The sequence below is a fragment of the Mastigoproctus giganteus genome, chromosome 1 (genome assembly GCF_048544385.1).
Source record: "Mastigoproctus giganteus isolate SK-2022 chromosome 1, ASM4854438v1, whole genome shotgun sequence".
Lineage (NCBI taxonomy): Eukaryota > Metazoa > Arthropoda > Arachnida > Uropygi > Thelyphonidae > Mastigoproctus > Mastigoproctus giganteus.
In genome coordinates this window covers 273550975-273694705 of record NC_143575.1, presented here as the reverse complement: position 1 = coordinate 273694705, position 143731 = coordinate 273550975, and the positions used below count along the sequence as shown (strand labels likewise).

Below are 143731 nucleotides of genomic sequence, written 5' to 3'. Positions count from 1 at the left end.
TTGCATTAGCCGAAGCTTCGCACGTGCCAGTAATTGAATGGTACGTACACAAACAAGTAGGGTTGCTAACTTGGAAAACTTAAAATCAAAAAAAAAAAAAAAAGTTAAAATTCAAGGAAAGAGACTCTTATGCATGAATTTTTGCAACAAGAAATGATGACTAGATCTAACTCCGCTCCCTGCTGATTCGCACTAATTGGACGATCTGTTACTTCGCGTAATTATTTTCCCCTATGTAAAACCAGCGGTAAAGGGGAGAAAATCGTTTCCTAATTTTAAACCAGCGCCAAAGAAGGGCAACTAGTTTCCCATTAAACAGAGCCGGCGCAAGGGTTTCATGCGCCCTAGGCGAAACTTAAATTTTGTGCCCCAGTTGTATTCTGTACCATCCATCCGACTATCTATCTGGATCACATCTGGTGAGTTTGGGCTTGGCACACCCAGGATCCTGAGCTGGATATTATCATCCTTCTCTTTCTTGGTGATTCCCTTCTCTCTCTCTCTCTCTCTCTCAGGGTAACTCGGGAATTTTTTTTTTTTTTTTTTGGCTGGTGCAGCATAAGCCTCAGGCTTCCTTGCACCATATAGCTAATAATAATAATAATAATAATAATCTATCACCCTGCCTGCCAACAAGCTTACCTGTCCCCATCTATTCGTCTGCGCGTGTAGCAAAATGGTATTGCCACCATCCTCCCCACACCGAGTGGAAAAGGCCCGGGTTTGAATCCCGTAGATGACAAGAAGATTTTTAATCGGCCTTTTTCACTCTGTGGCTGAGTTAGTCGATCTCAGGCAAGATTTTTTGTTCCCAAAAACTGAGTTTTTTTGTCCAGCAAAACAGGCAAACCGTCCTGAGAACTCGCGCAATTTACAGACACAAATAGTGGTTTAAGAAATCAATCACGGGTAACCCTAATATAATAATAATAATAATAATAATAATAATATTCCCACCCATTCATCTGTATATCTATTCATCTATTATATTTATCTGCTTGCTGTTTATTATGATTTATTTAGAAATAATTATTACCTTATTTAAGTTAAATAATTATTTTTTTTAAACACGGTGTAGGGCTCACCCTTATCCACTGTTTTTAAATTAAGAAAAAAAAAATAACGCAAAGGAATAGATCGCCCAATTATTGCGAAGTTTATCCTTTTTCTTGCAAAGGATAAAGGACCTTACTGAAATGAAAAAAAAAAGGGGAAAAAAAGGCTGATCGATTCACAGAAAACAAAACTAATGGGGAGAATACTTGCACAAAGGAGAAGGGAGAACATTTCGTTTTGGAGCATCCGCCATATTTTCCATTCATTCGTTCTTTTTAGCGCATATCAGTACAATGACAATGCTTCAGGCGCTCGCAACCGGCAAGCAGAGGCGGACTGGATCAAAAATTCTTGCAGCGAAAAACAAATAGAATGTATCGGAGGTCAGAGTGTAATACTGAAAATCACACCGGGCTCCATTGACATCTGGCCCACCAGAGTTTCTCCAGTAAGTCCTATGGACAGTCCGCCTCTGCCAGAAAGCTGAAACTAAAATTCATTCTCAGTAATACGAGGAACATTCAATAAATTACCTACCTATAGTGCTGGATTAAAGTACAGGCTAGCAGGTCCGGGCCGCAATTCATTAAGGGGCTCCAAAAACACAACAATGAGGCAAAAAAATATATCCTTAGTAAAGGGCACCGAAAAATCTTTCTGCTATAATTGGGGGGGGGGGATACTGTCCTTTGGCCTGGCCCTGCCTACCTAAGTTACTTCCCACAGTTATATTTTAATGATTCATCATGTTTACATATCTCAACTTGAATACTAATTTCGATCCGACTCCATTTTTAGGTTGTACTGCTGTAACAGAAAGAAGGAAGCCACCTGTAACAAATTATGGATTTACTGAAATTGGAGCATTGTTCAGTCCTCAAATTTCTCACCAAAGAAGGAAATGGGCCAAAGGCATTCATGAAAGGATGGTGGCTGTGTATGGCAACAGTGTACCTTCAGAGAACTAGTGAAATTCTGGTCAAAACAATTGAAGTAGAGTAGAGAGTCCATCAAAGATGATCCACATCCAGAAAGACTTGTGACAGCGACAGAAATGTGCCAAGCTGTGGAAACCCTTGTGCTGAATGACAGATGTTTAAAGGTGTCCCAAATCTCCAGGGAATATGACATATCTGAGGTGAAAGTTATAACCATCCTCCATGAACATTTGCGGATGACTGAAGGTCAGTGCAAAATGGATCCCCAGATTTCTGACCTGTGCAGAAGCAATTCAGAGTAGGGTGTTGTGAGAATTTAGAGCTTTATGGAAGAGATTCTGAAACTTTCATGTCCAGAATTGTTACGGGTGATGAAACATGGGTTCATCGCTGGGATCCTGAGACCAAGCAAAAATGCAATGAAAGTACAAGGATTCTTCCCCAACCAAAAACATTTCAGACACAACTTCAGCTGGTAAGATTATGGCAACCATTTTTTGGGATGCTCAGTGAATTTTGTATAATCACTACTTGGAACACAAGCAGACATTCACTGGTGAGTCATATGTATTTCTACTGTACAACCTAATGGGATGTCATAAAGGAAAAATTCTGTGGAGAATTTTCCAGAGTTGTGCTACTTCTTCAGGACACCAGACCAGTACATCGGTCATGTGCTGTTCCTGCTGCTTTGAGAGACTGTGACTTTACAGAACACTTATCCATTCACCTTACAGTGCGGATCTGGCCTCCAGTGACTATTTCTTGTTTCGACACCTGAAGAAAAACTGGATGTCGCTTTGCTAATGATAAAGAACTGAAGCCAACTGTTTCTAGTTTCTTTGATGGACAGGATAAAGAATTTTATTTGTCAGGTATTTCCTCATTGCCAACAAAATGGAACAAGTGTATTGTAGTTCAAGATTTCATTGAAAAATAAAACCAGATTTTTGCTCTATCTCATTTCAGAACTTGTAGGATTTTTGTTGGTGCCACATAAATGCAGGCCGAATTTATAATTGTGTCAAGATTTGCCATTGATGCCATCGAATAGTTCGAGCAAACGAATTATGAGCCTTTCAGTAAAGAACTGCCTTCAAAATAGTTTCACAAATAATTTAATTCGTCGTGTAAATCGATGACATAGACTGTGCTGCCACTTTATTAGGTACACCCCTGCTGTACACACAAATGGTTAGTCCCATAACTTTGCAAGTCACATGACAAGAGTTTTGGATATAAATGCAGCAGAACAACCTTTCTAGAATTAGTTAAGGGTACAAATCGTAGCAAGAATTAGCCATAATTATGAGAGCTTCCTTGGACTCAGGGGAGGTACCCATAGACTGGAGATGTGCAAATATGACCCCAATTCACAAAGGAGGATCAAAGGCTGACACAAGTAATTATAGACCTGTGAGTTTAACTTCTGTTCCAGGAAAATTAATGGAGGCACTGGTTAAAGAAGCACTGTAGGCTCATTTAGACAAGACTTCAGTTATAGCATTAGCATTAGTAGAGGCATTTGATGCAAGCAAGCAAGCTTATGCAGCATCAGCCAAAAAAAAAAAAAAAAGTAACATAAATAAATAAAAATAACCACTTCCACTTCACCCCTCTGTTCGTTCGAAATACCTGTCCAGCTGAGCCTTAAACTTATTTAGGCTATCAACTTCCACGACAAGGGATGGAAGTCTGTTCCACCCACCAACCACCCGCTGGCTAAAGGCAAATTTCCGCACATCTATCCTACATCTGTCTTTCCTCAATTTGAATTTATGCCCTCTCAGGTGATTTTTCTGAGCTAGAGGAAGAATCCCATCAGCATTGAGCATGCTCAAACCATTCAAGGCTTTGTACACCTCTATCATATCACCCCGCTGGTGCCTAGTTTCCAGACACTGTAATTTGCAAAACTTAAGCCTTTCTTCGTAAGAGAACCCCTTTGTCCCATTCACCAATCTAGTTGCCCTTCTCTGTACTCGTTCCAGCAGCTCTACATCCTTCCTGAAATGAGGCCTCCAGGCCTGTATACAGTACTCTAGGTGTGGCCTGACCATTGCCTTATACAAGGGAATAATCACCTCCTTATCCCTGCTAGAAAAATTCCTATATATAATTCCTATAAATTCCTATAGCTCGAACATAGCATGGTTTTGTTAAGGGAAAGTCTTGCCTGACCAATTTGATTGGATACCAAGCTGCAGTCACAAAAGTACTGGATGCAGGGAATAACTTTGATATTATATATTTGGATCTTAGAAAGGCTTTTGATAATGTTGCACATGGAAGACTGTTGCACAAATTAGAGTAGTGTGGAACTGGAGGCAAATTGCTGCTATGGATAAAGGAGTGGTTGAGGGGGAGAAGACAGAGCATGGTAATCAATGGACACTGCTCATCATGGACTAATGTTATTAGTGGAGTCCCTCAGGGTTCAGTGTTGGGTCCATTATTGTTTTCTGTATTTATAAATAATATCGATGATGGTATATCAAGTTTAATGTCCAAGTTTCCAGACGATACAAAGGTTGGTAGGGTTGTTAAGGACACTATTGACGCTATGCTGCTGCAACAGAATCTGGAAAGGTTGAGCAGATGGGCTGAGAGGCGGCAAATGAAGTTTTAACATTGACAAATGTAAAGTACTACATATGGGAAACAGCACCCCCAGAGCAAAGTATCAACTCTGTGGTACTACACTGAGTGCTAGAGAATAAAAAGGACCTGGGGTAATTGTGCAGGCAGATATGAAGTTCTCTGAAGAGTGAAGACGGGCTGCATGAGTAGTTCATGGTGTCTTGTCAATGATATTCAGGAATTTTTCTTGCAGGGATAAGGAGGTGATTATTCCATTGTATAAGGCAATGGACAGGCCACACCTTGAGTACTGTATACAGGTCTGGAGTCCTCATTTCAAAAAGGATATAGAGCTGCTGGAACGAGGAGAGAGAAGGGCAACAAGATTAGTGAATGGACAAAGGGTTGCTCTTACGAAGAAAGGCTTGAGTTTTGCAAATTTTATCTTTAGCTTAATGTGCAAACTTGGACATTAAGCTTGAAATACCATCATCAATATCATTTAAAAATACAGAAAACAATAATGGACCCAACACTGAACCCGGAGGGACTCCACTAATAACATTAGTCCACGATGAGCAGTGTCCATTGATTAACACTCTCTGTCTTCTCCCCCTCAACCACCTCTATATCCATTGCAGCAATTTGCCTCCAATGTCACACTGCTCCAATTTGTGTAGCAGTCTTCCATGTGCAACAGTATTAAAAGCCTTTCTAAGATCCAAGTATATAATATCAAAGCTATTCCCTGCATCCAGTTCTTTTTTGACTGCATCATAATATCCAATCAAATTGGTCAGGCAAGACTTCCCCTTAACAAAACCATGCTGTGTCTGAGCTATAACTGAAGTCTTGTCTAAATGATCCTGCAGTGCTTCTTTAACCAGTGCCTCCATTAACTTTCCTGGAACAGAAGTTAAGCTCACAGGTCTATAATTACTTGTGTCAGCCTTTGATCCTCCTTTGTGAATTGGGGTCACATTTGTACATCTCCAGTCTATGGGTACCTCCCCTGAGTCCAAGGAAGTTCTCATAATTATGGCTAAGGGTTTGCTTACTTCCTTTGCTGCCTCCTTTAATATAACTGGATAGATCCCATCCACCCCGGGTGCCTTTCTTGTGTTTATCTTCAACAGTTTCTCCTCCACTTTACTCCCAGTTATTTCAAGATTCTGTAGCTTACTGCTAGAGCTGAATACACCTCTGGCATTCACCTCGCTGAATAACTCCTCATGTGTGAATGTCGATCCAAAATATTCATTTAGTTTGTTAGCTACCTGAGCAGGATCATCAACAGTTGACCCATCAATATCAAGTGGACCAATCTGATTCATCCCCTTCCTTCTAGAGTTTACATAAGTAAAGAACTCTTTGCTGTTTTTATTTGCATCCCTTGCCAAGGATTTCTCGTAATCTGCCTTCGCCTGCCTAACCTCCTTTGTAACTTGGTTGCATATCAACTTGTATCTATCATAGGCTTCTGTGTCATGTGTTAATTTGTAAGTATCCCATGCATTTTTCTTCTCTGCCATATGCCTCATTAGTTCATCTGACATCCATTTTGGCCTAAACCTTGAACAATATTTCTTAGTTGGTATGTAAAGCCTAGTAGCTTCCAAGATTAATTCTTTGAATGCTTCCCATTTTGAATTTGCTGTTGGTAACATCATCAGTTGGTCCCACTGTATAGAATTTAAATACTGTCTCAGTCCATCGTAGTCGCCTTTACGGAAGCAATAACCCTTCCCTTTACCCCTAATGGTAGTTACCTCTTTGAGTAAATCCCACTTCAGCACACTGTGATCACTGCCACCTAGTGGTTCATTTATCTGCAGATTCTTAATGCATGAAGAATCACTGCTGATAATCAAATCAAGAGTATTACTCCCTCTAGTTGCCTCCCGAACATGCTGATGTAGAAAACAATCATCCAATAAATCCACAAAAGCCCTGCTAGTGTGTGAGTGACCAGCCCCCAAATTCCAGTCAATATCTGGGAAATTAAAATCTCCCATTATAAGACTCTCTGATTTACTGGCCCACTCTATTTCCCTGTACAGTTTCTTATTATACTCATCAGAGTCATTAGGCCTATAGCACACTCCTACTCTCAATTTTGATCTCCCAATGCTTATGTCACACCAAACTGACTCAACACTGCACTGTCCAGCGATGTCGACTGGCTTCACTTCCTTGGTTTTTATGTGTTTCTTAACTAATAGCATAACCCCTCCCCCCTTCCTATCCTGTCTATCCTTTCTGTAGACGTTGTACTCCCCAAATTCCAGTTCTGCATCCCTTATATCTGTGTGACACCACGTCTCTGATATCCCAACAATATCTGCCTTTGATATTTTGAGCAATACCTCAAATTCATCAAATTTATTTACTAAACTCCTAGCATTGGTGTACACGCAAGTATACCTGCACCTGTTTCTATTCTTAGCTACCCTAACACAACCCATGTGTTTACTTGTACCGCAGTGGCTCCCAGCAGTCTCTGAAATATCATGCATCTTGTTTTTCAGGCTTCTGCTCATTCTAATAGAAGCATGTTACACAGTTGAAAGGTTTTTCCTTAGTGTGAACTCTTACATGCTGCTTAAGCGTTCCTTGCTACACACCACACAAAAGAAAGGTTTCTCCTTAGTATGAACTCTTAGATGCTGCTTCACTGTTCCTAACTGTGAAAATGCTTTGCCACACACTACATATGGAAAAGGTTTCTCCTTTGTGTGAACTCTCAGGTGCTGCTTAAAGTTTGCATACCGTGAAAATTCTTTACTATATGTTATACATGGAAAAGATTTTTCCTTAGTGTGATTCCTTATATGCTGTTTAAGAGCAGCATTTTGTAAGAAGGCCTTACCACAGACTACACACGGAAAAGGTTTCTCCTTTGTATGAACACACTGTGTTCATACAAAGGTTTACACACTGTGAAAATGCCTTTCCACAAATTGAACATAGGAAAGGTTTCTCCTTCGTATGAACTCTTATGTGCCATTTTAGATTTCCAGAGAGCGAAAATATCCTACTACATATTACACATGGAAAGGGTGTTTTAATAGTGTGAACTCTTAAATGGTGCTAAAATATTCTTGCATGTGAAAATACTTTGTCAAAAACTGCAAATGAGAACGGTTTCACTTTAGTATGGACTATAACAACGTATAGTCCATACTAAAGTGAAAGCATAGTATGGACTATACGTTGATAGTGAAAGCATAGTATGGACTATACAGAGCAACGTATCAACTCTGTGGTACTACACTGACAGTGGTAGAGAATGAAAGGGACTTGGGGGTGGTTGTGCAGGTAGATATGAAATTCTCTGAGCAGTGCAGAAGGGCTGCAAGAGTAGCTCATGGAGTATTGTCAATGATATACAGGAATTTTTCCAGCAGGGATAAGGAGGTGATTATTCCCTTGTATAAGGCAATGGTCAGGCCACACCTAGAGTACTGTATACAGGTCTGGAGGCCTCATTTCAAGAAGGATGTAGAGCTGCTGGAACGAGTACAGAGAAGGGCAACAAGATTAGTGAATGGAACAAAGGGGTGCTCTTACGAAGAAAGGCTTAAGTTTTGCAAATTACAGTGTCTGGAGACTAGGCACCAGCGAGGTGATCTGACAGAGGTGTATAAAGGCTTGAATGGTTTGAGCATGCTCAATGCTGATGGGATTCTTCCTCTAGCTCAGAATAATCACCTGAGAGGGCATAAATTCAAATTGAGGAAAGACAGATGTAGGATAGACGTGCGGAAATTTGCCTTTAGCCAGCGGGTGGTTGGTTGGTGGAACAGACTTCCATCCCTTGTAGTGGAGGTTGATAGCCTAAATAAGTTTAAGGCTCAGCTGGACAGGTATTTTGAACGAACAGAGGGGTGAAGTGGAAGTGGGTTTTTTTTTTTTTTTTTGGCTGATACTGCATAAGCTTGCTTTCTTGCATCAAATGCCTCTACTAATGCTAATGCTAATGCTAATAATGTGCTGCTTAAGTGTTCTAGACTGTGAAAATGCCTTGCCACATACTTTACACGGAAAAGGTTTTGCTTTTGTATGAACTCTTATATGCTGTTTAAGTGTTCCCGACTGTCAAAATGCCTTGCCACATACTGCACATGGAAAAGGTTTCTCCTTAGTGTGAATTCTTATGTGTTGTTTAAGACCTCCAGGCTGTGAAAATGCCTGTCTGCATATTTCACAAGGAAAAGGTTTCTCCTTGGTATGAACCCTCATGTGCTGTTTAAGACTTGCATCTTGTGAAAATACTTTGCCACATACTGCACATGGAAATGATTTCCTGTTCGTCTGAGTTCTGAATGATTCTGAAAATTTCTGATTGCATACTTCATTTTGGAAAGGTTCATCATTGGTGTAAATTTCTGTGTCTTGTTCAAGAAAAGATTTCAGAAATGTCATATTGTATATTTCATGTATAGGATACTTCAGTTCAACTTCAGTACTTGCAATTTTGTGCTCAAATTAGATTTAACTATAATTTTGATGTACATTTTTCCTGCATGTGAAAATTCAGAAATATTTTTCTTTGAGGCAGATTTACTGATTAAGATATTGACATTTAACTACTATTAAATATATTTAGAATCTTTCATCTTGCCTCAACAATTAACAATTTTTTTCGACTTTACTTCCTTCTTGTACAATTCAAATGAATTTTCCATAAAAAAAATATTTTTGTTCATGACTCTTGAAACATGGGTCCTCTCTGATAAGGGTATTTCTAACATAAGTCGAATTCGTTACCTGTAATGAATAATGATTTATTTTAATTATGATTTCACACACACATGCATGCCCCAACTACTACAAATATAGGATATTTACTGGATTTTAAAATTATGCTCAGAATAATGTAAAATCTGCTAATGATATTTCTGAAAAGTAAAAATAGATAATAAGCACATCATTCCTCAACTTTTTCAAAATATTAATTTTACAATTGGTTATTTATTTTAAATAACCAATACAACAGCCCCTTGGTATCATTTATCAGTTGACTTCCTAATCCATCATTCACTGTTTAACGATTATTCTCTCATTCACCATTGGAACTTTTATCCCTCATCATATTGCCGCCATCTCTGTCTCGTGCATCATGCATGTAATTTCTAATTGGTATACAGCATCAATTTTCCAAGAACACACCTATTGAAGGGTTCTTAAATCAGTTGTGTACTGATTTTTTTCTCATGTACTACTGCATTTTTGCAACAAACAGGTTTACACAAAAGGGATCATACCCTAAAATAAGGTGGAACAGCTAAGATATTTACTATGAAAAGGGGAAGGTTACTCAGTGCCACTATTTTTGAAATAAAATGAATAAGCTACAAAGACAGGCATAGTCACCATTTTGGCAATGAAACTGAACTGAAAATTATTTTTTGCTTTATGACTGGCAAATGAGCAGTTCGACATGGCCGTAAACACAATGCTGCCTACAATAGAAATAACTACAGCTAATAAAAAAAACATAATAATGATACTGCAAAACTGGCAATAGTTGACACAATTAAATGTTTGAAAACCAAAAAAACATTTTTCTGAAAATGAGAAAGTTATTAATTTGGATTTCTAATCAGCAAACTAATGGAATTAAAATGAATTTCATTTTGATAAAGCAGAAGGCCAACAGTATTTCTGACAATCTCATGGTGGAAGATTGCAGGTAGTAGCCAAGTAGTTAAAAGCAAAAGTGCAGTAATGCTCACTCTGAGTGGACCATGGTTCAAGCTCACGTGATTGCTAAATACTGTCAATGACTCTATTCACGATTCATTGAAAACTCCTCTGACGGTAATGCTCCTCTGATGGTAATGCCAGAGTATAAACAGAATATTTATTTATTTAAATTCTGATAAATTGATAAATTTATCACAATTTAAAATCTCACCAATCAGTTTTATTCATCTCACTAATCAGTTTAAATTGATAAACTGATTGGTGAGACTGTATTTGGTATTTTGTGTTCAGGTCTGTAGGTGGCAGCTAAAGAAAGCTATTAAGTTCTTTGAAAGATCTAATGCCAGATGGCTTGTCTGGTGAGAAGAGCAAAGGAATGTCTGCATGAGGAAAATTGCAAAGACGTGAGTTCTACAGCAGGGGAAACTAAGCACAATTTGGCAGGTGTTGGAGGAAAATATCTGATTGAGATTTATAAGGAACTGAGGGGGCAAAAAAAAAAAAAAAAAAAAAGAGTAAAAAAAATTAACAATTTTGGAATTTTAACAATGAAATTGAGCATGAAAACCTGGGAATATGCATACAAAATAATCTAATGAAATATAAGGAGCAATTGGATCGGTAATAACCACTGGAGGTGGGAGAGTACAATAAGGGCAGATATAGTTGTATATCTGCTCTTAGACAATTTTTTTTTTTTTGCCTTTACCAATACTGATTCATCTGGTTATGAATAAGTAAGCACTGATAGCTAATCATCTGAGAGTTACAACAGCAAGTTTGTGCAAATTATTGAGGGTCAATGCTAAGGTCCAAAACGAAAACTAATCTTCAACATTGATAAAACAAGGCTGTTTTGGGAGATTCCCAACACAATTTTCAGCACGAAGAAAGAGGAGAACTTGTTAAGTCAGCTATGAATGAAGATGACTTAAGAGGCAATGTCTTTTGGGATTGCAAGTTGAAACTGACACTCGTTTACCGCTATTAGAAATCAAAAAATTTGAAGACTAGTACTTGTGGTTTTGAAGTGAAGCAAGAAAGCCTAGGTTACCTAGGCCTACTTCATTGAGTGGTTCTGTGCTGTAATAAAGAATTAACTCAGCAAGAAATACCTCATCAACAAAGAGTTACCTCATCTTGGCAGAGAAGGCAATGTAGATTGTCAACAATGCTGCAGGTCACCAAGACAACATTGATGTAATTTGGGATGGAATTGTCAAGACGGAATGATGAAGTTCATCACCTTTCAATCAATCTTACAGCCAACAGACCAGAATGTGATTGCTAATTCTAGAAATATTGATCACATTTGCTAAATGCTTTGAGGCTACCCACTTTAAGGGAATGTTGGAAATGTTTGAATGTCAAGAATTCAATAGCAACCACTGCAATCACCTTTAATGGAGTCAATATGAATGCTATGACGGAAGTCATATCCTGACTGTTGCTGATTTCCCTGGATTCAAAGATGAGATCTCAAAAAAAAAAAAAAAAAAAAGCAGGAAAAGATCATTCAGTTTGGAACTGGATGCCCTGTGATGTTGAAGAATTGTTGGTTGTACATGCTGAAAAGCTCAAGACCTGGTTCAGCTCAGAAAAATTATCTAAATTATCTGATAAAGAGATAGAAATGAACTTAAGAACTTTAATATTAATGTATTTTTTCAAGCATGGGAGGCAATGAGGGAGCCTTAGATGACTACTGAATGCAGAAAGAGAGACTGTCTTTGTAGCAATGAAAACTGCTTTCTACTAATCTTCATTGCTATAAAGATGTCCTAAGAGGAAGTGAAATCAACTTCAGATTCCTCTTGCAAGGATGATGCTTCCAGAAATATACAATCTTCAACTTCTGGATTTTAAGTTCCCTGGTATGTAGGCTAGCAAACTTACCTGCAAAAAATCTAAACCTCCAAAACATTTCCTTGTTCTTTCACAAATATACATTGTTTCAGTTCTAATCTCAATGATATCTATTTCCACTTACAGTCTACCAAACCTCATGTACTTTTTCTGACAGAATCCAATAATCAGTTCATTCAACCACTGCTCATCTCAGTTATCTGAATTATTCATTGTATGGTTCCTTCTGCTTCAAAGGTGGTACTTATGCATATGTCTGTTCTGATATTCCCTGTCAGAGACTTAGTAATTTGAAATCTCCTCTTTTTGATCTTCTCTGGCTTAAAATTTCTCAACAACATTCTGTAAAATTCATCTGTTGCCTCTATGCATTCTCCCAACTCCACTAATCACTTGGAACTCTGACTTCCTCTCTTTGAAATTTGACTTTCTCCAGTCCAACTTTCCTAACAGTGAAGTAACTTTCTCTGGTGATTTTAAGATTCACAACTCCAGCTGGCTTCTATTTTCTTGTCATATGGACTCAGCTGGTCGAGAGGTACCAAGGCTTTTGCAATTACTAATGACTTTGCACAGATTGTTCATTTACGTAGCAGAATACCAGACAGTCCTAACCATGCAACCAACACGCTTGATCATTTTCTTGTAAACAACCCTTCTAAGTACATGATCAAGGTGAGTGGTCCTCTAGGTACCTCTGATCAGAAGTTGGTGATGGTCTCTTACCCAGTGGAGCCTCTCTCTCTCTCTCTCTCTTAACCATTCTCAGCCTCATGTTGTTTGTAATTACAACAATACAAAATGGAGTGATCTGCAAGATTTATTTTCTTCTTTTCCTTGGTCAGATTACTGTTTCAAATCTTCTGATGTCAACATCGCTCAGATCATTATAGTGAAAGTATTCCTGTAGGGATGAAATTCTTTATTCCACACTTCACCTTAAGATCTTTGATTTCATCTCAACTTTGGCTTTCTAATAAATGTGCTAAAGCTGTTCAAGATAAGAATGCTGCATATTGCAAATGGCTTGTATCGAAATGTTCAGGTTCATTTTCTGCCTGCACCAAAGCTCGCAACAGTTGTAAAGCAAGTCACAAAGGAGGTCAGGGGGGCGAAGGCAGATTATGAGAAATCTTTGGCAAAGGATGCAAGAAAAACAGCAAAGGCATCTTTACTTATGTAAATTCTAAATAGGAAGGGGATGAATCGGATTGGTCCGCTTGATATCGATGGTTCAATTGTTGATGATTCTGCTGAGGTAGCTAACAAACTGAATGAGTATTTTACATCTACATTCAGACATGACAAATTCTGTAGAGAAGTGGTCAGAAATTTATCAAAACTCTAACAGGGAGCTAAATGATTTTGTAATAATTGAGAGAAAAGTGGAGGAGAAATTGTTAAAGTTAAACATAAAAAAGGCACCTGGGGAGGATGGGATCTATCCAGTTCTATTAAAGGAGCAGAAAGGAAGTAAGCAAACCCTTATCCATAATTATGAGAGCATCCTTAGACTCAGCATAGGTCCCCATGGACCAGAGATCTGTAAATGCAACCCCATTTCACAAAGGGGGGAGAAAAGGGCGATGAGTAATTACAGACCTGTTAGTTTAACTTCTGTTCCGGAAAAAATAATGGGAGTCGCTGGTTAAAGAAGCACTGCAGGATCATCTAGACAAGACTACAGTAATAATTCAGACACAGCATGGGTTTGCTAAGGGAAGTCTTGTCTGACCAATTTGATTGGATACTATGATGTAGTCAAAGGAACCGGATGCAAAAAATAATTTTGATCTCTTATACTTCGATTTCAGGAAAGCTTTAATACTGTTGCACATGGAGGACTACTGTACAAATTGTATAGCATGGCATTAAGGGCAAGTTGCCCTTAATGGACTGATAGGTAGACAGAAAGTAGTAATCAATGGACACTGCTTTTCGTGGACTAATGTTATTAGTGGAAATCCCCCAGGGTTCGGTGTTGGGCACCATTGTTGTTTTGTATATTTATCAATGATATTGATGAAGGTATATCAGGCTTAATGTCCAAGTTTGCAGATGATACAAAGGCTGGCACGATTATTAATGACAGTGCGTTACTGTAACAGGATCTATAAAAGTTGGGGAGATGGACTGATAGGTGGCAACTGAAGTTTAACATTGACAAATGCAAAGTACTGCATATCAGTAGCAGTAACCCCAGAGTAATGTACGAACTGTACAGTACTACACAGGAGCGGTTTAAGGTCGGTTGAGGCCCTGGACGCAGAAGAAAATATTGGGCTCCTTAAAAAAAAGAGAGAGACGGGGAAAATAAAAATACATGTTAACCATTTTTTAAATAAATAAAAAATATTATATACTATTAATGTTTTATTTCCAATAAAATTTGAATATAATATATGTATAATATAATTAATAATAGCATAATAATAATCACAAAGTTTTGAACTAATAGTTGAACTAATATGTTCAACTAATTTGTTAGGGTTTTGCGTGGGTCCTTCAGAAGTCAGGCCCATGGCGTGCGCCTGGTGCACCCGCCGTTAAATCCGCCTCTGGTACTACAATCAATGTAGTGGAGAATGAAAAAGACCTTGGTGTAATTGTGCAGTCAATATGAAGTTTTCTGAGCAGAGCTGACTGGCTGCCAGAGCAACTCGTGGGATCTTGTCAATGATAAAAAGGAACTTTGCTAGCAGGGGTAAGGAGGTGATTATCCCTTTGTATAACACAATAGTGAGGTCAAACACTGAGTGCTGCATACAGGTCTGGAGACTCGGGACCTGTAAGGTGATCTGAATCAGTTTTATAAGGCCTTGAATGGTTTGAGCAAGGTCAAAGTTGATGGGATTATGCACCCAAGGAGGCATAAACTCTAATTGAGGAAAGGCAGTTGTAGAAAAGATGTGCAGAAATTTCCCTTTAACCAGCGGGTGGTTGATCAGTGGAACAAACTTCCATCTGGCATTGTCGAAATTGACAGCTTAAATAAATTCAAGGAAGAATTAGACAAACTTTTGGAGCAAATGGATGGGTGAAATGTGATTTTTTTTTTTTTTGGCTGATGCTGTATAAGCTTATTTTCTTGCATCATATGCCTCTACTAATGCGAATGCTAAATCTCTTTGACTGGAACAGGAAACTGGAGTGGGCATAGGGGCACTAGTGAATAATAGGTTGATTTGGGGATGACCCCTCGTAATAATGATTTTACCACTCGAAAAGTGTGAAAAAAATTCCTGCAGATTTGTTGCATGTATTATACCCATTAAACTTGCTGTGGTAAAATAATAAATTCAGCACAGTAACACTTACTACCTTTACTTACTATACTACCACCATTATTTTCCAACCCCCTTTTGAAGTCGGAGACTTCAAAATGGGGTTGGAAGGCCTCATTTCCTTCTTGAAATGAGGCCTCCAGACCTGTATACAGTACTCCAGGTATTGCCTGACCATTGTCTTATACAAGGGAATAATCACCTCCTTATCCCTGCTAGAAAAATTCCTGTATATCATTGACAAGACACCATGAGTTACTCTTGCAGCCCATCTGCACTGCTCAGAGAACTTCATGTCTGCCTGCACAATTACCCCCAGGTCTTTTTCATTCTCTACCACTGTCAGTGTAGTACCACAGAGCTGATATGTTGTTCTGGGGTTGCTGTTTCCCATATGTAGTACTGTACATTTGTCAATGTTAAACTTCATTTGCCACCTCTCAGCCCATCTGCTCAACCTTTCCAGATCCTGTTGAAGCAGCATATTATTATTATTATTATTAGCTATATGGTGCAAGGAAGCCAGAGGAAGCCAAAAAAAAATTCCCGAGTTACCCTGAGAGAGAGAGAGAGAGAGAGAGAGACAAAAGTAGAAGGGAATCACCAAGAAAGAGAAGAATGATGATATCCAGCTCAGGACCCTGGGTGTGCCAAGCCCATACTCACCAGATGTGAACCCCTGGGATCAACAACTCTGCCAACCTTTGTATCGTCTGCAAACTTGGACATTAAGCTTGATATACCATCATCAATATCATTTATAAATACAGAAAACAATAAAGGACCCAATACTGAACCCTGAGGGACTCCACTAATAACATTATCCACGATAAGCAGTGTCCATTGATTACCATTCTCTGTCTTCTCTCCCTCAACCGCTCCTTTATCCATAGCAGCAATTTGCCTCCAGTTCCACACTACTCCAATTTGTGCAGGAGACTTCCATGTGCAACAGTATCAAAAGCCTTTCTAAGATTCAAGTATATAATATCAAAGTTATTCCCTGCATCCAGTTCTTTTGTGACTGCATCATAGTATCCAATCAAATTGGTCAGGGAAGACTTCCCCTTAACAAAACCATGCTGTGTCCAAGCTATAACTGAAGTCTTGTCTAGATGATCCTGCAGTGCTTCTTTAACCAGTGCCTCCATTAATTTTCCTGGAACAGAAGTTAAACTCACAGGTCTATAATTACTTGTGTCAGCCTTTGATCCTCCTTTGTGAATTGGGGTCACATTTGCACATCTCCAGTCTATGGGTAGCTCCCCTGAGTCCAAGGAAGCTCTCATAATTATGGCTAAGGGTTTGCTTCCTTCCTTTGCTGCCTCCTTTAATATAACTGGATAGATCCCATCCACCCCAGTTGCCTTTCTTGTGTTTATCTTCAACAATTTCTCCGCCACTTTACTCTCAGTTATTACAAGATTATCTAGCCTCTGGCATTCAGTTATTCATCGTGATTAGGTTAGTGATTGTCAAAGCATTCATTGCAAATACAAGTGAGGCAAGATACGCACAATGGTAGCATGCAAGCGCTTTTTTTTTTTTTTGCAATTGTGAAAATTTCTTCGGAGCTGATCCCATATTATTATTACACATAGGGTTGCTTTAATCCAGACAAAAAAATACACGTTGTTGACGAAAGCGCTCATTGGTCACTTGCCGATGTGTCACTTTATTTTTAGCAAATGAGAAATGAGAGGACTCGCCAAGCATGGATTTGTTTATGTCAGGATTAAATATATGTAATATCGGTGTAAATACACCATAGTTAACCCATAGATTTTTGAGCTACGATTGTAGCGTAGAAGGCATCGTTTTAATTGTCAGGATTAAAGTAAGCATGAACACTATGCCCATGAAGTAACCTCTTCATAAGAACCAAAGAGCTTTCCGATTTTGCTAGTCCACCACTTCTAATTTTACTTATTGACGTAACTTACAACTTAGATGTTTACAGAACGCTTTTCGGTTTCAGAGTGTATACGTTTCAAGCCTTCAATTCCAACTAAATGTTTATTTTATCAAGAGGACGTTGGGCAATTTAATTTTTGGCAACCACCTTTTCATGGTTGTGTGTATATTTTTTGTCTCATTTCGTCCAACTATTAAAGTCATACTTTAAATGTAGTTATTCCCAGAATATCAGTTTCAATGACTATAATCAGTATACGGCTGGAATTTTTTTTGTTGCATATTTTTTCACCAAAGTAGTTATGGATTTGAGGCGTCAGAATCTGTCTGTGAATTGCGTGTCCGCTGGTAACACAGTTGTATCGTCAACGTCCTCCCACGCCGAGCGGAAAATCTCCGTGTTCGAATCATCGGCGAGGAAAATGCCCGGGTTTGAATCCCGTCATCAACGGGATTCAAACCCGGGCAAATCGACCAGAGAACACACGCAATTTACAGTCAGATAATACACACACTGTGCTGCCATTTTATTAGGTACACCTACATAGTAGCGTGTTGAGCCTCCTTTAGCCTTCAAAACAGTCTGAATTCGTCTAGCCATGGATTAAACAAGATGCTGAAAACGTTGCGTAGGAATGGAGTACCATGCAGACACGAGTGTGTCACGCAGTTCCTTGAGATTCGACGGAGGTGTAGCCCTGAAGCGAACAGCCCTTTCCAGCTCATCCCAAAGGCGTTCAATAGGATTGAGACCTGGGGACTGAGTGGGCCACTGCAGCAAAGAAAAGTCATTGTCATTATTATTATTATTATTATTAATACCAACCACATGGTGCAAGGAAGCCTGAGGCTTACGCTTCACCAGCCAAAAAAATAAAAATAAAATTCCCCGAGTTACCCTGAGAGAGAGAGAGAGAGAGAGAGAGAGAGAGTCAAAAGTAGAAGGGAATCACCAAGAAAGAAAAGAATGATGATATCCAGCCGAGACTCTAGGAGTGCCAAGCCCATACTCACCAGATGTGAGCCCCTGGGGTTGTCCTGGAACCATTCCATAGTGATTCGGGCTTTGTGCACCGGCGCATTATCCTGCTGGAAGTAACCATCTGACTGAGAATAAATTGTCAACATGAACGGATGCACTTGGTTAGCAATGATGTTTAAGTACGATGTGGCATTCAGACGTGAATCTATGGGTATCAATGGACCGTACGTGTGCCAAGACAACATTCCCCACACCATAACACTGCCGCCACCACCTTGTTGTTTGTTATTTGGTTTTTAGGAGCATTAGCAACTATGGCCATATAGCTCCGGGAACATGCGGTTGTCATTCCCTGATCTTTCCGCATCCTCCGTATTTGGTGGGCACGGTTTCGAACCCCGGTCTAATCAAGAAGCGTGTGCTACGCACTGCTGCTCCTGCCCACCTGGCTACGGAGGCGCCCCCACCACCTTGGACAGTAGTCGTCAGATATGACGTGTCCATGGATTCATGTTGTTTTCGCCAAATTCTGAGCCTTCCATCAACATAATGCCTCAGGAACTTCGACTCGTCAGACCAAGCAACTGTTTTTCAATCCTCGATAATCCAGTGCTGGTGTTGCTGTGCCCACAGGAGGCGTGCTCTCTTGTTCTTCATTGATAACAAAGGTACGCGATGTGGCAGTCGGCTGTTGTAGCCCATTCTGTAAGCTAGTCTGCAATCAGGTCACAAAGGAGGTTAGACAGGCGAAGGCAGATTACGAGAAATCTTTGGCAAAAGATGCTAAGTAAAACAGCAAGGATTTCTTTACTTATATAAACGCTAAAAAGAAGGGGATGAATCTGATTGGTCCACTTGATATCGATGGTTCGACTGTTGATGATCCTGCTCAGATAGCAAACAAACTAAATGAGTATTTTGCATCTACATTCACACATGAGGAGTTGTTAAGATTTCAAAATGGCAGAAGGTTATCAAATTGTAGCAGGGTGCTTAATGATTTTGTAATAACTGAGAGCAAAGTGGAGGAGAAATTGTTGAAGTTAAACATAAGAAAGGAACCTGGGGTGGATGGGATCTATCCAGTTATATTAAAGGAGGCGGCAAAGCAACTAAGCAAACCCTTAGCCATAATTATGAGAGCATCCTTGGACTCAGGGAAGGTCCCCACGGACTGGAGCTGTGCAAATGTATCCCCAATTCACAAAGGGGGGGGGGGTCGAAGGGTGACAAGAGTAATTACAGACCAGTCAGTTTAACTTCTGTTCCGGGTAAAATAATGGAGTCACTGGTTAAAGATGCATTGCAGGATCATCTAGACAAGACTGCAGCAATAATTCAGACACAGCATGGGTTTGTTAAGGGAAAGTCTTGTCTGACAAATTTGATAGGATATTATGATGTGGTTACAAAGGAACTGGATGCAAAAAATAATTTTGATATCATATATTTGGATTTCAGAAAAGCTTTTGACACTGTTGCGCATGGAAGACTATTGTACAAATTGGAGCAGAATGGTATTAAGGGTAAGTTGCTACAATGGATAAAAGGATGGTTGAGTGGGAGAACACAGAGGGTGGTAATCAATGGGTGCTGCTCTTCGTGGACTAATGTTATTAGTGGAGTCCCACACGGTTTAGTGTTGGGTCCTCTGTTGTTTTTTATATTTATCAATGATATTGATGAAGGTATATCAGGCTTAGTGTCGAAGTTTGAAGTTTAACCTTGACAAATGAAAAGTACTGCATATGGGTAGAAGTTACCCCAGAGAAAAGTACCAACTATGCGGTACTACACTTAAGGTGGTAGAAAATGAAAAAGACCTGGGAGTAATTGTGCAGTCAGATATGAAGTTTTCTGAGCAATGCAGACAGGCTGCCTGGGCAGGTCATGGTGTTTTGTCAATGATATATAGGAATTTTGCTACATCCTTCCTAAAATGAGGCCTCCAGACCTGTACGCAGTACTCAAGGCGTGGCCTTGAGTACTGCGTACAGGTCTGGAGGCCTCATTTTAGGAAGGATGTAGATTTACTTGAGCGTGTACAGAGATGGGCAACAAGATTGGTGAGAAGAATGAAGGGATCCTCTTACCAAGAGAGGCTTAAGTTCTGCAAATTGCAGTGGCTGGAAACTAGGCATCTGCGCGGTGATCTGATTGAGGTGTGTAAGGTCTTGAATGGGTTGAGAACGCTGAATTCTGATGGGATCCTTCCACTTGTTCAGATTACGAACCTAAGGGGACATAAATTCAAATTAAGAAAGACAGATGTAGAACAGATGTGCGGAAATTTGCCTTTAGCCAGCGTGTGGTTAATTGCTGGAACAAACTTCCATCTGTCGTTGTGGAAGTTGATAAGTTTAATAAATTTAAGGAGGAACTGGACAGGCATTTGGAGGGAATGGTGTTTTTTTTTTTTTTTTTTTGGCTGATGCTGCATAAGCTCACACACTTACTTTCTTGCATCACATGCCACTACTACTACTACTACTACGACTATTCGCGACAAAGTGCGACTAGTAGTCCATTGCGATATTTTGTTCTGCGCAACAAAGTTGTATTCTGACGTGATGTGCGACATTGTGGCCCGTCTGTTTGCTTGCACAATTCTAGCCATCCTACTCTGACCTCTCTCATCAACAAGCGATTTTCTTCCACAAGAGTTCCGTTGCGAGGATGTTTTCTGTTCGTTGCACCATTCTCGATACACCTTTGAAACTGTGGTGGGTGAAAAATTCAGAACTGCCGTTTCAGAGATACTTTGTCCAGCACGTCTTGCACCTACTACCATGCCACGTTCGAAGTCCGTTAGATCACTCCTTGTCCCCATTCTTGCTACGGTTTGTACGCCTAACTGATATTAGAAAGGTTGTTCTACTGCATTTATATCCACACAGGCTAATAGAGAGTTGTTCAGTTGTACGGCTGTGTGTCTTTGTTGCTCCGGTTAATCAGTTAAATTAACAGAATTATGCTCAGGTTTATATGATGATTTTTATGTTGGTGTATTCCTAATTTGATGCTGAACAAGAGGATATCCATTGTGTGGCGACCTGGACATCCAGGTATTTATTATTTATAGTTTTCTTATACTGCAAAATTTGCTGTTTTTGCTACTCACGGCTGACCAGAGATACCTATCGCTTCCGGCTACAGGTCAAGGTCAGGCAAATGCGCTGTGGGTTTGTACTTGCGGTCAAGTGACCATGGCAACACACGTCATTTACTGCCTCCCAGCAATTATCCACGCCTCGGACAAGCGGATTTCTACATCCAACAGTAACAAGTCTAGCCAACTAAAATAAGCCGTAATTTTTGACTTATTTTGTATCTGATCGGTAAACGTATCACTTGGAATACGATACGTAGTTAAGGCAACTACTAAACACAATTGTAAACTCTTTTCCAGCCCACTACTAGTAATCCTTTTATCTGCGCCTAAAATCTGAAAATGCCTTTAAAGCAAGATCACCCAAATAATGAAAGCTGTGTAATTTGTGGAATTGTTCCGGACGTAGCTATAAAATGTACTTCCTGTCTCAAGACATACGGAAGCGAATGTCTCGCGTTGGACCTAAAGAGGCTCGGAAAGCAGCGACGGAAAGTTTGGCAGTGTCCCCCCTGTAAGGGAGAAAATTATATGCATTCACTCGGAACAACTGGTGAAACTTTTAACGACGTTAACCAAATTTCGGATTCACCTGAGCACAGGACCCAACCCGAACCTGAGGTAGACACGGAAAAATTGACATCGCCAGATGCACATGTGGAATTGACACCCGACTCATTACAGGAAGAACAAAATGACCATTCAGATCTCATCATGCAAAAATCTAGTAGCTCCCAACAGGATAACACCCTATCAACAGAGATCTCCGCAATAATTAATCAAACATCACTCGAACACAGTCCACTCCTGGTCTCGCTCCTCACAAATATTGAGACAACTCTATGTATAAAGCTGTCGCCAATTCATAATATCCTCGCAGACCTACTGCTAGAAAACAAGCGACTACGAGAACACAATGAATGCATACACAAAACATTGGAGGTGTTGCGGAAAAATTTTGAGGACCTGAAGCAATCGGTTTGTGATCTTGCTGTTCAAACTAACCATCATGAGCAGCAGCCTCCGGACGAACACTTTCACGCGAAACCGAGAGCTCCTACCCAAACCACCCCATCTTTATTACCACTTGACCCCTCTCCAGCCCCCATTCTTACAACATGTGAGTCTGAAGTTGTGTGCCCTGAACGTAGCACTAGACCAGTATATATTGAAATCACAGCAGATGCCAACGGATACTCAGGAAATACTGCCTCACAGAAGACCCAAAGAATTCATCAGGAGCAGAATCTGCCAAATCGCACCTATTCACGATCACAAAACTCACATATGGGGTCCTCGCGCTCAAAACCGGATAATGCTTTGGCTGCTGAAGTACATCGCAATTGTAGTTCCACTTCAAACAACGTGAGAGGTAACCATTATGCAGGGACTACGATTGCATCTAATGTAAAGACCCATAGAGACACTACAACGTATGCAATGATTGCAAGCCAACGAACAAAAGAACAAACACTGACCCGTAATCCAACTGTTAAGGAACTGAGCCCCAATCTTAAGGTTATTGGAACCAATTTGCACTTCAGCAAGATGCAAATTGCGAACACTGGAATGATGTGCAAGCGGATCCGTAATGTCTTCATTAGTAGGCTCTCCCCTGCTACCACAGCTGATGATGTGGAACACCTTCTTGCTGCTTTCAAAATGAATGGTAGAGTCACCAAGCTATCCACAAAATATCCCACCTACGCCTCCTTTAAGATCGATGTGGCTGATGCAGATTTTGAAGCACTCTTCAATCCTGAAATCTGGCCTGCTGGAGCTCTTGTTATGCCATATCTCGGGCATAAAGGGCAGCGATATAGAAGTAATGGAAAGGACTCCCACCAATGGTACCCTGATTCATAGCAATCCCAGATCTCGTTACCGCAACTAGAACCACAGACACGGAACACCAATATGCCGATCCCTGTGCTCATCAGTCCTAGACACACCCCGCTGAATCGAGTCGTGCGATGTCAGAGACCACCCGTCCGTATCAAAGTACCTACAGTACCTGCCTGCACCATATTTTATCAGAATGTGCGTAGTCTTAGGAACAAGCTTGACACTATGGAGCAAATTCTGCTCCCCGGATATTTTGACCTGCTCGCCATCACCGAAACCTGGCTCAATGACGATGAAGAATTCCTAGCAGCAGCTGCCCCAGCTGATTATGGGGTCGTATTCACATCTCGGATTGCACGCAAGGGTGGAGGCGTCGCAATATTTTACAAGAAATCCACTTTCAAGCTATTGGATAATAAATCCAGTAACTCCCCTAACTATGAAGCAATCCTCGTTACGTTAAGATACAACTTCGTGACGTTTGACCTCTGTGTGGTGTACATACCTCCAACGCCTTCCCCGCAAATCATCCTTGAAGTTTCCAACTGGATAATCAATCAGCTGCATCCCACAGCCTCTCACGTAGTTTGTGGTGATTTCAATTTACCTCCTCAGCTATCTAATATGAAAAAGGATCTTCTGGCACACTTGAGATGTGCTGATCTACAACTTATTAATGAAGCTCCAACCAGGGGGAATAACCTCTTAGATCTAGTTCTAGCCTCTATCCCTTGCACCCTTGATTACATTGCAGAAACGTCATTCGACTCTGATCATGTCCCAATACATGTGACTGCATATCTGCCAGCCCCCAAATTAGAAACCAGAAGGACAACAAAAAAGGTTGACATCACTAGCCCCAACTTACTTGACGTAGATAAGTGCATCAGAGCCGCCTCTCTCATTCCCTGGGTGGCCTTAGAGACTTGTGACCCAGAAATAGCTGTGAACATTCTCACAAACTGGATCAACACGGTTGCCAAATATGCCGCCTCTAAAAAAATCACAATCAGTCCATATACAAGACTTTGGTGGAATTCAGAACTCAAAATGAGTTTCCAGCTGAAGCAACAGCTCCATCGCACATGGAAACAGTCGCAAAATGTCAATGATCGCATCGTTTATTCTAGGGTACGGGCTCAATTTAATCGCATGAAATCTGAGGCAATCAAATTATATGTTAACCGAGATCTGGCTAAAGGAAAAATTCCATACAAGAAAGTGAACCTTCATTTTCCTCTGCAATTTGATCCTGAATTGTGGCTCGATTTCGTCACAAGATTTAATCGTAATCCTATGCCAAACTCAGATCTGGCTCTACTAACAGAGCCCACCCAGCAAGAAGTGTTGAGCACCATTCAGATCACAAAACAACAGCTGATCGTCGCCATCAATTCTCTACCTGCCTCGTCAACCGCTGGTGATGATGGAGTTCCCCAATTCATGCTCAAATGCCTAAGTCCGTACATTATTCAGCCACTTTTAATTATTTTCAACCAGTTACTCTCGAACCAGATTTTCCCACAGCAATGGGAAAACTATCTTATCAAACCTTTAGCCAAAGTTCAGTCGCCATCGAAACCTAAACATTTCCGACCCATCTCCAACTCCTCCAGCCTGCTGAAGCTCCTGGAGAAGACCTTACTCCCGATCCTCACCAAGCAGATCATGCCCAGTAATCCAGCCCAAATTCACTACTCCCTTCCAAACAGATCAACGATCACAAATCTGCTAGCCACAACGAATACTATCTTGTCAGCATTCGAGAAAAGGCACGAACTAGCTGTGACTTACTTAGACATTGAGGCTGCATTTGATGCCGTCCAAGTAAACCAACTACTCACTCTCCTGGAATGCCACTTCCAGATCACAGGGAACATATTATGTTTTCTCTCCTCTCTTCTGAATAACAGAGTTATAAAGCTTCATACAGGAGATCGCACCCTTACTAGATCCGTCACCGCAGGAGTCCCACAAGGAGGGGTCCTTTCCGGCCTTCTGTTCTCATCTATTATCTTCCCACTGGTTGCACATTCTCGATGTCTACTGAGCTATGCAGATGATATCAAGATACTGACTCCCATCATCCCTGGTCAAGACCTTGATCTGGTAAAAACGGAAATTAACAACACTCTCACTGCAGTCACATCTTACCTCTGCCAGTTCGGGCTCAAGATCAATCCTGCTAAGTCCGAATTCATGGTGTATTCATTGAAGCAAACTCCTTCTTCTCTCCAGCCTTCGGTCGGCAACATCCTCATCCCAATTGCATCCAGCCATCGTGATTTGGGCGTTGTATTCGACTCCAAACTTCGATTCAACGCCCACATAGACATGCTCCTCACACGTGCTTCAAGACTCCGGTGGATAGCAAAACAGCATCTCCTTCATATCAGAGATAAAAAGACAACCGTGAGGTACATAAGAACAGTTATCGTTCCACCTTTACTCTATGCTGCTGAAATTTGGGCGTCAGCGGCACCATCAATAAAGAAACCACTCTTTGCCACAGAATTCTGGCTCCTAAAGTGGGCCAACAGGAAGCACAACCTTCCAGCTCTGATTCACACCACGCAGCTTGCCAACTCTCTCGGGATTCCACGGCTTCCCACCTTAGTCGAAGACCAACGCCTCCTAGCAACAGTCAAGATGATAACAGGCATAATCGCAACACCTTCATTCTGGGATACTTGTGGCTGGAGGATCCCCCCTGCTGCCCTTAGGGCCAATCCCGAGCTCTACTCGCATTCAGCGCGACTCCATCTCTCGGACAGGTTCCTCCCTCAGCAGATGTTCAAGCAAACCCAGGCACTTGACGCCGACCTGAACAAATTCGCTATTGACCGGACTTACAGGAAAAAAATTATGTCTAGTAGGACTAATCTGCATTGACATGTGTACCTTGCATCTGTTCCTGTCTGATTGAGCTGGTGCTCTTATCTCGATGTTAAGTCAGCTCAATCAGACCTAACTCTCGTAAGGAGTTCTCTCCTTTGTATAAAATATGTTTTCTTTTGTAAAATTACCTGTTTTTGTAAATTAATTGTTCTATTTTCCCGGAAGTTTCGGGAAGTTGTACAAATGTAAACCCCTGGCTTTTTGGCCGTGAAGGGCATTAAAGATTATCTCTCTCTCTCTCTCTCTCACAACTGTGATTGTAGGGTGTCGCCTTCATCTTGTGGATGGCCCTGTCCTCTTTGGTTACGTGGCACGTCTTGATTGGGTTGGTTCTCTTGCTGATTCAAGGCGCCATCTTGTTTCCTCTCTTCTGTGGGGCAACGCCCTTTTTCTGTCTAGTCACTCAACTCACTATCTTTTAGGACAAAATCCCCGCCCTCGGTCTCCAGAAGTTATATAACCCCTGTGACTGCAGCAAAGGATTAGCGCTGTGTTAAAAGGATCGGACAATCGCGTTTCGTCGACCCGATCCCCCGCAATAACATATTTTAGTTGGTTCTTACCTGTGCTGGTGTGATTGGATATGGGCAGAGAGGATGAGACTTAGTAAAACACATAACAATATTTATTAACACAAAACAAAACTAAATATACAACACTTGCACTCTACTTAAGTGATCAGTTTAAATAGTGGCATTCAGGCATTAGTTACATTTCATAATGTCAATGTGTGAATCAGGTATTATGCTAGTACAATCTGCTCTTCATAGAAATTCTGTAATTTCTCTTGCAACATTAACTCTTCACAATTCTTACCTTTTGTAGTGTACTAGATTATTCTAGGTTAATCGTCCAGAATGTTATAGACCTTTTTGGTACTCCTCATATTCTGAGGCTAAACGCGAGTGGGTGTGTTTAATTCTCCTGGCTGCTAGTTATCTCTCAGTGCATCCTTCATCATCATTCGGAGCTTAGCGCTTGATCACGCTCGATTACGTTGCACTTTCTTATGAACATCAGGATGGGGATTTTCAGTGTCTATGGGAGCATTCTAGTCGTTTAACCCACAGTGTATTAACATGTAATTCATTTGTGGTTAGAAAAGAAGCATTGAACAGGTTATCATTTCGGTTTCGGTTTCGGATTGTTACATTCACACGAATAATATAATTGCTTACCAGTTAATTCGCTCGCTCCTAGAATTCAGTGATACGACCTCCTTCTCTTCAGCGAAATCTGGGCGGGGTCCTCTATTGGTTTTCGGGCGACTTTTCTGGTGGCCGCTCTGCTCCTTCTCAGCCTTTGTCTTCCGCTGCTCTGGCAATCTTCCGACTAGATGTTCATCTGCGAAGAGCCAACTCTCCTCTCTTCGGTGTCCTCTCTCCGTCTCTGTCTCCGTCCTGTCGTGAACGCCGTCGTCCTCGTCCGTCGCTTGTCTGACTCAGCCCTCCTGTATATATCTCTGTCTTGAGCGCTACTTTCCCTCTTTAACTTTTTTCTTCGTTGATTACTCAACAATGAGGAATTCTTCGCTCCCTCCCAATGACAGTGGGGAAAGTCGTAAATATGACAGAGTCCTGTTCTTTTGGTTGCCCAAGTCTGCGTCACAGGCAGGTGTGAGCCTGGTTTTGCTATCAACCTAAACCTTCTATTTTGTTTATTATCGTTAGCGCGGGGCCGAAGTTCTCGCTGACTCTTTCTACCCCCGTTACGATCCCCTGTTCAGAGCGAAAGTAAGTTTGTGTTAGTCATGGGCTCTTGCCTTCTCGTTGGCTCACTCACATCTTCTCTTTAATACTTTCGGTTTGGCTTTCCCTAACTTGAATATTACGAATTCTAATTGAAAACTGTTTTTCGATAATTTCGCCCTAATACCCTAAATATCGGTTTTATTTATTGAACAAAAACTTAGATTTATCCGATCGTCGTGAGCTGAGAATTTATCAGTCTCACATGATCATGTGAGTCGCAACGTTGTGGGACAAACCATTTGTGTGCACCTCCTGTGCTGCCACTTTATTAGGTGTACCTAATAAAGTGGCAGCACAGGATATGTAAAGTTTTTATCACCTCCCTCAAATCTATCACACATTTGGGCAGTGATTTTGTTATTAGCATTTATATAATATTTGCCTTATGATGCAAAAACTTGAGACTTTTGCTGTTGATTAATTATTTTTTTTCCTACCCATCCAAAAAATTATAATTAATTAATTAAAAATAATAATAATTAATATTATTTTCCTCTGACATAAATATTACTTACTGTGACATAAGTTGTGCAATTACATGAATAGTTAATATCTAGAATTTAAAAACAAGCCGAAGTTTGTAATTAAGGCATCATTATACAATATCTCATATTGTGAAATACTTCAGAATGAGTTGCCTATCTCTTGCACTTCTAATAAGTAACACTTCTCCATTAAAGAAATCTCTTGTTACTTATTCTCGGATAAGACACTGATGCGCCTAAAACTGTACAAAAACTTCCAAAGTACAATTAAACAATCTTTATTGCAACGCAACAACACGACCCTTGATGGCCAAGGGATTTTTACATATAAAAAGGACAAAACTTAATTAAGGTTAGAGGGCTGACATCGAAATGTCGGATCTCTAGGCTTCTGGTGTAATTTTATCAATTTTATGCGTAAAGGCTTCGAATTTAATATTTGAGTGAGGATACATTGAACATTTCGTTTAATCATTAAAATATGCAAACAGAAATATCATCTAATCTTGGCACTAGATGGCGCCGAAAGTTCCAACGGGGGTTTTTGTTCACAATAGTGTCTTTGTAGTTGTTCGGTTACAGTTAGTTTGTAGCGAAACTACCATACCGCCAGGGGTGCCATCGTGAAGAGACTCTAAGAGTTTGAGGGCCTGGATGGTTGATCTGGATTAACCATTAACCTGTTCGTGAATCTCACGGGGAGGTCAGAATCTGTAGTTTCGTTACTGGTTACAGCATTTTAAATGTAAGAATCGTTCTTCGCTAGCTCTTGACTGATGGGGTATGGTTTAACACTTTCTCTTTCTTGGTATGAATTCCTGGCACAGGTACATGTTCTTCATTTCTACAAATTTCTCCGGGTGTTCCCGGGAGTAGACATGAAATAAGAATAAATGTATTAGTCTATATTCTTATCATTTTGCTAAATATATAAGCATAAATCAATCTAACAAGTTATATTTCAATTCTCTAAGGTATGCACAGATTAATATATGTCAAAGCTACATACAATCCTAAAACTACAGATAACATTCATATAGGCATCGATAATCACAAAAACATTCACTTTATCAAATAATTCTAAGCTAATTCTACATAACATTGATTCTGAGAACTTCTATTATATTTTGGTACTATAATGTCCATTGTTCTTTTTCTTCTGGTGCATTGAACCACTTCAAATGGGCCTCCATCTGAAAGGCTACCCCTCTGCAATACTCTGCATCCTCCCAGGGAAACTGTTTCCCGTACTATCGATCTCATCGAAGATGTGATACTCTGGGTGTCTCTTTATGGCTCAGTGACGAATCTCCTGTTGTATATTTCACTTTGGTGTCGAAAACTTCAGGTGAATAAACATGAAGATCGCGGCTTGGCAACGCGCACTGATATCACTGCACACAGAAATAGACACAACACACACATGAATTACTGTAGGCACTATATTTAAGAGCTTGGATGTTTCAAGGGTTATAGTGAAGAGAATCTGATCTTCTCTTCTTTTCTCATTCTACATAATCGACGTCATCTTCGTACAGATTTTCGTTGTAATATACCTGGTAGGTATTGTATGAGGTATCCATATCACTTGCGTTATTAATTTTTTCAGAGCACAAGTTCCAGATCACTCCTCCTAATATCACTCCGGTTAGGAAGACAGTAGTTATTCCCAGAATAGCATACATGATCTCTTTGGACCAATTCCTTTCAATTTGAAGTGTTAATATTGATCTTCCCCAAGCATTCCATGCATGGCATTCATATGAGCCAAATTGATTCGCCTGAATCGAAGTAATGGTTAACGTAGTACTGACTTCTCTGGGATTCCATTCCTCGGTGTGTTTTCCAAATAATTCCTTCTTTATTGGGCCTTTCCAAGATACATTTCCCAATGGTGGTACGTGTTTAAAAATGCACTTCGCTTGAACTATGTCTCCCAAATGTGCTGTAGATGAACTGCAGCTTCCTTTTGGCGGTCCCTCTACAAAGACTAACGATTCACTTTTCACAATGGGGTATCCAGAGATTTCTCCTATACATGTGTAACGACCTGATGTCTCGTAGGATATGTTTTTAATTGAAAAAGTGGAATTGATACTACTTTGAATTAGCCGATCTTCAAAATACCATTTTATCACGGGAAGGGGATTTCCCTTTACATCGCATTTCAACTGCACTGGGTTTCCTTTGGTCGTGGCCATGTCGGTCAACGCCGTTTGAAGTGTGGGACCATATGATACTGCTATTACTAATGAGGCTTGGGCTGAACCCAATTCATTTGAACCACACAAGTATAATTGCTATTATGTTCTTCACGGAGTACCTTTCTAATAACCAGAGTACTATTCCCTTCCTTCGTTATTTGTTCATTATCTTTAAACCATTGGTAAAGAAACACATCTGGGTTTGCATACGCTTCGCATCTCAATTTGCATCGGTCAAGTTCCCTAATAACTTTCGAAGTCGTTTCCAAGGAAACTCTAGGTCTATACTTTACTATTATCCTTATAGAAACCATCATTGGATGAGGATATGAAACATGATTTGCAGGAGTGTGGGAATTCCTATAGCTATATCCATTCTGGCTAATTACGACCTTTGATTTTTTTTTCTTCTCTGGCCTATCAGAGGGTAAGAATGAAGTGAAATCGTAAATATCCTTTGTGGTATAGTATGAACACAGTATAAAGATCTAAATCCTGAGCTCCTTTCGTCCTTTTTTTATTATTTTTTTTTAATAGTCATGTAATTGCTCTGTCTTGACCTTCATATGCTAATGCAATATCAATAACTCTGTGATTTCAATTTCCTACGTGATAGAATTAGTAGATAAAGTTCTATTTGAAAATTATTTGTAGGACTAAAGTTCTGATTTAGATCGCTTCGAACCTTTATTCGAGAATAAAATTTGGGTTTCTTTGTTTTTTTCCTCACTAGATCCTCTCCTTGAACTTGAATTTAGACATGCAATGAGAGAGAGAGAAAACAAAGAGTAACTAGGGTGGCGCCTATTAAGTCCTAGACCATTTGCATCCTTCCTCTTCCTGCTTTAAATTTTGTATACTCGAATATATATATATATATTTTTTTTTTTTCTGGAAAAAAAAATTTAATATCAGCTCAGTAATAGTGGTTGTTCAATATTAATTAATCAAAAGTTCTGATACTATCGCCCCCTTTTTTTTTCTCTTCGAAAAATAATTTATGCTTCTGCCTGAAATCTACAGTTATGATAAATTGAATCGTCTTCCCTGTGTTTCTAACTACACCATTTTGATACTCTTTGCTCGTTAATCTATGCAATAACATAACTGTTGACAAAACATAATGATAGAGTACCATGAAACCTATCCTTTCTCCTTTTCTTCCACTAAAGTAACCTTCTTGATGCACAGTGCCATATTAAGCAAGTAAGGTCAATACAAGAAAATGCTAATTCTTGGGGTTTAACCATAAGCTCATTTTAATGCACTATCAACCTAACAATATAATCATATCCATCATTCGCCCAATTTCGTTCTGAACTTCCTTCCTGTGTTTGTTCATTATCAGGAGTTGTGACACAACCTACAAATCTTTTCCACTAAACCTGGGTTATCTGAGTGTGGGGGTTGGTGCTTCTGCTCCCCCCTATACATAGGTTGTATCTTCCATTTCAGTGGTTACAACTACATTTGATAGGATATAATCGGCGGTTTTTTTTTTTTTCCAAATGACCTGTAATCCTATTTCTGCTAACCACAATGTCTCAGCAGTGCTCTTGTCATGTCAATCTTCATCCCAATCTTTCTACTAAATAACCTCGTTTACCTTCTTAACCTGCAACGGGCAAGAAATGCCTATTTATCTGAAATATATGTATCAGTTTTGAAGCTCATTCTTTTCTTAAAAAGTAGTTACGACCTGGGAAATTGGGCTCCCAGGTGACAATGGTTTCAGTTAAACAGAACGACCTTTCAACAAATAACCAAGAACCGGATTATTATTATTTTTTTTTTCAATTTTTCCAAGCGTCTCTAATAAGACCTGCTAAATCAAAACCTCTGTCATTGTCTCGTGAATCCATTCTCGAAGCAAGTGGTCCAAGCATCCACTGTAACGTTCTTTCAGCCCTATCTGGTTGTTCCTCCTGATCTGTATTTCCCTGTACTTCCACATTTTGCTCTGGAGGTTCAGTTCTCTGCGCCTGCATTTCACTGGAGGGATTACTTTGCCCTATTTCTTCTTTTACATCGGAAGCTGATTCGGGAACCAACATTTCATCATGTGTGGGGGGAACAATCGTTACTACTTGAGGAGTATGGGTTGCTTGACTCCGGCTACGCAAATTGTAACCATGTGAGTGGACTGGTGTGTGGGCGGTTTCAACTGGACCCCTGGTCTGCTCTATCTCTGCTTGCTTATCCTGTTTTACTTCTGACTGAAATTTTTGTCCCTTGTCTGGTAAATATCTCAACGGTATAGAAACAGGGAGCCTCGGGACCACAAATGAGGTATCCATCGAATCATCCCATGGCTCTTCTTCGGTTTCAATTTCCTCATATAACTGTTTTGGCTTAGTTTGTTCCAAGGTTGAGCCTGGAGGAGTATCAGCTTCAGAGCGCTCGATCCGTAGCTCTGGAAAAGGTCTACGATCTGTTACCTTAGTAAGCCTATCTACATGAACCAATTGCTTATCCTTGGGCTTATAAATGTGTTGAATTTGATAATTTACAGGAGAGGTTTGTGCTATTACCCTATAAGGTCCTGTACTCTGCCGTGCCAATTTGCGTGTCTGACCTGGTCTAACTTTTGGTGTATATAAATATACCACACTGCCTACTCTGATCTGTTTATCCACAGCTCTGGTGGAGCGGTAACGTTCTTGGTTTTCTGCTGCCTCTTGAAGATGTTGTTCAACAATATCGTATGTGCGTTGCATTCTTGCCACCATTTGTTCGGAGTAATGTTCTAAAGAAGCATAAGTCGGCTGGTCTTGAGATGTCCAAATATGTTGAGGTAGGACCAAATCTCTGCCATATAACAAATAATTAGGCGTTTCCTGTGTAGATGAGTGAACAGCAGAGTGATAGGCTGCCACGGCTAGCGGGATGCACAGATGCCAATCTGACTGCGTGGTATTGACCACGTGCGAAAGAATTGCTGCCAGTGTCTTGTTCAGACGTTCTACTTTGCCATTGCATTGCGGATGATACGGAGTTGTCTCGAGCTTCTTAATCCCAAGGCGTTTGTAAATACTTTCCATTAGTTGGCTGCAAAAATTACTACCCCGATCTGTTAACAGTACTTGTGGAATTCCATGTCTTGCCACAACAGAGTTAATAAATGCAGTGGCCACTTCTTCAGCTTTTTGTGTCTTCAAGGGTACCACTTCAGCGTATCTTGTGAAGAAATCTACGACTACTAGAAGATATTTGTCCCCATCTAGACTCGTAGGTAATGGCCCAAGTATGTCCATGCTTACCCTGTACCAAGGTGCTGCCTCAGCAGGGACTCGCATAAGGCTTGCCTTTGCTTTAGGATTATATCCTCTTCTCTCCAAACATGAAGCACAGGTGTCCACATAACCTTTTATGTCAGTAAACATATTCAGCCAGAAAAAATCTTTTTTAATTCTTTGTAATGTCTTATCAAATGCAAGGTGACCACTCTGAGGAAGATCATGACATGCTCTCATGATTTCCAATTTTAATGCATGTGGAACAACTAATTGTTCTAAAGGTCCCTCTCTAGTAGATCTTGCATCAGGAAGAGTATAATGATATAGTATTCCATCGTTCAGATAGTATGAATCTGGAATCTTCACTGATGATTGAGTATTATTCTCTAGTTGTGTGATTAAGAGGTTTAATTTGTCATCTTCTCTCTGTAATGATCTCACCAGATCTTTAGTGGCATTTGTTGGCATCACTAATGCTTCTAGGGTGATTTCAGTTGATAAGGGTGCAACCGTCTTTGTGACATTTCTCCTGCATGATTTCGGCTCAGATTCCTCTTCCAACACTGGTCGAGATAGGAAATCTGCATTTGAGTGTAGGCGACCTGGACGGTATTCCACTGAAAAATCGTACCCTTGCAGCATCAAGTTCCATCTAGTTAATCTAGGATTAGGGTTCTTCAACTGAAGTAAATACTTCAATGCGGCGTTGTCTGATATTATGACAAACTTTCTGCCATATAAGTAAGGTCTGAACTGCGAGATTGAATACACAACAGCTAGGCTCTCCTTTTCCACAGTGCTATATGATTTCTCAGCCTGCTTCAGCAATCTACTTGCGTATGCAATCGGCTGCCTGGAGCCATCCTTTGTAATCTGTTCCAATACGCTCCCAATTGCAAAATCACTCGCACCAGAACTCAAATAGAACATCTGCGAAAAGTCTGGATAGATTAACAATGGTTCCGATATCAATGCTGTTTTTAACTTTTCAAACGCTGCCTGCGTCGCTTCATTCCAGACAAAAGGAGTATCCTTCTTCGTAAGATTAGTTAATGGACGAGATATTTCTGCATAATCCTTAATAAACTTTCTGTAAAACCCAGTCATCCCTAAAAATCTTCTCACTTGCTTAACGGTCCTGGGTGCCAAGCACTTTTTGATGGCCGCTACGTTCTCTGCGTCTGGAAGAACTCCATCTGAATTGACTCTATGACCCAAATAAGATATTTCCTGCTTTAGAAATTCACATTTTGATGGCTTGAGTTTAAGGTCGTATTGTCTCAATCGTTGAAAGACCATTTCCACTCTTTCCATGTGACTTTTGAGGTCGGAGCTTGCTATGATTATGTCATCCAGGTAACAAAAGATGGATTGTCTTTTCAATCCTTCAAGGACAATAGACATGGCTCTCACGAACGATGCTGGACTATTCTTTAAACCGAATGGGAGACGTCGAAATTCGTACAAAGCTTGGCCAGTAGTGAAAGCTGTTTTGTGTCGGTCCGCAGGGTGGACTGGAATCTGCCAAAAGCCCGCCTGTAGGTCCAAAGTGGAATAATATCTAGCTTTCCCAAGGATGTCCAAAATCTCATGAATTTGAGGGATAGGGAAACAATCTGCCACCGTGTGGGCGTTCAATTTACGGTAGTCAACACAAAAACGTAAATTTCCATCCTTTTTCTTGACCATCACAATGGGCGCTGAGTAAGGCGAGAAGCTAGGTGTGATTATATTAGCGTCCAAAAGTTCGTTGACTTGATCTTCTACCTGAGATCTTAAGGCGTAGGGAGTGCGATAAGCAGATTGCTTAATTGGAACACTAGAATCTAATTTTATTCTATGTTGCACAACATTGGATCGACCCAACTGGCTAGGTGACTTGGCGAACACATCGTTATATTTATGTAACAGTTTAACCAGTTCTCGATGTTCACTGACAGTTAAATGTTCCAGATCGAAATCTTCGATTGTCACCGGAGGTGATCTTTCCGCCCTTCTTTGTTCACCTGCAAAATTAACTTTGCGCATATTAATAGGCTCAATTTTCGCTAATGCCATTCCCGCTGCGAGATGTAACGGCTCAGAGGACGTGTTGGCTACTGAAATAGCCACCTTCCTGTCTTTGGACAACTTGTCTAAAGAATTCCCAACTGCTAATTCACTGCTATTGAGATCATAATTGGGTTCAGCAAGAACCAACTGTCCTGGGTGGTATGTGTTTGCACACTGAACTGTCAAAATCGTTTCTGTGTTGGGTGGAATAATGTGTTTGGAGGTCAGTTTCCCGACACAGGGCTTTTGGTTGCCCATAATCCGTTCTCTCACTCCCATTTCTCTTATGCAAATCCCAAGTGGTACTGACTTTAAAATTCTTTTCCCTGCGTCTAGTACAAACGAAAATTTCCTTAAAACATCAGAGCCTAAGATAAGTTCGTATCGCGGACTTAATCTATCAAGAGCTACAAAAGCATCTACTTTAAAAGATTTCCCATCCAGAGTTAACTCTACAGTAATCTTTGTATTGAGAGGCACAATATTCCCAGCAATCCCACAAACAGTAATATCGGGAGGCCTCTGTCTTAAATATCTATTATGTTTGATTTTGTCAAACATTCCTGCACTAAGAAGGGTAACTGACGCTCCACTATCAATGAGAAACCTTGTTTTTATGCCCTGTATAAAACCTTCCACCAGGGGTAAATCTGTGTCATTATCTGCTGTATATACCCCGTGTTCTGCCCTATTCCTTCTCATACCCATTCGAAAAAATTTTTGTTGTCAACTTGACCTATCCCTACTCTGCCAACGTGAAGAGATTCCCAAATGATTTATTTGTCTCAGGTTCGTTCCCCTAGGTTGTCTATATTGAGTATATCTACCCTGGAATGCTTCCCTATATCCTGTGTTAAAATTATTTGCATTTATTCTAGCTGGAACACAGTTATTATTTCTACTATAAAAATACCTCCCAACTTTTGGTGAGGGAGTGTACACGTTTCTCCCCGCTATTCTCTGCCGATAAAAGTTGCCTCTCCTCGGCATAAAAGTGCGTCGTCTGCCTGCCGAATAATCGCTAACGTCGCTGCTTTCCAGTCCCTGAAACGACGCTTGCCCCCTGTGGTGACCCAGGTCATGTGATACTCTCTGACCGTAGCTGTCTCCCTGCCTGCTATAGCGTTCTCCCTGCGAAGCGCTCCCTCGTATTGGCCTCCCAGCTGTATGTCCACTAACTTCGGGCGGTCGCGAGTAGGAAGAGCAAGGTTCGCGTTGATCGCGTCTTATTTCTTTTAGTTGTCGATCTATTCCCATTGCGTAATTTTGAAATTTGCTATCAAGGGAAGACAAGTGCCTTTCTAAAGCATTAAAATTAACATCATTAGTTGATAAACGATCAAAAGACTGTTGTAAAGAAGAGATTTTCTCCTCCATGGGGGTCTCATTCTGTTTACATTGTTTATGAGTGGCATCTGCCAAATTAATAGTAACATGTTGCCTTGCATGTGTTAACTTCTCATTTTCCTCCTCTCTTATCGCCACTTCCAGGGCCTGTTGAAAGGTAGTTGGATCCTGACTCAAAACTAATCTTTTCAATTTGATGTTTAACCCATTTATGAACTGGGCCAGTAAAGTTTGGTCTCTTAATACCGCCACTTCTTGTGTTTCGTTCCGACTTTTGAACGCAGCCCTGCATAAATTTCTTAAACGTGTTCCAAATTGTATTACAGCCTCGCCTGCCTCCTGTTTAGCGGTGCTAAACAATTGTAATTGAGAAATTAAAGGTATTGGCCGCTCAAAGCGTTTAACGAAGGCTTCTTTAAAGCGTTCATAATTTTTCTCCGCTCTTAACTCGAGCGAATGTGAGAAAAATTCGGCCACTGGCCCTTTAAGTCTAGACCGAATTACTGCTAATTTCTCGCGATCCGACCAATTTGCAATTTCGGATATCTCTTCTACAGATTCAAAAAACAAGGATACAGGGGGTCCTTCATCATCTTTACCTAGATAGATCGGTATTAGGTTTAGGTAACCCGCGATCGAGGCTGGTTGAACCCTTACTTGTTCTTGAGGTGGCTCTGGTTGCGTTGGGAACAATGTTTCAGATGTAGCTAAACTTGCCCCATCTATATTCTGGCTCTCCATTTTCAGTTAATATTTTAATTTTACTGTTATTTGTACAAACAATAACCTTGACTTTACAATATAATTCTTCCCACTGAAAAAAAAGAGCACCTGTAATATTTCACTATATCAAAACAAATATTTTTAAGCTACACTCATATCATCAACACAAAATTGAGCCTTACCTTTTGAAGTTCTCATACATATATATATTAAATACATATATTAATACTCACATTAAAAGACAGTATAAAATGCTTATGCTAGCAATAAGCAGCAACTTAAATTTTACCTATTTTTTATCTTTTGGTTAGTCTTCTCTAGACTGGTTTATGAAACAGTTGCTACTTCTTGCTGTGCGTACTTAAATAATGTTAATAATGACATCAACAATATAGTGTTATTGAATGTAGGAAATGTAAAAATAATATAGTATTTTATTCTGCCAACATTCCAATAATACCAGCAATCATTGTTTAATTTCTATAAATCTCATCTTATTTCATCCTGGTCACGGCACCATTTTGTAGGGTGTCGCCTTCATCTTGTGGATGGCCCTGTCCTCTTTGGTTACGTGGCACGTCTTGATTGGGTTGGTTCTCTTGCTGATTCAAGGCGCCATCTTGTTTCCTCTCTTCTGTGGGGCAACGCCCTTTTTCTGTCTAGTCACTCAACTCACTATCTTTTAGGACAAAATCCCCGCCCTCGGTCTCCAGAAGTTATATAACCCCTGTGACTGCAGCAAAGGATTAGCGCTGTGTTAAAAGGATCGGACAATCGCGTTTCGTCGACCCGATCCCCCGCAATAACATATTTTAGTTGGTTCTTACCTGTGCTGGTGTGATTGGATATGGGCAGAGAGGATGAGACTTAGTAAAACACATAACAATATTTATTAACACAAAACAAAACTAAATATACAACACTTGCACTCTACTTAAGTGATCAGTTTAAATAGTGGCATTCAGGCATTAGTTACATTTCATAATGTCAATGTGTGAATCAGGTATTATGCTAGTACAATCTGCTCTTCATAGAAATTCTGTAATTTCTCTTGCAACATTAACTCTTCACAATTCTTACCTTTTGTAGTGTACTAGATTATTCTAGGTTAATCGTCCAGAATGTTATAGACCTTTTTGGTACTCCTCATATTCTGAGGCTAAACGCGAGTGGGTGTGTTTAATTCTCCTGGCTGCTAGTTATCTCTCAGTGCATCCTTCATCATCATTCGGAGCTTAGCGCTTGATCACGCTCGATTACGTTGCACTTTCTTATGAACATCAGGATGGGGATTTTCAGTGTCTATGGGAGCATTCTAGTCGTTTAACCCACAGTGTATTAACATGTAATTCATTTGTGGTTAGAAAAGAAGCATTGAACAGGTTATCATTTCGGTTTCGGTTTCGGATTGTTACATTCACACGAATAATATAATTGCTTACCAGTTAATTCGCTCGCTCCTAGAATTCAGTGATACGACCTCCTTCTCTTCAGCGAAATCTGGGCGGGGTCCTCTATTGGTTTTCGGGCGACTTTTCTGGTGGCCGCTCTGCTCCTTCTCAGCCTTTGTCTTCCGCTGCTCTGGCAATCTTCCGACTAGATGTTCATCTGCGAAGAGCCAACTCTCCTCTCTTCGGTGTCCTCTCTCCGTCTCTGTCTCCGTCCTGTCGTGAACGCCGTCGTCCTCGTCCGTCGCTTGTCTGACTCAGCCCTCCTGTATATATCTCTGTCTTGAGCGCTACTTTCCCTCTTTAACTTTTTTCTTCGTTGATTACTCAACAATGAGGAATTCTTCGCTCCCTCCCAATGACAGTGGGGAAAGTCGTAAATATGACAGAGTCCTGTTCTTTTGGTTGCCCAAGTCTGCGTCACAGGCAGGTGTGAGCCTGGTTTTGCTATCAACCTAAACCTTCTATTTTGTTTATTATCGTTAGCGCGGGGCCGAAGTTCTCGCTGACTCTTTCTACCCCCGTTACGATCCCCTGTTCAGAGCGAAAGTAAGTTTGTGTTAGTCATGGGCTCTTGCCTTCTCGTTGGCTCACTCACATCTTCTCTTTAATACTTTCGGTTTGGCTTTCCCTAACTTGAATATTACGAATTCTAATTGAAAACTGTTTTTCGATAATTTCGCCCTAATACCCTAAATATCGGTTTTATTTATTGAACAAAAACTTAGATTTATCCGATCGTCGTGAGCTGAGAATTTATCAGTCTCACATGATCATGTGAGTCGCAACGTTGTGGGACAAACCATTTGTGTGCACCTCCTGTGCTGCCACTTTATTAGGTGTACCTAATAAAGTGGCAGCACAGGATATGTAAAGTTTTTATCACCTCCCTCAAATCTATCACACATTTGGGCAGTGATTTTGTTATTAGCATTTATATAATATTTGCCTTATGATGCAAAAACTTGAGACTTTTGCTGTTGATTAATTATTTTTTTTCCTACCCATCCAAAAAATTATAATTAATTAATTAAAAATAATAATAATTAATATTATTTTCCTCTGACATAAATATTACTTACTGTGACATAAGTTGTGCAATTACATGAATAGTTAATATCTAGAATTTAAAAACAAGCCGAAGTTTGTAATTAAGGCATCATTATACAATATCTCATATTGTGAAATACTTCAGAATGAGTTGCCTATCTCTTGCACTTCTAATAAGTAACACTTCTCCATTAAAGAAATCTCTTGTTACTTATTCTCGGATAAGACACTGATGCGCCTAAAACTGTACAAAAACTTCCAAAGTACAATTAAACAATCTTTATTGCAACGCAACAACACGACCCTTGATGGCCAAGGGATTTTTACATATAAAAAGGACAAAACTTAATTAAGGTTAGAGGGCTGACATCGAAATGTCGGATCTCTAGGCTTCTGGTGTAATTTTATCAATTTTATGCGTAAAGGCTTCGAATTTAATATTTGAGTGAGGATACATTGAACATTTCGTTTAATCATTAAAATATGCAAACAGAAATATCATCTAATCTTGGCACTAGATGGCGCCGAAAGTTCCAACGGGGGTTTTTGTTCACAATAGTGTCTTTGTAGTTGTTCGGTTACAGTTAGTTTGTAGCGAAACTACCATACCGCCAGGGGTGCCATCGTGAAGAGACTCTAAGAGTTTGAGGGCCTGGATGGTTGATCTGGATTAACCATTAACCTGTTCGTGAATCTCACGGGGAGGTCAGAATCTGTAGTTTCGTTACTGGTTACAGCATTTTAAATGTAAGAATCTCTGAATGCGTGGTAGAGTCATTAGACTCTGCCTCTGACTTAACGCGTTATTTAATTGAAAGACCATTCATTAAAAAAGAGTTAAGCTCGTCCAAGAACTTATCAAAAGATGGGAATAATATCTTTGATACAAAGGCATCTGTAAAGAAGAGATGGAAGGATCTCTTGCACGGCTCCTATGACGGCTGCAGTTTCAAGAATTCCAATCAGGTTCGCTCCCAACACCGATGGATGGGTGACGGAATCAAATTGCTATCCGACCATGCTTTTGTTGACCTACTAAAAACTAGGATTAATGCCCTTCCTATTGTCTGCAGGTCATCTAGAGGACATAGTATGGATATTTTACTCCTATGGTGACAATCTCATACAGAGGAGTTTGGTGTAAATCTGCATCTTTGCTCCTTTGTATGGGATTAACTGTTTCTGACCTTTAAATTCTGGCATTTCAGGCACTGCAAGGTACTTTAAGCTGCTGGGGAGTTCATCAGCGACTGACCTAGCGATGATTTCCTTCTATGCAGTATTATGTTATTTCTGCATTGTATGGTTTAACCTTTTACCTCAAGAAAGGGAATTGTGTAAACAAAAATAAGGTTTGCTGCGGACATTATGGCATACTACTGTTCAGTTCGTCATTCATCAACCTGTTTTCATTTGTCGTGTTGCATTTGTACTCATTTATCGTTGGTCATTGATCAAGGCAGGCTAGTAATTTGCAATGCGAGATCTATGGATTGCCATTCTGTACATTCTTTGCTTTGAAAATAAATCTTTAATGATGTTAGATTTTAATATATTTTAAGTTCTTTCAATACTCTTTAATGCTCATTAAGAGAGGGTATCTACTTTCAAAGAAGGCATCATCCGTAGGCGTTGGAAAAGAAAAACCCAAAGACCTGCAGAATAAAGCTTGCTGGCAACTTACTCAGAGGTGTTTGTTATGGCGTATATTCAACGAAAATAAGAAATTTATGGACTTTTAAAAAAATTTCGATTTTAACGAAGATTTACTTTTTGTGAAAAAAAAATGACAGAAAGAAAGAAACTATGTTATTGCAAGGAGACAGAGAAACTTTGCAAACTATGCTACGTCGGGGAAGGGTTCAATGAGTCAAAAAGACGGATTCGCCATCATAATCCAGAGAGTTGATAGCTATGCGAGTCGACGGCAGCCAAGGATGCATGTCAAATGATGTTGATTGGTTTTTGTAACTCTACAGCTTATCTACGCCCAATATTTGGAGAAAGGGATCACAAGCTATTCAGTCCAGTACATTAAGACAGTGAGCAAGCTTAAAAGATAATCAGAGTTAGGTTTGGCAATGCGGTAATGTTGCTTCAACACAGTGCGCGAACTCATTGCAACTGTATAACATTAGCAAGAACTTCGAGACAGAGATTTGAAGTTGTTCTGTATCTCTTTATAGTTTTTTGAGTGCCCTTGATGTACGCTGCTGGACTTTTTCCAAAGATCCAAAAGGTATCCCATTCTGTGAAGTTTTGATACTTGAGATTAAATTCATATGGTGCTAAATCGGGTCGGTGGGAGAAGGTAACCAAGCAACCTAAGGCTAAGAGAGGTTAGTATATTTTGTCTCTAATTGTATGCATTCTTTTCTCCTTTTACTGGAGGAAAAAAAACAAACAATCCCCTCGTCTGAAACAGCCAAGTTTTGAAACAGGACATAGAAATAGGTCAGTAGGGGGCTTGTTTCATCTGAAAGGTTCATTTTTACACCAAAAATTGCCTCATCGATAACGTATTGCAAGTTAGCGCAGTATTAGTGATCATTCCGAGGGTTCTCATGGCCAGTAAGGACCTTTAGAATGAATGCCTTCTAGATGTCTTCCCATAAGTTACTAAAAGGAAGTAAACACTATATTACACAAAATATCCTTTATTCTTACTTACTTTTGTACACATACCTTTGTATATTTATTGATGAAGGTCATCTTGACCTTTCTGGTACCATAAATAAAAAATGGCATAACACAAATACCCATTCTCTTGCTCAATGCAATATTCAACAAACAAACTGCGCTGTGAGAACATCACATGAGAATTAATATTGAAAATATTTTATAATTTATAAAAATATTTTCAGACACATACTATTTTTTGGCATCCAGCAGAAAAGGAATTTTCCCTTCTAGTAAAATTTCTGAAACGAGATTGAATATAATGAATTCTATAAGCCTTGAAAGTTATCTTCGAATTCGTAAAAAATGTTCTTTACAAACGGTGGCCATCTTGAATGATTCTGTCTCTCAAATCCAAAGGAAAATGTGTTCACCTATTCCATCTTTTCTGCTATTTCCAACGGGAAAATGAAATCCTTCGTGTGAACTCTTAGGTGCCTTCTAAGATATTCGAAACATGCAAATGATTTGCTGCACATAATACATGAAAAGATTTTTTCTTTGGTGTGTATGGGCAAATGTCTTTTCAAGTACGAGAAAGTTTTGAAAAGTTTTCCACATATGTCACATAAAAAGCGTTTTTCATCAGTGTGCACAGCCATGTGGATTTTGCGATTATCGGAACGTGCAAATCTCTTATTACACAATTCACAGGGAAATCGTTTCTCGTTCGTGTGTACGTAGTAGTGTCTTTTGAGATTACTTGACCATGAAAATCCTCTGTCACATATTGCACACAAAAAGGGTTTGTTGTTTGTGTGGACTTTTAAATGGATTATTAAGTCGTGCTCGCTTGTACATTCCTTTTCACAAAATTTACACAAGAATGATGTGGTCTTCTTGTGCTCAATGTGATGTTTCTGAAAGGAAGTGATGTCAAAACAGTCTACACCACATATGGTACATAAAAATGGTCTTTCAGTCGGGTGAATTATGGGACTTTCGAGATTTTTGACATCAAAGAGGTCTTGGCGTATATCTCTGGTTGGTCTTCGAATCTCATTCGATGGTGTTTCTTGTTTTTTGTGGCTCATTGGCCACGAATTTCCTTTTCTGAAGTCCCCATCTACTGGGAGTTTGTGAAGTTCTAAGTGGCTTATTAGATTTCGGGCGTTTGAGAATCTTTGCTCACAAATCTTACATAGAAAATTGGTATCATCAGTGTGTTCCTTACTATGCACTATAAGGTCACTCGGATGCAAAAAGCGTAAGTCACATAATTTGCATAAAAACATTTGGTCCGTGGGGTGCCTTTTGATATGCCTTTTGAGACTAGATGGTCTTGATAATGATGTTCCACATACCGGGCATAAAACTGGTCTACCATCAGTGCGTATTTTCATATGCCTATTGCTATATCTTGAAGGTGATACTTTGCCACATAAAAACGATCTGTTAGTGTCCGTTTTAATTGGTGTCTTCTTACTCGGAAGTATAAATGATTTGCCATCTTTAGTTCTGGGGGAAGGTGACTGTTCATCATGAGTTTTTAAGTGCCTTTTCAAAGTATCCTTTCGGGAATAAGTATGTTTACAGATTTCACATAGGAAACATTTTCGTTCTCTATTAAAATTCGTATTCTTTTTAGGAGACTCTGAGGTAGCAGAGTTTTGTGCTGGATTACAATGACCATTGGTGCAAATTTTTCTGATCATTGTGGACTTACTTTCTGAGTTCAAACTACACCTTTCTTAGAGTTCTGCTTTTTATCCAACCTCTTACTTAGTCGTTAGGCATATATCAGTAAACTGATGGCAGTTTCTTTCTTCTTAAACACTGAAATTCTTCTTAACATCAAAAAGCTTAAGTTATCCACTACCTGTAAAGAAAACTGAGGTCAGTTATACTGGTAAATTAAATAAACATTATAAATTCAGTACAAAATCTCAAATCCGGAATTAAAATCCCCCTCACATTTTGAAAAATATCATAATTTAGGTGGTGCACTTATTCTAAAGTCGTGTGAAGAATCCGATATTTCCCCATGCGAGATAACACACGCACGCACACTTCTCTGCCTGACATTTCGTGAAATTTCTCCGTGGTGCCAATGACTACAAAGATACACCGTTCAAGGCCTTATACACCTCAATCGCCTCACAGGTGCCTAGTCTACAGATGCTACAACTTGCAGAACTTAAGCCTGTCTTGGTAAGAGCACCCCTTTGTTCCTCTCACCAAATTGTTGCCCATCTCTGTACTCGTTCCAGCAATTCTACATCCTTCCAAAAATGAGGCCTCCAGACCTGTACGCAGAACTCAAGGCGTGGCCTAACCATTGCCTTATACAAAGAGATAATCACCTCCTTATACCTGCTAGCAAAATTCCTATATATCATTGACAACACTCCATGAACTGCTCTGGCAGCCTGTCTGCACTGCTCAGAGAACTTCATATCTGACTTCACAATTACCCCCAGGTCTTTTTCATTCTCCACCTCCCTTGAGTGTAGTACCACACAGTTGGTACGTTTCTCTTGGGTTACTGCTACCCATATGCAGCACTTTGCATTTGTTAATGTTAAACTTCAATTGCCACTTCTCAGCCCATCTGCCTAACTCTTCTAGATCCTGTTGCAGTAGCATAGTCTTTACTGTTATTTTACAACCCTGCCAACTAACCTTTGTATCATCTGCAAACTTGGACATTAAGCCTGATATCCCTTCATCGATATCATTGATACATATACAAAACAACAATGGGCCCAGCACCGAACCCTGGGGGACTCCACTAATAACATTAGTCCATGTAGAGCAGTGTCCATTTATTGCCACTCTCTGCCGTCTGCCACTCAACCATCCCTTTATCCATTGCAGCAACTTGCCCTTAATGCAATAAGTATAAATATTATAGGTATGGTATACATTATAGGTTTAGGCTAAATATTATAGGTATGGCTTACCATACCTAAAAATAAATTTTTAGGTTATGTGAGATTTAATTATCTGTCCATTATTTAAATTACTCCAATATCTTAATTAATTGTAACTTTAGTGTGTTGACTTATGTTGCTTTTTAAATTCCGTAATCATACTTTTAATTTAAATTTTAAATAGTTTTCCAACTATAAACTTCGTTGCTGTTGTTATATACTGGTGTGCAAAACTTAAGGACCTTAAGTTTTGCACACCATACCTATAATATTTATACTTATTGCATTAAGGGCAAGTTACTGCAATGGATAAAGGGATGGTTGAGTGGCAGACGGCAGAGAGTGGCAATAAATGGATATTGCTCTACGTGGACTAATGTCATTAGTGGAGTCCCCCAGGGTTCGGTACTGGGCCCATTGTTGTTTTGTATTCAATGATTTCGATGAAGGAATATCAGGCTTAATGTCCAAGTTCCTTTACAACACTATGTAAAGGTTAACCAAAAAATCTTTACTTAAGGTACTCTTTACTGATGAGATGAGAGTAGATTCAGTCTCAGCAGTGATTCTGGACATCAGCTAATCTGGGGAAAGGTTGGCACACGGTATCACCCCGTAAACATCACTGAAAGGGATCGATATGGCTGTCGAGGTGTTCCGGTCTGGGGAGGCGTTATCTTGGATGGACGTACACAACTCCAGATACTGGAAGGCGATAGTGTAACCGGTGCACACTACTGTAGTGAGGTAATCCTTCCCCATGTGCGTCTGTTCCGAGGTGTCATTGGCCCCGAGTTCGTGTTTATGGATGATAACGCCACACCCCATAACACTACAGCTGTTGATATGCTTTTGGAAACTGAGGACATTGTTCGTATGGATTGGCCTGACCATTTCTCCTCTCTTTGGCCGATCTAAATCCCATCGAACACATATGGGACACTCTGGGGAGACGCCTAGCGGCACGTCCACTCGTTCGATGGTACCACCCACCAGAAAATGTTCACCAGCTGAAGATGGCGCTGCAGAGGAATGGACGATGTTACCGCAAGAACTTAACAACACTGTTCTAAGTATGGACAGGCGGTGCAAAGCCTGCATCGACATTAGGGGTGGCCATATCTCCTACTGAGGATCCTCCCCCTCTTCCCTTTGTTCCACCTTTGGCAGTGATGCATCTGTATCATGGCAGACAGTGCTATGTTGCCATATTTGAATAAAGTCCCTCTGTACCGTTTTGTTTCCGTTGTTGTTTCCTTCATCATTTCTGTACCTCACGAGGTTCCAGATATGTAACCTCGTGATATGAGGAATATTTAAAGGGTTGTATAAGAATTACCAAAACGGTCATGTTACAGAAGTCGATAAACAAAAAAAAAATGCTCGAAAACATGGGCATGTGACGTCGGTACGGCGTATGGCAACTAATCCCATTCTTCCACCAGTGCAGACATTAGCTCATCAAGTGACCGAGGAGATGGCTGTCGGCGTGTAATGCGACGCCCAAGGCGTCCTACACATGTTTGATCGGATTTAAGTCTAGTGATTGTGCTGGCAACGGCAATCGTTGGATATCTTCAGTTTCAAGATATTTCTCCACCACTTGAGCTGTATGTGCAGTGGTGTCGTCGTGCATGTAAAGAAAATCTGGGCCAACCGCACCAGTACCTCTGCGCAATTAGGGAACCCTTATCAAAAACATGAAGATGGGTGCGCCTTGATCATTATTCCAACCACACGAGAACACCGCCTCCACCGTATATGTCTCTTTCTCTGAGGTTGGAGGGATGGTACCGTATATCTCGTTGCCTCCAGATGAAATAACGTCCAGAATCTGTTTCTAGGCTAAAACAGGACTCATCAGAGAACAGCACTATACCCTATTTGTCAGGGTTCCAAGTCACATGTTCATGGAACTACTTTCGACGAGCTCTTTGGTGATTCCAGGGGGAAATCTTCCTATCTGCACCTGAGACCGACTAACTTAGCCACGGAGTGAAAAAAGCCCATAAAAGTTACTCGCGCCATCGACAGGATTCGAACCCGGGCCTTTTCCACCCTGTGGTGGAAAAGGATGGGAAGCACTCAAAGAACTTATCTTGGAAGCTACTAGGTTTTACATACCAACTAAGAAATATTATTCAAGGTTTAGGCCAAAATGGATGTCAGATGAACTAATGAGACATATGGCAGAGAAGAAAAATGCATGGGATACTTACAAATTAACACATGACACAGAAGCCTATGATAGATACAAGTTGATATGCAACCAAGTTACAAAGGAGGTTAGGCAGGCGAAGGCAGATTACGAGAAATCCTTGGCAAGGGATGCAAAGAAAAACAGCAAAGAGTTCTTTACTTATGTAAACTCTAGAAGGAAGGGGATGAATCAGATTGGTCCACTTGATATTGATGGGTCAACTGTTGATGATCCTGCTCATGTAGCTAACAAACTAAATGAATATTTTGCATCGACATTCACACATGAGGAGTTATTCAGCGAGGGGAATGCCAGAGGTGTATTCAACTCTAGCAGTAAGCTACAGAATCTTGAAATAACTGGGAGTAAAGTGAAGGAGAAATTGTTGAAGATAAACACAAGAAAGGCACCCGGGGTGGATGGGATCTATCCAGTTATATTAAAGGAGGCAGCAAAGGAAGTAAGCAAACCCTTAGCCATAATTATGAGAGCTTCCTTGGACTCAGGGGAGGTACCCACAGACTGGAGATGTGCAAATGTGACCCCAATTCACAAAGGAGGATCAAAGGCTGACACAAGTAATTATAGACCTGTGAGCTTAACTTCTGTTCCAGGAAAATTAATGGAGGCACTGGTTAAAGAAGCACTGCAGGATCATTTAGACAAGACTTCAGTTATAGCTCAGACACAGCATGGTTTTGTTAAGGGGAAGTCTTGCCTGACCAATTTGATTGGATACTATGATGCAGTCACAAAAGAACTGGATGCAGGGAATAGGTTTGATATTAAATACTTGGATCTTAGAAAGGCCTTTGATACTGTTGCACATGGAAGACTGCTACACAAATTGGAGCAGTGTGACATTGGAGGCAAATTGCTGCTATGGATAAAGGGGTGGTTGAGGGGGAGAAGACAGAGAGTGGTAATCAATGGACACTGCTCATCGTGGACTAATGTTATTAGTGGAGTCCCTCAGGGCTCAGTGTTGGGTCCATTATTGTTTTCTGTATTTATAAATGATATTGATGATGGTATATCAAGCTTAATGTCCAAGTTTGCAGAGGATACAAAGGTTGGCAGGGTTGTCAAGGACACTACTGACACTATGCTGCTGCAACAGGATCTGTAAAAGTTGAGCAGATGGGCTGAGAGGTGGCAAATGAAGTTTAACATTGACAAATGTAAAGTACTACACATGGGAAACAGCAACCCCAGAGCAACGTATCAACTCTGTGGTACTACACTGACAGTGGTAGAGAACGAAAGGGACTTGGGGGTGGTTGTGCAGGCAGATATGAAGTTCTCTGAGCAGTGCAGACGGACTGCAAGAGTAGCTCATGGTGTATTGTCGATGATATATAGGAATTTTTCTAGCAGGGATAAGGAGGTGATTATTCCCTTGTATAAGGCAATGGTCAGACCACACCTAGAGTACTGTATACAGGTCTGGAGGCCTCATTTCAGGCGCCTCCGTAGCCAGGTGGGAAGGAGCAGCAGTGCGTAGCACACGCTTCTTGATTAGACCGGTGTTCGAGCCCATCACCACCAAATACGGAAGATGCGGAAAGGTCAGGGAATGACCACCGCATTTCCCGGAGCAATATGGCCTTAGTTGCTAATGCTCCTAAAAACCAAACAAAACAAAAAAAAAACAAAGCCTCATTTCAAGAAGGATGTAGAGATGCTGGAACCAGTACAGAGAAGGGCAACAAGATTAGTGAATGGAACAAAGGGGTGCTCTTACGAAGAAAGGCCTAAGTTTTGCAAATTACACTGTCTGGAGACTAGGCACTGGCGAGGTGATCTGATAGAGGTGTATAAAGCCTTGAATGGTTTGAGCATGCTCAATTCTGATGGGATTCTTCCTCTAGCTCAGAATAATCACCTGAGAGGACATAAATTCAAATTGAGGAAAGACAGATGTAGGATAGACGTGCGGAAATTTGCCTTTAGCCAGCGGGTGGTTGGTTGGTGGAACAGACTTCCATCCCTTGTGGTGGAGGTTGATAGCCTAAATAAGTTTAAGGCTCAGCTGGACAGGTATTTCGAACGAACAGAGGGGTGAAGTGGAAGTGGTTATTTTTTATTTATTTTTTTTTTTTTGGCTGATGCTGCATAAGCTTGCTTTCTTGCATCAAATGCCTCTACTAATGCTAATGCTAATGCTAATGCTGTGTGGAGAAGATGGTGACAATACCACTGTACTACACGAAACGACGATTACTTACTTGCCATCCTAAGTACTGGAGATGTGGCTATCCCCCCAAAAAAAAAACAAAAAAAAACTGGAAATGAAGTGATGTGGTCGCAATCCGTGTTTTTATAGACATGAGTAATTTGCATAATGTGCGGCTCTGTAAGGTGGCAGACCCATTTCTATTGGATATTCGAAATTTGCATGACAGGATGCCTATTTTATCAAAAATTCGTCTTAGGCGAGACTGTTCAAAAAATATATTCATGAAAAACATTTTATTCTGTTAATTTTGTCAAGCAGTGTATGAAATAATACTGTACACGTTTATGAACAATGTTTAACTTATGTAGAGACCCGAATATTAAATTTTCCTACAAATAAAGAAGAAAGAAAATCAAAAATTGAAAATCTGAAACCCTCCTCGGATTAAAAAAATTGTCTTTTTTTGTGGTCATCGTGTTCACCAGTATAGTCGAGGTAGTTTCTGGTCCGGTGGAATCACCCATACTCTTCACTAACATCGACCAGATTTGGAATGATAATATCCAGGTGAGAATGCAATATACACTGAAAGGACAGAATTCGTGCGAGACCTGGTTGATGGGCAACGCGACGCTGTCACCCCTCTCCCTAGTGGACGAACCCACCGCTTGGCAAGTACTGTATACATAGGTACACATAATCACTGTATTCACGTAGACGGTAATTCGATGTCAGTATGGATAAACAACGTATGTTAACTGACTTTGAAAGAGAAATGATAGTGGGTGGCCGACGCATAGGTCACTCTAACGCGGAGGTGGTACAGAAATTGCACCATCCCCGTTCGACAGTATCAACAGTGTATTGGGAATACGCCATGGGACTCTGGTAGGTCCCATAACTTATGGGACCCACCAGAGTCCCAATGCTAACACCACGACACAGGACTCTACGCCTCAACTGGGCGAAAGAACATTGGCAGTGGAACTTGGATGATTAGAGCAGGTCTCCTGGTCCGATGAGTTCCGTTTCCAATTATTTCGAGCAGACGGAGGGTGCGTATCTGGCGGAAACCGCACGAAGATATGCATCCGTCATGTCAACAAGGAACTGTTCAGGCAGGTGGACGGTCGGTAATTTTCTTGGGCGTGTTCAATTGGCACACGTTAGGACCTCTAGACGCATCTTTGAACAGTCCAGGTTACATGACCATCCTTGCAGACCATCTGCATCCCTTGATGGTCATCGTGCACCCCAGGGCAATGGGCTCTTCCCACAGGACAATGCGCCTCGTCACAGAGCCGTGGTGACTAGAATATGGTTCGAAGGGCATTTCGCAGATTTTACCACCATGGAATGGCCTTCCCGTTCGAAATGAACCTTGTGGAGCATCTTTGGGATGCTGTGTAAAGGTCCATTCGAGTTTTGGATCTTCCACCCAGGACTGCGACAGTATTAAGGACAGCAGTGCAGCAAGCATGGATGGAAATACCTGTGGAACGCTTTCGTGAACTAGTGGACTCAATGCCTCGTCATGTGACTAGAGACACATTCAATTCACTTACATAATACACTTGGGCAGATGAATTGATATTCCTAGTGGCTCTAGCGTGACATTTATTTATGTAATTTATAATCATGTGTTCTTCATTTATGAATGAAGATACAATTTTCACACATTCGCGGACTGGTGCAAGATCTTATCTTAATTGTCATCATCTGAATCTTCTGTGGATTTATCCTCAAAATACTCTTTCTTGAACTTACGCACTTTCGCCATCTTCTTACCCACGCATTAAATGATTCTTGCAAGCCATTTTTCGAAAGATTGCGAATATTTGTGACTCTGCAAGCATCGTTGTGTCAGACGCGAAATGCTTGCCCTTCAGAGCTTTCTTCAGACGTGGAAGCAGAAAGCAATCACACGGGGCTAAGTCCGATTAATAAGGGGGATGTGGCAGAAACTCGGCAACTATGGCAGTGATCACTGCCTGCACAATATTAGCCGTATGGGGACTGGCATTGTCTTGAGAAACCTCATGTCAGGAGAAACCTCATCACACGGGAACTTATCACACAAGATATTTATATCACGAATTACATATCGTTGTTCAATCTGTATGTCCGACATGATATTTGCTTCAAAACGATCGTCAGTGTCAAGCGGCTAAAAAAACTCTTCAGACAGCACTAGCTCGACAAGTATTGGCCTTCGCACACCGAGTCTGCTCAGTAGCGATCAGGGAAAGCGCCAGTAGCGGCAGTTATTGAAAGTTCGCGCGATAAACATAAAATCTTGCACCAGTCCACGAATTAAATGATCACTCCCTCGTACTATACCATTCCCTCGCGGTCTTCATTACCCGTTTAAAACAGTAGAGGCCCTGCGAACCTGACAGTTATCACTCTAAAATACGGGAGTATCGAAATCATCAGTTTTGCAAGTAAGAGTGCTGTAAGAAAACGCCAAAACCGAATTCCTTAAATACCAAGCAGCCAATGTTTTGTCCAATATCTGTATATATCTTTAAATATACATTGCGCAATACCCAAATATCCCCACCTAGAAAGAATGGGCGGATTTTCCTGGAAATTTTTGTGTGATATAAATGGACGTAAACGATTAGATACAGAGATGATGAGCGCAGTAAAATGTACAACGCGTAATTTGAAGGTGCTTGAAAAACGTGTAAAAGCTAGCAGACAAACTGAATGGTGAGCGAATGACCATCTCAGGTTGGTTTGTTGTTGTTGTTAGGTGTTAGGAGCATCGACGACTACGGCCATGCTGATCCGTGTATATTGTTTGCAAACTGCGTGTGTTCCCGAGTTTCCGGGAGAAAAAAACCATGCTGCCCTCGCCTGAGACCGACTAACTCAGCCACGTTGTGAAAAAGACCTATAAAAATTCATCCCATCATCGACAGGATTCGAACTCAGGTCTTTTCCACCCGTTTTTGGTTGGACGGCGATCCTACCAACTGTGCTTCCCACGAGGGAGCATCTCTGAGTATGCAATGCCCTTAACACACATAAAGTGATGTAATGTACTTTGAAAGGATTCAGATCATTGGGCTGACAAAAGCTAGGATGCTCAACACTACAAATCGCCGTGTTGACCATGGACATTAGGGTCATCTTGGGTAGTAGTTGGTAAAACCGCAGTCTTCCCTACACCGGATGGAAAATGATCTGAGTTCGAATCCTGTCAATGACACGAGGAAATTTTATGGGCCTTTCTCACAACGTGGCTGCGTTAGTCTGTTTAGGCGAAGGTAGCATGATTTTTTCACCCGGAAACTCAGATTTTTCGTCCAGCAAACAACAAATCTACCACAGAACACATGCAATTTAGAGACAATATATACGGCGCAATAGGGCCTAAGTTGCTCATGCGCCTAAAAACCTGGGACTAGCAGACATTGCGAAGACTGGTGGCAGCAGAAGAACGTTAAAACGTTACAACGTCTGCCTCTGATGTCATTCCATTGTTATCAGTGCATCGATAAAACGTTTGGACAGTAGAAATAAACACCACGATTATATTCTTAGTAACGCTGGTTGGTTATGCAAATAAGATGACAATCGTATTGTGTTTATATGCAAATAACAATTGGAAAAATGTATAAGCTTCACTGATTATCAAAAGAAACCATTATCTAAAATTCCATTAAAAAAAAAAAAAAAGCTTTGACTAACAAAATAAATGTATTTTTGACAAGTGACTGACAGCCATGGCAACAGCTATGGCAACCATTTTTGTAAACGTAGACATTAGAAACAATAGTTGGCCTGAATCGCTGAGCTGGCAGTGGTTCGAGTACACGTGACTGCTAAATACGATTTTGTGGTAATCTCCAGACTTTCGTTTCTGTGCATTTCTCTAAAACTTCAAGGATCTATAATAAATTATTCTGAACTGAATTAATTGTATATTATTACCTTTTTTTTTTTTTTTGATTCACTTTATTACATTTTATCTAATAGAATGAATTAAGCAGAGTTTCGATCTTCCTTCAATTTATTGTGCAAAACATGAAACATCGGGAATCTGAAAAGGGTTCGGTCCTAATCATTCTGGGCTCGACACATTTAACCGTTTATTAATAAATAAATTAGACGAAAAGATTTTCTTTATTTCACTGATAGGCACAATCAAAGAACTAAACTTTCTAAGGTCAATAAGAAAACTAAATTAATTTGTTAGCATTTATGAGAGAATAACAAAACTATGATAGAAAGAAATACCGGAACCAGTATTTTAAGAAATGCAATCTGTTATTTGCCATTGATACTTCCCCCTCAATAACAGAAAACCAAATAAATCTAAAAATACACAAACGCTTCCCCCCTCCCACCCCCTTCATGGCAGTTAACTATTCAGCATGGCTGTCAGTGTTGATAATATTTGGAATTTTGCTTACCATAAATGTTGACTTCTGGTTGCCACAGGAATTTCTAAAATTACAGAGCGCGCGCGCACACACACACACACGCACACACAGTGATAATTAAAATATAACTTAAGTATAAATAATTATAATTGCTGATTACGAAAAAGTGATAGGAACTGCTTCCATGAACTATAAGCCCGCTATATTTTATTCTGCGACACCTGCTGGCATTAATATTTAATTATTGATTTAATATTTATTTATTTATATAATTAAATATATAATTTTTACAAATTGCAGACAGTTTTACGGATTAATGATCCACATTCAATAGGGAACTATAAAGTTCATAATAATAATAAGGGTGAAAGCTCTAGGTTATATTTTATCTCTACGAACGTGATGTAAATTAATAAATTTTTATTAATTATTTTATAGAAAATATTTTTTTAATTATACACCTATCGATATTGAAGTGCCGTTATTATATCATGGGACTTAGATATTTTGAGTAATTCAAACAGTTATTTATACATCTGTTATGTGGACCTATGATTATGAGAGTGCCCTGGGTCCACAAAGATTTTTAATCTCGCCCTGGTTTATACAGATTTATGTAACCACCACAAAATAGATATTTAACATGAATGGAGACGTTTCAAGATTCATGCTATCAGGACTTTAAGGGGTTAAGAACGCTTAAAATTAATGAAGGTATGTGATAGTTAATAAAGATAACGTAGTACACTGCTCGAAAAAATAATAGAATATGTAAAAAACATGGTAATTCGTGCAGCTTGCAATGAAGCGGGACAAAATTTAGTATGGTCGTGTACCATAGAATAACGATAAAATGAGGAGACAGCGTGAAACTTAGGAGAGGTACAAGGGATATTTATAGTGGTTTTATAAGAATTACCAAAAAGGTCATATTAAAGTCGATAGAAGATGCCCGAAAATATCGTAACACGACATCAGTACGGTGTATAATTCCCTCCAATGGCTAAAAAGGCCTGACAGAGGTGAACCATAAAACGTTGTCTACAAGATTCTGTGGCAACAAATCCCATTCTTCCGCCAGCGCAAATCTTAGCTCACCAAGTGACCGAGGAGTTGGCTGTTGGCGTGCATTGCACCGCCCAAGTGCGTCAACACGGTCGATCCGATTTCAGTCTCATGAACGTGCTGGCCACGAGAGTCATTGGATATTTTCAGTTTCAAGATATTTCTTCACCACTTGAGCTCTATGTGAAATGGCGGTTGTCGTGCATTAATAAAAACAAACAAACAAACAAACAAAAAAAAAAAAAAAACATGGACCAACTGCGCCCCTAAAAAGTCGCACATTGGATTCGAGTATCTGTTCTCGGTACAGATACTATATCCTACAAAAAACATGAACAGGGTTGAGGCATTGATCATTGTTCCTCCCCAAATGAGAACACCACCTCCACCGTAAGCGTCCCTTTCTCTGATATTGGGGGGATGGTACCGCATTCCTCGTTATTCCCATATGAAATAACGTCTAGAGCCTATTTGTAGGCTAAAATGGGACTGATCGGAGAACAGAACTGTACTCGATTTGTGAGGGCTCGAAGTCGCATGTTCGTGGCACCAGTTTTAATGAGCTCTGTGGTGGTTTAGGGTTAATGGGATATAAACCACTGGCTCCTTACTTAGAATCCATTTGAATCTGTTTGGGAATGTTTTCACCTGTGGCCACAGGAACCTCAAGAAACAGTTGGTGACAGGGCATCGTAGGGTTCCCTCTTGCTGTTAGAGCCAGATAGCGGTTGACGTAGCCCTCGGGAGATCTTGGCCAGCTCTTCTTGTAATGGTTCCTGTCTCCTGAAACTACTTCCATAGTGCTGAAACGACACTGCATGACACATTAAGCTAACGTGCCACTTCAGCCTGTGAAGCTTCAAGTTGTCCAACGGATCAAGATGCCATACTGAGTACTGGAGATACGGTTATCCAACTGAGCAAGCCAAAAAACGGGAATGAAGCGATGTTGTCTCAATCCAATTTTTTTTGGAGTGGATAATTTGCGGCTCTGTAAGATGATAGATCAATTCTATTGGATATTTGGAATTTACATTCCAGGATGCCTATTATGTGAAATATTCGCCTTCGACGACACTGTTCACAATAAAATATTCACGAAAAACATTTGTTCTGTTAATTTTGTCGATCAGTGTAGTTATTGCAATGATAATTTGGATGATATATTTATGTTTCCACAGGGTTGCTTAATTAACTAGTTAATTAATTAGCTAGATATATGAATAAATCGGAACTGAAGGTAGTGGGGGAGATTGGCCACCAGAAATTGGTAGTTGCACGACAATAGCGCCGCTAGCAAGGTAGAGAAAAAACTGTTCATCTTATAAATTCTTCTGAGCCTTTGCGACCATCCGGAGCATAAAAGAGAAAATTATTTTATTTAAGTGAAATTAAATAACTAACTAGTACAACCTAAAATGACCAAAGTGAGACGTTGAAATAATTTGATTTAAGATATTGGGTTATGGTAGATTAGATCAAATAGATTATTAGAGATTTCTGTTTACTTTTCTTTGGTGTATCGAATCTCATTCTTTCCGAAATCGTGGATATCTCTGTTTTAAACGAATGTCGAACCGTTTGGAGAGGCAGCAAGTGTTAATTGTAGTTAAATGCTGTTTTGTAATTAAAGAATAATGTTATAAATCGGCTTTTCATGAATTAATCTACAGGGTATATGCTTACTCATTTACAATATGTGTTCAACGTGTCCACCCAACTCTCCACGTATATTCTCAGCCGGTGTACCATGTTTGTTCGGATTATTCTCAGCATATTGGGACAGACAGCAGCACACACCTTTTATTCCAGAACCTTTCTGGTTCCAGACTTTTCGGACACCCTGTATTATACATTATGAAAACCATTCTTGAATATATTTGTTCACGCTATTGGTCTCGAATTTTGCTTCCATAAATGAATCATTTACAGTAGAAAAAACAGGAGTTTCCGGGATAAAAAACCATTCTACCTTCACCTGATACATTAACATAATCACGATGTAAAAAAATTCCTCGCGTCATTGACGGGATTATAATTCGGGTTTTTTTTTCCACCCACTCTGGGAGGACAGTAGTTATATGAACTGCGCTACATGTGAGGAATCTAGATGTTAAATTGACCTGCAGTACGCCGGCTCAGATCAACTTGTCCTCTGGTACTGTTCCTCTTCAATGCAGTTATTGTGAATAATCCCCGGGAGCCAGATCTTTTTATCAAATTTGCGACATAGTTGATTGAGGACAATAACTTAAAAATCGGTACTATTACCTTTGGCGATTCAACCTTCCCTCTTTATAATTTTAGGTATCTGTTCCTTCTATTAAAAAACGATTATCTAACAGTACTAAATTACAAGTTATTGATTCTCTTTCTAGAGGAGATAAAGTTCTTGACCTGCTTTTTACCAAACTGACGTGCGTGTTTAGAAAATGCGCAAAGTGCCTAAGGCTATGAGGCCGCGAAGAAAAACCCGAGTTTCAGGAAGCAGACCATTCAGCCACGTTGGAAAAAATGCAATAAAAGTTCCTCGCGTCATTAAGGACTGGAACCCAGACCTTTTAGAAATGAGGGTGATTATATCACTTCGCTACCAGCGTGAACTCCTTTAACAACAATAGTAATCCCAATCTTTATAACTGATACGTACCTGAAGGGTTATGCGTAAGTTAAACGCTAAAGGCTATGTAATTGTGTGTATTCGCTTGGTTTCTGTTTGCTGCATAAAAAACCGAGTTTCAGGGCTAAAAACATCGACCTTTGCTGAGACACTCAGCCACATTATGATAACGCTTATAAAGAATTCCTCGCATCATTGAGGGGATTCGCTCTGAGGATTTGGTTGGCGTGTATTGCAACCAATACAGCCTCCAGTATTACTCATATTAAAAAATGCAAAAACTGTGTGATATAAAGAAATTCAGCTCTACATACAGGCACGTTCAACATATAAGTTCCCCCGGAAAAATTCTAAACTCACTCCATACTGTAATGTCTCCCTCATTTCCTGCTATATTGAAAAAGACCATCAATTCCTTCCTCTTGGGTTCGATCTCATCACCAAATGTTAAAATTTCGCGTACGTACATTTTAGAATACTCAATGCTTCTGTTTAATTCCCCCAGCCCCTCCAAAATTATCAATAAAAAAAAAATAAATAAATGACAGCCAATTGCTATTACGTATCTGCTGAAGGAGTTAACCATGTCTGTACTGATTCTTATCTTTTGATTCTATTCTCTCTGATTCTACAACACATTATGGAGGAAAACAAAAAAAAGTTTCCAATTATCCTAGAGACAGCAACAACAGGATGCTATGCTCCATATTGTAAAGCAGCTCCTACGAAAAACATTCACGGAAGACCGTATTATCAATTGTCATTTTCCACATCCCTGGCCTACATCCGCTCTACAAACTCCAGCAGAGTGATTATTCCATTTTTGGTTTCACGGATGTCTGAGCAGCGTGTTTGCAACGATTTACTTCAACTCTTTCAGATTTGAAAGAAGGAATCCGTTCTTCAAATCTGCGATAATGATCACAGATTTGATCACAATGGTCTGTCTAGTGACAATTCTATCGGAAATTTAAAGGCACCTGTGGAGAACAATAACCAGTCTTCATAGCGTATTAGGAAATAACGGTGGATAAATAGACTTGATCGTCAACAGATTGGTGAAATTTTTTTTCTGTGTTATATTTTTCTAAAGTAATCAGTTTGCGCGCGTCCTGCTGGTCAAATTTCGAACTATCTGTTTAAAAAATTACCACATACCGATTACAATACAAAAAAAAAGTTTTTTGATATTTTTGGAAAGAAAGTAAAATGAGGGCGATATTTTAACTGTTGTAATTTCAGAACTAAGCCCATAAATTCAAAATATGTGGGTGGGAGAGGGGAAGATTTACCCTGATTGCAGGAAATTCTTTTAGCCAGCAAACCTCCGTGAGTGGCAGGGCTGACAACTTGAGAAATTTCAAAGGCCACCTGGGCAGACACCCACATTTTTATTATTATCTTTATTTTCTCCTAAGAGACACCCGATTACGGCTATTAACCAGGGGGTGCTCATTCATTCATTCCTACATACATATCATTGCCTTATTTTACATGACAGGCAGATAGAAAGAGAGCACAAGCATAATCTGCAATTTTACAAGGAATCAGAGAATGTTCACATCTACACCACTATTTACAGCGAGATAATAGAAAGACAAGACGTATAAACATAACAGGAGCATAAACAGTCCCGACCAGTTCATTCATCATTTGCTGTATTGTTTTCATCTGTGGGCTTCACTCAACATTTATAGGTGGAGTAATGCATTCTGAAACATTTCAGTCCTGTACCTCTTCTCTGTGCAAAGCTTTTCTGGGTCTGCTTGAAGATCGTTGTACATCTTAATGGTGTTAGAAGATAAAAATCGCTGAAGGCTTCCCAGCTGTGTGAGCGCGCTACTGATTGGAGAGGGTGATATCCTATTCGCCATGACTCGACAGTTTTCCAAGCGTGAGAATGTTCTTGGTGACAATTATGTGAGACCAAAGCGTGACATCCAAGTTGGCATATAAAACAGCCTCAAGATTGCAAATGGCTGCGTAGTGATCCTGTTTAACCATCTCAGCACCCAGTAATCTAAACCCAGGAAAGCCTTGATGGTAGCATCTGGGGCAGAAGACCAAATCTGAGATGCGTAGAGAGGGATGGGGATGACACATCTTAAAATATATTGTTTAAGAAGGTTAGGGTTCTTGATACCTACCAGTTCCTGTCTGGAGGTCCATAGCGCTGCATAAGTTTTCTTCTTTACATGTCCGAAATGGGGTGTGAAGTTTAGGTTTTCGTCCCATTTCAGACCAAGATCAGTATGTGTCCTGACTTTTGACCACGCTGCCATTCACGCGTATTGATGTGGTTCTTTATTACCTTGTTGGTGAAAACCATTTGTGCTGTCTTGTGTTCATTTAGTCGGAGCCCCATGCAATTAAGGTATTCTTGCAACTCGGCGATTTTGGAGTTTGCTTCGTTGTTAGGATGCGTTTTTGTCATTCGAGGTGATGAAAAATTAAGTCGTCTGCATATACGACAAATTGTTTTTGATTTTGGGTCAGAAGGATGCAGTGGTGTCGCAAAGAGAGTAGTAGAGAGGACATCATCTTGTGGGACTCCCCTGTTCACTTGGAAGGTCTCTTTGGAAATTCCATTTATGGCAGTGATGTGTCTCTCCCTCAAAGAACTCATTATAGCTAATACGTGTAATATTTCCAGTTATATGGAATATTCCTCCAAGACGATAGTAATAGCCGAGATGGATATACTGTCGAAAGCGGATGCAACGTCTAAGAAGACAATATCTAATTGCTGTCTGAAGTTAAGGGCGTGTTGGATTCGAAATAGTCTCCATAAGATTCGTGGTAGTAGATCTTTGTGGGATCACTAACAGTGATGGTTGATGGTATTTAAAATGGATTTCTCAAATATTTTTTGAAGCGAACATCCAGTTGCAATAGACCTGTAGTCTTTGGCGGATTTAGGGTTGTTATTTTTGGGAACAGGTTTAACGAAGTGCGTATTCCATATCTTCGGAAAGTGGTTTTCACTTAAAATTTTAGAAAATGTGAAGGAGCAGATCTATAATGTATACACTGCTGATCTTAATCATCTTCATGATTAAGATTCAATTATGGCTTTATTTCTGAGGCTATTCACAGCGGCTTTAACGTCATCTCTAGCGATATTGATTTGAGACAGTTCAGCAGAGACTTCTGTCTTGAGTTTGCTGATTGCTTCACGGATTTTCTGTGTTGGCTTCACTGTCAACTTGATTTTCTGCCAGAGGAGTTCCAAAGGTGGCTTGGGTCCATTCTGAGAAGATGTGCTCTGGCATTATATCCGTACGCCTTTTCTTATTAGGTATTCTGCTTCCTTTCTTTAAATGTGATCGCACCATGTCATAGTGAGCTTGACGTTTCAATCGAATGAATCGTGCTCTAGCTTCTTTATATTGAATATAATCAGGTGGGTGTTCAGTTTTTTTTTCCCATTTTCTGAAGAGTTTTTGCTTGTTCTTGAAAGCATATTTTACTTGTGTACTAAACCAGGAATTTGCTCGATCGGAAATTAATGCGTTTTGATGCACTCTCAAGAGCAATAAAGTGGAAGAGAAAATCTCTTGCCAGTTGAAATTCATGAGCAGTTTCAAAATTACGTCTGGTTTTATAGACAGTACTTGGTTGAGAAGATAAAATCAGCGTTGTTTTCCCACCTCCAGTTCTCTTTTTGTCTACAAGCTTGACTTGTTAGGGTGGCTTGGATTTAGTAAGGGATGTGATCAGAAGCCAAGAGAGTCGTATTGTCGTTAATATGATGTGTCGAGTATTGTAGTGTACCAGGTCAAGGCGCTGTGTGCCTCTTGTGAGGGGCGTTTTTTTTTTTTTTTTTTTTTTACTATTTCCGGAAAAGGATCCTTGAACATCTGGAGTTAATGCGTTAAATTTTTTAATATTTAAATTAAGCAATCAACAAAATTAAGTACTATAATATGAGCTTCACAGGTTTAAATCAGAAAAAAAAAAAAGATACATGAATTGAGAGAAACACAAAGGATGCCCCTGCACGAAACAATACCACTTCTCGCACAAAAGATATTTAGACTGTCAGAAGAGAAAGGGGGAAAAACTAACTCTCCCCTTTTCCTCAGCTGGTCTACTTGCTTGAAGAAGAGTCACATACCCTAAGGATAACAAAGAAGCTTGGTCAGTTGTGCAGACCTTCTCAGCGTCCAGATTTTCATGCTGGTTTGTTGTATTTTTGTTTTTTTAAATCATAGATGTAATTTTGCATTTTATACCTTGAGCAATGGAACTCCTTCCAAATTCTGGTACTTATGTCATCAAGCCGATACCAGAAGTAAGATGTCCGAAAGTATTCAAAGACCACATCCAACTCTAATGGATGTGATTAGTTTAAACTGATAAACTACTACCTATGCCTATAACACATTACTTCATGTGAGGCCTTACTTCTTATTCAAGGAGGAACTTTAAAAATAAAGGATATCTAACCACATACGAGAATCCTTAGTCTCCTGCTCCAAAGGATACTTACAGCAAAACACAAAGATATACCAAACTAGTACTGTATTTAATTCCCTCAGGAGTTAAATACTTGAATAGTTAAATTCAAGTTTTGAAGTTTCAGATTAAGGATTAAAAAAAAAAAAAAACAACAAAAAAACTCAAGGATGAAAACAATTTATTTATACAACATACAAATCTCACACAACTTTTAAACACTTACATCTCTCAAAACTTAAACCAAAAACTCTGCAGTTCCTGAGATAGGTCTTCATTGCGAAGTCTGTGGTAGCGGATAGATGGCCCCTTCTGTACTACCATGAATCTACGAGTCTCCAACTTATCTACACCATTGGAATTAAATATTCTTTAACTAACGGAAGCCTTTGGCTTATTCTCACTAAATAGGAACTACCGCAGATAGACAAACTTTTATAAACAAACTTATCAAAAATATCATTAACAACGAACAAAACGGAACGCGATTATCAAAAATATGTACAAAACGTCGATATTCTCATTGGAGATGGAATGATGATTCCAGCTGGTATGGAAAAATAATTCTTCCATAAAAATTTAATAGAAAAACGTTACGTTAATAAATGCGGAAGTTTAAATACATAGCATCAGAAGAGGCAACTCGATTGGTCTCATTGCGCTAGAACGTGAAGAATCCGGTTGATGATTCTGTTGACTGTCCCTTTGAAGTTACTGGTTCGAAACACGAGACCAGAACCTGTTGCGTCTTCGTTCTTATCACAGCGTTATTTATCTGGATTTCGATGTTCCACCCTCGTTGTCACAATACATCTCATCAATTGCGTGTTGGTAATGTTGCTGAATTACTTTCCGACGTAGTTTGAAGGCAGCTGTTACCAACCCTGTATCGGGTAACCATTCTTCTGAGCACAGTTTTACTTTGGTTGGAATTTCCGTTCGCTGGAGTCGACCTAGGATAAAAAAAGAGAAAAGTTCAGTTATCATAGTTACTGTTTAATTTCAGTTTGGTTTCAAAAATTGTTCTGTGATTTTGGCCTTGCTTTATAGTAAGAGTTGTAAAGAGTTCATTTGCATATTTTCTTTGTTTTCACTTGTCTATTGGTTCAAAAAAAAAGTTAATTTTAGGTCTTACAGGGGCGTTCATGTTCGGTTTCACTTTCTACAAGCAGACCATGATAGAAATAACATTTAAGAATTTAAGAATAACAGGTGATCGTTTCAGCCTGAAACACTGCCCTACCATTAATCAGGGCATCTGAAACCTTTAGCCTAGTCTCCACCAGTTTGTTTGTAAAATGTCCTCCGATATTTTTTACTTTTCGGCCTTCAACGCGGCGACCAGTTCAGCTGTTTTTATTTGGGCAGTCACTCCTCACACGCACTCGATCCATTTCGACACAAGTTCTCTACAGGATTTAGGTCAGGGATCTGAGCTGGCCAGTCCAACTTTTCGTCGCTTATGTCCTCAAAGCAGTTCGTTATAACGCGAGCAGTATGATATGGAGCGTTGTCTTTCTGATAGAGATTTCAGAAAGATGTAGAAGACTCCTAAATGTGGCAGAAAGTTGTAGATGATTCAAGACAGTGGGAGTATTTTTTTTTTCAATACTATAGAAGATTGTAGATGATTCTAGAGCATTTTGCAATAATATAAATTGAGGAGTAATAGCTGTAGCTTATAAAATCGAACATCTGTCATTCGGAAAGAATGTTTGGTGTAAGTTTTGTTTGTTGTAAACATGGCAAGAACTAAGGAACTGAGTGTTGAAAAGAAGTGTTGTTATATATAAAGAAAGTTATTCCATGAGAAATATTGACAAAAACCTAGGTGTTTCATTTAAAGCAATACAAACTACCATTCCAAGATTCAAGGAGACTGGCAGTTTAAAGGGCAAACCACAATCAGGACGACTGCACGTGACAAGACCATAACACTGATTTCTAAACGCAATTGAAACAGCAAAAATACGTTGTACTCTTAAAATACTTTGTAGTGTATTGTTTTGTTATATTAAACCTTAACATTGTCATAGCTGATATAAAAAAACAAAAAAATAATAATTAAAGAAAACTGTTTGTCTTACTCTATGATTCCAAAGTTTTAAGCATTATAATTAATTTTAAATTTAACTTTTTGTTTATACTTCGGGACGACCACACATCAAGTGTTCACAAGACAGATTACAAGAAACAGCATCGTACCTAGCAGTCACAGGTTCAACTCCGGTTACTCAAGACACGTGTACTTATGCACCCTTTCTCCTGATCGCTCGGCTATGGAGCGAGTCTCCAAGACAGACCTCAGCATTCATGATTTTTGTTCAAAACCCAATGGTCCCATGCGAAACTATTTAAAACAGCTCCAGAACAGAACACCACGTAGCCTTTGCGAAACTTCATCGTTGGGATAATACAATTCGGCAAGTAGCTTCCTGTGGACATCCGTCAGACTCAAACACAACACTTTAATAGAGTAAACTTATCTGCGAAAAGATCTACACCTCTCAAACACTTCATAGTTCATTTCACAAATATACGTGGTCTCAATTCTAATCTCAACGATGTCCATTTCCACTTGCAGTCTGCCAAAACCCATGTACTTTTTCTGACAGAATCTCGGTTATCGGTTGATTCAACTACTGCTCAACTCAGTTGCCCAAATTATTCGCTGTAAAGGTGGTACTTGTGCATATGTTCGTTCCGATATTCCCTGTCAGAGATTTGGTAATTTGGAATCTCTTCTTTAAAATCTTCTCTGGCTTAAAAATCTCTCTACCTCATTGTGTCAAATTCAGCTGCTGTCTCTACCGTTCTCCCAACTCCACTAATCACTTGCAGCTCTTGGACTTCCTCTCTTTGCGACTTGACTTTCTCCAGTCCAACTTTCCTAAGAGTGAGGTAATTTTCCTTGGAGATTTTAATGTTCACAACTCCAGCTGGCTTCCCTTTTCTAATCATACAGACCCAGTTGGTCGAGATGCTGAGGCTTTTGAAATTACTAATGACCTCGCGCAGTTTGTTCATTTACCTACAAGAATACCAGACAATCCTAACCATACAGCCAACACGCTTGATCTTTTTCTCACAAACAACCCTCCTAAGTACACGGTCGTAGTAAGTGGCCCTTTAGGCACCTCAGATCACAACTTAGTTATTGTCTCTTCTCCAATGGATTCTTATCTCATTGCTATTCCCAACCTCTTATTGTTTGGCATTACAAGAATGCAAAATGGGTTGACATGCGAGATTTTTTTTCTTCTTTTCCTTGGACGGATTACTGTTTTAAAACTTCTGATGTCAATGTTTGCTCAAATCGTGTCAGTTAAATTATTCTTATAGGAATGGAATCCTTTATTCTACTTTAAAGTCTCGTCCTTTACCTTTGTTTTCGTATTAAGGTGCTGGTACTGTTCAAGAGAAGATTGTTGCATATAGTAATTGGCTTGTTTCCAATTCTTCAGTTTCATTTTCTGCCTACACCAAAAGCTCGCAACATTTGTAAACAGTTATTAACCAGTCCAAACTAGATTTTAAACAGGCTAAGAGTATAAAACTTGCTTCTTGCCCTAATGGTAGCCGAGCATTCTAGTTTCTTGCCAAAGCTATTGGCCGCAACTTTTGCCCATCTCTGCTCCCACCTCTGTCAAAATCAGATGGTTCTGTTGTCACTTCAGCCAAGGATAATGCTGACCTGCTAGCATCCCAAAATTTAAGCTAAGAAAATGTGGAAGTTACGATGAGAATTGTAGCATGTTCACATCAAGTCTAAATTAGCTGGGCTATGAGTGGAGATGTTCATCCTGCAAAATATCCAAGTCACTCTGAAATTTTCTTCCAACTCATGTATTAATGATCTTGGTAAAACACCTCCCACAGTTCCCAATACGCTCCATTAAATGCCTCCTGTGGTCTTCCGACAAAAGGATGTCAAACGAATTTTGACGAATGTCGATACTAATAAAAGCTTCAGGTTCTGATGGTATTATTCCACTTGTTCTCAAAACCTGTGCTCCTGAACTTAATCCTGTTCTTTGCCGCCTTTTTTCACTTTCTTATTCCAAAAGGTGTTTTTCCTTCTGTTGTGAAATTTGCTCATATCCAGCCAGTTCCTAAAAAGGGTGACAAATCCCTCTCATCCAATTATCGTCATTGCAATTACTTCTACTCTTTCTAAAGTAATGGAGAAATTATTTAACTGCCAACTCTTAAACTACCTAGAAACCTCCCGTCTGATTAACGATCGCCAGTATGGATTCCGTCAGTGTCAATCCACTGGTGATATTCTGGCTTATGTTACTCATTTATGGACAAATCCAATGGAAAAGTTCGGTGAAACGCAAGCAGTTGCTCTTGACATCTCAAAGGCTTTCAATCGTGTTTGGCATAAAGGTCTTCTGAACAAGCTTCCATCTTATGGTTTTCCAACTGTTTTTTTGTAATTGGTTATCCAGTTTTCTCTCTGATCGCTCACTGAAGGTGATGGTAGATGATTCTGTCTTTAACTTCTCCACTAATGCTGGTGTTCCCCAAGGTTTAGTTCTTTCCCCCCAGTCTTTTCCTCTTGTATATTAATGACTTCTTCCATTGACTGTAAATCCTATACATAGTTTTGCGATGTAGCACATTACATTCCACTTTCCATTTTGAGAAACCTTGCACTGCTCAATCAGCTTCAACTTCTCGAATATCCGCCACCAATTCCTTAAATGCCGATCTCCAGGTAATTATCCAGTGGGGCAAAGACAACTTAGTTGAGTTCAATCCTTCTAAAACTCAGTCTTGTATCTCTCAAAAAGGATTCTCCTGCTCCTATGCTTATCTTTAGTGACACTCCAATTTCTAGGCAAAATGAAATATCTCTTTTGGGGATTACCCTGACTTATAATCTCTCTTGGAGCAAGCACATTACAAATATTGCTTCCTCTGCATCTAAAAATCTTGGTTTTCTCTTTCGTTCTCGGCGTTCCTTTTCTTCCAAACAGCTGCTCACTCTCCGTCCTACCATGGAATATTGTTCCCACATCTGGGGCGGTGCCCCCAAAACTTCTCTCAGGCTTCTTGATTCCATTCAGAAGAGGGCAGTTAGGTTAATTAATGATTCATCTCTAACAGAGTCTCTCCGCTCGCTTTCTCATAGACGTACTCTTTCTGCTGCATGCCTCTTCTACAGATACTTCCATGGGCACTGTTCTTCTGAATTGGCTTCTATAATTCCCACTCTCTCTTTCAAAACAGTCCGAACACGTGCCGCTACCAGCCAACATCCATTTACTGCCAACTTCAAACTCACAGAACCAACTTTTCATCTTCCTTATTTATTCATTCAACTGCCGTTTTCTGGAACAACCTTCCTTCATACGTATTTCCTGAAAATTACAATCTACAGAAGTTCAAGTCCAATGTCAACAAATATCTTCTTTCGTCTTCTAAACCTCCAACACATGCATGGTACTAAGTACTTTAGGTTCTAATACCTCTCGTGTTTGGGGTTTTCGTTTAAAAAAAAAAAAAAAAAAAAAAACTGATTTCTAATTTCTGGTTTAAGATCTTAATATTGTTGGAGTACAGCATTTCGGTACAAAAAATAAAAATATTAAACAGTTAATTTGCATATACTGTATTCCAAAAAAAAAAAAAAAAAAAGGTAATAATATTTATATAAAGCTTTTGATCAAGTTACTTTTGAAATAGGTTTTATTAATTTAAGAAATAAAATCAATAAAAAAACAAATTCGCAGTAACACTTCCAAACCGATTTTCAAAATTTCCGTTATTTTTTGACAGTTCCGTAACGGAACTCTTGACCAAGAGTTCCGTTACAGAACTATTGAGCAACAGTTCCATTACAGTTTTGGCGAAATATTCAGCACGAGTACGCCAGAATGATTGTAATTTTGTCTGTGCAATAATTGTAATTTTTTAAAGGGTGATTATAGTAATACATGGAAAAAAATTATCAAATTCCCGCATCCAGTTGACCTTAGAAATGACTAAAAATGATCCATTTTTAGTCATTTTTTTCAAATATAATTTTACAGAGTCCATCTCACAGACATCTTAGCTAGTAGCGAATGGAGCCAGGATTTTGTAATTATTTTGATGCTAATCTTCAAATTGAAGTGAAAAGTAATTACAAAATCAGCGTATCATTCAAAGACAGTATCTTTTAATGACACGCTGTTCAAGTCTGGATGACTACTAAATACGGTGCTGTTTCATGTATTCTCCATTTTGTGAATTGTTTCTGACTGTGTCGTGTTCCAGACTATAAACAGAAATTTATTTTTTTTAATGACATTGCTGTTGGGTTAAAAATAACTCTTCTGACCTAAAAGCAATGATCCATAATACCATTAAAACTTGAGATAGTACTTACAGCGTAGCCCATGTTCTGCAATAGATTTTGTAGCAGCCCTCACCATCTCTTCATCAGTACACAACTCCGATAAACTGAGGTTGTCTTTTCCTAAATCTTTGGCTAAGGTGGTCAATTGCAATTGGTTAGGAACTACTAAAGATACCAGGTAACTCTGGAAACCGTTGGCTACAACACAGATGTTGTCCACTAGGGGGCATGTCTTCAACTCTGCTTCTACTTTGCCCAAGGAGATGTATTCGCCGAACTGTAGCTTCACCAAGTCTTTCTTGCGATCTGAGGGAAAAGAAAAGATATCGGTATAAAAAAAAAAAGAAAAGCAGAATATACACTCTTTAGAGAATAAAAGTAATTTATTAGAACTAAATTTCAGTATTGTAAGGAAATCAAAATTGTTCATTTTACATATCCCAAAATCAATAATTCGGTGATGACAAACTTGAACATACATATAGAAATTGCTAATGTTGTTATGAATAATTTCCTCAGTCGTTGCAAATCTGACCTTTCAAGGTGACTAGGCTTGGAAAAACAAAACACTCACAGGAAGCTAAATCCGGTAAGTGTGAAGGATGTGGAAGCACAGTGATGCAGTGCTTTGCAAGAAATTCTTGAATGAAAATCGCCTACTGTACAGGGGCACCATGATGAGAGTGCCAATTCCCCGAAGCTTGTTGGCGTTTTTCCCAATGGCATTCGCAAGCGCTGTGCAACTCTTCTGTAGTATCCTAATTTACTATTTGATTCCATGGGCCAAAAAAATGACACGAATGATCTTCATATTTTTAGAGACCATCTTGCTATTTTTGGGCCTCCAAAAGACGAAGTCTTCCATTGGGAGGACTCTCCGCTATGTGATCATTATGGAGGATGCAAGCAAACAGTATCGTGGCTGAAGCTATTGCAACCATCGAGAAGACAAAATAATGCTCCTAATGGTTATGCACGGAGATTAATTTTCATTGATTCACAGTAAAGAATAAATTTCTACTTATGAATGCAGATGACGTACAGATTAGCAGAGTACTTAATGAGCAATGATCCTTTAAGGATGAATTGAATAGGCTTCAAAGATGGTAAGAGAAGTGTCATCTATGTTGTAATACTGCTAAATGCAAGGTCTTACACTTGGGGAATAGCAACCTACAAATAAATTATACACTTGGTGGGATTGAATGAAAAATAGTGAAGGAAACGAATCTGGGAGTTACAATACGGGCAAATATTAAGTTTTCTGAATAGTGTAAACAGTCAGCCAGAAAAGCAAATGGTGTCCTATCGATTTATCGAACGTTATCCTGTAGAGGTCATAATCCTACTGTATAAAGCAAAACCAGATTTGGAATATTGTGTTCAAGTATGGGGACTACATATGAAAAAAAAAAAAAAAAAAGAGATTGAGCTTGAAAAGGTCGAAAGATGGGCAACTCGAATGGCGAGATCGGCAGAAGGACGACTGTAGGGGGAAGACTCAGATTGTGTGGGATACACAGCTTGGCAACCAGGCACCTCAGAAGTGACCTGACTGAGGTTTATAAAGCTCTGAGAGGATCAGTAAAATGAAAGAAGGTGTAATTCTCACTGTTCTAAAGAATATCTGAACTAGGAGGTCTAAATTCAAATTACAGGAGCTGAGGTTTAGATTATATTGTTGAAATTTTTCTTTTTGCTAGCGAGTCGTTGATAACTGAAACAAGTTGCCCTCGCAGGTAGTTGAGGCTGACAATTTGAATAAATTCCAAGGTCAACTGGATACTTACCTGTGTGAGGAGGGAAGCATATAATTTGTTTTCTTATCTACTTTTTTTGCCAGTGGAGCAAAAGCCTGCGACTTCCTTGCACAGTATGGCGAATGCTATTACTATTAATAGTTATGCTTTAAGTAATTAGTTGGTTCACGAATTTCATATGTACGTTTTAAGTTTCTGTAAGGTTTGCTGTTGTTGGTGGAGCGAGGTTTTTTTAGTGCAAGGGCTACTATGGCCAAAATTTGCACCATAAGTTTGCTACAGAACTCTGCAGAACATATCGATAATTAAACCACTATCTACAGTTTCCTGTTGCTTCTTATTTTCACATCCACGATGTCACATCTTAAAAATTAAGTTTAGAGATGGGATTAAGTATTCATTATTTTGCCCCAACTCGTACACAGCTGTTAAAAACATTATTTCTTGTCCTCGTCATCCTTGCGCAGGTATCTTAATACGTGATTATAAGGATGCCAGTTTGTAAATTGAGTGTGCTCTTCAATGAAGATTACTGATTTATACACTAGCTCAGGGGTGGCCAACGAGTCGATCGCGATTTTAATTTCGGTCGATCACGACGAATTTTAATCGATAAGTATTGCTTTTGCTGATTTAATAACTGGACAGTACTTATGTTAATTTAATACCTTTTAATTTAAAATGAATACTATAAAAAAAAGAATACAAACATATCATTTTCATCAAGAGTGGGAACTAGAATACTTTTTTGTAATGGTGAAAGAAAAATGTTGTTGTTTGATTTGCAATGATTCCGTGGCTATACCCAAAAAAAGGAAATTTAAAACGGCACTTCAACGCACTCCATGGTAAATACCAATCGGATTTTTCACCTAATAGAGACCTTAGAAAAAATAAATTAAAAGAACTTAAAATCCAGATTATTTGCGCAACAAAATTTCTTCATGACACCTAATTTGCAATCTAAAGCAGTAATTGCAACATCATTTAAAGTGAGTCAACTTCTTGCAAAAAAATGCAAGTCATTTTCTTTACAACTGGATGAATCTACAGATGTCAGTGATACAGCTCAGTTGCTCGTTTTTATTCGTAAGGTTTGCATGGTTTTCGATGATTCTGCCACTCGAGAAGAACTGCTGGGTATGGTTTCGTTAAAAGAAAGAACTAGAGGTCTTGATATCTTTAACTCATTCAAACATTTTATTGAAAAAATTAAATTACCACTATTTAAGCTCGTATTAGTAATAACAGATGGAGCTAAAGCAATGACGGGTCATCTTAACTGATTCATCGCATTGTGCCAAAAGGATTATGAATTCCCAGATTTTTTGTTGCCACTATCATCCACCAAGTGTTAGCCAGCTAAAAAGATTAAATACAAAAAGTGTTATGGACATCGCTTTCAAAATCATGAATTCCATCAGAGGACAATCTCTTCAAAGGAGACTTTTCAAAATGCAACTCGATGAAAATGAACCAGATCTGATATTACACACAGGTGGCTGAGTAGGGGTAAGTTTCTACAGACATTTCGAAATTTACTCAATGAAATTAAAAAAATTGTTGATCAAAGGGGAGATGATTATCAGCAGCTACAAGATACGGAGTGGTTGTGTGATCTGGCTTTTTTTTTTGGCAGATGATTTTATCAGTAAATTAAGTGATCTGAATTTGGAATTACAAGAAACAAATAAAAATGTGGGTTAAATGATTAGTAGTATTTCTGCATATAAATATCAATTTTTGGCAATGGCTAAGGATCTCAAAGAAAAAAAAAAATTCGACCATTTTGCAAATATGCAAGATCATTTGCGAAAATATCCGGTTTTTGAATTTAATAGTGAGAAATACGTTTCTGAAATTGAGAATGTTGTGGACGATATTGAAACCAGATTCAGTGATTTTAATACAATTGAAGACATTGTTCAATATATTTCTTATTGAATGTCGACTTAGATACGAAACAAATTGCAGAAAAAAAAAAAAAAAATCACATGGAGAAAATATTACTTGAAAATGAAATTATTACACTGCGAAACCAATATCTTCCTAAAAGATCATCAGAAAAAAAAAAAAAAAAGTTTTGGAAATATGTTTGCTGAGAAAAGTACTCAAATGTAAAAAAATGCATTGAACTTTTGAATTCCTGTTTTGGTTCCACATCTCTATGTGAAAAAAAAACCAAAGACGAAGAATCGCTCTACTCTTAGGGACTTGCATACAGAAGATTCTTTATTTTCGACCTTATCACAGTATATCCCCGATTTTGAAAGCTTGGCAGATGACATTAAGACACAAACTTCGCATAAATTAAAATACGTATGAATTTAAAATAAGAATTCTGAATTGTATTGAATTTTAAAATTTATAAACAACATTTTTCAATATGTGTTGATTCACTTTAACCTTGTACATGAGATGGTAGATCGCGGCACATTTTGAAGGAAAAAAAGTAGATCGCATCCCAAATTAAGTTGGCCACTCCTGCACTAGCTTATACGAAGTCTTCTATTTTTAGATATTAGGCTAAAAATGGAAGTTTCAAAATTGAAACTTAATGCACAATATTAGATCGGCCCCACAACCTTCCCCGTTTTCAATGTATTACAGGAGGGCATTTGTTGTACTCACCAATGATTTTGATTGTTCCATCAGGATAAAGTTCACCGATGTCAGCTGTGTAAAACCAGCGGACACCATCTTCCTCTTTAAAACTTTCTTCTGTCAATACTTCGTTCTTGAAGTATCCCAGAGTAACGCTGTCTCCACCAATCACAATTTCTCCACGAGGATAAGGTTTGTCTGTCACCTGGTAACCACCTGGTAGAAAAAGTATCAAAGGAATATTGGAGTTTTTATATAATATTTGAAATAATTTGGATAAAGTAATAAATAAAAAATAAACACACAAATCAAAGACTACTTTATAATATTAAATTATAAATATTAATTTATGTAAATTATAGCATACAAGATAGTTATAAATTTGAAATTTTAGGATACAATTTCTAAAAAAAAATGGATGGTTGTTGGCTGTATAGTATTGCCACGTGCAGAAAATGTGTATTCTTGGTTAGCGCATATGAAGTGTTTGCTTTTTAATGAACTTTGTTGTTGTCAGTGTGCTAAGTATATTGAATTACTTGAACAGTGTCCTGGAGGACAAGAAACGTTCGTTCCCGAACGCGTGGTTCCTTTAGTTTAAGCGAGAAGTTTCAGAAACCTATAACCAACCACCGAATTATTTAATTATAGGGGCCTTTGCGCATCAGCAACCCTAAAATAATTTGTACATTTGTGGAGTTGAGCTAAATACAGTAGAGGAAGAAAGATTTGGGTGTTACAGTATGGTCGAATATGAAGTTTTCCCAGCAGCGAAGGCAGGCAGAAAGAGCCACCGTGGTGTCCCACTGATGATTTATCGAATGCTTGCTTGTAGAGGTAAGAAGGTCATAATACCACTGTGTAAGGTAATTATGGGACCACACTTGAAATATTGTGTCCAAGTATGGAGAGTTCATCTGAAAAAAAGACAATGAGCTTTGAAAGGGTCCAAATACAGGCAAGGCACGTGGTGATATTGGCAAAAAGGTGCCCATGTGAGGAAAGACAATGCGGATTGCAGAGTTTGCTAACTAGGCTCTTTAGAGGAGACTTGATTAAGGAGTATCAAAACCTCAGAGATGAACGAAGGTGAAACTTTCACTCTTATGATTCCAGAAGCAAGGGCGAGAGGTTCATTGTATTGCAGGAAGTCCTCAGCCAGCAATACTGTTATTAGAATAAGTTGCCTCAACAGGTAATTGAGGCCGACAGATTGGGAAAATTCACAGTTCAGCTGGATGGACCATGAGGCAATAGTTATAGGTGTGTGTGTTTTTTTTGCTAGTGCAGCAAATGCCTAGGGCTTCCTTGCACCATACAGCTAATATACTACCCAGTAATTATAAATAAGCATAAATAAATTTTAATTGCTCGGTATAACAGTTAATTTTAAGTTTTGACTGAGAATCTAGGATATTACTCACCTTCTTTCCAATCTACCAGTCTTAAATAACAACTGTTCAGTGGCGCCCCCACTCGTCCCGTCGTGTAATCATCAACTAAAAAAGAAACCGAAAACGAATTACTGTTAAGGAATATGACATGGATTACAGAAATAAAAGATATCTTTAAAATTCAATTGTTCACAGAAGTGGATTAGTAAGTGCCACCTACATGCCATTATAGAAGATGTGGCAGCAGTTTCAGTCATTCCATAACCCTGAAGTAACTTCACATTGAGACAAGCTCGAATGAAGTCGTGTGTGTCCGGCGACAGTGGTGCCCCTCCACAAGCCATGATCGTTACTCTACCACCAAGCAATTGCTGAATCTTTTTGAACATCACCCTGGAAGGAAGAAAAAAAAATGATATCAGACAAAGTGGTGGTGGTGTTGGACTTTAACATATAAATTCAATATATGTCATTTCTTCCAATTAACATTTCTTACCTGTTCAGGATAGGACAGCTGAAGCCACGCTTCCACCAGAAGTGTTTATATTTCACTGCGTATTCAAATAGTTCTAAAGCAAATGGTCCTTTAGCTCCTGCAACCTCCATTACGCTCTTTCGAATACGATCCAGCATAAGCTAAAAGTAAACAAAATTAAGCAACAGAAAAAATAAATAAAATGGTTTCAAAGAGATTATATCTAAAAAAGCATGTACTTATATCAATATCGGATCACGTTAATCCGGTGCATGTTATGCATGACAATGGTAGAAATAAAAAGTAAATTAAAAGCTGTTAAAAGTGGGTACGTTAGCACCATGGACCGGTTGAAAAACAACTCTGATGGTGATATGATCTGCAAATGGAAGCGTACTGGTGCTGAAACAGTAACGAAAGGATCTGAAAGCGTCCGAAGCTGTCTGAACGTGGCATGAGAGCACTGCAAAGAATCGTCCGCTCGGAACGCAGGTCGACGTTGTCGCAGCACACAGGCCCTAATTAAGATGATTGGAACATATGTCAGCATCATAACAATGCGCTGCATGATGTGGTTTACCAAGCCTTTCCGCACGTTACTAATCAGCCTGAGTAATGCTAAACCCCCACCTACCTTGGTGTAGACATTATTCTTAGATTGTAGACCAATGGAAAGCTGTTATTTGGGATGACGAACCGAGATACGTGGTTTCCCATGTCGGATGGACATGTATAGGTGTGACGAATGACGGAAAACCACCTGTTGGATTGTATCGTTCCGACATTGAAGTTTAGCGGAAGCAGTGATTGTTTAGGGCTGTTTTTTTTTTAAGGTTTCGCCTGGAACCATTCTTTTTCCAATGTCTATCTAGACGTCCTGGATAATACCTTGCTTAGTTTGTGGGCAACAATCGGGGAAAGCTCATACCAGTAAGACTAGTACGAGACCTAGACTCATACCAGACCCTATATCATAATGTAACACTCGCGTTGTGACATATTGGTTCGAGGACATGAGCGTCGAAAGGTTGAACTGGCCAGCCTACAGTAATGACCTCAATTCAATAGCAAACCTCATGGGTGAATTGGATAGTATGCGTGTGAGGAAAGACCTACCAAAAAACAGAGCCGAACTATTGGTGGAGAGTGTTCCACGAAGACTAGAGGGTGTAATAACGGCTACAGATTTCACACGTTATAGTTTTTCCTATAAATAAAGGTTATTTGTAGATATGCAGGTGTCGGGATATTAATGGTAGGGTAGTGTACATATCATCCGTCATAGTTTCCAATCTGCAATTGATCCGCTGCATAGGAGCATAGCAAGTTCCCTGTTGATAACGCGGCATGTTCGATACATCGAATTGACGTTTGCCTAACCACATAACAGTAGGTATTTCTAATTTACAACTTTATTAAAATGACGGTTTTAGTTAATTTAAAGTAGCATTCCTCCCCCCCCCTTTTCAGATGCTAAACATACTATAAAAGCGCAGCTATGCTTTAATTCAGCAAAATGCCTGGGGAACAGCAACCCAAAAATAACTTATACACTTGGAGTTGACCTAAGGTCAGTAGTGGAAGAAAGGGACTTTGGGGTTACGATACAGTCAGACACGAAGTTCTCTGAGCATTGTAGACAGGTTGCAAGGAAGGCCCATGGTATCCTATCGATGATTCAACAAACATTTGCTAGTAGAGATAAGGACGTCATAATCCCATTATATAAGGCTAGCTATTGTTAGACAACACTTGGAATACTGTGTTCAAGTATGGAGACCGCACCTAAGAGAAAGACCTTGTGCTTCTTGAAAGGGTCCAAAGACTGGGGAGCAACTCCCATGGTGAGATCGGAAAAAGGGAGTCCATATGAGGAAAGACTTCGAATATGTGGGTTACAGAGCTTGGAAACTAGGCACCTTAGAGACTTGATAAGCAAAATGAATGAGGATGATATTTTCAAAGTTATAAATGATTCTAGAACTAGGAGCCATAAATTCAAGTTACAGGGGGGGAGGATGTTTAGACTGGATTGCAGGAAATTATTTTAGCCAGCTAGTTAAAAATTATCGGAATAAGTTACCTACATGGGTGGTTGAGACTGACAGTTTGGGGAAATTCAAAGGTCAGTTGGGTAGTTACCTACGAGAGGAGAGAAACGCATAGGTTCTCGATTTCCTTTAATATTTATTTAAAAAGTGGTATTTCAGCAACTAACCAACAAGAAAAAAAGTTTAATCATGCGTGTCTTTCTCTATCTCAGGATTACAGTACCAGTGTAGTCTTTTAGGGAGGAGTAAAAGACTGATTTGTAGCCAGTCTCCTATATTGTATCGGTATTTCATAGGCAAAAAACATTTTCTGTAGCACCATTATTATGGATGTGTATGTCAATGATTTTATGATATACTTGAAACTGTTTTGGCCTCCCCACCTTGTTTGCTGGTTTTATACCAAGTCGCCAATTATCTGTTTCTTTTGAAAAGAAGTATTTAAAAATAAAACTATTTTAAATTAATTAAAAAACATATCCTAATATTCCTAGAAAACGGAATGCTTAGATAACATTTATCAAGAAACACAGAACTTACCGGTACAGCAGCCATTATAGTCGGTCGTAGAAGAGATGCATCTCCTTTGCATCCTGGTATGATTGCAGTAGACTGGAAGGAAAAAAAAGCAAAATAAAATTAAAAATAACTTCAATAGTTTTCATTCCTAACATCTCCTACATTTGTAGTAATGAAAAGATGCACAATGATAGGACTCACCTTATCAGTTATTGTGTGGGGAGATGAAAATCCAACACGAACCCCCATAACCAGAAAGAAACACTCTAGAAAGAGAGAAGATAACACATTTGCTGAAATTATTTCACAGAATGCAAATAGGCAATTATCATTATCATTAGATATACTTGAATGTGTTTACATTACGTATACAGAATTGACTATCTAAACTGGAGATGCATCTTAGTTGAATGGCAGAATTGCCCGAAGTGAATTTTAATTTCGACTCCAATTTTCTAACTCCGATCCCTAATAAAACTTAAATACAAAAAGAGCAGAAATTCAAAAAACGACTTCAGATAATCCGCATTTGGAAATTTAAGCCCAACTAATTTCATTTAGAATCCTTTTCCTCTTCATCAGTTATAAAAACAGTCAGTAGCTGATAAATCCCTCTCAAGCTGACACAGCTTGCTGATGACTTAAAGGTTAGGTATTACCTCATTAATATCATTTAGGAAGATAAGAAACGAAGTTCGAGCACTGATCCGCAAAAACCTTGCTAGTATGAATGACCAACCCACAAGTTCCAGTCAATATCTGGAAATTTAAAAGCCCCCATTACAAGACATTCTGATTTGCTTGCGCACAGAGTTATATAGTTGCACACAGAGTTTGTTATACTCATCACCGCCATTAAGGCCTATAGCACACGAAACTCAACGTTGCAATAGCCATCCACCCTTCTCCTGTCTTGATCGCCTCATCAATATATACATTGTATTCAGAATATTCAAATTCTGCATCTCTTATGTCTGAGCGACACCACGTCTCTGATATTTCCAAAATTTCGGCATTTCATGACCTAATCAGTACTTCAATTCTTCAAATTTATTTATTATGCTCCTAGCATTAGTGTACATGTGCCTGTCATTACTCTTAGTTACCCAAACACAGCCCATGTATTTGCAAGTTTCCTGATGACCCACAGCAGGGCTTGAAATTTCAAACAAATTGCTTTCCAGCTTACTGAAATGTTCCAATAGAAGCAATGTAAGAATCACTTTCACTTCTCCTTGGGGCTCTAGTTAAAGTATTACTCTTCGTATCCCAGAGCTATCAGATTTCCGACCCACCTAGCACTGCCTCGATAGCATCGGCGAATATTCTTGCACCCCTTCTTTTTAAGGGTATCCCATCCTTATAAAAACTCTCCTGTTAACAAGCACAGACCGTGCTGAGAAACGTTCTACTCCATGAGCCTTCTGTAGTCTCTCCAGGAACAGATTGACAAGGCTCTCAACATACTCTCTCCTATATCGCATCTGGGCAGGATTGCAGACACTTTCAAATTCTGTCCTAACTGGCGACTTTTTCCCAACATTGCTCTGTACATGTTAAGTCCTCAGATATTCTACTTTAATATCATTAGTGTCCACGTGTACAACAATATCATCTTTATGCTCTTAAAAGATGATATCAGACATACCCTGTTGTCTTATTCCACCTATGCTTTTTTGCAGAAAATATTTCCCGTTTCCCCGAGAAACGAACCACCGACAATTACTACCTCCTTTGGGACCAGCGCCTTGGGTATTGCCGCTGTGCAGGGGCAGACTTTGTATATGTAACACTTATTATCAGAATTATACAATACATTAACTTGTAATCTGCTTAAGACTTAATAAATAAACGAGAAAAATTTTATACTGCTGCGTTTAAAGCATAACATCACCATATTTACATTAGCACGGATATTCACAGCAGAACGGTATACAGAATACAATATAATACAGAAAAACCCGTAAAAATGTTCATTTTTACTGTTTTCAGTATTTCTTCTGTGAGAGTAGTGTTTCCAGATGAGGTCGGGATTCCTATCAGCTACTGTATGGAGGTTCTTAGTGCTGCTTATTTTTTTTTTACGTCTGTATCTGCAGGTAGCAGTTTTCGAGAACTTCTTTTCTGTATGTTTTACTTGTGCAGAGTTTTTGAGGGTTGATTTTTAGAGTATTAAACAGCTTTAGAGTGTTTGCTGGAAAGAATCTTCCCAGACTATCTAACTGCGTAAATGCGGGCTTGAGTTGCTGTTCCTTACCTGCAACTCGTCTTTGTTTTTCTCCGGGTGTTACTATCCAGTCTTGGGCTTTCGGTGAATCCAGCCATCCCGTTAAGATCTGACCAAGTGCCATTATATTCTTTGTAGTAATCGCTTGTCTCCAAGGAGTGGTTTCTAAATTGGAGTATAGTATACCTCTTGAGATGGTAAAAGGCTTAGCTGACATTCTGTTCAGCCATCTCAAGAGCCAGTATTCTATTCCTAGAAAAGCCTTGATAGTGCTTTCGGGAGCTGAAGACAATATTTGTGACGCGTATAGAGGAATAGGGATATCATCATCATCAGCCATTTTCAATCCACTGCAGGATGAAGGCCTCTCCAGCAACTTTCCAGTTCCTTCTGTTTTGAGCACGGGCCATCCATTTACTACCCAAAAACTCATGAATTTCATCTCTCCATCTCCGCCTTTGTCTTCCAGGTTTTCTTCTAGCTCCTCTTGGGTACCATTCTGTTATTTTCTTAGTCCATCTGTCATCATGTCTTCGAGCTATGTGTCCTGCCCAAGACCATTTTAGTTTAGTTTTGATAAGAATGTCCTTTACTTGAGTTTGCTGCCTAATCCATGTGTTTCTCTTCTTATCTAACAGTCTGATTCCCAATATAATTCGTTCCATTCTTCGCTGTGTAGTTCTCAGCTTCTCTTCCATTCTTTTGGTGAGTGCCCAAGTTTCACTTCCATAAGTCATGGTGGGGAGTATACATTGGTTCATTATTTTACGTTTCAGACAAACTGGGATATTGCTCTCCAGTATGTGACTATATTTCCTGAATGCTATCCATCCAAAATTTATTCTTCTCTTGACTTCCAGCCATTTATCATTATTACAGCTAATAACTTGTCCCAGATAAGTATATGACTCCACCTTTTCAATTACTGCTCCTTCAATCATTATTTCCCTTTCTGTGGCATACTTGTTCATCATTACTTTTGTTTTAGCCATATTCATCTTTAGTCCAAAATCCTTACTAACTGTGCATAACTGATTAAGATTTTCCTCTAATTCTTTGGGATCGTGGCTTATGACCACAATGTCATCTGCAAATCGTAAATGGTTTAGGTACTCTCCGTTCACATTGACTCCTTTCTGCGACCAGTCTAATCTTCTGAAAGCTTCCTCAAGGGCAGCAGTAAACAGCTTCGGAGCTATTGTGTCTCCTTGTCGAACTCCTTTCTCGATTTTAAATTTCCTACAGTCTTTGTCTAGTCTAATAAAGGAGGTAGCACTCTCATATATTTTCTTCAAAATCATAATATATGGAGTATCTATGCCTTGTCTTTCCAGTGCCCGAAACATTGCCTTATGCTGTATGGAGTCAAATGCCTTTTCATAATCCACAAATGCCAGGCATAATGGTGTTTTATATTCATTTGCTTTCTCCATTAGCTGTGATATTACGTGAAGGTGATCCATAGTTGAGAATCCTGTCCTAAAGCCAGCTTGCTCTTTTGGTTGATTCTCATCAAGTATTCTTTCTAATCTGTTAGTAATGACCCTTGTGAACAACTTGTAGATGTGGGATAACAAGCTAATTGGTCTATAATTTCCAATAGAGGAATAGGGATAACACGTCTATTAATATACTGAATCATTAAATTGGGGTTTCTAATACCGGTGAGCTCCTGTCTGGTTGTCCAGAGCGCCGTGTATGTTTTCCTACGGATGTAAGCATAGTGTGGAAGGAAGTTCAGTCCTTCGTCCCACTTAAGTCCAAGATCAACATTTTGGACAAGAATGAACCTTTTGGACAAGAATGTCGTTCACGTATATTGTTATTTTGTTTGGATTTATGTTATATGTGAAGGTCATTTGTGCAGTCTTGTCTTCATTTAGGTGTAGTCCGATAGTCGAGGTATTTTTGTAGTTCTTTTATTTTGGCGTTAGCCACTTGGTTGCAGTAGTTGGCAGATTTCTAGTCTTCTGAGGTAATAAAAAATTTCATATCGTCCGCATATGTGATGAATTGTTTCCTGTTTTGAACTAAGAAGGGTTCGAGGGCTATGGCAAAGTGTGGCGGACAATACGCCGCCTTATGGGACTCCTTTATCGACTTGGTACGTAGCGCACACATTCCCATTTGTTATTGGGATTTGTCTGCGCAGAAGCGTGTTCGCTAAAAAAAATGGAGGACATTTCCAGTAATGAGGAAGTAGTCCCTCAGAATAACTATTAGAGCTGGGATGGATACGTTGGCGAATGCGGCTGCCACATCTAGAAAAACAACATCCACTTGCTGCTTGTTATTTAGCGCTTGCTGGATCCTTAGTAGTGTTCCTATGAGGTTGGTGATGGTCGATCTCTGAGGAAGTACTGAGTGCAGGTATTCAGGTCTGTGTTTGAAGCAATGTTGGATGACGATGTCCAGGATTGTTTTTTCGAAGATTTTTTGCAAAGAGCATCCAACAGCAATTGGTCTGAAGTCTTTTACAGATTTAGGGTTTTTTTTTTTTTTTTTATTTTGGGGATAGGTTTTATGTAATAGTTTTTCCACAGCTTCGGGAAATCCTCTTCGACCATTATTCTCTGAAATAGATGTAATAATATATTGATGATGAAACAGCTACGGATTTTAATCATAAAAAGTGGGAATTTGTCTGGCCCGATTGTAGCTTTATTTGGAAAACTGTTGCTTGCTCTTTTTAAGTTGTCTTTGCTGTTTCCTTCAATTCTTCGTTGTTAGTCACAATTTGATTAGTGTTAATAATATCTAATTTTCTTGATTACATCCTGTATTAGCCTAGTGGTCAGGCGCGCGGGTGCATAAGTACACGTGCCTTGAGTGACCAGGGTTCAAAAGCCCGTGACTACTGAATACGGTGCTGTTTCTTGTATTCTATCTATCTTGTGAACTCCTCTGACCGTTTGGTCGTCCCGCTGTATAAACAGAAAATTTATTTATTTATTTTGTTAATGTTATCTTCACTGTTAACTTGATTTGCCTTGAGGGGTGTTCCGAACTTAGCTTCAGCCCAATCCTTAAAAAGGTTTTCTCAGTCATTTTATGCATGTAGCTTTTTGTTGGCAATTCTTTTGCCCTTTTTTAATTTTGTTATAATCGTTTCAAGGTGTGCTTGTTTTTTAGCCTTTGTGAAATGTGCTCTTTCATGCTTGTAACAGATGTGATCCTCTGGATGCCCTGTTCTTTTCCATTTCCTGTACAGTTTTTGAAAACTATTTTTAATTGTGGGCTAAAACCAAGGGTTTGCTCTCTCTGACATGTATTTCCTTAGAAGCTCCTTCTTGCGCTACATGTAAAAGTGATTGCGAGAGTGTTGTTAAGGCAGCATCGGTGCTAAAAAGGTATAGGTTTTTCCAGTTGTATTCGGTAAGGTGTTTTAGAATTACATCATTTTTAATATATTTTGTTGAGAAGATTACATTTGTTATATACTTTTCGAATGCCAACCAGATTGTCGGATGTCTCCTTAATGTGGCTTCAAATGTGAGTGGTCGGTGATCTGACGCGAATTTCATAATGTTCTCCTTCAACCTTATATCTGAAGTGTTATAGTAAATCAAGTCCAGGCACCGAGTTCCTCTTGTTGCTGGTGTTTTCACAGTTGACTCATATTTAGGCTTGCATTGTACCATCCAATTCACTTTTGCCTCCCGATGTTTTGGTAGCGGCATATTGAGGTCCCCCATTACTATTGTATCTGTATTCGTGCTCATGTTTGAGGCAAGCCACGTAAAAAGCTCAGCTCTGTTTTCTTTAGTATGCTCTGAGAGTAGATATAATAAACATAATTGAAATCTCTTCATTTCCGTTCCAAAGATGGCAATGATAGCCTCGAAATTTTCCGATTGCGATTCATGTTCGCCAACTACCGTGAATCCTTTTTTTGAACAGAATCATTACCCCGCCTCCTCTCTTATTTTCTCTTCCATTTGCTAGGCAATAGTATCCGGTGGAGTGCGCAAGGGCATTGAGGTACCTGTCATTTTGGAACCATGTTTCTACTAAACATATACAATCACTCCGCGAGTTAAGCAATAAACTTTGTAGCGTGCGCAGCTTATTCGAAATACTTCTTACATTTTGCAGGAAAATAATGATCTCATTAGATTCTTTTTCGTCAGCTGAGTTGTTTGCTGATTGCTATTGGGCAGTTCGCTGCGTTGTTCCTACATGTGGGCTTCCCAGCCCTTTCTCTGTATGATTTCATAAGCGATCCTACTGGCCAGATGTTTCTGTCCAAGAGACGATCTTCACTGCTTACTGGGCAGGTGATTACGAAAGAAGCGTATGCCTGATGTCTTGTGCGAATTTTCTTAACTTCTACGTAGATCCCTATTCCTCTGTTGTACATTTCTTTTATGAGATTTGGCTTCGTCTGCGGGTCGAGTCTTGAGATAAATATTTTCCCTCTGGTTTGTACAGGGATTATGTTGAATCTGTCCGCTAGCCTCTGACTGTGTCCTAACGACCGTTTCGTTGCGGTTTCAGGTCTATTGAGCGCATCAGTACTTTGTGATGTTTTTTGATGCTTGTAGCCTACAGGATTGCTATGTAAAGTAGTTTGCTGTGTGGGAAGGCATCCATGCGGCAGATTCACTTGATGCGTTTTCCTGCGGGTACTTCGCGGGGAGGGCCGCAATTTGCGCGAACGTAGATTGTCTAGTGAGACCAATATCTATTTCTATCGTCTTTAGGTTCTGGGTTGGTAGGGTGTGGAAAAATTTTGGCAGGGTCTGTCCTTGTTCCTGGCTTAGACATGTCTTTCTCGGTGAATATTTCGGCTACTGATACTCTTTGTCGCTTAAGTGTCTCGCTACCCTCGTTATGTAAGATATTACTCTTATCAGTCCTTATTTTTCCTTCTATATCACTCTGTATACGTTTATGTTGTTCTGTCTTTATCGTGTCCGCATCATTGGTTATTGCCCTATTTTGCTGCTTCTTTATAGTCAATACTGCATTGTGTTTGTCATTTCTATCTATTAATTGTAATTGCGCCAGTACTGTATTTAATTTTTCCTCCAATAATTTTTGACTCTTAATAATTTTAATATTTTGATTCCTGAGTTCGTGGTTCTCTTTCTGGATCTCCATCAGGGCCTTGTACATCGGAGAGAGAGGAGTTCTGTTAAGTGATATTCGTGTCTGTTCATGTTCGGTTCCGAACTGTAGAGTTCATTTTCCCCCGTTGCCTCGGACTCTAGTCTTTTTGCATCAGCCTGTACTGGGAAGTCTGAATTTCTGTCACTGGGCATGCGTCACACCCGAGGATTTCTATTATCCTGACATTAATGATTTTATTTCGTTCCCTTCTATCGAGCAGCAAGCATTACACAAGTGGTACATTTCGTTAGGCCGTGATTTGAAGGAGAATCTCCCTCTTCGGTTCTCTTCCCCGCGAAGAACAGCATTCTAACTACTTTGAGTTCTAGTCTGAGGCAGGATTGCTGTTGAAATTCGATTTAACCTGACACTAAACTGATAGATATGCAAAATACGTATTACACTAACAAGTTGCGTTTTGTGCATTGTACCATTCCATTAGGTTCGTAGAGTTTTAATTTAGTTATAGCCTTAGTAGAATAAAGTTTATTAGCTAAAAGTAACACCAACCTAAGTGATTAGAACCTACTACTTGTTTACCACAATTAAAATCCTACAATTCCACTACTATGCACTACTAGTTAGGCGACGCTATATTCACGCCAAATATAAAGCTCTACGAATATTAATGTCGTACGTTACGTACTATGTGATAAGGTTAAGTTATTAAAACACATATGTATTGTTATAAATGATAGTTTATACTCCATGTATCGCCCATATCAAATACTAAAACAATGGCGGCAGAAGTGGGCTGCTCCCGAAAAAGCTAGTCCATATAACTTGGTTATATTACCTCCTCCGCATTGTACATACTTAAAAATGGAGCAAGTCTTCCTTTTTGGAAGAAAAAGGTCAGGAAATTGGGAAAACGTGAAATACGTAACCTTAAAGATGACATTTATATCCTCATCTGTAAGCAGCCCATAACCGGAATTCAGAGTCAGTGAACTCGATTTGAAGGGATATTTTTAGGAATATTTCTTTATCAAAATCATTTTATATCAGTCATATTAATGAATATTCCAGATGCTGTTCTTGTATTACCAGTTGTTGATAGTTTAGGATCAAAAGGTTTTACAATTTAACAGTAATTTCCTTATCTGGCAGCTATCTAACAAGTCATTAGACAAAGGCAAGTGCTTGATAGCCGAAAGCAAAATCTTAATGACTTACCTGCAGAAATTTCCAAGATGTGGGCCAAAGGAAGATAGGCAATGTACAATGCATCAGACCTGAAAAACAGTAACAAATGATAAAGTGAAATACAGGACAATAAATTTTATATTCAGATCATGCAGTGTTATAAAACTTAATTTAGATCATACGCTATTAATAAAGAAAACTGGATTACTTTTGAAAAAAAAAAAAATATTTAAATGTGAAAAACGCAAGGAAGGAGAACCAAAATAATTGTAGAAAAGCTTTGATTCTTATATAGAATAAGATATTCTCGTATTAAGATACTTAGTTATCAACTTATTTAAGCATTGGAAACAACTAATTCTGAAAGGCAGAGTTCAACTCCTGTAGATGGTCGGAGGAATTTCTAAATTCCTTCAGTCCGCGCGGTAGCAGATCAATTATAATCACCATCCTCCCCATGTCAGGTGGAAGAATTACGTGGATTCGAATACCGGCAATGATGCAAAGAGCCTAGGGGTTTTTTTCACTCTGTGGTGGAGTTAGTCGATCTTAGGCATGGAGAGCAGGCTTTCCCTACCGGAAAAGTGGTTTTTCGTCTTGCAAAACAGGGAAATCAAACAGAGAACACTCACAATTTATGGACATATTACACATGGGCGGAAGTGTTCAATCCTTCCAGCTTGGGAAGCTTAAATAATAAAATAAATAAATTTTCTGTTTATACTCCGGGACGACCAAACGGTCAGAGGAGTTCACAAGATAGATAGAATACAAGAAACAGCACCGTATTCAGTAGTCACGGGCTTGAACCCCGGTCACTCAAGGCACGTGTACTTACGCACCCGCGCGCCTGACCACTGTTTAGTATCCACATCTACATGTGGACACAAATCCATATACGAATTAAACCTTTGCAATTTTCTCCACTAATTGGTATTCCCCATCAGTGGTTTTATTACATATCCTCTTATTACGTCCATATAATTTTTTTGTTTAATTCCATTAATTGTATTGCTGACTTGACTGTTGTCAAATATCATAATTATTTAATTCGAAATCAAGTCTGCATTATTTCTTAATTTTATTAAGAAACTGATGGCGTAAACTGAAGTTGAGACTTAAAAGAAAATTTATTATTTTTTTTATTTTAATTATTTATATTTACATACCGAAAAAAAAAATTACTCTCGATAACTTACGTTAATGCGGGTATTGCATCGTGGAGACCTCTTGTGGAAGTTACTGAATTTTTATGAGAAATCATCACTCCTGCAAAAAAGAAATTCGGAATTACATTTAACCACGAAATAACAGTTGACGTGAAAATAAAGTTTCGGTAAGATAATTATAGATTAGTGAAACTATTCTTACAATATATCTATAATTTCAATAGATGCATTATATTTTTTAAATATTAAATGGCGAATATGCGAGGCCTAACATTATCGCTTGGCGATAACTTTAGGCTTTGCATAAAGAAACGTCACAAGCTAGGCTCGTGTGTTGTCAAGGTAACCCTCGAGCAACTGCTGGCTTAATGAGTTATGGGAGTTTAATGGGGTTTCCTATGAATACACAATACGAACAAGTTGAAGGCCCACTTTTATTTCAAGGTCACTACTTACCTTTGGGAATGCCTGTTGATCCACTGGTGTACATGATTATAGCGACATCTCCAGGGCTTGGTGGCTCGGGCTTGTTTCCTAGAGAGAAATTTAAAATATTTAATTATTTTTTTAAGAGTTTATGTAACTAAAATCATGTACAATTTGGAATTAGCAATTTATTTTAATAGCAAGATTTTTTTTTTTTAAATACTGGTAATAAAATTGCTATTAAAAGAAGTTTCTTTTAGCTTAATTTCTAGGCGCGTTAGTATATATCAATTAGTTAAGAAAAGGAGGAATTACCTCTATGTCGTCTTGTAGAACACTTCTGTGCTAATACTCTCCGTTGTTAAATTAACTATGCAAATAATTATTCTTCACACTCTTGTGCAGAATCAATGATCCGATGCAACGCAGAATCGGTGGCCCGAGAACCCCAAAATTACATTGAATCACCAATCCAAATCTTTGAATGAGAGAAGCCCATAAGTCCATACTTTAAGAACAATTTAAATCCTTTGAAACCAATTTAAACAATGAGTCCATCCTTGAAACAATTTAAAACAAATATTAAAACATAAAGGAGTTACTGAAGCGGACGAGGCTTTTCAACTAGTCATGATCACAGGAAAGTGAAACCACCAGTTGCTTCAGGAAAGTAACAAAATTCTTTTAATTCCTTAGTGTTTTCAGTGGATTCTTAATATTTTTTTTTATATGTTTTAATATTTGTTTTTAAAGTGTTTAAAGGATGATGGACTCATTGTTTAAATTGGTTACAAAGCATTTAAAAATTTTTTTTTGAAGTATGGACTTAAGTCTTCCTCACTCAAAGATTTTGGTTGGTGGTTCGATGTAGTTTTGGGGTCGGAGGGCCACCGATTCCATGTCGCATTGGATCAGAGAGAATATACAAGAAACAGCACCGTATTTAGCTGTCACGGGCTTGAATCCCGGTGATTCCAGGCACGTGTACTTGTGCATTCTCGCGCCTGACCACGGCGGCCTATCGCATTTACTTAAAAGTCAGAGGAAGGTGTCAAGGCATGGCTGCATTTTGTCGTCTAACCTTTTTAATCTTTATGCTAAAGATATCACGCGTGAAGCTTTGGAAGATTTAGACAATGGCATCAAAATTGGAGGAATGATAAACAGTCATTATGCAGATGATACTACAATTCCAAAGATCATCTGAAAGAAATGGAGAATTTGTGACGCATGTAAGAAAAAAAAAAAAAAGATTGTTTCTGAAGCTAAAATTATAATGATCGGGGATAATCTCGGTTCCAATAAAGTGAAAGTTAATGGGAAAGATATCGAGCAAGTTGATAAATTTGATTACTTAGGATCATCATCATCATCATCAGCCATTTTCAATCCACTGCAGGATGAAGGCCTCTCCAGCAACTTTCCAGTTCCTTCTGTTTTGAGCACTGGCCATCCATTTACTACTCAAAAACTCATGAATTTCATCTATCCATCTCCGCCTTTGTCTTCCAGGTTTTCTTCTAGCTCCTCTTGGGTACCATTCTGTTATTTTCTTAGTCCATCTGTCATCATGTCTTCGAGCTATGTGTCCTGCCCAAGACCATTTTAGTTCTTTAGTTTTGATAAGAATGCCCTTTACTTGAGTTTGCTGCCTAATCCATGTGTTTCTCTTCTTATCTAACAGTCTGATTCCCAATATAATTCGTTCCATTCTTCGCTGTGTAGTTCTTAGCTTCTCTTCCATTCTTTTGGTGAGTGCCCAAGTTTCACTTCCATAAGTCATGGTGAGGAGTATACATTGATTCATTATTTTACGCTTCAGACAAACTGGGATATTGCTCTTCAGTATGTGACTATATTTCCTGAATGCTATCCATCCAAAATTTATTCTTCTCTTGACTTCCAGCCATTTATCATTATTACAGCTAATAACTTGCCCCAGATAAGTATATATGACTCCACCTTTTCAATTACTGCTCCTTCAATCATTATTTCCCTTTCCGTGGCATACTTGTTCATCATTACTTTTGTTTTAGCCATATTCATCTTTAGTCCAAAATCCTTACTAACTGTGCATAACTGATTAAGATTTTCCTCAAATTCTTTGGGATCGTGGCTTATGACCACAATGTCATCTGCAAATCGTAAATGGTTTAGGTACTCTCCATTCACATTGACTCCTTTCTGCGACCAGTCTAATCTTCTGAAAGCTTCCTCAAGGGCAGTAAACAGCTTCGGAGATATTGTGTCTCCTTGTCGAACTCCTTTCTCGATTTTAAATTTCCTACTGTCTTTGTCTAGTCTAATAAAGGATGTAGCACTCTCATATATTTTCTTCAAAATCATAATATATGGAGTATCTATGCCTTGTCTTTCCAGTGCCCGAAACATTGCCTTATGCTGTATGGAGTCAAATGCCTTTTCATAATCCACAAATGCCAGGCATAATGGTGTTTTATATTCATTTGCTTTCTCCATTAGCTGTGATATTACGTGAAGGTGATCCATAGTTGAGAATCCTGTCCTACAGCCAGCTTGCTCTTTCGGTTGATTCTCATCAAGTATTCTTTCTAATCTGTTAGTAATGACCCTTGTGAACAACTTGTAGATATGGGATAACAAGCTAATTGGTCTATAATTTCCAATTTATCTCCTTTCTTATGCAGCAAAACTATGATTGCATTATTTCACTGCTTAGGCGTCACACCTTTTCTAATGCACTTTGTGAAGAGCCTTGCCAGTTTTGGTGTTATGTCTCTTCCTCCCAATTTTAACAACTCTACAGTAACTTCATCTTCCCCCGGGGCTTTCCGATTCTTCATTTTCTTCAATGCATGTTCTACCTCATCAGGATCAGGAAGAACATCGGGTATGTGTTGCTACTTTGCAATCCATCTTCCCCAATGCTGACATCATTCCCTCGCTCCTTGTATAATTCTCCATAGTAGTCTTCTGCTATCTGAATTATGCCTTCTCTGCTGTTTATAAGTACACCATCGCTATTCTTCAGTTTCAGTATCATTTGTCTTTCTGTATTACTGCTCATGGCTGCTGATTTAAATCCTTTGTTTTCCCTTAATGCTTGTTCTACTTTTCTTGTGTTAAATCTTCTTATGTCCTCTCTGAGTCTCTTTCTAATGGCTTTGCATAACTCAGTATACTCAATTTTCTCCCTGTCAGTGTTTTTCTTGCTCTTCACTTGTCGTCTTTGGTTCATCATGACAAGTGTTTCTTGACTAATTTTTTCTTCTTTGGATTTCTGTTTCCCTATAGGTTTCTTGGGCTTTATCACTTTCAGAAAGTTGTAATATTCCTCGTCGATATCTTGGTCCTGAGCAGTCTGCAGAAGCTCAAACTTGTTCTTAAGTTCCAGTACATACTGCTTTTTCTCCTCCTCTGTTATTTCAAAGACCTTTGTATTGTATTACTTAGGATCAAGAATAAATAAAAATGGTGATTGCTCAAATGACGTAAAGAGAAGACAGGCAATTGCTAAAACGTTAGTCACTGATCTGACAAAATTATGGAGAGAACAAGATCTGCTCCTAAAAATGAAACTGAGAATCATTGATTCGATAATTTTTCCAGTTGCCACTTATCGTTGTGAAGCGTGGAATCTAAAAAGAGTTGACATGGACAAAATAGAGGCATTTGAAATGTGGTGTTACAGGAGAATACTGCGTATTTCTTAGCTTGATCGAAGAACAGATGAGTGGGTATTGGTTAAAATTATCAGGCCTAAAATTCTTCATAGCGTCGACAGAAGAAAACTCAAATATTTTGGACACATAGCAAGAACTTTCTGTTGAAGAATATAATGGAAGGAGAAAATTGAGGTGAAGAGGAGCAGAGAATGACCTGCAAATAGATGGAAGGATGGGGTCAGTGACCTTCTGGGAATGACAGTTTATGATGCCGCTCGTAGAGCACAAGATCGATGCAGTTGGAGGAAATTGATGGTGGCCACAACAGCTCCTCAGGGAGCTACGTGACTGGAAGAAGAATCACGATTTCACCGTATGTTTCGTTGGTCTCTGGAAAGCTTAAGATCAATCATAGTCTCCCCCGCCTCCCCCCCCCCACAGAAATCTGTTCATATAAATGTAAGTATTATTTTGCATATTACTCCGGAATAGAAAAGTCAGATCGAGGCCAAACTTTTAACCTATATTCTGTTGGTCCTGGGAAAAATTTACAGGCCCCGTTCCCTACCCGTTATAAAACTCGGCATAAATTAATGTTTTCGCATTAATCGAAAGCAAAAGTGCTGATTGCTACCAAATTTTCACCATGTAAGATTTGAAAATCTTACAAAAAAATAAAATATTTTTTGTTTGACTTTGAAAGTTAGTTTTCCCTTGATTCTTGCCATTAATAGGATAAATGGGTAATATATGCAGTTTCAGAAATAAGAATTATTCTGGTAAGAGGTATAAAAATTAAAAGAGTAGCGGGAACGCAAACAGAGCCATTAGCTTTACTTCCGTTAAACCAGGGAACAGATGGAGGATACTATGACAAACCCAGCAGGGGGTCCGGCGCTACAAAAACAACTTAAAATTTATGAGTGGTCACACACCGGAAACGTACTCTGTACAACACACACTAGTTTCTAAAAAATAGACGCTATAGTAGCCAGTGTCACAATTTGTGGTTTTTTTTTTGAGTGCAATAGAGACAAGCTGTTATGAGACAGGAAGAGTTGTTTTGGAATATTCGGCAGACATCAAAGAACACATGTTAACAAGCTGAAAATAATAAAAGAGAGGGATATTGGGAATCACGTGCTAGTGCTACGGGGCAGGCTGAATTAGGCCTTCCAACAAATGAAAAGAAAGAAAAAATGAAAAAGAAAGAGTGATTGGAAGAAAACACTGTGGGAAGGCGTGGAAAACTCCTGGAGAAAATTGTGGATGGATATGACACAGGGGGAGAGAGTGGAAAAGAGGAAGAGAAGGGGAGAGGAGAATTTTTTGAGCGGTGCTAGTGAAAGGGTGAGTCGGGAGGAGTTGCTTGAAAGATGATGAAGAAATAGCCGACGAAAAAAGTCGAAGTGGGGTTATCAGTAATGTAGTGAGTGAGAAATTAGGAGATGAACTGGAAAGGGGTAGTAAAAGGAAGTTCTGCAAACAGTGAGAATGAGAGAAGAAGATTCCCTTAGAACACCCAGTCCACCGAGGAAGGCGATAATATCCTGAAAGCGGAGTAGCAGTGGTGATGCCATATGATGATGCCCTGGAAGCTGTAAGATGTTGCCCTGGATAGCAGAAGATAACAGCTCTGGATAAGGATAGGATAGAAGGCCTTTATGAAGACATCTGATCACAGAAATTAAGTAAGTGAAAGTTAATTTGAGAATACTGTATGTTAAAAGCTAGAGAAAGGACTGTAGAGCGATATTTGGGGAATTCAATGATAAGAGAAAGATATTTTTGAAAATACTGTAAGTTAACTGCTAGAGTAAGGACTGTAGTGCGATAATTGGGGAAATTAATGATAAAGATAAGATTAGATGGGTGAACCAAATAGGAGTAAATTCTACTCTGAGGCAATTATGGTTGGTTTAGGCAGTAATTTGGAATAAGGAGGATAGTAATGTAGATGAGAAAGTTAACGGAAGGAATTGTAGTAAAAATAGAAATATTAAATGTGTGGAGATAAAATTTATGTATATTGCCAACCCTTAAAAGGTGTGTTTGAATGTAATATTGTATTTTGGTAATCAAGTTCTGTAACTGATAATGGTTAAAGAAATATATAAGAAAGAGGAATAGGGAATTAAAGAATAAATTGGTAGTTATGATGATACATAAAAGTATTATGATCAATGATATGTTTAACTTTAATGATTAAAAAAAGTTAATGACACCTATGAGGTATGATTTGATTGTGTTGTAATAGGAGCAGAAATAAGGTGAGCATATAAAGAGTAACTATTTAACCTGTGTATGCATAATGAGAAAGGTGAGATAAAAAAGGAGTCAAGTCTGTAAAGGAGCCTGTTAGATAGGAAGAGACTGTATATGTTGTAAGTACCTTGGTGTTGAAACAGTGGAATTTTATTCTTAATGAGATTTGTTTTGATTTAACTGTAAATATGCATAATAAACTTAATTTTTTTGTATAACATTTGTGTAATTATTTGTTGTACTGGACACAAGCCTAACCAATGGGAATTAAACATATAAGAGTTTCTCCCCTATGAACTTAGAATTTTCTGAGAAGTAAAGTCAGATGCGCTAGTGGGGAGATATTATAAAGGGGAGTTGTTTAAACAAAAGATATAGCATAAATAAACAATAATATAAATAATAGAAAATAGAAAAAAAATATACAACAATATTAAACCCCCCCCCCACAAACATATATTCTGTCGGACTCTGGGTTGGTTATACGAGGGGGGGGGGGTTCAAAAAATTTGTTTCTACATAGAAGTAGCAGTGATAGAAAGATAAAATGTTTTTGTTTTGTTTTATACTTTGAAATCTCTATAGCAACCACACAAATTTTGGTTTCGATCTGAAAATTTATTTTTCTTTGCAGCTCTGAATGAAGTGAGGTATCACAATGGACAAAGTGGAATACAAATCAATGGTTCGGTTCTTTCTGCAAGGGAGAAAGGAAAAAAAAAAAAAACATAACAATACACGAAAAAAATGGGCCCTGTTCATGGAGAACACAGCCCAGTTATTGTTGTTGCACATTGATCTAAACAATTGAAATGAGGAAGAACCTCACTGATGAAGAAAATGTAATGCTGTAACAGAAGAGAGGGTTTCAAAAAGTGAGGCGTTAATCCTGGAAGACGCGGAATCAAAGCTGGAGAGCTCCAAATTCTCTTAATGTCTGGAGAACATCATCCATCAATAGTTGCATATGAGTAAGATGTCTGCTAAATGGGTCCCCAACACTTCTGACTCCTTACCAGAAGGAAAGGGCACAATGTGCACACGAAATGGCAATGTGCCTGGAAAAGCAACAGGCGTTTTTTTTACACAGATAATCAACCATGGATGAAACTTGGATCATCACTATGATCCCGAAATTAAACAAATGTCAAAACAATGGAAGCATGCAGAGCCATTCACACGATAATGCCCCTACGCATTCCTCACAGGCTGCAGCGAGGTGTGCCCAAATGTGGGGTTGAAATATTGGCACATTAACGTGCTTGAAATATAACGCACTGCGTACATCAACTAACTTGTTCAAAGCGAAGTTGAAGGTTTATTTAATGTAATTATTAAAAAGGTTTCTAGTAACAAAAAACATTTCATAATGTCCAAAGCGAATTAAGCATACATTAACGAAGCTAAACAGTATTCTTACCAGGATCACATGCATTTCCAAGACTTTCCATATGCGAGAGTGGTATAATGCTGACTTTCTCGGGAAATCCGGTGGTGTCGGACGACTTCCAACCCTCCATGTAAATGAGGTGAGTGACACGCGGAATCTTTGGCATCAGTTTCTAAAAAAGAAAAGAAAAAAAATAATAATAAATAGCCGCAAAAATAAAGTGGTGTGTAAATGAAAACGAAATTAAAATCAGATATCTTCAGATGGAGCCACAGATGGTGGTTTGTGTGGAAACAGATGGTTGCTTAGCAACCAAAGTAGGCCACTAGAAGAACACGATCTCTAAACGCAAGTTGTTTTTAAGGATCTTTTGAAAGAGGCGCGATATTTTTATTTATTTATTTTTAGTAATGTTTCCCTCAGTTGCGAAAATAGATTAAACATGGTAAACAAGCTTAGCATTATAGAATAACACATTTTAGCCTTTAAAAGTTACAGTGATTTATAGTTTAAAAAGGATCAATGATTGTTTTCCTTGAAACCGTTCTTCCCCTATAATCATTCAACAGCAATCAAATACTGCATTCAGCAGCCTCTGGGAGGCAGAAATGTAAATTATTAGTTTAAACTGGTTTTAGTATTAGTGGTAAACGATGCAAGAAAGCAAATTTATAAAGCATTAGCAAAAAAAAAAAAAAAAAAAAAAATTCAACATCACCTTTCCATCCCTTCCTTGAATTTATCCAAACTCTCCACTTCCACAATAACAGATCGAAGTTTGTTCCAACAATTAACCAACCAAACTGGCTGAAGGCAAACCTCTGCACATTTATTGAGCAACCATCCTTCCGAAATTGGAATTGATACTTCTTCATTGTGTGTACTCTGAGGAAGAATGCCATTACCATTAAGCTTGCTCAATCCATTCAAATCCTTAAACACCTCACTCGAATAAATTCCGTGCTGCCTAGTCTCCAGACACTGCAATTTGCAGAACTAAAGCCCACCTTGGTAAGAGCACCCTTTTATTTCTCTCAATCTGATTTCTCTTCCCTGCATGTTCCAACAGATCCATGTCCTTCTTAAAATGAGGAAGGACATGGCTATCAACTTCCACGACAGATGAAAGTTTGAAATCAACGCTCGTTGGCTAAAGGCAAATTTCTACACGAAAATTTCTGCAACTGCCTTTCCTCGATTGGAATTTATGTCTCCTCAAGTGCATAATATGAGCAAGAGGAATAATTCCGTCAAACAGATCACCTCGCAAGTGCCTAGTCTCCAGATGCTGCAATTTGCAGAACTCAAGCCTTTCTTGGTAGGCGCATTCCTTTGTTTCCCTCACCAATCTCGGTGCCCTTTTGTCCTCATTCCAGCAGCTCTACATCTTTCCTAAAATGAGGCCTACAAACTTGTAGGTTTTCATTCAAGTTAGATTCATTTGTTCTAAATACCAGCAGGATAAAAGAATGGTAGCGGGGCGAATACGACAAATTTAAGGGAAGATTAAAAAGAAAGAAAGAGGTCAGAACTAACCAAATAAAGTAACCTTACCTTGAGTTTCGGTAACAGTTCATGAGATGTGAAGATGTGAGTTACGTCTGTCTCGTTGATTCCATGGACAACCCCATCCTCTCCCAATGTCGCGTACAATGTAGCAACTGAAAGAAAAAAGAATTTATAGAAACTGCTTTCACTGGAGAAAAAGGGGGGAGGGAAGAGGATCATTATAATGGCTGAAACTGTTGCTTGATATATTGGTCATCATTATTATTTATTATTTTTTTTATTGTTTGTTTAGCGGCATAAACACCAGTTTAAGACAAGATGGACACATCTTAAATACAGATGATTTCAGCGAACCATAAATTGTTGCCATCAGATTCTTTACTTATCTGATGGATAAAATATGACTTTTATTCCCAAATAGGGACGTGATAAACTTTTGGATACTAGAAAAGAATTCACATGCTTAGGGGGGGGGTGGTTCTAAATTAGCGGGCCGCGATTGAAGGAAGTCAAAGGTTGTAGTTAGTTTTTGAAGTATGAGATTCTTTCTCAGTTACCACGTATATTCGGGAGAAAAGCTAGTGGAACTCCTACCTGGTACGTTAATCCTAAAGCAAGCTTGGGCCACTAGAATCCACTCCAGACGAGTTTCTGCAAAGATGACTATTTGATTTCGAGGCTGTATGCCCATCGCCAGCATTCCTCTACTGATCATCTCTACCCTTCGGTCCACTTCTTTGTATGTCAACCACCGGTAGCCAGACAGCCTCAACTGGAAGAAGTACAACCGAATATCAGACTTCGGTTTAAATCATTCAATTCAAATAATACATTACAGATTTTAATAATTATGTCAAAAAAAATAATAAAAAATATAAAGATGTAAAGTTCGATAACCGTGTTGTTTAGCATTCAGATAGGAATGTTAAATAAAAAAACATTCCTAAACGAACTATCAAGTGAAGTAGATAATACTACTTTCTGCAAGTATCGTACTTAGCCAAATATCACGCACCACATTTGAGAAAATATCTGATGAAGATAATAAGTATTTATTCTTGAAACGTTAAGTGGCAAGTAATTTTTATTGAACACAGTAACTGTTATTTGTCCAAATTAACACAAACGGGGTAGTCAGAATTTCTGTCTCCTGTTGGTTCTTAATAAAAAGGCAGCCGCAATGTTCTCAAAAGTTTTTGAAAACGGTCTGGTTTAAGAAAAGCAAAGCAATGTTAAAGTTCTGTGGCGTCACTTTCTGTTATGGAGAAGTGAACGCAAAGCAACACTATTACACTGAAATACAGTAAATAACGCAAAACACACGTCGACGTAAATTCATAAAATACGATAAGATTTCTTAAAAAAAAAAAACATTGGAATGCCTGTTGATTTACGGGATATACTGCTTTGCTATTCTTATCTTTCAATACATGGACCACTCAGCATGCTATACATGTAACACGCTGTTTGACAACATGCCAAGCCAATGAACGATCGGCATATTATTCTGAAATGTCTCAGACGCTGCAGTAATATATACTGTACTGTATTTGGATTATGCTTTACGTATTCTGGAACACGCCAGCATCATTTAGTGAAGTTACACTAAATTTAAAGTAAAAAAAAAAAAAAACGTTTCTAAATTAATGGGAAAATAACATTTTTCAATGCAAATTGGGTTGCGGTATATAAATTTTGTAATGTATGGTTTAATAAAATGCTTTTTTAACATTGTTCAAAATATTACATAATGTTATTTGACAATAAAGAAGTGAAATCGCAAATTCCTCTACCTTTTTTAGCACCTTTCCATCTTCCTGGGTGTGTTCCTCTTCCCCCAATACCTCCCTGTATCCCAGGCATGGCTTCTTAAGATGTAAAGAAACTCCCTTTCTGAACATTTCATCCATCGTGGACACTCCATTTAGAATCCCGCCTTTGCTCTCCACAACTCTGACGACAGGACTGTAGGGATCGCCTTCTCTAATGGGTTTTGCCTAGATACAGAAAAAGTAAAAAGAGCATTAGCTTAGTACTGTCCTTCCAAGACAATTCGTTTGTTGTGTTTCAAATTTAAATGCATTAGGGGGTCTTTTGTTCTATTGTTATCTTGTCTTACCTACAACACGTTCTTTTAGAAAGTCCCTCTGCACATTTATTTTCATGCTCAAGTGATTTGGTTCCTTTTGTCAAGGGAAGCAGCTAGTTGACAATTTAAGGAAGGAAAATCATTTAACACCTTGGAAATGGACGTCTGGGTCAAATGCCACTCAACTAGATAGACAGACTATCCAGCTGAATAGCGATAAGCAAGGTTAACCTATAAATATTGGGGCCACTACACAAAAAATAATCTTTCCCCATGCAGTGGACAAGAAACTTACAAAACGAAGGTTTTGTGGGTGTACAGAGATGCAACATATCTGCAAAATCTCTTACTGCTAAATATATGATTGAAGAATTTAATTCTACCTGTCCATCTTCAGGCCATTATTGCTTTAAGATTTTTTTTTTCATTTGTCTCATGTTCTTTAGTTTATTTAAAGAAACCTAAATCCAATGACACCATATAAAAGTATCTTATTTGTAAGGGTTCCTTCCCCTCTCCAAATTTCTTCAGAGAAAAGGGTCTAACAACTCAATTAAACCATCAGAAAGGCCTTTACTCTGAAGAAATTTGGGGGGGGGGGAACGGAAGGAACTCTTACAAATAACATACTTTCCGACTTAACATAACCTAACCTAATAATTCCAGTTTCCGCATTGGACTTGCGAAAGATGTGGGAGGGGGGGATGGAACTGCCTGCCGTTCAATTTTGAACATTCTTTCCTGTGGAGATTCAGTTTTCGATTGTTCATATGAAGTACAAATAGATGGCAATACAGCAATTCAGCCAGCACACCGGGAAAACAATTTCATAATCGAAAACTTCAACGGTTGAACCATTAGGACTTCAAGAAGACAAACACTGCTTGCTCTTAACAATTTAATATAAACATAGGATTTAGTTTTTCAGATCCTTTCACGAAGTAAAAATAAACACACTGGACAAGAATAATATGAACCTTTGTATTAAGACAGTCACAAACAGAAGAAATGCAAATAGATGCAAAGAAAACTGTAACATAGGGTGATGATGTGCTGCCTCGTTGAGCATAAAGACTGCACAGGCTATTCGACTGCAGTAATAAGAGTGTGGCGAGAACCTCATGAAGCGATGGAGCCTGCTTTTTTTTTTTTTTTTTTTTTTTTAAATGGAAGCACGAGAGATATTAGAACCTATAGTACCTAGTACTGTGCATGGGTTGATGGTCGAGAAGACTGTCTTATTATATACCCAAGCATTTGGGAAGGGTATCATGGTATGGGGAACGTTTTGTTTTCATGGACTGGGTTCGTTGACACTGGTGGAAGGCCGAATGTCATCCAGGAGTACCCAAATTTTGTATCATATTTACTGCACCCTATAATGTTACACTTTTATCTCGAAGGTGATGGCCACTTTATGGATGACAATGCAACATCGCATCGTGCAAGAATGGTTCAGAGAACATGACATGAATTTCCACCATCTTCCCTGTCTCCCCACATCATTTGATCTCAGTCCTATTGAGAATGAGCGGGATATGCTAGAGAGCTGGTCCTCTTCCTTCAACTTTGTCTCAGTTAAGCGACAATTTTCTGGAAGAATACCATTAGACTAAAACAGCTTATAGAATCCATGTCTCACCGCACACTTGCTTTTATTCGGAAAAAAATAAATGAAAAAAAAAAACGCCATCTGGCCTTAACAACTAATATAAATATCAATAAACATGAATTTAGCTTTTTAGATTGTTTTATATAATGTAAATAGATGGTAATACATGGTTGTGGCCGCCGTAGCCGAGTGGTCAAGCGCGGGATGCATAAGTACATGTTCCTTGAGTGACCGGGGTTCAAGCCCGTGACTGCTGAATATGGTGCTGTTTCTGTTATTCTGTCTGTCTATCTTGTGACTCCTCTGACCGTTTGGTCCTCCCGGAGAAAATTTATTTATTAAAACAAATTCCGTAATCCGAAACGTCGAAGAAGAACTCGCTGGAGGACGCAACATCGGACCGCAATGGGTTAAGAAACCTATAGGTGTAGGTAGAGAGTAGCACAGATACTTTTCTTGCCTTTAAAGACTGTTGCGTATTATCTTTTGTCTGCCACTGAAAGAAGCTGTGTAAATCTGCTTCGAACAATTTTCACATAAGAACGAGGAGAAATAATTGCAGTCATGCATGAATGTCTTCCCTTGACCTTGAAGATGACTTTGCAGGTTCCGGTGCACGAGTAACGAGCCGTTTCGGTCACGTGAGTGTTTGCTTTCGATACAGGTGGTCTGCTAACGGAAAACATTGAAACCAGGGTAGAACATCCAGCTTGGTAGAGCAACGTCTGACGTTGTAAATTCCAGCGGAGGGGGTCGAAATATATGCAACTAGCACGGTGACAGATAATACTTTTCATCCCTCGTTAGCAGATGAGGGGATGGAAAGACTCCAATTCCCTCACTCCTCTCTCTTAGTTGGGGCTTGTCACCACCCAATTTAATGGGTTTCTCTGGGCTGTTAATAGGTTGATGAGGAATAAAAATCAAAGATAGCGAATGTTAAATGATAAGAAAGAAAAATAGGATTACATGCCTTGTATGATTTTAATCCACTTTCGAAAAATGAAAAGGTTCACGAGATAGTGAGATCACTATTCTATAGTGTGGAAGTGCAAACCAGCAATTACTGTAAAATTGAAATGAAAGTAGACATGGCAAATTTTAGATCTCGATTTAGTTCTACAGTATTTACCCGCATAATTCTTATAGCGGAGGGGGTGGAGTCTTAAATCTCCAGGCGAAAATCAAGTGGGGGACAGAACTACTACAGGCAGGAGAGGGAGTCATGAAGTGTGCAACATATATATAATTATCTCACTTACTATTATTATACACGTAAGGCATAACTTCATTCTGTACATAGCAAAGGAGCAAAGTTTGATATAACATATACTTCTCCATTGCCCTAATGCTTTTTAATTCAAATAATGCAATGCTAAGGCAATTGGGGAGAAGTGCCCTTGGACGTACTAAGCAGCAAACCTAGTTTGCTCATTGCCACGTACGGTCAATAAGCATTTATCCTCCCCTAGAAATAACTGAGTTGCAGATTCGTTAGGGATTTTCTTCCTTGGTTACCTTTTAGAGCTACACATTTTCCCCATCTGTGCATTCGCTCTTTCAGGACTCTTGAATAGAACTCATTTTTAGCAGAAAAACCTAGATTCCCATTTCATTAATTACCTCCTCAGTCCGAAATCTGCAGCCTCATGTATAAGGCAATGGTCAGGCCACACCTTGAGTACTGTATACAGGTCTGGAGGCCTTATTTCAAGAATGAATGTAGAGCTGCTGGAACGAGTACAGAGAAGGGCAACAAGATTAGTGAATGGAACAAAGGTGGGCTCTTACGAAGAAAGGCTTAAGTTTTGCAAATTACAGTGTCTGGAGACTATGCACCAGTTAGATGATCTGCTAGAGGTGTATAAAGCGTTGAATGGTTTGAGCATGCTCAATGATGATGGGATTCTTCCTCTTGCTCAGAATAATCACCTGAGAGGACATAAATTAAAATTGAGGAAAGACAGATGTAGGATTGACGTGCGGAAATTTGCCTTTAGCCAGCGGGTAGTTGGTTGGTGGAACAGACTTCCATCCCTTGTTGTGGAAGTTGATAGCCTAAATAAATTTAAGGCAAAGCTGGACAGGTATTTAACCAACGGAGGGGTGAAGTGGAAGTTGTTTATTTATTTATTTTTTTGGCTGATGCTGCATAAGCTTGCTTTCTTGCATCATATACCTCTACTAATGCCCCGTAATAGTTTCTTAATTTTAGGAAAGAGATCGGGAAAATAAGGTGGGTGCTAAAGATTTTCAAAGCCGTACCTGATTGTAAATTTCACTATGCGAGCAGTGTTGTGAGCAGAAGCATTGTCAGATAGGCAAACACCTTTGGATAGTTTCTGTCATCTCTGTAACTTTATAGCCTCTATTACTTTCCCAAGAGTATTTTCCAGTGATGCTGTTTCCTTTTGGAAGATAATCTATAAGGACGATATCTTGGGGACGCAGAAGACTGGCATAATCTTGTTGGCAGACAATTGAACCTTTGCTTTTTTATCTATTATTTTTTTTTTTGTGGAGAGTTGAAGATGAATGGTTCTATTGTTTCTTGATCATAGGGATTCATCCATCATCACAATTCGGACAAAAAAAAAAAAAAAAAACACACCACCATACCATCATTCTCTCTATGTAGAGAGAATAATTTTTCTTGTGAAAGAAAAAAAAAAATCATCATCACCATGGAGGCGAGTGACAGAATTCTCGAAACCCATCGGGCTGTCGCCCGTTAGACATTTGCAAGAATTCGTTCATTTTGTTGCAAACAGAAGTAAACATGGCTAATGTTTACTTCATTTGCTAACAATTGTACAGTAGTTATGCGTCTATTTTCAAGGATTAACTGTTCCACTTACTTTAGCTACAATGGCAGGGTCGGGGGTGGTTGAAATGGCCCTCCCTCCTCTTAGTCATCATGTTTACTTTTACTGATTTATCTCCACCCGAATTGTTTTTCCCATTTTTTAGTCTCATATGATGGGAAATCCTCCTCACATACAGCTTTCATTTCCTCATGGATTTGTTTTGCTTTATCTTAACAAAAGTTTCATAACGAATCGAACCTCAACCTTCTCCCACATACCACCTCTTGCTGTATTCATGGCTCTAGTTCAGTAACCGATAGACCTAGAAAAACAAATAAATACACTTCTTAATAGTTGCCTTTTTATAAAATTTCCGCATAGCTTTTAATCTTCCTTTATTACGCTTCGAAGCTCACGGAAGAATTCAGGAAGGATAGCATAAAAGTAACAGCGTAGCCAAAACTATGCAACTCGTTTGTCTCAAGAACTTTGAAAAGAACAATCGGAATGTCTTCCCCTTCCGTCAGAAGAAAAGTGGTCAATTCGCTAGAAACCCACTAATTACTCATTGGTAATTATTGTGATTTATTCTGTTGAAATACGTTCCTCTGAAGTATTTCAACAACAAAAGCAGATTAGTAATGCACTCAAGATGCTTTACTTGAGTTAGATGTGATGAGTCAGAGTCCATTTAAGCACTCAAAGTCTGGGTGCAAATGGGGTCAAATTGACCAGAACTAAATGTGCCCCCCCCCCCCCCCCAATCCCAAACGAGCCTGTGTGAATCATGTTACTTACGAAAAGAATTAAGTGGGCAATGCAATATTACAATCAAAGCTGTTCGGAATGCGCTTGATCAGTCAATTACTACTAACCACAATAGCATCTGAACAAACTTTCCAATCTGTTTTTTATGGAAAGTATCAGAATATATGTTTGTCAACTATAAAAAGTTGATTACAAATTGTATTAAAAAAAAAATTCAAATCATGACAGATGAAATGAATTTGGTAAATTGAGGACAGCCTTGTCATACGTTTGACAGAATTTCAACTACCATTAGTTTAATACCTTTTGCCTTAGTACTCAAGACAGAACAACTTCCTTAACTACGAATTACCTTGAGAAGCACTAATTCTAAAATATAACATTGCCTAAAGATTATTTATCATTTAACAAAAGAAGCATCGCTATGGTATTTTGTACGTCAGTTGGGCAAGGGACACGTTTTCACAAGAAAATTGATTTTTCATTCAGCAAAATAAAGAAACCGAAAGTGTCAAAGCGACTCGGTTAAGGACGTTTGCTTTATCTGGAGTGTCACGACCGTTGTACTAGTTTTTGCAGAAGAACAATAAGAATGTAATGCGTGCATGCTAATTCCTCGATGAAATCGGAAAATTGGTTTTAAAAGGGCCGGCATCTGTCCTTTTTCAAGAATTAAAACATTATTTTCCATATGAATTCTAAGACAGTGCGGCAATTCTTCAACTGATTAGATATCATTGGTTCAATGACCTACAACATGCAGGTAACAATTTAGATTTCAGGCACGCCCTAGCATTGAAGTGCCTCGAAGAGGATCCTTTCTGAAAACGAAATTGAGTACTGGTTTCATTGACAAACCAGGAAAAATCAGAGTTGAAATACTAAATTAAGTGTTCCCTAAAACAAGGCTTTTTAGCATTTTCCATTACACTGTTCACAAATCATTGGTAAAGACGAATGATGAAAGAAAGCGAACTTGCTCTTCATTATCTAAAAAAAAATAAAAATAATAATTCAAATATAAGTTCATATTATTCCCACAAGGCAATTATCCAGTTCTGCTTTAAATTTAGGACTCTACCTCAACCACGTTGGGAGGCAACTTATTTCAATGTTGCTCAACTCCCTGCCCATAAGTGAACTCTTCATGAGATCCAATCTTCAGCTTTTTCTCTGAAATTTTATATTTGTGTTCATGGTTCGTGTCTTACCCACGAGGGAGAATAAACTGCCCCTCACTGAAGGGGTTGAGTTTTACTCAGTAATTCTTCTGAGAATAAAAAAGAAATAGTCATTAGTCTACTATGAAAAGAAGTTTAATATAGTTTACAGTTACTTCTCGATATATTATCCACAAGTTAAATTTGAACCAACTGTGTAATTATAGCTAACTTTTCTGGTAGTGCCTATTGTTCTAATCATTCATTTAAAATTAAAAGTAATATTGCATATGAAAAGATCCTCATAAATCAACTGAAATGGTATGACAGGAAAAGTTAACTGCTATTATTAAGGAGAACTGTGTAATTTTATCTACTTGTAACTTACCCAAACAACAGAAAACTTCCTCCATACTCTCCACGGCCTCTGGATTATGAAATAGAGGGGAAAAGTGATCACATCATAAGCGAATAGAAATACCTTCACAACCCCAAGCTGTATTTTTGTTCCCCAAGTACTCATGGTCCTCGAAATGAGTACTTTGTCTTCGGGCCAGTCTATATAAAAAAAATAACATCTACTAAATAAAGGATGCATTTTTCATACATTGAATTAGAATTATAGTTATATTAACTAATTAAAATATGTTTAACATATTAATATCAGAGTAGTAGTAGCAAATGATGCAAGAAAGCAAGCGTATACGCGTCGGCCAAAAAAAAAAAAAAAAACGCCTCTTACATCCCTTCTCCATCCCCTTAACTGTTTCCTTAGTTCTTCCTTGAATTTATTTAAACTACCGACATTCAAAACGACAAATGGAAGTGCTCCAATAATCAACCACACATTGTCTGTGCAAACTTCCGCACATTTATCCTGCACCCATCCTTCCTCAATTGGCGCCTCCATAGCCAGATGGGCAAGGAGCAGCAGTGCATAGCACACGCTTCTTGATTGGACCGGAGTTCGAGCCCGTGACCACAAAATACGGAGGATGTGGAAAGGTCAGGGAACGACCACCGCATATCCTCTGAGTAATATGGCCTTAGTTGCTAATGCTCCTAAAAACCAAATAACAATAATAACAAACCTTCCTCAATTTGAATTTATGCCCCTCACCTCAATGTGAGCATTTTGCGCAAGAAGAAAACGATCAGCATTGAGCTTACTCAATTCATTCAAAGGCTTTAATATCCCACAATCGGATCACCTCGCAGCTGCTTATTCTCCAGACGTTGCAATTTGCAGAACTGAAGTCTTTCTTGTTTCTGTGCAGATCTACATTTTTCCTAAAATGAGACCTCCAGACCGGTATGCAGTACTCAAGATGCAGCCTAGCCATTGCTTCATACAAGGAAATAATCACTTCCTTATCCCTGATAGCAAAGTTCCTTTCTATCATAGACAAAAACTTCATGAGCTGTCCTAGCATCCTGCCTGCACTAGTCAGACAACTTCATATTTGAATGCACAATTACCCCCAGGTCTTTATTGTTTTCCACTACACTGAGGTTATAAGGACAGCTCATAGGGTTTTGTCAATGATATACAGGAATTTTGCTAGCAGGGACAAGGAGGTGGTTATCCCATTGTATAAGGCAATGGTCAGGCCATATCTCGAGTACTACATAGAAGTCGTAAGACTTCATTATAGGGAAGATGTAGAGCTTCTGGAACGAGTACAGAGAGGGGCAACGAGATTGGCGAGGGGGAACAAAGTGGTGCTTTTACCAAGGAAAGCTTAAGTTCTGCTAATTGCAGTGTCTGGAGACTAAGCACCTGCGAGTTGGTCTAATTGAGGTGTATAAGGCTTCGAATGGTTTGAGCAACATCAATGCTGATAGGATTCTTTCTCTTGCTCTGATTACGCACTTGAGGGGCCAAATTCAAATTGAGGAAAGACAGTTGCAGAATAGATGTGCGGAAATTTGCCTTTAGCCAGCGAGTGGTTGATTGCTGGAACAAACTTCCATCTGTCGTTGTGGAAGTTGATAGCTTAAATAAATTGAAGGAAGAACTAGACTAACTTTTGGAGAGAATGGATAGGCGAAATAAGGTTGTTTTTGGTTAATGCTGCATAAGCTTGCTTTCTTCAATCATATGCCGCTACTAATGCTAATAACACTTTGAGTTTGATACAGTGTCCAAGAATCTTGAAACTTAATGTCATTCTTCTAGCATAAGCAGAGATGTTTACGGTAGACTTAAACACCAAATTTAGTTTCGGGTGAACTATAAAAACCGAATTTATTTTCGCGAATTACAGGATCTTTAAAATGCAGACCGTCTTCTCATGTACTAAGAAAATTTTTTTCCAAATCATCAATTATAAGATCCATCCAAATCAATGATGACTTTATTTGCATTTAATTTTAAATAAACTTCCAATAAATATTGAAAAGAATTCACCAACAAAATATAAGTAATTAAAAATTTATTAATCTGAAAAAAATTTTTGAATCGCTGAATATAAATTGAATTATTGAGTTTTATACTGTAACCGCATATTATACTTTTATTTTCATTAATTATTGTATAATATGCTTCCAACTTGTGTTCTATATTTATGATTTTAAATTGTATAGTTAATTTTTTTTTTCTGTTGATACTCAGGAGTAAATACATAAAACCAATATTTTATTACAGAATGCCACCACTATGAAGAAAAACAGTTTATGTTCAATATGTAAAAAAGGATTTGTCCTTTTACATATTTTCTGAAGTTGGCAACCCTACAGGTAATATAACACGTTCGTGTGAATATAGTAACTTAAGTATGTTTATTTTTCTTAAATGTATAGAAGTTCGTAGGAAAAAAAAAAGTTAATTGTAAGGTTTGAAAGAAACTAAAACCTTAAATCAAGTTTGGTAGTAGTCCAAGATTTCTCTGTGGCTTAGGGGAGTGATTCTCTAGTCTGGCACAGACCATATCCCAAGGTTGCCGAACTAAAGGAGTAAGGTAGTTTTTGCTTAATGCAATATACCAGGAAAAAATAAATAAAATAAAATAGTAAACGAAGAAGAGGACTCCTTCCCCCCCTTTTTATTTTGCTTTTGATCCTTTCTAATGGATGTAAAAATTTGAAAACATCTTAAAATATTCCAACGATGATTTTTGTATTGAAATCGAACATTTGGTTAACATTAAACGCATTGAATTGTTGAAAGGGGGATGATATGTGGGGGTTATCTCCAGGACTAAACCTTTTTCATTAATAATAGCACTCTTTAAAAGAGGGCCGTGGACGAGCATTACATTCTTGATTCTCATATGAAGCTTCTTTCATATCAATTGTACGCCTATCGTTTTTGCAAAAGGTAGGTTTCTTTCTCTATGTTCCCTCCTCCTAAAGACGGGGTTCAGCGGAACTTTGAAACGTAGTCAACCTGACTTAAGTGTAGATTGATGTAATAACACTGTCCTTTATTAACTTCTAATTAAAAATAATGTTGCTTACAATGGACAATATTCTAACCAATCTTTGAATTTTCATTTAAATCAAATTACTGTAGTTGTAATTTTATGGAAGAAAGCAAATTTTGATTGCTAAAATCACAGCTAGATTAATCAACGTCTCACAAACCTATCCCTCTCCTTTATGTTCCTCACAAAATCCCAATCCATCCAGTTTCTAAAAGCATTTCCAGACCCAATGTCCTTTCGTAATAACACCATATTTCACAAATTCGCCTGTAGGTCTAATTTTAGTGACCCCCTGAAGTAGCCCTTGACTTATGTTAATTGAAGAACGTTATTGACTCCGGTCATCACCCAATCTCCACTACAGTTAGATTTCTTAAGTTGATACCAGTTGACTTTAATTTCAAGGATTTTAAGCCGACTGGCCTATTTCATTAAGGAAGCCATTTGCCCTACTTAATCTTTTGATACTTCGCAAGGGTCAAGGACTCCGTCTGTAGTCCGTTAACGCATTCGCAAAAAAAGAGTGCAGTGGAGTTTGGACGAGAGATAAGATTGTCAAAGTTCGTTTTTCTCTTTAAATAAATAATGGCAGCAGAAAATAGACACTGATAAAAAGACGTTACTTCTTATCGCGGTGCAATATTCACCCGATTGGACGTCACAACATTGAATAAGGTAAACATAAAAACCAAAGTGTCACAAACTTGACCTACCTACCTATATGGGTAACCTTCAAATAACGCCAATACAATCGCCAAGAAAAGCAATTTGCTCTTCCCGAATTTCAAAAGGGGAAGCACGCTATATCCTCAAATCAAGGGACCAGCCGTACACGAAAAGAAAATAAAAATAACCGACGCGGACCGCTGCAACTGCAGGTAAGCGTCTTCGACGAAGACCCACCTGCACGGTATTTGCTTCGGGGGAAAGTTCCTCACCTACTAGCAGTCGTACGAGAACATTTATTCATCCTCTGAGCATAGCAAAGTCCTGACATTTTATGTGATTTGCCCCCCCCCCCCCCTTGAGGAATCTTAGGGAAGGAGTAAAAATTACTGGTATTAACTTCTTCCGTTGCTATTAAGTGTATGAAAAGTTCTCCAATGGCCTTGTGGACAAAGTAATTAACTGGCTATGATTGAATGAAGCGCCATCTAGCGATTATTCACTATTCCACAGTATCCAAAGAGACTCGTTCTGGTGAAGCCGGTGGTTAAAATAAACATTTAATCCTTTGGAATTACAATATAGCGATATTCAGAGCTTTCTAAATTCTCTTGTCTTCGACTAGAAGAAAAGGTTTCACTTATCTATTCGGATATTCGCAGCGCGGAGTTGGCAAATTAATAAATATTAACAATTTCGATCTGATAAATTCAAAAATCTATAACCCTCTAGCGGATTCAAAACCTGAAATTCAAAGTACGGAAAGAAATATTAGAATAAATTTATGTTTATTTAATTTATTAGGAATTATTTGGCGTTTCTTTGGGCTTCAAAGACCGGAAGAAAGAGATTAACACGATTTACTATTATAATCTGTTAACAGGTCCAACAATCTCAAAAATAAGTTTCAATGCACGGACCAGAGAATTAAGAAATTATGCACTGCAAAGCCATCCTTTGCAAGGACAAATTATGGATATTACAAGATTAATCAACAACGCAAATTTGGAGATATCTGATGCTCGTGGACACTTGCGGATCTCTCTCGAACAGGACATGATCTAGCCAAGTTTTCAGCTGCCTAACACAACGCCAGAGCACACTGTTATGCACCAGGCAACACAGCGGCAACCTTCAGGGCAGAATGCGCTGGTCCCATAGGAGCTAGTTATTGTTGGCGACTCAATTGTCAGAGAAACGGGAATTATATTGTGCAAAAAAGGGTAGGTGGAATAGGTTTGTTTGTTTGTTTGGGTTTTTTTTTTTTGGCGCATTAGCAACTACGGCTATAATGCGCCAAGACTAGGGTGGAATAGGACCAGGGTATGTCTGCCAAGAACAAAAGTTGATGATGTTGTAAAGCAGATATCTTTTAAGGGCACAAAAGGTGATATCGTTGTATAAGTGATATTATTCTTGCACTGCTTCTATGGAATGAACAGCAGCCCAAAAAGCCAGTTTCTGGGGATTTCAGGAGCTGCTGGGGGTTATGAAACAAGTAAATACATGGGCTATGTTAAAGTAACTAAGAGTAAGAACAGGTGCATGTACACACCACTACTAGGAGTATAATAAACAAAATTTTATGAATTTTAAGTGCTGGTTAGATATCCAAGGCGGATATATTGTTGGGACATCAGAGATTTGGTGCCACTCAGATATAAGGGATGCAGAATTGGAATTTGGGGAGTACAATGTGTACAGAAAGAAGAGAGGGGTTATGCTGTTAGTTAAGAAACACATGAAATCTAAGGAAGTGAATCCAGTTGACATAGATGGACAGTGCAATGTTGAATCAGTTTGGTGTGATATAAGCAGTGGGGAAGCAAAAATAGATAGGAGTTTGTTATAGGCCTAATGACTCTGATGAGTACAATGAACATTATACAGAGAATGATGATGTTACCAACAGCAAATTCTAAATAGGAAGCATTCAAGGAAGTAATCTTGGACGCTACTAGGCTTTTTGTTCCAACCAACAAATACTGCTCTAGGTTCAGGCCCAAATGGATGTCAGATGAACTAATGAGACTCGTGGCAGAGAAGAAAAATGCATGGGATGCACATAAATTTTCAGGCGACACAGAAGCCTATGGTAGAGACAAGCTAGTTTGTAATCAAGTCACAAAGGAGGTTAGGCAAGAGAAGGCAGATTATCAGAAGCGGATTAAGGTTGGCTGAGGCCCCGGGCGCAGAAGAAAATATTGGGCCCTTTAAAAAAAAAGAGAGACAGGGAAACCATTTTTTTTAAATAAATAAAAAATATTATGTACTATTAATGTTTTATTGCTAATAAAAATTTAATATAATATATGTATTATATTAAATTTTTATTGGCAATTTTTGTCTTTTTTCAGCCCCTCATAGATACTGTTTCATTTTTATAGCCATTGGTAGCTATAAAAATGAAACAAATATCAATTAAAAGAAAAATATAAAATTTAATAGTCTGATGATTAAAATACTAGAGAAGAGATTTTTCGTGTAGTGCAATAAATTAATGATTAATTAAAATTCAAAGATTATTCATAAACTACGAAAATCCAGCCGCTGATGTAACAACAGGAATTAATTTTATCTTAATATAATTTCAACGATATAGGCAAATACGCGTATTTGCCTATAAAAACTTGTACAATCGCCGATTGTAAACTTGTACGTAATTAAAATTGCACATATGAAACCAAACTTGGTGTCGTTAGAAAAAAGTGTAAAGTTGGGGTTTTGAGGGCCCTTCAGAAGTCGGGGCCCAGGGCGCGCGCCCGGTGCGCCTGCCGTTAAATCCGCCTCTGCAGATTATGAAAAATCTTTGGCAAAGAATGCAAAGAAAAACAGCATAAGAGTTCTTTACTCATGTAAACTCTAGAACTGTGGTTTTCAATTGGGGTGCCGAAACAACATCCTTGGGGTACCGTGTAATTTGGGTTTAAGTTACTTAAAAGTTATTATTTTTTTTTAATTTGTTTTCATTATAAAAAAGGTGTACGGTATCCATTGTACCGTATCTTTTTAATTTTGTGGTGATCTATAATTGATCTTTATTTAGTACCTCTATATAAAGAATAAAATTATGATATAGGTATATATTAAAAAGGTTGACAACCACTATGTTAGGTATTTATTTTGACCTAGGGATGCCGTGAAAAAATTACTAGGACACTAAGGGCGCTGTGAACCGAGAAAGTTTGGAAACTTCTGCTCTAGAAGAAAGGGGATGAATCAGTTTAGACCACTTAACATAGATGGGTTGACTATTGATGATCATGCTAAGGTAGCTGATAAACTGAATGAGTATTTTGCGTTTACATTCACACATGAGGAGTTATTCAAGGAGGAGAGGGCCAGATGTTTATCAAAAACTCCAACAAGGAGTTAAATAATTTTGTAATACCTGAGAGCAAAGTGGAGGAGAAATTGTTGAAATTAAACATAAGAAAGCACCTGGGGTGGATGTGATCTATCCAGTTATATTAAAGGAGGCAGTAAGCAAATCCTTAGCCATAATTATGAGAGCTTCCTTGGACTCGGGGGAGTCCTCGCGGACTGGAGATGTGCAAATGTATCACCAATTCACAAAGGGGGATCAAAGAGTGACAAGTAATTACAGACCTGTTAGTTTGACTTCTGTTCTAGGGAAAATAATGGAGCCACTGATTAAAGCAGCATTGCAGTATCATTTAGACAAGACTGCAGCAATAATTCAGACACAGCATGGGTGTGTCAAGTTGCTACAATGGATAAAAGAATGGTTGAGTGGAAGAAGACAGAGTGGTGGTCAATGGAGGTACTGCTCTACGTGGACTAATGTTATTAGTGGTGTCCCTCGGGGCCTATTGTTATTTTGTATATTTATCAATTATATTGATGAAGGTATATTAATGTCAAAGTTTGCAGATGATACAAAGGTTGGTAGAGTTGTTAATAACAGTAATGACAGTATGCTGCTGCAACAGGATCTGGAAAAGTTGGGTAGATGGGCTGAGAAATGACAACTGAAGTTTAACATTGACAAATGCAAAGTACTGTATATGGGTAGCAGTAACTCGAGAGAAATGTACCAAATATGTGGTATTACACTCAGGGTAGTGGAGAATGAGTGAGACCTTGGGGTAATTGTGCAGTCAGATATGAAGTTTTCTGAGCAGTGTAGACAGGCTGCCAGAGTAGGTCATTGAGTCTTTTCAATGATATACAGGAATTTTGCGAGCAGGGATAAGGAGATGATTATCCCCTTGTATAAGGCAATGGTCAAATCACATCTTGAGTACTGCGTACAGGTCTGGAAGCCTCATTTTAGGAAGGATGTAGAGTTGCTAGAACGAGTACAGAGAAGAGCAACAAGACTAGTGAAGGGAACAAAGGGGTGCTCTTATGAAGAAAGGCTTAAGTTCTGCAAATTGCAGCTTCTGGAGACTAGGCACATGCGAGGTGATCTGATTGAGATGTATAAAAAGGCCTTGAATGTATTGAGCAGGCTTAATGCTGATGGGATTCTTCCTCTTGCTCAGATTACAAACCTGAGGGGACATAGTATCAATATGAGGAAAGACAGTTGTAGAATAGATGTATGGAAATTTGCCTTTAGCCAGTGGGTAGTTTGATTGCTGGAACAAATTTCCATCTGTTGTTGTGGAAGTTGATAGCTTAAATAAATTCAAGGCAGAACTAGACAAATATTTGGAATGAATGGATCAGTGAAATGAGCAGGTTTTTTTTTTTTTTTTTGGCTGATGCTGTGTAAGCTTGCTTTCTTGCATCATGTGCCTCTATTAATGCTACTTCAGGAAACAAATTAAAATCTATGTATCTGAGCTTTGAATTTTATTTTAATAAAATGTTTGGTAAGAGGATTCCATGGGGGAAAAGAAACCGTTGAAAAGCACTAGTATAAGGCATTAATTAAATAAATAATAAATAGTGAATTTTGGATTTTGATTGAAATTGTTCTGGAGCCTCCTTCCGAAGCCCGCGGCTATTCGCTTTGCACTTGACCATCTGGCCGTGACCTTGGAATCTTCACCTACTAGTGCCTCGATAACCGAATGTAACCTTGGTAAGGCTTTTAACCTCCCCCCCCTTTCTCCTCACGAAAGATAACTCAATGGACTTTGTCTGATGTTTGTTTCGATTGCTGAGCTACAGGCGGTACTGTGATTCTCCATCCATGAACTGCTGCAATTGCGAAAAAAAAAAAAAAAGCAATTACAATAATCTTTGTGTCCTTATATTCAGGGACAAAAGGAAAACAAGTTTCCTCCCCCACCTCCCATCATATTCCATGTCCGACAGGCATTGTAATTTTGATATAGTTCAGCATTTCACCACTGCTGTCTGGTAACCCTAATTATTCTTTTAAAATCAAGTTCTTTATTCTGTGAATGTGTACTACAGGTACGTGTCTTACAAACATATCAGCCGATTTGCCCCTTAACTCAAAGTCCTTGCCCCCGCAGCAGTCTCGTCTTTTCTATTAGGCACTGTGTCTAGGGCCTACAAAAAATATGGGCAAGAAAAAATATAAGTCAACGATTTTATTCCAACAATAATATTCTAAGTAATTTTTAAACACGGATCTCTAAAATTAATTCATATTTCAGCTTTTCTGTTGGCAAAATCATTAACAACATCAAAGTTCTTACTGCGAGTTAATCCTGGAAAAAGCGTTGTGGAAATAATTTCCAAAGCAAATTTAATGGAACGCTTTCGAAATTCTTTGAAAAAAAGATTGCATATAATGCAGGTGCGTTTTAATGTTTGATATAATGTAGGGAAGCCACGGAAGAGGGGGTTACTACTCACCGTGATGATTACAATCTACAGAAATTCAAGTCTGATGTCAACCAGTATCTTCTCAACCTTCAAGCCACGCACGGTGGTAACTACCATAGGTTCTAATATCTTTCATGTTTCGGGTTTTCATTTAAAAAAAAGTCCCGCCCTGTGGTGGCGTATTTAAAGATATTGTGGTTTCGCTACTGAATGTATAAAGGGAATTTTGTGGGTTTCTTTAGCACAAGGGGTTAGCCAACCTGTGGTACAATAATTTTTTATTTATTTATTGTTTTCTTTTCTTTTTCCATAGTTTCTAGGAGAAAAAAAACAATGAAGTAAAATATCATCACGTCCCAAATACCCTGTTTAAAAGTCAGGAAAGTGAATAAATCGTTAAATGTGGAATATTTTTGAAATCATCATTACTTCCCTTTCAGATTTTTTACCCAACATTTCCAGTCTAAGGAATAGATTCTAGCCCCGCCCCCATCCTCGCTGGTGGTGATAATCACTGTTTTCTGATGCTAGGTGAAAAAGGCTCAATTTCGAATTCTACCAATGAGTGAAGCATTTATGGGATTTTTTCACAATGTGGCCGAGTTAGTCGGTCTCAGTTGAAGACCGATCTCTTTTCTCTTTCCCCCTCACCCCGGGTGAAGGAATAGTAACGAGAAAAAACCCCTGTATATAATAACGATGGCAAGTGTCGGATGAAATATAATTTGCATAAAAAAAAGTACATTAAAAGTTAAAATATTATTATTTAAAAAGGTAATTGCGGAAAATAGTATATTTGTAAATATTTGTAAATTTGAACATGTAATAAACCCTGAGGGTTTATTACATGTTCTTCCAAAATACAATTTGCCTATTATGGCATAATCGGTAGAGGTTTTATGGAAATATGTGGTAACTGTCATATGAATCAGAGGATACAAAAGTTGTCGGAAGGAACAAAACGACGGATTTGGAGTAATTTTCGGATGTAGTTATGTGGAAACCCCCGGAAAATAAGTTATAGGGGTTATGATTTTGTTTCCCTTAGACCTCTACCCTACTGAAGTCACAATCCCACCCCACAAACGCAAATCTCACTGCAATTCACAGAAAATTCTAGAGTGTGTAAAGCGGGTGTTAGCAGAACATTAAAGACACACATTTATTTACAAAAAAAAAAAAGTACAACCTTTAATGAACATTATATACAGTATTTACATAAAAAACAAATTACATACAAGCATACCAATTTCCATATATTTTAACCATACTACAGTATCTCTCTCATCAACTATTCTCAATTTACAAATTATTAACACCAGTTTGTATCAGTTGTATCTTACTAAATATGAATCCTCGATGATTACTCAATCATTCTCTTACATTACCAATTTTTATAACTTCCATCAGTAAACTCATTTCAACTATTATTACTCTTTCTATATATTTTGTTATATATCTCTTAGCTTTTAACCCATGAAATTTATTACAACTGGTGTCCTCTTACATCAGTAATATTTGCTACAAATCACTCGTTGCATCTTAGTTACTCTCTAGTTATCATCTTAGTCATCCCTCTTTGCTCATTAGGTTTCTCTATTAATAAAATTTTTCTCTTTAAACCTCATCTGATATGTTATCTTGTGTTGGCACCTGACCTAACAGTGATATAGGTTAAATGTCCTTATAGTACTACCCGTATAAATACAATTTCTTTACTAATTCCTTTATACTATTACTTTCTTTTTATTACCCCTGTACCACCCTTTCGTTGTTTCATAATCATTTACATATCAACTGAACCTTAGTAACTAACTTGCTTAATACAACAGGAATGTTCTTTCTTTAAAAGGATTATCACTCAATTCCATACAGAGCTAGGTTATGAGTCCTTGAGTTCAGGATTTGATTTAAAAAAAAATAGGAACAGACTTACGTTCAAGAATGACTACTACTTTCAATTTCCTTGTGTTCAGGCTTCCTTCGTGGCAGACGGGCTTTCTTCCATTTCTTGGGCACACTGCCTTCCGATGCCGGACCAGGCTTTCTTTCTCTTCTTGGCTCACTTAATCTGCACAACTGGCCATTATCACTGCCTTCCGATGCCGGACAAGGCTTCTTTCTTTACTTGGTTCACTTATCTGCATAACTTTCATTGCACATGTTCCCACTCTTCTATATATCCAAAAAACCATCATCACTTTCAGTCCGCAGTTACTCGCCTCATCTACACCTCACTACCCATTTCTTTCACGTTTTTCCTTTTTCTTTTTGCTACCACGAGATGTGAACTCCAACCACCAAAAAACCTACTTCAACTTTTACTCGCAACTTTCTCCCCTTGACCACACAGAAGTCAGATACAAAAAGGACACTTGCTCAAATTACTCCCACCGAACTTTACTCTTTCCCTCAAGTTTGGAACGCCTTCCCCAAGGACTCCAACCAATCCCCATACTGTTTAATCTTTCATTCCTTCTTATTTGCTAAAACAACTCTCCCCAGCTGTGTCCCTAGCGCACAAGCCAACCCTTCTCTAGAAATTTATTTCTTTTTTTTTCACACAGTAGTATGGCCCTTTCATGTTTGCCAGTAACCTCCAAAACACTCATTTTCGTTTTCACACTTTCTCTGCTAAATATGGCCACCTACCCAAATATCAGTCACCCTGACGCAGTTTCTTTTTGATGCGAACATTGGACGTCCACTAATTTCCTGTTTACTTCCAAACGGTGGCTTAGATCAAAAGAGACGTTTTGAAATCCCATTTTACGGTCCTATTTTTCTTGCCCTCAGCAACCTTTCCACTCATGTTCTCTAATGGCACCCTCTACCTAGTCCGGCTGCCCTGTTTGCTCTCTTATATTACTCGAAATTTCTTGTCTCCATTTAGCCACTGTTTTAATTCCCACGCCTAAAACTCTTCATTACTAAATCTAGTGTTCTTCAAATTTTAACCATTTTTACATTAAAACTAAATATCCAATCTTAATACTTACTATCTTTAACTTAATACTCGGGCATTAATGCTAATTCTCACTTTCCATTGCCCTTCCTGAATTTATTTTAGCAAAACAATTATTTCTATTTTAATTTGCAAGATCTACATCTTACAAAGTACAGAGATATTTCCATCCTTTTATCATGCTTTCGTTCAAAAATTCTGTTTAGGCTATTGGCAGTTTTTAATATTAAAATGAAATATTAATATTTCATTGATGAAGAGTGCTGAAAAAGACTTTTATAACTTGCTTTATTAGGCTGAATAAAAGGAATCTTAGTTCTTGTTCACTTAATGGCACTTTAGGCAAACGTAATCTCTCATATGTTCTAAGGCTGGATTATCTGTTTGAAGGGAGAAATACTCCATTCCCTCAGATGAGAAACTCGGCATTAATAGAAAGGATTACGAACTTTTACGTTCCCGACGACATTCGAACCTGGGCTCTTCTGGCTTCGAAAAGTCATGGGTGGGATTGATAGCCATTGTCTTACTGTAGAGTCCTCCCACCGTCTTACTTTCTGACTTGGCATCCAAATTGAAATCGACCACAGAACACGCACAATTACGTACACTATATACCAAGCAATATGGCCTTAGTCATTGATGCTCCTAAAATCCTGCTACAACAACAACCATAGAATTAGTGTAGGGATCCAAAATTCTTCCAAATGTTAATACGACATTGCATTGAGTTTTACACTATAGCCAAAGACCTTGCGGCTAGCATAGTAACTACGAATACTGTTCGCCGTTTGGAAAAAGGTTTGGGTTCCGATCCTATTTGCAGAAGAGGATTTTTAGTTTTCAGACTGCTGACTTATTCAGTCTCGCATATAGGTTACAATGTTTCTTCTTCTCCCAGAAAAAAAGAAAGCTATTTTTTTTGAATGTTATTTAAAATGCAGTGAATGCTATTTACTGCACTCCAATAAATAATATATCATTGTTTGGGCCTGATGTTCTTAGAACCGAAACCCGACTAACCTCGGCTTTGGGTGTGAGATTGTTGACTTTGGAAGGCTCAAATTAAAGTAAAATAATCCTCACAATTGTCAGAGTATGACAAATCCCAACTTGGAGGCACTTTTATTTCATTCAGGCACTTCGATCGCGCCTTTATACAGTATTTCGTTAAATTTATATTTGAAATGAAAAACACAGTTATTGCATTCTTTCGAATAAAATTTCCGATAAGGAAACGAGGGAAAGTAATTAAGTTTAACTTTAATTCTTAGAACAGTTAGGAGGTTTAAATTATAGTGCTTAATATAATGAGAATACGGAAAATAATTTTCTGTAAGTGTCCTTGGACATGCTACAGTGAGCAGGTGTTCTAACAAAGCGTTGCAGTTTCATAATTCTACCCACACTAAAAACGGTAGTGAACTGATCAGGTGATGTTGGGGAGGAAGGAGGGAAGTCTTGAGGAAATTGGTAGTAGAGACGTAGTCGAAGTAACCATCATTGTGTACCGAGAATTCTGAAACTAATGCACTGTCGGGAAAAACTTAAGATGTTGATGACAACAAAAGCGAAGTACTGTAATAAGATATAATTATGCCTAACAGCCATGCAACGCTCATGGGGGGGGGGGTTCCCTTGCTGTTAACAGAGTGTTTTTGTTATTTGGTTTTTAGGAGAATTAGCAACTAAGGCCATATTGCTCCGGGGATATGCGGTGGTCATTCCCTGTCCTTTCCACATCCTCCGTATTTAGTGGTCACGGGCTCGAACCCCGGTCTAATCAAGAAGCGTGTGCTACGCAGTGCTGCTCCTGCCCACCTGGCTACGGAGGCGCCAAACCAAGTGTGCTACCGAGTTCTAGGTTCTGAAGAGATCCTTTCAGAAGAGCACTTCGTAATCATGTATGATTTTGGAAAGCGGTTGACTACTCGAATTAGTCTACCTAGAGAATTTTACGCAAAAGGAAAGATTTACGAATTTGTGGGCAAATGACAAAATATCTGCACGTGGGCATCCTTATAGGGAGGGAGGAAGAAGAAATTGTTAAATAGTGACCACTCGGAAACGCTTATTTACTGGCCCTGACAAATTACAAGCGCCAGACAATTGTTGGTTTAAGCAAAACTTTGGTTCTGGCTATGAATACTGGATGGGATCCGGGTGTATAGACCTTGGAGGTTAATTGTCCGTGGTGAGGGAAAGAAGGGGTCAGTCGTTTAAAGGGTGGAATGTGCCCAATTCTTTCTACTGAAGGAATTGGGCACATTGCACCATCAAAGACCAGAATTCCGTTGATCGTACATGTGGTAGTCTCGGAAGAACAACGAGTGGTCAGCCACCTCCCAAAACCTTACAGGAGTTGCTAATTGCTGTCTTAGCAGAGCTCATTTCAGTGCGACGAGAACACTAGTCGTTTGATTTGAACGTTGCATAGCTGTCAGTAGTATTACTTACTGAGTCGGTTTGCATATTACAGAAATCGCATGCGTTGCTTTACTCATAGGTTCAACACGCAGGCATTGCATCATGCCAGCCTAATTTCATTTCATTGACATTTGGGTCAATTATTTTTGAAAACTCTCATTTTGTCATCTTTTCCTAAGTTTTAGCCATTAGTGTATACTTTGGATGAATGGGGAAATAATAGAAAACAAATGCCTTTAGATCTAATTACATTTTAAACAGTTCATGTTAAATAAAGAGAAATAAGTGTGCTCTAAGGCTAGTGTTTAGGAACGAGTCAACCTTTTATTCTATTTATTGCCAATTCATTTTATCACGTAAGAGTTCTCAGAAATTGAACCCTATCGTTTTAATTTTTTTTCTGAAACTGACGTCACATTTATCGCAAATATTGCAAGCAAACTGAAGCTGATAATAAATGGTGTGATGCTGAAGTTATCATGGCGCCACCACTTTGCAGATATGATATGCCTTATCATTCGCCATTCAGAATTATTCTGAGTACCTTGAAATAGAAACCAATGTCCTATTGAAAATTTCTCAAATTTTATAACGGTATGAAGGGCGAAAATTTATGAAAAACTGATGTAGACTCTTCCAGACTTCTTTTTTAACATCATGGACAAAGTTTAATTGGAAGGTGCTAGAAAGATATCAATAACACGCGATTCTCTCTTTCAAAACATGCAGTTATTTTCTTCTCGGGGTCTAACTTTAACATATTTTCACCCAGGAAACAGGTTTCAGGAATTTAATGGGTAAAATTTCCAAATAGGAGAATTTATGAGGGAAGTGTTTTTCCGCTTAAGAGTTTAGCCCCGTTTGGTGCCTCAGAGAGGACCGGTCACACTAAATCTTCAGTCGCACACATTTTTGAAACTTAATAGGTAATATAACTGGTGGTAGGTAAAACTCGTGAATTTAATAGAATGGCAAACCCTTAGCCATAATTAAGAGAGCAGCCTTGGTTTCAGGGGAAGTCTCTAGGGACTGAAGATGTGGGAATGTATCTCCAATTTATAAAGGAGGATAAAAAGGTAATATGAGTAATTACAGACCTGTTAGTTTAACATCTGTTCCAGGGAAAATAATGGAGTCACTGGTTAAAGTAGTAATGCAGGCAGAACCATCTGGACAGGAATGCAATTATACTGCAGTTAGCATGGATTTGTTAAGGGCCCGTCTTGTGTAACCAATCTGACCATTTATACGATGTATGAATACCCATCTCAAATAATGTTCAGCTACGTTAATGACTTTCAGGAACCAGTTTTAAATTATGTGATATTTGAGAGAACCGTTGAATATTCTTACGTAGTAAAATTACAAATGTTGTCTGCCTAAATATAACGGATATCAACTACTTCACGTAAGCGTATCCAGAAGGAAAGCCGCAACTATTTAAAATAGTTGCGAGTAAAAATATTAATCGAAATTATCAAATAGAAGAACTAATTTGTATTTGAAAACGAAGAAGACTCTTTTTGACCCAAGAATCTCGATTACACTATGTAATAATAAAAACCTTATGTTTATTTTAAACGGTCTTCAAAACTATAAGATGAATCTGTTGAACAGGATAATTAGAATTGTATCTCAGAGGCCTGTTCAAATAAAGCACCACATTTGCCTAATCGGCAAGAATCGGATGACTTAGTGAGGGGCTTGGTTCTATCAAATCCAGTGTGGAGCTGCTAACATCTATTTAAAACAATGGAATCTATTAGATCCAAGCTGAAAGACTCCCACATATAGAGACATGTCGTTATGTACGTTTTTACAATCCATGTTATTATTTTTATTGGTCTTTATGAAGAAATTGGTATTAGTCACAATTCAGAAAAGATGTATATTTTCAGAGATAGTTAAAGTAAAGGTTTGAAAGCTGTGTTTCTTCACAATGGGAATATACACCCACTGATTGCTATTCTGCACTCTGTTCATATAAAAGAAGACTGGAAGTATAGAGCATGTGTTAAAGAGGATCAAGTATGATCATTACAAATGAGATGTCTGTGAAGACTTAAAGATGATGAGTTTCCTTCTGGTTTGCAAAGTGGTTTCACTAATTATCCTTGCTTTCTCTGCCTCTTAAAAAAAAAAAAAAGGACAGTAGATCAGAAATACAGGAGAAGAGAACAGTCTGCCAGAAGTGAGTTGCAGTCTAGCGCACAGTAGTAAATAGTCCCTTTGTTCTAAGAAACAAAATCTTGATTCCACCATTTAGCATGAAGCTGGGACTGGTCAAACAATTTGATAAAGCATTGGATCCTTAAGTTACACAGCCTTTGTTTCCAAAACTGTCTGATGCAAAAATTAAAGGCGGCATACTCATTGGGCCAAAAGTTAGACAGATATTGGGCTTACCAAGAATTAGAAGACAAAACGATTGATGCTGAGCGAGATGCCTGGCCGTCGTTTTGAAACGTCCTTCTTGGTGACCGGCCACGGCTCCCTGAATGAAAAGCTGCACCAACTGGGGCTTCTCGCTACCGACCTATGCTTTTGTGGAGGCAAGGAAAACTGGTACCACCTTCTTTTTGACTGTGACCTGTACGAGGATCTCAGAGATCAACTTCGGAGAAAAATTCTGAACTTCTCCCCAACCAACGTGGATCAACTAATCCAGACTCCAGACAATCTTTCCTCCCTGTAGGCCTTTGCATCCGGCATCTTTACCCGGCGAAAGACCTTGTATGCCAATGCCAATCAAAACCAAATAAGCAATTCTACAGCCTAGATTTCACTCTTGTGAAGGGAAAGGCTAAATTCAAATTTTTTCTTTTTTTTTTTTACTTTATTTATTTCTTTTTTGCTAAATTTGCCATACTATCAATTTTTATTTTATTTTTTATTTATTTATTATTATTTTTTCTTTTTTCATACATAAATACATTACTGTATTATTATAATATATTACAATGGATTACTTTTATTATTATTATTATTATTATTTTATTTTACAACTTGCACCACGGGTAGTTTTTTTTTTTTCTCCCCTCTTCCCTCTGGAATGGGCCCCCAGAGGTTCCTGGCCCACCTGCTGACAACACCAGGTGGGTCAGAGTCTCTTTCGAGACGGTACGTGTTTACTGGGACTGGCCCATCTTCCCGTGGTGTGGACGAGTACCCAGAATCATCTGTCCAGGTGACTGATGCTTCTGGGTAGCCAAGCGGCCAGAACAGAACAACAGAACACACACAAACCGACGTCACACACATCTGGCCCATCTGTAGTGATAGTGTTCTTCACAGAGATACGAGGCGGAGTTGAACAAACGTTCTAGGTGCCGCCCTTACATATACACATGTCCACAGCCGTCGTTTCATCTTGTAGTGAATAGCTTTCTTGGTAATATTTAGAATGAAAATTTACCAAGAACTAGTTGACATGATTGAAAATGAAGGAAAAATTGGATGCAGAATGTCATTCAAGTTCCGTTACTTGCACTCTCACCTGGATTTTTTTTTGGCCCAAAGTTGGGTGACGTTTCCGAAGAACACGGGGAGAGATTCCGCTAGGACACAGTCAATGAACTGTACTAATGAAGTTGAATGACTGTCTGGTTCTTGATTCGGATGATCATATCGATTACAAGGCGTTCAAATATAAGTTGAAGTATTTTTTGATTAACCCGAAGAGGATTTCTACATTTTAATTTGCTATTTACTTGGAGAAAATATTACAATATATGCTATACAGAGTTAAACATTGTGAATAAATTTGATATAGTGTTATTATATTTACTTTTTTACATTTCTGTAAAACCGTTAATGTTATGCAAAAACTAAGGTCATATTCAGAATCATTATACCCACATTCATAAAGATAGCCCCTCCCCGGTAAAAATGCTGATAAACAGAACTTTTTTTTTTTTTTTTGGAATTTTATTGACTAATAATAATAGACTACAAATATAAGATGGCTTCCCACGCTTGGCTTACGAACGGAAAGCACTTTCCCGAGACCGAAGGATTCACGTTCGCCTCCAAGACCAAGAAATCAACACTAAGAACTAAAGGAAATAAATCGCCAAGGACTCCGGAGTGACAGATGGCATGTCGACGATGCCACCTGGCAGCAGAAACAATCCACCACATCACTGCAGGATGATCACCCTGACGGATTACACTCAGACTCAACCAGAAGGCCAGGATAACACATCAGACGCTAGCGCAAAAATACCAGCTGATCAAAGAAAGTTTACCATATCACAAGTACGAGCCTCAGGCCGTATACTCAGGTCCTCTACTCACCGACTATATTGATAGCATGCCGTTATTATGGCATACTACAACAGACCAGACAAAATGCTCATCGACAAGAAGGAAATGGCTACCTACTTGATCGATATAGCGGTGCTCAACACCAGCAACCTCCAGAAATCATATGAGGAAAAGATCAGAAGGTACGCAGATCTAAGTCAAAGATATGTGGCATATGGAACAAGCAATGACTATCCCGATCATCGTGTCAACCACCAGCATGGTGCCAATGCTCCTCCTAAGGAACCTATTGTTGCTAGGTTCCTCCTAAGGAACCTAGCAATAATTCCTGTATAAAATTGTTGCTAGGTTCCTCCTAAGGAACCTAGCAACAATAGGCTTCCCAGAGAGCACTTACATGGAACTCCAGAAAGCCGCGACCCTGAACACCTGTAGGATAGCAAGAGAGTTCCTCGAACAACAGTAACCTGATACAACCAACCACCTCATGCAGTTGTACCAGTACTCATCATAAAGCGGAAAAAGTCCCACAAAGGAGAATTTTTTTTTATAATAATAATAAATAAATAACCAGGTGTTATTTTCTGTTCAGAACGCCAGAAATAGCTATAAAGTAAGATCTGCTGTAAGTGCAAGTATGGGTTATTCCTGTATAAAATTAAATTTATGCGAACTGTGATGATTCATACCAGGAAGAAGATATTTATGGATGAGTGAAAATCATAAATGCAAAACTTTTAAAGATTTGTTAAGCAATTAGAGTGTTTAAAAAGTAAAAAAAAGAAAGATTTTATTCGTTTCGCGCATTAGCACTCATTAAACAATCTGCTGATTTTGAAATCTTTGGAATGACGCTTGAAGTTTTAGAAAAAAATATTTGAAAGCATAATACCAAAATGCCCTTAATAAATATATTTTTACGATAAAAAAAAAAATCCATGCAGTATTGAGTTAACACAGTCGCAATAACAAACTTCATTAAAATAAAAACTAAATTTAATAAACCTATTCTAAAGTTAAATCTGTAAGATTAAAGGAATTTTTTTGCGAATAATTAATAGAGAAATCATTAGGATTCAGTCTTAGAGAGAAAAAAAAAAATTTTTTTTTCCTGATATTGGACTATAAAAGTGCGTATTTATATTTATTGTAATAATATTCTGCATTATATAATTTAAAAGTGCGAAACTAACGTTAGAAAAATCAGCGCAGCAATTTTAATTTTGATGCTTAAATTAAGATAAAATTGGTGTATGGAATAAAAGTTAGGGCGATTTTAAATTATATTAACGTAAGAAATTTTACTTCTTAGTTTAATTTAGTGTAGGAAAGAACTAATTTTTCCGATATTGGGCTATAAAAGTGCATATTTGTGATAATATTCTGAAAATAAATACTTTAAAAAATGCGAAACTGATTGTAGAACATTAGCGCAGCCAAACGACAGATTTTTCTTTTGACATTTAAGTGAAGGTAAACTGGAGTTAGAATTGTGTTGATGTGTGGAATAAAAGCTGGCGATTTTAAATTAAATTAAGGTAAGAACTTTTATTATTAGTGTTTTAGTATTCAAAGGAAAGTTTTAGACTTAGTGTGACATCTAATTGAGAATAATAATTCCTAAATGTTATTTTGAAATCATAAAATTCGTGACACTGCTTATTGTAGTATTATGATTATTAAAAAAAAAAAAAATTGAAAGTGATGGAGGAAGTATTTAAATTCGGCGATTTTATTTAGCTCAAAATAGGATAAACAGCACTAAATTATGATGGTTGACATGGGTAATCTATCAGAATGCATGGTTAGACTTACCTGTTTGTAACTTGTAGTTTAAGCTGTCTTCACTAAATGTACGCGCGCGCTGGTTCAAATTCCTTCACGGATTGAGCTGGCTTTGATGAACCTTGCTCGGAATATGCAGTTTTACTGACAAAAAGGTGACGTAACCGAACCTTTGACACGTTGGCTTTTTATCACGTGTTGGAATATCGACAGAAAAGACACGCACTAAGGTCAGCTGATTACTGATGCAACTACAGCACGTGGCTCGAGACTTGACAACTTCCCGCCCTTCAAGTGCAACGAATGAAAATCAAGAGGGAAAGGAGGGATAGGCAAGGTTCGTATTTCCTTATCGGATTACGGTCAAAATCCATGGTCAGTTACAATTATGAAGGAGGAAGTTGAGGGGGGTAGAAGCCCAGCTTCAGTTTAGTTATAACTACACTGGGTTTCCAAAATATTCAAGAATTGTTATTTAACACGAGAATAGTATAATCAGTGCGTGGGTGTGTTTGTTCTTTTTTAAAGCTGATTTTTGGATACGAATACTCGTAATGGATTTAGGTAAACCTGTACTTAACAAAATGGAGTGTGGCTACACTTGCATGGTTTCGGAGGGGCACACCTCCATTTTATCTTGAGCACTTCTAAATAGACTTTAAGATGTGGAATATGAACTTACCTTTGCTTCCTTTATATCCCGATAAAGTGTGCAAATAGAATAAAAAAAAATCTGATAACAGATGGTGTGATTTTTGGGATTGTGATAGTATGAATTTATCTACACTCGAGAACGACTCTTTATTTTATTATTTATTTTTCTATAAACAAAATATAAAATAATTTTAGATAAATAATGATAATTTTATGGGTGAAAATTACTTCAAATCAGCGCATATCTCCATATAAACACAGCATAGCTTTTATGTTTATTATGGAGATAATAAACGTGTGAAAGACCCTTTATGAACCCAGTGAAGTAATTTCAAACTTATTTTTAATTCAATGTTTATAAAAGCATTTTTTTTTTTTTAAGCTGAATGGCCAGGGTGCATAAGTACACATGCTTTCAGTAACCGGGGTTCAATCACGTGATTGCTAAATACGGTGCTTTCCTCTGTTCTCTATCTTATAAACTCCTTTGACCGTGTTGTCGTCCTGGAGTATAAACAGGAATTTTATTTTTATTTTTCTCCTATATTGATTTATGTAAACCTTAAGACTTCCCCCATACCTCCCCCCCAAAAGATTTATTTAAAATTTAAATTATATGGTACACTGTATCTGCTCTTCTTTACTCAGTTGGTGTTCGAGCTTCTTCGTTATTCCAAAGCTCTAGTAGCTGCTTCATCATAACTTTTTCAAGTAGCCATAGCGATGCGTGAAGAATCTTTCTTAGGTCCCTTATTTTTAATTATATTTATTAACGTATTTACAGAGTTTTCGCACAACTTTAAATATACTACTTATTCGTAGTTTGATTTAAAAAGGCCACGAAATATATGACTTGCTTTTCAAATGAGTATTGTTAGTTCTTTCAGGAAGTTGTGGACCGTATTGTCTTGTAGTCTTCGAAAATTCTAATTATTAACTTTTAAAAAGTGATTCCCTTAATATAACCCTCGAAAATTTCTAACACTTTTCCTACTTACAGTTTGTGATATCTACTTATCTTTAACTTGTTGAACATTTGAAAGATTTCTTTGATGAACCTTACCCTGAGATATGAAATTTTCCCGAGAAGAAAATGATGCAACTTAAACTTTGAAACGTTGCCTTTAATCACTTGGTCAGATGTCGAAAAAAAGTGTCTTTTGGTGGAAATATCACCCACCCCTGTACTTCCTCGTGCTAATAGACTTTTAGGCATGTCCAGATGATTTGCCAATAGTTTTAAATCATTTGCTGCTAGTGCTACCCATCCTGGACTACGGAGATGTGGGTTTTTCCTACTCTATCTTTCTGACTTGATGACAGAACTCTAATCGACTCGATAGCATTTCCTTTGATTTCCTCATCAGCCTCATAGAGTCAGTTTATTCCATTGGTCGACAAAACGCTGACCAGACGTCAACTTGCTGAGGTCCAGCAAGTTTACGTTTATATTCATGACAAGAATTGTGTGCTTCAGGACTGCTGTCTCTGTCTTTCTTGCCTGGATGACATAGCATGATACATTCCGTGTAAGGTTAAGAAGAATTCAGGCCGCCCTACAAGAGCTAGAAAAATCCAGAAATCCTAACATTTTAAACTCATATCCCGAGGTTATCTGGAAGCATGCCAGAATTAGTTTTTTGGACTCATTATGAATTCAGATAATTCAGTTAGTTCATTTTCTCCAACATGGTGCCCTGTGGGTAGTACAGTTGGTCGAATCGACGTCCTCTCCACACCGGGTGGAAAAGACCCGAATTCGAGTCCCATCGATGAGAAGGAATTTTTATAGGCCTTTTTCATGACGTCGCTGGCTGCATTAGTTGGTCTCAGGGGAGGGTAGCATGGTTTTTCTCCCGAAAACTGGTTTTTCGACCACAGAACACATGCAAATTACAGACATAATACATGGAGCTATATGGCCTTAGTTGCTGATGCTCCTAAAACCCTACTGAAACAACAGCTTTCAAATTTTGTTTCCGCCTCAAGAAAACATCAGCTGAAGCGTATGAAAAGTTAAGCGAAGCTTATGGTGAATCTTCGCTTCCATACAGCTCGACGGTGGTTTATAATGTTCAAAGATGGACGTGATTCAATTACAAATATCGACGGGCCTGGAGCTCTGATCACTGCTGTCACCAGAGAAACCATAAAAACTGCTTCTATAATCGTGAGAGAAGATCGACATATAACAGTAAGGCAACTGGCAGAGGTGTGGAGAATATCAGTAGGAAGCACGCACGGTATTTCTTCATGACCATTTGCATGTTATATGCGTTTGTGCACGTTAGGTTCCAAGACTACTCACAGCTGAGCAACAGCAAGTTCTAATGGCGGTTTTTTAGCAGCTACAACGGATGGTTACTGAAGATGGTGATGTTCTGCACATAGTGGACATAGTGTGTATCTGTTAGCGGTACCAGGTCCCCCACAAAACCGCGTAAAAGTGTCACTGTGAAGAAGCAAAATCTGTCAAGGCCAAATGAGGGTGTGAGTAGTGTACTTATCGTGAAAACTGTTGTTCAACTACTCGCTTAGTTAGTGGAAGGCCCACGGAACGAGAGAGGTTCTGCACATGGTGATAACGGCGGATGAGACATGGCTTCACCATTTCAACCCAGAGAGTATGCAACAAAGCTGTTTGGAGGTCTACGTCATCGCCAACACCGAAAGAAGCAAAAGTTGGCTTCCGCAGGAAAGGTTATGGTCATCTCTTTTTTTGACACAAGGAATGGTTTACCAGAATGTTGTGCCATGTCATACGACTCTTATGGGACCTAACTACAGAACTGCACTGTACACTTTGTGGATCACCTTCGTCTCAAACAACCACAACTGCATGCAAGTGGATGGATGCTGCATCAGGACAATTCGAAACCTCACTTTGCTCATACTGTTATCGAGTACTTAGCCAGCAATGTCAAATGCGTTCCTTATTCACCCTACAGCCCTGACCTTGCACCATGCGATTTTTTTATTTTCAGAGCTAAAGAAGGAGCTGCGAGGAAAACATTTCCAGTTATCAAAAGAAGTCGAAGGCGATTCTCAAGCGTATGTCAAAAAATAGCTTTCACTGTATATTTCAAGAATGGCAGAAACGATGGAGTAAGTGCATTTCATCAAATGGGGTCTACTTTGAAAAGGCCAATAAAAATATGGATGCTTAATAAAATATGTTGCGAAAAACAAATATGATCATTCTTTATTGAACAGCTCTCGTAATAACCTAGCCACAGTGTATATTCTTTTTGGTGTTGCAGGTAACATAAACATCCACAAGGAACCTAACAGGATTCTTAATGTATGCATGTATGTTAATCAAGTTGAGAAATGTAAATAATGTTGATAGGAATCATGGATTTTGTTTTTGTTTCATTAAATAATAATAATGTTATTATTATCAATCGTGGACTTTTTTTTTTTTTTTTTTTGTGGTGTTCAACGATGAAGCCGACAAATATCACGCGAATAGGGAAGAAACTATGGGAAAGCACTCATTATAACAGATGTATCATTAATTTTACATATTATTTATTTATTTATATAATGAACATTATTAAAGTGATCATGTGGTATATAGCGAAACTGGTTATAATGTCTTAAATAATAAAAAAATATCATACAGTTTAAATGAATTGCAATTGCGTAATTATAATGAATTTTTTGTAATGATCCATAATCGTTAAAGCTGGCATTAAATTAAAATATACTATTATTTATTTACTGTTTGTTTTTTCAAAGTACTTATGTCTAAAGGCATACGCATTACAGAGAACATACAACTGACTTGTGGACATGTGCTATTAGATCATAAGTTCAAGTCCTCCTTGTGTCTTTGTGAAGAGCTGTATCACTGAAAAAGGGTGAAAAGAGTAGGTTTACGCTTGGCTACTCAGAGGCAGCAGTCACCTGGAGTGTCCAGCAACTCTTCTAGCCCCTCCTCTGTTTCTCTAAAGAAAAACAGAGGAAAATCCTCTATTTGGCGACGTAATAGCGTTTTCATGTGTGGATACTTGGTATTCATTGAGTACTTGGTATACGCACTTTTTTTCAAAGAAATATCTGCAGTGATGGCAGTCGTATTTTCAGCAACTGCAATTCTTTGATCGTCATCAGTTCCAATCGAGAAGCACTGTTTGTGTTGATCAGTGATTTCAGAATCAAGTTTCACATCTTGGTCCTACCAGGACCAAGATGTGGAACTTGATTCTGGGAGGACTAGTGATTCTGATACCACTTGTTATTAACAGATTTACCTTTTGAAGCTTGTTCTTGCCTCTCTAGATTTGTTTTTGGATATACTACCAATTTACTTTTGTTATCGTTATTGTTATTTATTAAGTTTTAACTCCTGTACAGCGTATTTGCTAGGAGGGTTATCGAAGTTGCTGTTGATTGAAGACAAGACTTGCTCTTTGTGGAATGCTTTTGGTTGCACTGGATAAAAGCGGGTCTTGTATTCATTATCGTATTCCATTTTCTCCCCTTTCTGCTGTTTGCTTCATTTTTCTTTTTTTTTTTTACTGTTCTGCCTGATGAGTAAAAGGGAATAATTGTGTGGGCTGGTGCCAGCTTGCCACCAGGCGCTTCCATAGCCAGGTGGGCAGGAGCAGCAGTGCCTAGCACACGCTTCTTGATTACAACGGGGTTCGAGCCCGTGACCACCAAATACGGAAGATGCGGAAAGGTCAGGGAATGACCACCGCATATCCCCGGAGCAATATGGCCTTAGTTGCTAATGCTCCTGAAAACCAAATAACAAAACAAAACAAACAACAGCTTGCCACCACGTGATTCTTTTGAATGATTCCAACCTCGCTTTCGCCATTTAGTGTGTGATTGTAGAAGCTGATACAATTCGTGGCCGCCTCCACGTAGCACAGATGGGTACCAGGCAGTGATTTTGGGTATGGGTACCCTACCAGGTTATCTTCTTGGTGGCCTTTTACAGAGTTCTGTATCATCACAGTATACCATGGCGGAGTTGGGTTTGAGTTCAGGAGCCACCTTACATAAGATAATATGCATGTGTACGTGTAATTATTTCCCCCTAGCTTATAATTGACTCCTGGATTTCTGTTCTCCATGTGCAAACCATAACCTTTAGAAGCATTGAACTTCATTTGTCAATTTTCATATCATATCAGCAACCACTCGGAATAATTTTGAAGCAACATGGCTGGTTCAGGTTGTCACCCACCTATCCTACCATTAAACCATAATTACACAAAATTTCCCGTACTCCTTCGCCAGTGTCATTAAGGATGATAAGAAACAGAATGGGGGAAGATTCCAACACCGAACTCCGAGAGATTCCACTTGCTGCTAGTCCAGATGAGGAATGTCCATTTATGATCACTTTTGTCTCCTCTCTTTTAGTCAGCACTTATCCTGTAATTCTAATTGCTCCAGTTTATATCATAGCCTTCAATGGGGACCGGTATACAAAAGCTTTACTGAGAGCAAAATAAAAAATGTCGAAGGTTTTCTTTTCATCTTACTGTTTTATGACCTCATAATGATTATTAGATTGGTCAGATATGACTTCCTTTTCAATAGCCAATGTTGTGATCCTTTAATTAATGATACCATTACTATCGAGATGTTTCCTTAACCACAGACTCCACGATCTTACCCAACAGTGAAGCCAAACTATTCTATAGTTGCCCATCATGTCTTCGCACCGTCTTTGTGGATTGGAGAGGCATTAATGTTGTTGTCGCAACCCGACCCGCACCCTTCTTATGCAGGACACTGCATAAGAAGGGTGCGGGTCGTGCTGCGGTAAGTGTCAAGAATGCTGAGTGCGTTCGTGAAAGTTTTATATCAGCCCAAGGAAATCTATCTCTCATTATAGCAAAGAACTAGAAATGGCCCGATCGACCATTCACAAGATTCTTCACCACTGCCTGAAACTTTATGCTATGCATAAAGCAAAATCCAGCTTGTGCAAACATTGATTCAAAACTGAACGTATGGTGCGTCCTTTCCGGTAACGAGGTGACTGGCTGATTTTAGATCTTTGAGACTACCTAGACATGCTAGAGCATTTTGCCATTCCACAGATGGCAGAACATCAACCGAACATTATGTTTCAGCAAGATGGCGCTCTTCCTCATTGGGCTTTGATTGCGCACCAATTTCCCAAGTGAGAATTTTACAGAAAAAGAATTGGACGGAGAAGACCAATTCCTGGTCCCCTAGGCTATGTGAAGGATCGGGCGTATCATGCGCCCGTTATCTGTGTGTCGATATCTCTTGTAGTTCCTGTTATATAATAATTTGTAATGTGATCAATGATTTATGGACACCCTGTATTCAATACAGGGGAAACACACTCAAAATTCATTTAGTTAAAAAATATTAAAAATATATAATTTAATGGGACGACAGGCGATAAAATACACATGTAAATTTTTCTTACCTCATTCCAACTTAACTGCCCACACCAAACACGCGCTTATGAAACCACCGCCACTAGTTTCGATCACTTTGATAGGACTTCGTCTAGCGAATGAAGTTTTAACAGCACACTCGTGACGTAACCTCCGCTTCTACGTTGAAATTACGTCACGGAAAGTGGTTAAAACACGCGAGGTCAGTTGATTGTTGATTCATCTGGCCACATAAAGACGTCGTCATCCATCCGTGTGACAGTGAATAAATCACGCGTTCTTTGCGATGATATGCGTGACTTCCAAGCATATCATCGCAAAGAACGCGTGTGTAGAAAGAAAGGAGCGGGTACTGTTTTAACCAGGAGTGTTCTTCAGAGGGACTCGCGCCAGCCCCTTCTTCAATTTTTGGGGATTAATGGAATCCTTTGTTAAAAATTAGTTTAATAAAATGTAACAGACTCTTTTAACCGGGATGACCCTTAGCTAAAATTCTTCTCGAGCGAGCCCCTTGTTAAGAAATTATCAGCACACACCCCCTACTTTCAACCTTCAACATTAAGCAGCACACACCCCTACTTTCAACCTTCAACATTAAAAAAGTTACCATTGGTTGGCTCTGATTTTAACAAACCGTGATGGTAATCATCTTTAAAATAATTTCTTCAAAAATGGGAAAAATTGCCCTTAAGCCACTGTGATGGGCAATGCCGAAATATTTTATTTTATTTTTTTACCCAATCTAATTAGTACTTAAGTCACCTTGAGGCAATTAAGATGCTAATTGGTATTCCTTCTTGTACAAACATCACAAGCTGTGGTTTGCAGCTTATTTCTGATTGGTGTCAGCACGGACATGCTACAAAATGAGGTTTACAAGTAGCTGTTGATAAACCCCTAGGTGGGTTGGAAGTGAACGCCTGAGGTATAACGAGACCTGAATTGCATAAGTAGGAAAGTCTGAAACATTCCATAAGAGACGGAAATGCAGACCTATTTTTGATCTTTTACAACGAGGTCTTCCGAAAAAAGGATTTGCATAAAGTAAGATGAATGAACGCTAAAAATCACGTGAGGACTGCCTGGCTTTCATTCATCCTACTTTATCAGGTAAACATAAAACAGGATGAACGATTACATCCTGTTTTACTGAGAAATATTGCATTTTGTTTATCTAATTTATCAGTCGGATGATGTGACGAGATATCAGGAATACTGCTTGCACTTAAAATTGATAACAGTTGCTGCGATACACTGATAAACATCCCTTTCTATCTTTCACAAAACAGCAAATTAAACTTTATTTAGAGGCACCCACCAAAAACAAAACAACTCCTCTTAGGGGCGAAAATATTTCTTGGAATTATGTTTGTGTGTGTGCAAGATTTAATTGACATTAATGACTGTCGTAATATTTTTCATTTATTTGTTAGGTTAATTTTGTTCGCCTTTTTCTTTCCCAAATACACTCAGTGGCCACTTCGTTAGGTGCACCTACCTAATAGCAAGTAGATTCCTCTTTAGCTCTCAGAACAGCTTGGATTCATGGCATGGACTCAACAAGGTGTTGAAAGCGTGCAACAGGAATGCTGGTCCACGCTGACAAAATCGATCCTTACAGTTGTTGCACATTCGATGGTTACGGATCTCTCCTCCGAAGAGCTAGTTCCACTTCATCGCATAGGTTCTCGATGGACTGATATTTGATGACTGGGGAAGAATACTGGAGTAAGCTGAATTCACCGTGTTCCTTTAACCAGTTTCTCTACAATTCCGGCCTTGAGACATGGAACTTTATCCTGTTGGAAAAGGCCATTCGCAGATGAATACACTGTAGCCATAAAGGGATGCGCCAGTCGGAACCAGTTTCCAGATAACCTGTGGCATCAGAAATTTACTCCACTAGTCAAGGGGCCCAATGTACACCAAACTGATGGAGGGGAGGGGACGGGTACCTTTCCCTCCCTACCAACCACCCCTCTCTTCCCTCTGGTAGGGCTTGTCCTCACTGCCCTTTTATGGGGTCGCCTTCTCCATCGTCCCCGTACTTCTGTTCGCCCTAGTCTTTAGTCTCCCCCCTACTCTGACTTTACCGACACTGTAATACGTAATTAAATTGTAAATTCTAAAACGCAAAATTCTTTAACTAAGTTCACCTCGACCTAAATTTCTTAAATATTAGGAAATTAGGTGGCAGGGCCTGCCAGAATACTATAAAAATCTACTGAGTGCCTGACCTACCCCTTCGTGGCTAAGTGTGGGCAACGGTGGATCCCACCAGGGGCCCAACGGCTAAATGGTCAGAGATACAACGGTACAGAACACTACCCGACACTCCACTCTCCATACACTTAAATCTCTGGCCTCCATAGAGTACTGTGTTACAAAAACACAGTATACAACGCGGTGATGGGGGAACCCTTGGTGCCTTTAGACAACTAACACACTTTACACTTTACTGTGCATCACACTCCCCACACCATTATATTTCCACCACGAGCCTGCATTGTTCACATCTGGCTGGACGGGTACATGGAATCGTGCTAATTTTATTCTATTCTCGTCTTCCCATCAGCACGAAACAGCAGAAACCGGGATTCGTCAGACCAGTCATCGTTTTCCCAATCTTCCACTGTCCATTGTTGGTATTTCTGAGCCTGCTGTAGCTGTACCTTCTTGCTTTTGTTCACAGGAGTGAAACCGATCCGGGTTTCACTCCTGTGAATTTCCGGATCGGTCATCGTCACTGTGTTTTGACACATCCAAGACACTTCATACGTGAAAACCCCAACAAGGTTGCAATTTCCGAGATATTGATATTGGAACATCTGGCGCTGAATCTCATGCCATGTTCAAAGTCACTTAACTTCTTTTTCTTTTTTTTTGTCTTGTCCATTTCAACTGAATTATACAAATACATCATCCATACGTATCTGCCCATGATGCTGTTACCGATGGAGTGCTGCATTTCATGAAAATTGGTAGGGGGGTGTCTAATAAAGTTGCCATTCAGTGCACGGGTTTATAGGGAATAACAAAAAACAAAACGACCTTGCTTTTGAAGTATATAGTATATCTAAAGGGCTGTACAGACAAGAAAACAGAAGCACTTTCAAAAGAAGAAAGGCAAAATCATCACTTTATAAGGAGAAACGGAGTTTCTGTTTATTATCGGGGCCGAGTAAACGTGGTGTTTTTATCCTACTAGTCAGCCGATAAAACTCGCTCGATAAAATCGCCTGATTGGGGTCATTGGGTGTTACAAGTCACACTACACATGATCGGAGTACTTTTAGCTGACGTCACTGAAGCAATTTTTTTGTTTCGATTAGTGCGCGCCTTTTTGTTTATCTACGTTGCACAGATGAGGAACATATTTCATGTGTTCTTGGGAAGACTAAATACTTGGAATAAATTAATAATCTCTGCAGGTGGACTCTGGAAATTTCTCAGGTCTTCGTTTATGAGGACTTCCTTAGCTGTCTCACGATCTTCTCCTGGAGAGGTTATTCATAAGAAAGAAACCATCAACGACAACAGGAAGCGTTTGAGTTTCAGAAACTTGTAAAGAATATTAAATTTGCAACTGATGTAATCCAATGGTCAATGCTCTCAAAGAACAAGGAGTGGATAGCAACAGGAAGCTGTAATCCTATGGTCAATGCTCTCAAAGAACAAGGAGTGGATAGCAACAGGAAGCTTTGTAGGTTATATCTACAGCATAATGTCCTATCTTGAATAATCTTTGCAACTGTGGATATACTGGTTCACTAGTTTTATGGACACCGGGAATATCGCAGTTTGTTCTATATAGATGGTACTGAACTGCAGTAAAAAAGGATCCTATTTTTTGACATCCTTTCTGTACAGCTTTCCATAGCGATACCTGGTGGAAAGCGAAGTTAACACGCTTGATCCATGCTTTGCTCGCCTGTGCCTATCTCTCAGCGAATTTAACGCTTCAATGGATATCCCGTGGGCATATTACGAGGCTTCCGAGAACAGCTACCCAATTTAGCTCCCGGAAGGGCTTCCTGTGTGGAACAGCAAGAAACTGCATTCTTGAAATGCTTTGTCAACGCTTGACACATAAATGACGTAACATGGATGTACAGGTGGTGACTTCGTGGATAGATGCTCACCACCTGGACCTACTGCTCCACTGAAAAAACGTTTTGCATATTCATCTCACTAGGTGGAGCCATCAGCTGCGTGTCGACATTAAGGTGATTGCGTCTGTACAAGCTGCGAACCTAATTGGAAACGTCAGAAGTGCTGAAGTAATAATCTTATTTGTCACAACGGGTAGTCTTCTAATTAGAAAACGCTCGTTCGTCATCTAAGGAAATGTCGCAGTCTTCGATGGCTAATCAGCACTTTGCTGATAGAACTTAACACACAATGGACCACAGTTCAATGACTCATTTAACATCTTAAACTGTACTGATTAAAATAAAATATTTTAAAAAAATCTAGAATGAAACTTTATCAATGTACTAAATACAAAATCAGCTTTCTGATTCCTATTCAGGAAGTTAAATTGCAAGTGCTATGGCCTTATCACGTGTTTTTTTTTATGAATCTTGGCATACGAGTTTCAACTTAAATTTTCTTTAAATGATGATTCAGGACTTTTGCGTATAATTTTCAAAAATATCTTAAAAGCTGTATAATTCACAGTTCGCAGGCCGGCCGCTAGTTCGTACACTGGACCGAACCTACAGGTAACTCTCTAGGAGGCTTCCGGATCAGCTAGTGGTTTGGTTTGGTTTGGGGTTTATTGGCGCATCAGCAACTGAGGCTATAATGGGATCAGCTAGTGTATAATCTTGCTACCTCTAATCTGCCAGATAGTGACTGGAGGGTGTACTAGGAGTGTGTATGCGGGGGGGGGGGAGTGTCAAGGCCACGTTATGTCAAGGATCTGGGTATAATCTTACCATGTGTACGCTATATCCAAAATTTAATTACTTCATACAGCATGCCCTCCCCCACTTTTCTTACTATTGAGTACACCCTGAATTGTAAAACTAACAGAGTTAGCTTATCTGCGAAAAGATCTAAACCTCCCAAACACTTCCTGGTCCATTTCACAAATATACGTGGTCTGAATTCTAATCTCAACGATGTCCATTACCACTTGCAGTCTGCCGAACCCCCATGTACTTTTTCTGACAGAATCTCAGTTATCGATTGATTCAACCACTGCTCATCTCAGTTGCCCAGATTATTCGCTGTATGATTCCTTTCGTCGCAAAGGTGATACTTGTGCATATGTCCGTTCTGATATTCCCTGTCAGAGACTTGGTAATTTGGAATCTCCTCTTTTCGACCTTTTCTGGCTTAAAATCTCTCTACCCCGTTCTTTTGTCAAATTCATCTGTTGTCTCTACCGTTCTCCCAACTCCACTAATCTCTTGGAGCTCTTTGACTTCCTATCTTTGCCACTTGACTTTCTCCAGTCCAACTTTCCTAAAAGTGAGGTAATTTTCCTTGGTGATTTTAATGTTCACAACTCCAGCTGGCTTCCGTTGTGTAGTCACACAAACCCAGCTTGTCGAGATGTTGAGGCTTTTGAAATTACTAATGACCTTGCACAGATTGTTCATTTGCCTACAAGAATACCGGATAATCCTAACCATACAGCCAACACGCTTGATCTTTTCCTCACAAACAACCCTTTTAAGTACACGTTCGAAGTGAGTGGTCCTTTAGGCACACCTCAGATCACAACTTGGTGATTGTCTCTTCTCCAATGGAACCTTTATCTCATGGCTATTCCCAGCCTGGCGTCGTTTGGCATTACAAGAATGCAAAATGGGATGACCTGCGAGACTTCTTTTCTTCTTTTCCATGGTCGGATTACTGTTTCAAAACTTCTGATATCAACGTTGCTCAGATCGTGTCAGTGAAATTATTCTTGCAGAAATGGAATTCTTTATCCCACACTCCACTTTAAAATCTCGTCCTTTATCTAAACCTCGGTTTTCCAATAAATGAGCTAGGCTGTTCAAGACAAGAATGATGCATATTGTAATTTACATGTTTCCAATTCTTCAGTTTCATTTTCTGCCTACACCAAAGCTCGCATCAATTGTAAAGCAGTTAGTAATCAGTTCAAACTAGATTTTGAACAGGCTAAGAGTATAAAACTTGCTTCTTGCCTTAATGGTCGTCGAGCATTCTGGTCTCTTGTCAAAGCTATTGGCCGCAACTTTTGCCCATCTCTGCTTCCATCTCTGTCAAAACCAGATGGATCTATTGTCACTTTAGCCAAGGATAAAGCTGACCTGCTAGCATCCCATTTTTCTTCTAACTCATGTATTAATGATCTTGGTAAAACACCTCTCAACATTCCCAACACGCTCCATTCAATACCTTCTGTGGTCTTCCGTCAAAAGGATGTCAGAAGGATTTTTTCAAATCTTGATGCTCAGAAAGCTTCAGGTCCTTATGGCGTTTCTCCATTTGTTTTCAAAACCTGTGCTCCTGAACTTACTTCTGTTCTTTGCCGCCTTTTTTCACCTTCTTATTCCAAAGCTGTTTTTCCTTCTGCTTGGAAATTTGCTCATATCCAGCCAGCTGCTAAAAAGGGTGACAAAACCCTCCAATCCAATTATTGTCCCATTGCAATTACTTCTACTCTTTCTAAAGTAATGGAGAAATCAATTAATCGCCAACGCTTAATCTACCCAGAAACCTTCCTTCTGAGCAACAATCGCCAGTATGGATTCCGCCAGCGTCGATCCACTGGTGATATTCTGGCTTATGTTACCCATTTAAGGACAAATTCAATGGAAAATTTCTGTGAAATACAAGCAATTGCTCTTGACATCTCAAAGGCTTTCAATCGTGTTTGGCATAAAGGTCTTCTGAACAAGGTTCCATCTTATGGTTTGCCAACCAACCGTTTTCCAGTCTTCTCTCTGAGCGCTCACTGAGGGTGATGGTAGATGGCTCTCTGTCTTCTAACTTCACCACTAATGCTGGTGTCCCCCAACCAAGGTTCAGTTCTTTCCCCCCACTATTTTCCTCTTACATATTAATGACCTTCTTCCATTGACCGAAATCCTATCCATAGTTTTGCAGATGATAGCACTTTGCATTCCACTTTCCAGTTTGAGAAACCTTGCCCTGCTCAATCAGCTTCAACTTCTCGAATATCCGCTACCAATTCCTTAAATACCGATCTTCAGATAATTATCCAGTGGGGCAAAGAGACCTTAGTTGATTTCGATCCTTCTAAAATTTAGTCCTGCCTTATATCTCACAAACAGGATTCTTCAGCTCCTATGCTTTTCTTTGGTGAGACTCCTATCTCCAGACAAGATGATATATCTAATTTGGGGATTAACTTGACTTCTAATCTGTCTTGGCACAAGTGCATTACAAATATTGCTTCCTCTGCATATAAAAAACTTGATTTTCTCTTTCGCTGTCGGCGTTACTTTTCTTCCAAACAGCTGTTCACCCTGTAAAAATGGCAAATCCTACCTACCATGGAATATTGTTTCCACATCTCGTGTGGTGCCCCCAAAACCTCTCTCAGGCTTCTAGATTCCATTGAGAAGAGGGCAGTTAGGTTAATTAATGACTCATCTCGAACAGAGTCTCTCCACTCTCTGTCTCATAGACGTTCTGTTTCTGCTGCATGCCTCTTCTACAGATACTTCCATGGGCACTGTTCTTCTGAATTGGCTTCTATAATTTCTGCTCTTTTTTTCAAAACAGTTCGAACACCTGTTGCCGCCAGCCAACATCCATTTACTGTCCAACTTCAACATCACAGAACCAACTTTTCATCTTCCTCGTTTATTCATTCAACTGCCGTTTTCTGGAACAACCTTCCTTCGTATGTCTTTCCTGAAAATTAGTCTACAGAAGTTCAATTCTAATGTCAACAAATATCTTCTTTCGTTTTCTCAACTTCCAACCCAAGTACGGTACTAAGTACTATAGATTCTAATACTTCGCGTGTTTAGGGTTCTGATAAAAAAAAAATAAAAATAATAATAAATAATGGAATTTTACAATTGTTATACACTGTATTCTGATTTGTATTTTACAGGATGTTCATTTTAAAAGTAAACCCTAAAACAATCAAAGGAAAAATAAACAAATAATAGTTTTTAAGCAATGATGGAAGTGTCCATCATTGTTAGCAGTACATAAATCCTGTCTTTTTATCATGTTATTTCAATGTTTTCAACTGCTGAATGCTTCGTAAATAAGCTTTCTGCTTTAATAACTCCCATAAAGACTGCTGTATAAATTGCAGCAGTGCGCATTCCATATGCTGTCCATCGTCAACAGCATTCGAGACGCTGTTGACGATGAACAGCGTCTGGAATGGTGCCGTGCACAAGTGGGACACAAAATGGTGTTAAGTCGTCTTCGGCGATAAATCCCGCTTCTGCTTGAGGCTCAATGATCGTCGCATAGACGTGTGGCGAATGTGAACTCAATGATCATAGAGCAATTGTGAAATACAGCACGTCCCGCTGGTGTTATGGCGTGAGGAGCGATCAGTTTTGATTGTCGGTCGTCATTAGTGTTCGTCAACGACAGTCTGAATGGTCGCCGCTGTGGCTCCCGAGATTCGGTAACCCGTCGTTCTCCCCTTTGTTACTGGGGTGCCTGTCGTCATTTTTCAATAGGACAACTCCCGAACACATGCTGCAGGCTTTTGCTCTGATTTTCTTCGTGGTGTGGACGTAACTGTTTTGGCCAGCTGGGATCCTCGGATTTCTTCCCCATTGAGCATGTGTTGGCCATGATTGGACGCCATCTACAGAGCCACCCGCAGCCAAACCACGGATGTTGTATGGGAGCAGATACAAGAGGCTTGGTGAAAAATACTGAAGAAATCTATTCGATAATTGTACGATCCAATACCGAGACGCTTAACTCAATGTATCAGTAATCGTGGTGCATTTACATCATATTTATCTGTCCATTATAATTTTGTGCCATTAAATGTGTTGACATACATTAACACCTGCTTCCTCTCCCTTTCAATTAGATATACACCTTGGACCAGCTAGGGTGGATATCCAGATCAGTTTGGACTGCTAAGAACTATCTTTCTTTCCTTGGTAAGTCGTGAAACTGGTCCAAATCCACGTGCTGAGATCGAAAACCGGAGTTCAGCAGTGCTCTGTGCGCTTCGAGGTTAAGAGGTCTTTCATAATACGAACAACACAAATGTGCTCCTGATCGGTAGCGAGTGGATATAATCACCATCCTCCCCACACCAAGTAAAAAAAAAGGCCTGGGTTCGGACATGTTTGTCCAAATGTAATAGTCGAAATTTTATTAGAATTTCCCAAGAAATTCTTCAAACCCAAATCCTCCTCTACGCTAGTATCACAGTGATTATAATCACTCTCTTTTCCACAGCGGGTAGAAAAGGCGTGGGTTCGAATCCTGTCAGTGACGCGAGGAACTTTTGTGGATTCCCCCCCCCCCCCACTCCTTGTTTGTCTTAGTCGGTCTCAGGAGAGGACATCAAGTATTTTTTTCCCGGAAATTCGGGTTTTTCGTGTAACAAAAACAGGCAAACCGACCAGAGTTTATACGCAATTCATGGTCAATACACATGGATATATGAGGTTGTTCTCGGGTAACCATAGTAGTATAACATTTTTTTTTTTACTACTTTGCATCATTCCCAACAATGAGGTTAGTGAGATGCTCCACAGGGATTTCACGTGTTATTGTGTTGGAAAATGCTTGTGGTTCGAACTGGCACCACTGATTGTAGTACCGATGATCTGCAATGCTACATCGTACAATAACATTTTGGATCATCTGTGGTACCTAATCTCTGCACAGTTAATGACAGTATCATTGAAGATATCCTATGGATTTAGGGAAATTGCTAGTTATTGGGAGAAGGGTAATATAGGCACGGGTTTATCTGATGATACGGTCAAAGTAATGCTTGCACACATCTCAA

The 143731-nt window shown here is 38.8% G+C and overlaps 2 protein-coding genes across 3 annotated transcripts; both read right to left on the bottom strand.

Annotated features, from left to right (window-relative positions):
• Nucleotides 1-29922: 29922 nt before the first annotated feature.
• Nucleotides 29923-30618, bottom strand: LOC150092003 (irregular chiasm C-roughest protein-like). Its single transcript, XM_090370794.1, has one exon. The coding sequence runs from the start codon at nucleotides 30616-30618 to the stop codon at nucleotides 29923-29925; it is 696 nt and encodes a 231-aa protein (XP_090226920.1).
• A 32895-nt stretch (nucleotides 30619-63513) lies between these two features.
• On the bottom strand, nucleotides 63514-126869 carry LOC150092002 (long-chain-fatty-acid--CoA ligase 4-like). Of its 2 annotated transcripts, none has more exons than XM_090386464.1 (17): nucleotides 126755-126869; nucleotides 105810-105979; nucleotides 98779-98982; nucleotides 97580-97757; nucleotides 97031-97137; nucleotides 95507-95648; nucleotides 88208-88285; nucleotides 87782-87851; nucleotides 86613-86671; nucleotides 78299-78363; nucleotides 78119-78190; nucleotides 75549-75688; nucleotides 75273-75445; nucleotides 75083-75157; nucleotides 73686-73874; nucleotides 69325-69600; nucleotides 63514-63898 (listed from the first exon to the last, which is right to left on the bottom strand). In XM_090386464.1, the coding sequence occupies exons 2-17, from the start codon at nucleotides 105942-105944 to the stop codon at nucleotides 63717-63719; spliced, it is 2145 nt and encodes a 714-aa protein (XP_090242590.1). In that variant the 5' UTR covers nucleotides 105945-105979; nucleotides 126755-126869; the 3' UTR covers nucleotides 63514-63716. The 2 variants fall into 2 exon arrangements, with proteins under 2 accessions (XP_090242590.1, XP_090242600.1); XM_090386474.1 differs by lacking the exon at nucleotides 126755-126869 and adding an exon at nucleotides 109564-109774.
• Nucleotides 126870-143731: the final 16862 nt, after the last annotated feature.

Excerpts from the sequence above, each read along its gene's own strand:
- LOC150092003 (XM_090370794.1), bottom strand. The coding sequence starts at position 30,618 with ATGGCCACGACCAAAGGAAACCCAGTGCAGTTGAAATGCGATGTAAAG.
- LOC150092002 (XM_090386464.1), bottom strand. The coding sequence starts at position 105,944 with ATGAGTACTTGGGGAACAAAAATACAGCTTGGGGTTGTGAAGGTATTT. Across the intron at positions 97,758-98,778 it reads ATGGAAAGGTGCTAAAAAAG|TTGAGGCTGTCTGGCTACCG; the intron begins GTAGAGGAATTT and ends TACTTCTTCCAG. Across the intron at positions 75,689-78,118 it reads CTATAATGGCTGCTGTACCG|CTTATGCTGGATCGTATTCG; the intron begins GTAAGTTCTGTG and ends GTTTACTTTTAG.